This window comes from Ranitomeya variabilis, chromosome 4, assembly GCF_051348905.1.
Source record: "Ranitomeya variabilis isolate aRanVar5 chromosome 4, aRanVar5.hap1, whole genome shotgun sequence".
Classification (NCBI taxonomy): domain Eukaryota; kingdom Metazoa; phylum Chordata; class Amphibia; order Anura; family Dendrobatidae; genus Ranitomeya; species Ranitomeya variabilis.
In genome coordinates, this window is record NC_135235.1 from 269,854,084 (window position 1) to 269,961,199 (window position 107,116).

General features: G+C 45.4%; 3 protein-coding genes across 9 annotated transcripts; 1 reads left to right on the top strand and 2 right to left on the bottom strand.

Annotated features, from left to right (window-relative positions):
- Positions 1 to 1,003: 1,003 nt before the first annotated feature.
- PCSK7 (proprotein convertase subtilisin/kexin type 7) lies at positions 1,004 to 40,046 on the bottom strand. 3 transcript variants are annotated; one of them, XM_077249868.1, is made up of 16 exons: positions 39,960 to 40,046; positions 37,351 to 37,808; positions 33,625 to 33,759; positions 33,263 to 33,428; positions 30,921 to 31,011; positions 30,324 to 30,378; positions 29,487 to 29,625; positions 29,230 to 29,330; positions 27,536 to 27,703; positions 27,244 to 27,351; positions 26,533 to 26,635; positions 9,185 to 9,341; positions 9,007 to 9,101; positions 8,233 to 8,326; positions 6,352 to 6,469; positions 1,004 to 5,953 (listed from the first exon to the last, which is right to left on the bottom strand). In XM_077249868.1, the coding sequence occupies exons 2-16, from the start codon at positions 37,759 to 37,761 to the stop codon at positions 5,546 to 5,548; spliced, it is 2,349 nt and encodes a 782-aa protein (XP_077105983.1). In that variant the 5' UTR covers positions 37,762 to 37,808; positions 39,960 to 40,046; the 3' UTR covers positions 1,004 to 5,545. The 3 variants fall into 3 exon arrangements, with proteins under 3 accessions (XP_077105983.1, XP_077105985.1, XP_077105984.1); XM_077249870.1 differs by having other exon boundaries at positions 5,403 to 5,953; positions 27,596 to 27,703; XM_077249869.1 differs by lacking the exon at positions 39,960 to 40,046 and adding an exon at positions 39,548 to 39,661 and having other exon boundaries at positions 5,403 to 5,953.
- RNF214 (ring finger protein 214) lies at positions 39,896 to 69,876 on the top strand. 5 transcript variants are annotated; one of them, XM_077249872.1, is made up of 15 exons: positions 39,896 to 40,092; positions 40,910 to 41,096; positions 49,235 to 49,294; positions 49,849 to 49,989; positions 52,352 to 52,491; positions 54,591 to 54,659; positions 57,081 to 57,177; positions 57,478 to 57,566; positions 64,345 to 64,435; positions 64,624 to 64,722; positions 65,219 to 65,460; positions 67,273 to 67,414; positions 68,929 to 69,021; positions 69,108 to 69,185; positions 69,500 to 69,876. In XM_077249872.1, the coding sequence occupies exons 2-15, from the start codon at positions 40,968 to 40,970 to the stop codon at positions 69,563 to 69,565; spliced, it is 1,536 nt and encodes a 511-aa protein (XP_077105987.1). In that variant the 5' UTR covers positions 39,896 to 40,092; positions 40,910 to 40,967; the 3' UTR covers positions 69,566 to 69,876. The 5 variants fall into 5 exon arrangements, with proteins under 5 accessions (XP_077105987.1, XP_077105986.1, XP_077105990.1 ...); XM_077249871.1 differs by lacking the exon at positions 39,896 to 40,092 and adding an exon at positions 40,098 to 40,230 and having other exon boundaries at positions 40,908 to 41,096; XM_077249875.1 differs by lacking the exon at positions 39,896 to 40,092 and adding an exon at positions 40,099 to 40,239 and having other exon boundaries at positions 40,952 to 41,096.
- Positions 69,877 to 74,676: 4,800 nt separating this feature from the next.
- On the bottom strand, positions 74,677 to 105,235 carry BACE1 (beta-secretase 1). Its single transcript, XM_077249876.1, has 9 exons — positions 104,634 to 105,235; positions 92,179 to 92,267; positions 82,635 to 82,851; positions 81,651 to 81,791; positions 81,377 to 81,511; positions 80,824 to 80,925; positions 79,494 to 79,643; positions 78,272 to 78,443; positions 74,677 to 75,154 (listed from the first exon to the last, which is right to left on the bottom strand). Exons 1-9 carry the CDS (start codon positions 104,886 to 104,888, stop codon positions 74,913 to 74,915), a joined length of 1,503 nt encoding a protein of 500 aa, XP_077105991.1. The 5' UTR covers positions 104,889 to 105,235; the 3' UTR covers positions 74,677 to 74,912.
- Positions 105,236 to 107,116: the final 1,881 nt, after the last annotated feature.

The window sequence follows — 107,116 nt, forward strand, 5'->3', positions numbered from 1 at the left end:
GGTTGTATAGCGAGAAGCGTTGGTGATATAGTGGGGAGCATAGCTGCCACCCAGGTTATTCATATAGGTTCTATAGCAAGAAGCGTTGGTGATATAGTGGGGAGCATAGCCGTCATCCATATCATGCATACAGGTTGTATAGCAGGAAGCGTTGGGGATATAGTGGGGAGCATAGCTGCCACCCAGGTCATTCATATACGTTGTATAGCAGGAAGCGTTGGTGATATACTGGGGAGCATTGGTGATATAGTGGGGAGCATAGCTGTCATCCAGTTCATTCATACAGGTGATATAGCAGTGAGCGTTGATATAGAGGGGAGCATAGCTGCCATCCAGGTCATTCATAGTCTGTATAGCAGGAAGAGTTGGTGATATAGTGGGGAGCATAGCTGCCATCCAGATCATGCATACAGGTTGTATAGCAGGAAGCATTGGTGATATAGTGGGGAACATAGCTGCCACCAGGTCATTCATAGTTTGTACAGCAGGAAGCATTGGTGATATAGTGGGGAGCATAGCTGCCATCCATACAGGTGATATAGCAGTGAGCGTTGGTGATAAAGAGGGGAGAATAGCTGCCATCCAGGTCATTCATATTGGTTGTATAGCAGGAAGCATTGGTGATATAGTGGAGAGCATAGCTGCCATCCAGGTCATTTAGTTTGTATAGCAGGAAACGTTGGTGATATAGTGGGAAGCATAATCATCCAAATCATTCATATAAGTTGTATAGCAGGAAGCGTTGGTGATATAGTGGGGAGCATAGCTGCCATCCAGGTCATTCATGTAGGTCGTATAGCAAGAAGGGTTGGTGATATAGTGGGGAGCATAGCTGCCATCCAGATTATTCATACAGGTTGTATAGCAGGAAGCGTTGATGATAGTGGGGGGCATAGCCGTCATCCAAATCATTCATATAGGTTGTATAGCCGGAAGCGTTGATGATATAGTGGGTCAAGCAGTTAAAACACATGATAGCGGTGCACATGAATAAGACCACAAACCATGTAAAACCTTTTATTGCCCTTAAAATAAAATTTCCAGCAAAACGTTCACCACCATTCAATCCAAAATAATGTCTCATAAAAACAATAAATTAAATCATAAAGATAAAATTATGTTTCATATGTATAACTCTATAAAGCTCAATTTATTAATACCAATAAAATATTAACAAATCGCCAATTATTATTTTTCTTTTTTACCATTTTGTTGGTTTTAACTGCCTTAAAGTACACCAACCAACACTTTACGACGCAATATAAACAGTCTGTAAAGTTCTTAGGATTCTGTAGTGTTACAAACAACATAGAAAGGGGAAACTTCCTTATCGGCCATAATCCGTGAACACTTGTGTGACTATAATAAAATAAATGAAAAACCTCACCAGGAGGTACAAAGGTGCAATATCCTGGCCTAGCCCCATGCCATAGACAAAGCAAAGCAGCACTCTACAGCCAGAAGGAACACCCCCGATTGTCTCAATCCTCAGCTACCTAACTGGGTTCATGTACAAAGGAAAGTGACTAATAGAGATATTAGTTAATGGTCATTCTTCTGGATTGCCTGCAGTTCCTAACCTCAAAAGGAAACCAAGTACAAGGTGATTCACTCTCTACTTTACCTGGAAAAAATGGCTGTAACTTCTAAAAGACGGTCAACTGTATTGAAATTTGGACTGTACGTACTTTGGTTGATGGGACGTGAGAGTGCAATGAACCTCACCACCAGAGATGAGAAGCATCCTTGCTCCAAGTGGTCTTGCCAACTTGTCATCCCGGCGGTCGTTTCCACTACGAGATAGACTCGTTACACGCTTTCCTGCGCTTCGGTAGTTTATCTGTGCTGTTTGCATTTCACTCCTGCCAAATTCCTTCTTCATTTTTTTAACAATGTACAGATACAGTTTGGACGAATGGGTTTTCATTGTGAAAACTAATTGGCAAACTGAGTCCTAAAGAAGTGCCAAAGTCAGTTTCCAAAGGAGTTTGGAGGTCGAAACCCACAGTTCAGTGTACTGAAGCTGTCTTTGATGAGAGTAATCTCCAGGCGACTTTGGCCACCAAGATCGTCTGATTTAACACTGCCGGATTTTTTCCCTTGGTGCGATTTGTAAGGTCAGGTGTACAATAACTAACAAGCAATGAACATTACAGGCAGGCCCTCCGAGAAAACATACAGCAATAAATTCAGGCTATAACACCAGACATCCTGCCGAATACATTCAACATTATGGAACGGCGCAAGCAGGCGTACTTGGATGCAAACAGTGGACATTTTCAACATCTGGATTAAACAATCAGTTTCTCATGAACCAAGGCATGCACAGTCCAAATTTCGGTACGATAGTCTCTTAGAAGTTATAGCTACTCTTCCGGGTAAAGTAGCGAGTGAATTACCCCATACTACACAGCGACATGCCTGATGTGACATTGAGATGGTGGTGTCACATTGCAACACTGCATTCTACCGCAGGCGCTAAACCGTCGCAAATGTTTACAGAGTTTTTGGCCTCAAGTCACACGTGCTGTACTTGCCAGAGATGCAAGCTACTGAATCTTGAATAGGCCGTTGGCATTTTTTTTTCAACAGTAAAATTGCAACTCTAAAAAAGTTGTGCCGCACAAATGTTTTCTGTTGACCAACTTATCTGAGAATGGCTGTTATGTGACATACGTCGACATGTGACTTCAGCCTAATAGGGGTGAATGATGGCTATGTATAGAAGAATTGTTGACATATTTCATTGCAAATATGTGAAAAAACAGAAATGAAGGACAAGTGGATGTACTGTATATGCTACGTATAGTATTCCCTAAACTAAAAAGTCATTAACCATTAATTTCCACAAAATGTGAAAAAACGCACTTTCTGGCCATCTTCAGAACAGTGAGTCTCATATTAGATGAAGCAGGGGCATTAGCAGATAATCTGTGGTGGTAAAGAAATATGCTGGTAGACCACAATAATCCTCTTGAAGTTCAGTGGTCAACAACAAATTGAGCCTTGCGCACGTTCCAGCAGGACATTAGATATTACAAAAAACTTTGACAGTGAGGCTGATTAGTGAGTGGAACAGGCTGCTACGAGAGGTGGTGAGTTCTCCTTCAATGGAAGTCTTTAACCAGAGGCTGGACAGACATCTGTCTGGGATGGTTTAGTTTATCCTGCATTGAGCAGGGGGGGGTAGACACGATGACCCTGAAGGTCCCTTCCTACTCTTAACATTCTATGATTAAACCCAATAATAACAAATATCACAAAGGCGCTAAAATACCTAAATGTAAGCATTTACTAATCTGTTAGTGTCTAATTTAGGAAAAAATGTGCATTTGAAAAATTCTGCTCTGTGCTGATCCTTTGTTATTCCTCTTGGAAAAGTTGAATAAACTGATACCTTGACAATGTCATACCGCTTGTTAATAGAGCGTCTTCGAAATGTTCGGATGGTATTCAGTCATTGCTTAGCGTGTCGGTTTGTCGGGACTTGTCTCATTGACCTGGGAATGGCAACACGCAGTAGTCCATTCACACACATTTCTAGGAGTAACAGAGGAATGGCACAATATAAAGGTGACTGCATTATCTAGTGTCATTTTTACTACAGCAAAGCTGCAGTATTCTTGGAAATCGCATAGATTTCTGCAACAGAATCTGGAGCATTTACACTACAGGTATGTCCATTCATACCCGGCTGATCTTTTTATTTATTGAAAAATCTGCATTTTACCGTAGCAGTGACATCGATGAGATATTGGAAGGATTTTTTCAGGACTTAGCCATCATTATCAAAGTCATTATTATCCCCACTATCAGTTGTCTGCAGTAGGATCTACACAAGGTAAGACCAGTGGAGGTCTATACACACTGCAGCTTGGCTCCTATAGAAGTGAATAGCTGAGGTACAGTACCCAAAAACAGCAACAACGTGGTGTATGGAGCGGTGGTATAAACTCAGAATATTCTCATGCCACGGGATGTACAGCTAATCGGTGGAGCCAGACTCCTGCCTATCTAATTGTGATGACCAGTTATAGGGATAGGTCATCAATATCCAAATCTTGGACAACCTTTCAGAAATCTCGTGCCCATGCTGCGCAACGTGACCGACGCATTGTAGGAAATTGAACTCTATGGAATATAAATTTAACCTGCAAATGTCACTGTAGATTTCAGCCTTTGACATGCAAAGAATACAATGTGCTACAAATCCACAGCAGCAAATACGTACCATGTGCACACGTCCTAAAAGTGCTCCTGATCCATTGTGCTGCTCTAACACATAAACGAGATCAGGCCATTTTACAATCGTAAAGCAACATAAAAGCAAATGCACAAAAAAAACTTCTCAAAATCACAATCTATGCATTTCCTTTTGGCATGATGGGCAGCAGCAAGTTGTGTACAAAGGGACAGTAATGATTAGTGATGAGCGAAAGTGCTTGGATAAGGTGTTATCTGGGCATGCTCAAGAGCAAGTGTTTTCGGCGTGCTCGAACAACATGTTCAAGTTCCCACACCTTCATGTCTCACAGCTGTTCGACAGACAGAACACATGAAGGGATTACCTAACAAACAGAAAATCCCTGCATTCGTTGTGGCTGTCGAACAGCCGTGAGACATGCAGCCTCGGGGACTCGAACATATTGTTCAAGACCGGCAAAGACTCTCAGTTAGCACCAGATCACACCTTATCCAAGTACGTTCGATCATCGCTAGTAATGATCAAAATATTCATAAAATATCGCTGCCCTGTAAAGAGAGTCAACTTAACTCGCAACAGCTTTAGAGGCAACTTCGGTTAGTAATAATGTGACATTTGGAAGAAATGCTGTGTGTGAATTTGGATTGCCGATAATAAATTATGTATCTAAGTTCCCCATACAAAATTCACTTCAAATTAAAGTTAAAAAAAATTATATAAAGTGTGTTTTTTTTTTTAAACTTTGTCCTTTTAAACGGCTTGAAAAAAAAAAAAAAAAAAGGCAATCACCCGTATAAACAAAATCAAAAAATAAAAATCAAAGACGGTATGAATTGTTCCAGTGATGCAACACCTGGAGAATCCTGAATATTCCCGCCCACAGGATAAGCAATGTAAATGCCTAAATATTGCAGATCCCTCAGTGCAGATCTAGGACCCTCAGCTCAGGGGTCCCCCCGTCTTTATAAGCAGATTCACCTCTCCATTGACTTGATATAAGAAACCAGCATTAATTGATCGATGGGAGTCACCCAAAAGGTAATGGGCCCAGAGATGGGATCCGCACCCTTCAGGCATTTATGGAACATATCCTGTTTAACATGGGGTCAACTCTTAAAGACATGATAGTTGCTCAACATGTGAAGCTTCTTGCATCTGGCAGCTGTTAGTCAACACGTCATCCATCATGAGACTGAAATGTGGACAGATGGCAAAACAGTTCCATAACGTATCAGTCGTCCACACGATAGTAAAGCAATGGATAAGGCAGATACCTTTAAATTAAATACTCTGAAGTGCATCCTTGCTTGCCACACGGCGTCCTATTCACCCGGCTATGTCTTACCCATACTCATTTAGGCTTGAAGCACTGTCACAAATATCATGTCTTAATATGTCCCTGTGCACCTGAAATTCAGAGGTCACACCGTGTCGGGCATCGCTCAGGTTCACACCGGTTACTCTGATTTGTTTGGAGGAGGATTGATGCCTGTATAGTGTCATCTCCACATCGTCTGGCTCGTCCTCATATTCTACAGCAGCATCATTCACGCCGCACAGCGGTAACGATTCTGTCTCCAGGCCCCCTTCTAACTGACGGGGGTTAGGACTTCCCTGGTGTCCCCGGGATAAGATGCAAGAGGAACCTTCACAGCTTAGGTCCAGATCGCTGGAAATTCTGGAAAGGTAGAGCTCCACTGTGTAATAAAGGGACCAAAACACAGCAAAACAGCCAAGCAGCATGAGGGTCTGGTAAAAACAAAAACAAAGAGGAAATTAAATAAATACAATAAAAAATTACATACAATATCAAGAAAAACATTGACGTTTCTTCCACTGTCGTTCTCTAAATGCAAGTCTGAAGCCAGGAGGGTTAACCCTTACCTTACTGCCCAGATAACTCCATACAGTCAACAACGAAATGTAAAAGATGAGCAAATGTAGAGACATGAAAGCACAATCAGTCCATCAGGTACTAAATACCAAAAGTCCCTGCCGTAGGTACATATCTATTTGTGAAACTATTGCCTAAATTAAAGGCATCAATGATACATGAGATTTAACGGCACTGCTTGTCCGGAGGCAGAGTCTGGCGCAGCCCCTTCTACAATACCTTCACCATCGTACGTTCCCATAGAGGACCTTACCCGCAGGGTGTTATTGGTGATTGTATAGCTGTCCTGTTCAGAAATCTCCAGTCCTGGGGGACAAGGTAGTGAGAAATTCTCATTCAGAAACTGACCACCCTGTGCCAGTTCCACCAGCCTGATGAAAAAAAAAAAAGATACAAGTTGTGGCACTGCTGTGATAAATATCAATGCTTGAGCCGGCATTGGATGGATGAAGATCAATAAAATGTACAAAACTCGCACCGTGCAGAACTACGTGGGACGTATCTGCTGCGGATTTTGCAGCTTCATGGGTTGGACTGGATTGTGAATTGCGTTACATCTCGCAGGGTGAAATCCACAGAGAAGAATTTGCACATGTTGAATGCGGATGTATGGCCAGGCTCGGGAGCTGAGCTTGTTACATATGCGACAGATGCTTCCTGCGTCATACAGCCGGCATTTGCATGCAACAGCAGCAACTGGAGCATGCTCCGATCTCTGCTTTTTAATAATCGCGGACTGCAGCATTTAAATGGCGACTGCTGGTGCAGGTGTGCAATGGCTCCCATGTGACATCATGGGGTCCTTGGCAGTTGAGGAGCTACTGAAGGTCCCCGTCACTGACACGTTGGTCCTCCTATGAAGTCCAGGCTGTGGCTGAGCATCATAGGAGAAAGTCATTTTCACTATAGTGTGCAATACTGCGAGATTGCCGCATATAACACAATCGCAGATTTAAAGTACTTTGTGGAGACTAAAGAAAAAGTGAAATAAAGCAAAAATGTTTAAAAAAAAATAAAAAAAAAAAAAGTTAAAAACCCACATCAAAATTAAAATCAACCTCCCATTTCCCAGTTAAAGAAAAAAAAAAAAAAAACTTTTGGTACCTCCACAGCTGCAAAAGTCCAGTCAAAATCTAAAATTACTTGAAATAAATTTTGTATAGCGAAACAAATTAACCCCTTCCTGGGCTTGGGATTTTCCATTTTTTTGTTCCCCTTCTTCCCAGAGAGCCATAACTTTTTCTGTCAATATGGCCATGTGAGGGCTAGTTTTTTTGCAGAACAAGTTGTACTTTTGAACAACACTATTGATTTTACCATATAGTGTACTGGAAAAAGGGGGGGAATCCAAATGTGGTGAAATTTTTTTAAAAAAAGTGCAATTCCACAATTGTTTTTTTCTTTACCATGTTCACTAAATGCTAAAACTGACCTGCCATTATGATTCTCCAAATCATTACAAGTTCGTAGATACCAAACATGTATTGGTTATTTTTTTTTATTACAGAGGTGAAAACAAATGGTAAAGTTTGTAAAAAAAATAAATAAATAAAAATGGCGCCATTTTCCGAGACCTGTAGAGTCTGCAATGTTGCGGGAACCCAAAAAAAGTAATACTGGCGTTTTGATTTTTTTTCTTGTTAAGCCATTTAATGACTATTAATTTAGTTTATATTTTGGTATGTAATAAAATGTTACGGCCATAATCATACTGACCTGGAGAATCGTGCTGCCAGGTCATATTTACTGCAAACTTATCACCAAAAAATAAAATCCCCAAAAACCAATGGCAGAATTCTGTGTTTTTTTATTCTTTTCACCGCACTTGGATTTTTTGTTCTCCATCTCTTTCAGTACATTATATGGGAAAAGGACTTTTGATGTCATTTAAAAGTGAAACTCATCCCGCAAAAAACAAGCCCTCATGGGGTGATGTTGACAGAATACATTTTTATTTAGAACTCTTTACAAGGAGAAGAAGAAAAAAAAGTGCAAAAATGAAAACTGGCAGTGGCTGCTAAGGAAGGTGAAGTAGAAGGCAGTGTAACAAAGGCTTCATTGTTCAGGTAAAGACATTTTCCTTTCTATAAGGCACAATGTGAAATATGAGATTTTTTTTTTTCTAGCGTTTTACCTCCTCCTCTCGGCCACATCCTCCATTTTCCACGAGGAACCATAAAGTGTTAGCTGCCATGTTTGAAAAACACCTCTTTTATGAGGCTCTTCTTCTATTTGAGAAAAACAGGGTTATTCAGGAAAGCAATATTATACTTCCCATGATAAATGTCCTATACAAGGAATAACAGTCAAAGAGTTAAGACCCCTGGTCTAGAATAACATCTGATCAGCTGAGCCTCCAGGCTGGCTTTAATCGAGGGAAGTTGAAACTATTACCTATCGGCCAGTCCAATAAATAGCCAGCCAAAGTCTGCCTAAGACTGGGGCTACACCGCAATGTGTTGAACAACAATTATCATACAAGTTGCGTCACCAAATTCGTGTACAACTTGCTATTGCCCAACTATTTTATAGCAGTGATTTAGCTTTTTTTCCTCTTTTTTGAAATCATGGGCAAATTGACTTTTTTTAAAATCTTTGACAAGTGAGTCGCGCGCGACCAGTGACAGAAAATCCAAATATTTGCCAACCTATCCGAATGTCGCAGGACACCATAGTAAAGCATTAGATGCAATGTTACAATGTAGCACTGCAATTTCAGAGTCACGTGCATGTCATCGTGTAGCCCGAGCCTTACTGATAAAAAAATCTGCTGACCCATCGCAGAACTGACGGGAATAATTAAGTAAAAGTATTGTACGACAAGAAACAGGCAATATATCAATTTATATATTTGTAAGTCTAAAAGGGAATAACGTTGCATTCCCCTAATACTGTATAGGAAGCATACCTACGTCCGTGACCAGAAGCCTGTAGGTCCCTTCTGCACTCTCCCCCCAGCAGCGGACCGTGGAGAAGATCCAGTCGGTGAAGCCACCTGGGTCACTTAAAGCACAGAGTATTTTAGTTCCTTGAAGCATTGGCCACTCCGTCCTTATAACCCTTGTGCTTCCCATTGTTACACTCACGCGTCCATTTTCCTTGTGGCTCCAATGAGGGATGAAATTCCACTCGGACAGAACAGCTGCATCTGCAGGTTTCCCCGCCGTGGGTGCGTGACAGACACCGTCACCGCTACATGCTCCAATGTCCTCATCCCCGACAGGAGGAGATCAGCAGCGGTCACTGGGGATAGAAACAACCTAAAATGAGCCGACCCATTTCCCTGAAGCACGATTACATATTAAGGGCATCCACTGCTCACTGGCCATTCTGTCGCAATCAGTCTCCCCCTAGGTTCTATATTAAAAGGGTTGTCCACTATTTTTTCATTGATGACCTTTCCTATTTGATTGATAGGTCATCAATGAAAAAGTAGTGAATGACATCTTTATTTACATTTGGTAGTTTCCCCAAGAGACATTCCAAGATTTAGGAAAGGGAAAAACTGAAGCCGACACGATGCTGCGGGAAGTCCTTTCTCAAGATCAGAACTCCAGGGGGTCATTTGGTGTTGTCATATCCTTCACGACATGCCATCACTGTCAGAGATGTAATATTTCCTTATCTGATACACTTACATGTTCAGCATAAATCGACACACTGCAGATCTTAAAACTTTCAGCTCGTTAATAAACGCTGCAGATATTTTTTTTTCAGATTACTTTACATTTCATCCACTTTGCTTGCACTATAAAAATTGAAGTGAGGAGAGCTGTGTTGGATCTCTGTGAGAACTTTGCCCAACGGTACGGAACAGGGGTAAAAAAATGTCAAAAGTCATTTAAAAGTTTAATTATCCTTTAAATATCCTTATAAGCCCCTTCACAACATATGTGTAAGGGGTATGGGTGTGTCAGGTGCAACGTCAGTGTCAGTCTGGTGTATGCTGCTGTGCACAGCAGAGGCCTGCAGAGCGCTGGCTGTGTCTGTGAAGCAGCACAGGCCAGCAGAGCCAGCAGCTATGGCAGCTGAATGGCCTGGCACCCACAGCGCATACAGCGATGCAAGTCGTCCATGGTACTGGTCTCGGATGTGGAAAGTCCTGTGTCCAGAGGTGAACCGGAGGTGGATGTCCTGTGCCCGAAAGAGTCGGATGTGGACAGTCCTGTGCCCAAAAGAGGACTAGCATGTGTAACGATTGCAAACAGGTGGATATGGTGCCTGGCTGCTATCCGGAGGATATCCTGGGCTGTGTGAGTAAATAGTCTGATACAGCGGTGCAGGACACCCACGGGAACTAATCAGAGGAGGACTGGCATGTAGTGTCTGCAACATGTGAAGCTGGACAAGGAGAGGTCCGGGGTGTTTAGGGACTGCAATCTTAAAGCCATATGATGTGTAGTGCTATGAAACAGCACTTAGACGAGATGCAACTGTGTGTATTGAACTTTGATGATGTGTACTATAAAATGCTATGCACCTTTGTGTGTGAAGTAACACATTAAAGAGACTTTTGTGTTTGAACTTTGTGGGTCATTTCCTCTTCACTGCGAACAGTGCTACGGCAGCATCACACCATTTCAAAAAAAAAAAAAAAAAACCTGTACAATCTCACCACATTTGGAATAGGATTTCCAGTACACTATATGGTAAAATCAATGTTGTCATTCAAAAGTGCAACTCGTCCTGCAAAAAAACAAGCTCTGATACTGCCATATTATAAATAAAAACGTTACGGCTCTTGGAAGAATGGGGGGGAAAAATGAAAATGAAAAAAAAAAGAAAAATATGGGGGAGACGAGGTAAAAAAAAAAAAAAAAACCCAAAAAACAAGCCAACATGCAGCTCGGTAGTTCGTACAGGAAATCAATCCATGTGCAAATATTCATGTAACATGTGTAAAAGAAGGATGGGACAAAATGCCTCCAAAATTGCTTACTAGAAAGCCTAGATGTAAGAAACAGTGCCACATTCGCGGTTCCTCCTATACATCCTGACCAGATTACTAGCCGTACTTTTCATCCCCTCTGGTATCATCCCGTAGCTACACCACCCCTGCCTCCCACCATCGCACTTCTTGCTCCTTTCTCTGGTCGCATTCTTTGTTGGACAAGTCAGAAGCAGTAAACATTGCCTAAAAAGGACCGAGAGACAGAAAGCGAGTGCAGCTTGGCAGGTGCCCAGGAGGCGAATATGCCCGTTGCACCACATGTAAAATGAGCGGAGGGGAGCAGAAAGAGGGTGGCTATGGGGAGCCAAGGGTTAAGGTGCAGGCTTTGGCTTTTGGAAGGAGTTCTGTATGACATAAATCAGAACCGGCCCGATGACGAGAAGGAGAATGTGATGTAGAACTGCTCGGATTTATGTAACGTGTTAAATATACATTCCTCGCCCACCGTCCCAGCAGAAACATAAACTTGGCTGCGCAGTCCGCATCTTATTATGGGCTGTTATTATAACTTGGAAAGTGAAAAGGTCCACGATCCTGCCAGCCAGCGTCCGATACCTAACCTGGGTCAGACCCTGCGGAAATATTTTATCATGACCTAGAAAATACCTTTCCAGTACAAATTACGTTCCACCAGCGCAGATACCGTGTGATTGGGGCCAAGTATAACATTTCGCCGTGTAATGAATGTTATCCTCATCTGATTACCAAGGAAATGAATAAAGTCTATTGAGACACCGGCTGCAGCTTAAAGGAACACTCTTCTTACAGGAGACATTCGCTTTTCTCAATAAATATCCTTACAAACAACATTTAAGCAAACAAAAAAAAACAAAAACAGTAGCATGGTATAGTAGTGAAAAAGGGAGGGGAAAAAAAGGAAAAAAAAAAATAACTAAGATAAATCTATTTTTTGAGAGAGACACTTTTCTTAGCAAGGAAAATGATAGCCTTACGTTGGATGGACAACACACATCCATCTCTCAGAGCCTGGATGGAGTTGGTAAACTCCATTATACCTTATGAACGAACTTTATACCAGAATCGGGGCTGTTTAGGGAAATGTAATAAAATTTGGGATGTATGGAACTCGTCGTACCTCACTGTCATCATATGGGTAATGGCCTAGCTCCAATTTGATAGAGCTTAAGGTGGATTTTGCATTGGCTCGCACTACGTTCTAATACTGAATTATTAATGAGATGGAGATTATTATGGCAGTAGGATTGTTTAAGGGTTTTAAGTAACTACTTTAGACATACTGTAATATCTTGAGCTACTTTTACGGTTTTCTTCATAGATATTATGATGACTGTATATGTTCTGATCTGAATATACGCCAACCTTGTATGTCTTAATTTTGTTGTTGTTTAATAAACGTATTAAGGGGGAAAAAAAAAAAAAAAAGATAAATCTATTTTTGTTCAACCACCGGAAGGCCCTGTGTATTTGGAAAACACAACTACCGTAATTCAGGTATAAAATGCGAAAAATCAGCTCAGGTGCAAGGCAAAAAAACTCCAATAATAGCAAAAGTCCAAATGATAGCAGGCACTCACATCTTCTTAAAATAATTTCTTTATTGATCCAGTAGTATAAAAAAAAAAAAAAGGCACAAAAAATGGTTGAAGACAACAGCACAAAAATTAAAAAGGCAGAAAAGAATTACGGTATTCACTGCGCTCCAAGGCAAAATGTTTCAGAGCTGCCTGGCTAAAAACAGAAAAGCAGCAGTGGATATTAATGGCTGACTTGATTAGAACCATTAAACAAATTTGTTTAGTTGTAAATGGAGGTGGCTACTCTAAAGGTACCTTCACACTGAGCAACTTTACAACGAGAACGACAATGATCCGTGACGTTGCAGCGTCCTGGATAGCGATCTCGTTGTGTTTGACACGCAGCAGCGATCTGGATCCTGCTGTGATATCGCTGGTCGGAGCTAGAAGTCCAGACCTTTATTTGGTCGTCAGGTCGGCGTGTATCGTCATGTTTGACAGCAAAAGCAACGATGTCAGCAATGTTTTACATGGAGCTAACGACCTGTGAGAACGAGAAGTGAGTCACCGTTACGTCACAGGATCGCTCCTGCATCGTTCTGGAGCTGCTGTGTTTGACGTCTCTACAGCGACCTAAACAGCGACGCTGCAGCGATCGGCTCGTTGTCTATATTGCTGCAGCGTCGCTAAGTGTGACGGTACCTTTAGTAAGCACCTGTTCACACCTGATTTCTGTTTGGAAGGGACGGACAGTCTTTTGATACTTGATTAGAACCACATTCACTTGAATACAAAAACAGCATGAAACTAAGTAAATACTGACACTTTGGGGAAAAAAACGTGTTAACTAACTAAAACATATACATGTTGTGGCAACATCGCATTTAATCTGAATTATCCAGCCATATTATTTCAGTAGGCCCAGGGACATGAGCTAGAGGTGATGTGAGAATGACTGTTGACCCTTAGGCTACTTTCACACTTGCGTTTCTTGCAATCCGTCGTTTAGGGCAAAAAAAGGATCCTGCAAATGTGCTCACAGGATGCGTTTTTTGCCCATAAACTTGTATTAGCGACGGATTGCCACACGTCGTGTCCGTCGTGTTTTGGCGGACCGTCGGCACAAAAAAAAGTTCAATGTAACGTGTTTTTTTTGTCTGTCGCGTCCGCCATTTTCGACCGCGCATGCGTGACCGAAACTCTGCCCCCTCCTCCCCGGACTGCAAAATGGGCAGCGGATGCGTAGAAAAACTGCATCCGCTGCCCACGTTGTGCAAAAAATTCACAACGTCCGTCGGTACGTCAGCCCGACGCATTGCGACGGACCCGTACCGAGGCAAGTGTGAAAGAGGCCTTACGGTCACTGAATTATTGTTCACTGCGGCCGCATTTGTTGACTGGCTGCTGATTAGCTATTGCGTCTGTCCTAGTATTGCAGCTCTAGTATTGTTCTGATATCTTTGGGAAACAAAAGGCACAATATTTGAATGTTTGTTAAGGGGAACTTGTCACCCCCAAAATCGAAGGTGAGCTAAGCCCACCGGCTTTGTAGGAATTACACTCTTTGCCTAGGAGATAAGCCACTACTTACAAGATGCAGAGGTGGCTGGTAACCTAAGCAAGGAGCCCTGATCTAAAGAATGAAAATCCCTCCATTCTTGAGAACCAAGCCGATATTAGATAAATAAATTGCTCATCTTTACAAGCACTTTCCAATATTACCAACTTGTGATGTTCAGAAGACTCCTTAGTGCAGCAATAAGGCTATGTGCACACGTTCAGGTTTTTTCGTGTTTTTTCGCGATAAAAACGCTATAAAAACTCATTAAAAACGCATACATTATGCATCCTATCATTTAGAATGCATTCTGCATGTTTTGTGCACATGGTGCGTTTTTTCCGCGAAAAAAACGCATCGCGGTAAAAAAAGCAGCATGTACATTAATTTTGCGGATTTTCCGCTTTTTTCTATGCATTTGGAAAAAAACGCACAAAAAACGTGAAAAAAACGCATGCGATTTTCTAGCAGAAATGTCCGTTTTTTGTCAGGAAAATTTCTGCAAGAAATCCTGACGTGTGCACATACCCTAATACATTTTTAGGGCAATAACTGTAATTTTTATTTTTTTGGGGGATAAGACAGCTGTTGAGGTTTCAGGGAGGAGAATGGAACAGATTTCCACTGTTTTGGGGCTGATAGGGTTCACCGAATGTCAGGAGGGGTGCTCTGGAGTGAAGCCTGCTCCATACAAGTGGAGTGTGAGCTGTGTTACACAGCTGGCAGTTTACCGCCGCTGCCGGGATCAGAGATAACTCTAATCCCAGCAGTCTGGACCTTAGGAGTTTAACCATGTCTTCTATACAATGTTAAAATTTCTATACCTACACTGAAAATTTCTACTTTTCTTTACATTTAACGAAACAAAAAGCAATAAAAAATCTTTGTTATGGAAGGAAGTATTTTTGTAAGGGCTTTAACCCTGATCACAGTACTAAGTGGCCTTTTTCAAAGCAGAACAAAGTAGGGAACAAAGCAGTTATCCCCTATTTTACACAGGCACAGGATGGTTTAAAGGGCCACTGTCACCCGCCTCCAGCCGTTATAAACTAAAAGAGCCACCTTGTGCAGCAGTAATGCTGCATTCTAACAAAGTGGCTTTTAGTTTTAGGTTCAAGCATACCCCAAATAAAGCGTTTTTATACTTAGCCACAATTCCTGTCTCTAGCCAGGTAGGCGGGTCCTCACTCCCCAGCTTGGCCAGCTCCTCTGCCGTCACTCACATCTTCCTGCGCTTTCGCCGCCGCCCCCTCAGCGCTGTTATCGTTTCAAATCCGGCGCCTGCGCTGTGTACTGGTGTCCTGCGCAGACGCAGTAAGCTCTGGCCGTCTGATGTAATGGCTGATACCAGAGAACAAAAGACATCCACAGAACACCAGGATGGATCTGCTGCACAGCAAATAGCTGTAGGACCTGAGATGATGTCACTGCCATGTGATTAGGGCGGAGTAAGATGCTCGGACAGAGCATGAAAGAATCAAGTGATCGGTGGGTGATTGGCTGCAGCGGTTACATGGCACCAACTCTCTTTTCCCCCAGATGTTTATGCAAACATACCGGCAAGAAAAGCAAGAGAGCGGTACCAGTCAGGGAGGCAGATATAGATGGTGGCTTGTTTTTTTCTTTAAGCCACCTCATGCTCACTTGGTATAAGTTTGTAAAGTAACAAACAACCCCATAAATAAAAAAAAAAAAAAGGTGCAGCTTTCGAACGTCAGCTGCGAATAAACCCATTTAGTTACAGGTTACTTCTGCAAATCACCTTTATACCCAGTGCAGAAAATAAACAGCAGATAGAACTTTGATGCCAGGTGTGAATATGATATATACAGCCACGCATTGCTCTATATTGTCTACTACTAGAACTCTGATGCTTCCAAATCCATGAAAAAAAATCCAGGAGTCTCGCCAAATCCCACAGGATTAGACGCAAAGTCTAATAAACGCTGCTGAGGATTGTTCTGGAAAGTCTCATAAGCTCAGTACATTATACGAAAGCAACTTCTATCAACATGGTCAATTTAGGAAAAGACTGATATTTTACGAAGACAAGGAGGACAATAAATCTGAAGTCGCGCTTCATGAGCAGTAACACACTGTTATCTTCTCTTAAGCTGTGGTCACAGTATGGTGTTTGCAGAGCGCTGCATTTGCCCAATATTTTTTTTGTGTGCACAACCGTGGTATAGTTGACAATTTGTCCACGGTCTTCAAAATTACAGGATAAATATTTATTAGTTTCTACTCATACATATATTACCAATGCAGCACGACAAGGTAATAAGAGAGAGATCAAAATTAAAGTGCGTTCTCAGGATTTTAAAAACATTCCAGAGTGAAGGGAATGTTATAAAATAATGAAAATGTTACTTCCCCCTCCAAACCTTTTCTGATCCAAAGTCTCCACTATGATGATGAATGACTACCCCAGGTTTATACAGCGGAAAGTAGGAAAAACACAGTTCCTATTCTAATTAAAACTTTGCTGGAGGAGTAAAAACGCAGAGGGGACAATACTACCAATATTAATGCACTAGGGAAGAATAGGGAGATGACTGATCCATTACGGTTTCTCTGCAGCATGTGTATTGTGCACATGTACCTTTTCAGAAGTGCATAGATATTAACACAGCTGCATGCACACAGCTCAGCTACATTGCTGCACACACAAAACTGGGCTACGTCAAAGTATCACACACAAATATGCTGCACACTGTTTATACACTACTCCATTTTGAGGTTCTTTCCAGGCATGCGACTGATTGCATGATCTGAAAGGTCATTCCACTAGTCAGAACCTGCAGCTTTAGTGACATGCAGGTCCTGGTAATCTCCTGCACCGAATCACCCTGATCAGTCTCGGGCTGCAGGAAAGAGAACTTTCCTGTTGCAGTTCGGGAAAGATTGGGAAAGATGTCCAGCAGTGTTCTCCTCGATCACAGGAAGCTGACTCCAGCTTATAAGATTTTTTCCTTACTTGAAAGTGCGTCTTACAGTCCAAAAAAACAATTGTAACGATTAGTTCTATATTTTATAAGGATCCCTTCTCATTGGAAAGATTCAATCATGTCTAAGAAACCCACATGATCCAAAGGTTCACAGAGGAAAGTTTGCAGGAATTTGTCCCCTTCAGCCAATCCTGAACTACACCTTTGTCTGATACGGTTTTCGCACGGATACATTGTATGAAAAGCTGATGATATTTGTGCCCTGTATGGAAATCAGCCACTATATCTGGGGTATTATTTATGCAACATATGACTGTATTATTTCAGCATAGCAATGCTGTATTATTTCAGCAATATTTGCCTTTTTTATTAGAATTTTGACAGTATTTATATGGCTCCCATGAGACACTGTATGGAAATTATACATGATGCAGAAGCTTCATCAGGAGTTTTACTAGTTTGAAGCATTCAGCCTTAGGTCAGCAAAAATACAGTCCTGAAAGCAGACACTTGTTACAAATTCTCTAAAAAGCCAAATCTTTTACTGCCAGGAATAAGGTACATACAGAAAACTTCTGCCCACTTGGCTTGTAAAAACATTGTTTAACTGTGCGCTTTTTGGTGCATTTTTCCCTACACAAATTTTAAGTGCAGAATCCCAGCATTTCTGCACCAAAATTGCATTAAAACAAAAAAAAAACTGATCTGTTACAATAGGCCTTTAAAATCAAAGTAGTGAACGACCCCTTTAAATACGGTCTCATGCTTCGACAGGCCTGTCAACAATGATGTACTTAAAGCTTTAAAAAAAAGAAAAAAAAAAGCACATAATATTCATATTTATTTGCAATGTGACCAGCGCCCCTCTTGCCCTTGGTTTGTGTCTTATATAGCAGTTTATCAACATTCAAGTCAACTGTTTTGAGCTGCAATACCAGAGACGGCCATTAGGCAAGAGTGGAGCCATTAATATCAGACTGCTGCACCCCCGATAAGCGGTTAGCTCCGCTGTCAGTGAACTGAGCAGCTCAGCGACGCGCCACAAACCGCATAGTGGCCTCTGCCAGGAACTGCAACTTACATAGTAACATAGTTATTAAGGTTGAAGGAAGACTAAGTCCATCTAGTTCAACCCATAGCCTAACCTAACATGCCCTAACATGTTGATCCAGGGGAAGGCAAAAAAAACCCATATGGTAAGAGTAAGCTCCACCATGGGGAAAAAAAATTCCATCCCGACCCCACATACGGCAATCAGACTAGTTCCCTGGATCAACGCCCTATCAAAGAATCTAATATATATACCCTGTAACATTATACTTTTCCAGAAAGGTATCCAGCCCCCCTTAAATTTAATTAATGAATCACTCATTACAACATCATACGGCAGAGAGTTCCATAGTCTCACTGCTCTTACAGTAAAGAATCCGCGTCTGTTATTATGCTTAAACCTTCTTTCCTCCAGACGTAGAGGATGCCCCCTTGTCCCTGTCACCGGTCTATGATTAAAAAGATCATCAGAAAGGTCTTTGTACTGTCCCCTCATATATTTATACATTAAAATAAGATCACCTCTTAGTCTTCGTTTTTCCAAACTAAATAGCCCCAAGTGTAATAACCTATCTTGGTATTGCAGACCTCCCAGTCCTCTAATAACCTTGGTCGCTCTTCTCTGCACCCGCTCTAGTTCAGCTATGTCTTTCTTATACACCGGAGACCAGAACTGTGCACAGTATTCTAAGTGTGGTCGAACTAGTGACTTGTATAGAGGTAAAATTATGTTCTCCTCATGAGCATCTATGCCTCTTTTGATGCATCCCATTATTTTATTTGCCTTTGTAGCAGCTGCCTGACACTGGCCACTGAATATGAGTTTGCCATCCACCCATACACCCAGGTCTTTTTCATTGACGGTTTTGCCCAGAGTTTTAGAATTAAGCACATAGTTATACATCTTATTACTTCTACCCAAGTGCATGACCTTACATTTATCCCCATTAAAGCTCATTTGCCATTTATCAGCCCAAGCTTCTAGTTTACATAAATCATCCTGTAATATAAAATTGTCCTCCTCTGTATTGATTACCCTGCAGAGTTTAGTATCATCTGCAAATATTGAAATTCTACTCTGAATGACCCCTACAAGGTCATTAATAAATATGTTAAAAAGAAGAGGGCCCAATACTGACCCCTGTGGTACCCCACTGCTAACCGCGACCCAGTCCGAATGTGCTCCATTAATAACCACCCTTTGTTTCCTATCCCTGAGCCAGCTCTCAACCCACTTACACATATTTTCCCCTATCCCCATTATTCTCATTTTATGTATCAACCTTTTGTGTGGCACCGTATCAAAAGCTTTTGAAAAGTCCATATACACTACATCTACTGGGTTCCCTTGGTCCAGTCCGGAACTTACCTCTTCATAGAAGCTGATCAAATTAGTCTGACATGAACGGTCCCTAGTAAACCCGTGCTGATACTGGGTCATGAGGTTATTCCTCTTCAGATACTCCAGCATAGCATCCCTTAGAATGCCCTCCAGGATTTTACCCACAGTAGAGGTTAAACTTACTGGCCTATAATTTCCGAGTTCAGTTTTTGTCCCCTTTTTGAATATTGGCACCACATTTGCTATACGCCAGTCCTGTGGTACAGACCCTGTTATTATGGAGTCTTTAAAGATTAAAAATAATGGTCTATCAATGACTGTACTTAGTTCCTGCAGTACTCGGGGGTGTATCCCATCCGGGCCCGGAGATTTGTCAATTTTAGTCATTTTTAGACGCCGCCGTACTTCCTGCTGGGTTAAGCAGGTAACATTTAATTGGGAATTTTTATCACTAGTCATATTGTCTGCCATGGGATTTTCTTTTGTAAATACTGATGATAAAAAGTCATTTAGCATATTGGCTTTTTCCTCATCCTCATCCACCATTTCCCCCAGACTATTTTTAAGGGGGCCAACACTATCATTTTTTAGTTTCTTACTATTTATATAGTTAAAGAATATTTTGGGGTTATTTTTGCTCTCTCTAGCAATGAGTCTCTCGGTCTCAATCTTTGCTGCCTTGATTTGCTTTTTACAGAATTTATTTACCGTATTTTCTGGTGTATAAGACGACTGGGCGTATAAGACGACCCCCAACTTTTCCATATAAAATATGGAATTTGGGATATGCCCGCTGTATAAGACTGGGGTCATCTTATATGCCCAGTCATCTTATACAGCGTGTGGTTCCCAGGGTCTGAAGGAGAGGAGACTCTCCTTCAGGCCCTGGGATCCATATTCATGTTAAAAATAAAGAATAAAAATAAAAAATATGTATATACTCACCCTTCCGAGAAGCCTGGCTCTTACCGGTGTAAGCATCTGCCTCCGTTCCTAAGAAATGCAGCATGAAGGACCCTCGATGATGTCATGGTCAGGTGACTGGCCTGTGATTGGTCCGTGACCGCTCATGTGACCAGTCACCTGACCGTGACGTCATCGAAGGTCCTCCACGCTGCAATTCTTAGGAACGGAGGCAGACGCTTACACCGGTGAGAGCCAGGCTTCTCGGAAGGGTGAGTATGTACATATTTTTTATTTTTATTCTTTATTTTTAACATGAATATGGATCCCAGGGCCTGAAGGAGAGTCTCCTCTCCTTCAGACCCTGGGAACATCCAGGATCGCTCCCTGCACATGCCGTACCTGGCGTATAAGACGACCCCCGACTTTTGGGACAATTTTTAGGGGTTAAAAAGTCGTCTTATACGCCGGAAAATACGGTAATTTTCTGTATTTATTTAATGCCTCCTCACTACCTACTTCCTTTAATTCTCTAAATGATTTCTTTTTGTCCCTTATTGCGCCCCTTACAGCCCTATGTAGCCATATTGGTTTCCTCCTATTTTTAGTATGTTTATTACCATACAGTATATACTGTGCACAGGTCCTATCCATGATGCTAATAAACACATTCATTGACTGCAAGTCCTGAAGAAAACAAGAGCCAATGCCATAATGTTGATAACCACTACAGCGATCACAGATCATGGCATCCAGGATTACACCAATAGCAAAGGACTAATTAATAAAATGAAAACAAAAGTATTTTTGGCAATGACTAAATACAACAAAAATACAAGACATGCAAAATGATTAATAGTTCTTCAAACAGTAATTTTAAGTTCTTCCTTTGACCCATGCAGTATGAAGAAAAACAAAAATTTGATTAAATAAATCATAATTTTCTTTAAAAGTGCAAAAATAAAAACCCCACAATAACTGCAAGCTGCAAGTCAATAGCTCCCTCTAGAGTGTAAACTTGTAAGTACCGCTACGGTTATGCCACATATACACCATGATGAGTTTATTAACGATGAGAATTAACAAGTGCTGAGACTAATCGAAAGTTCTAATTAAAAATAAAAAGTGAAACAAATTAAAACGCAAAATTGGAAAATAGTTTGCCAACAGTGTAAAAAGTAAAAACAAATCTTATTATAATACTAACTAGCTATTAAACCTGTTCTACGCCCGGGTGGCAAGCATTTATATTGGTATATGGTCTCCATCCAGGTATGTGCTGCTCCCATCCTGCGACCCCTTCCTGTCATGTGCTGCTCCCATCCTGCGCCTCCTTCCTGTCATGTGCTGCTCCCATCCTGAGCCCCCTTCCTGTCATGTGCTGCTCCCATCCTGCACCCCCATCCTGTTTTGTACGCCTCCATCCTGTCATGTGCTACTCTCTTCCTGTACCCCCATCCTGTCATGTGCTGCTCCCATCCTGCGCCCCCATCCTATCATCTGCTGCCCCCATCCTGGTATGTGGTACTCCAATTCTGCCCCCCCATCCTGTCATGTGGTGCTCTCATCCTGCGCCCCCATCTTGTCATGTGCTGCTCCCATCCTGCGCCTCCATCCTGTTTTGTGCGCTTCCATCCTGTCATGTGCTACTCTCTTCCTGTGCCCTCATCCTGTCATGTGCTCCCATCCTGGCCCCCATCCTGTCATGTGCTACTCCCATCCTGAACCCCCATCCTGCGCCCCCATCCTGTCATGTGCTGCTCCCATCCTGTCATGTGCTGCTCCCATCCTGCGCCCTCATCCTGTCATGTGCTGCTCCCATCCTGAGCTCCCATCCTGTGCCCCCATTCTGTCATGTGCTGCTCCCATCCTGGCCCCCATCCTGTCATGTGCTACTCCCATCCTGAACCCCCATCCTGCGCCCCCATCCTGTCATGTGCTGCTCCCATCCTGTCATGTGCTGCTCCCATCCTGCGCCCTCATCCTGTCATGTGCTGCTCCCATCCTGAGCTCCCATCCTGTGCCCCCATTCTGTCATGTGCTGCTCCCATCCTGCGCCCCCATTCTGTCATGTGCTGCTCCCATCCTGCGCCCCCATTCTGTCATGTGCTGCTCCCATCCTGCGCCCCCATTCTGTCATGTGCTGCTCCCATCCTGCGCCCCCATCCTGTTTTGTGCACCTCCATCCTGTCATGTGCTACTCTCTTCCTGTGCTCCCATCCTGCGCCCCCATCCTATCATGTGCTACTCCCATCCTGCGCCCCCATCCTGTCATGTGCTGCTCCCATCCTGTCATGTGCTGCTCCCATCCTGCGCCCTCATCCTGTCATGTGCTGCTCCCATCCTGAGCTCCCATCCTGTGCCCCCATTCTGTCATGTGCAGCTCCCATCCTGGCCCCCATCCTGTCATGTGCTACTCCCATCCTGAACCCCCATCCTGCGCCCCCATCCTGTCATGTGCTGCTCCCATCCTGTCATGTGCTGCTCCCATCCTGCGCCCTCATCCTGTCATGTGCTGCTCCCATCCTGAGCTCCCATCCTGTGCCCCCATTCTGTCATGTGCTGCTCCCATCCTGCGCCCCCATTCTGTCATGTGCTGCTCCCATCCTGCGCCCCCATTCTGTCATGTGCTGCTCCCATCCTGCGCCCCCATTCTGTCATGTGCTGCTCCCATCCTGCGCCCCCATTCTGTCATGTGCTGCTCCCATCCTGCGCCCCCATCCTGTTTTGTGCGCCTCCATCCTGTCATGTGCTACTCTCTTCCTGTGCTCCCATCCTGCGCCCCCATCCTATCATGTGCTACTCCCATCCTGCGCCCCCATCCTATCATGTGCTGCCCCCATCCTGGTATGTGCTACTCCAATTCTGCGCACCCATCCTGTCATGTGGTGCTCTCATCCTGCGCCCCCATTCTGTCATGTGCTGCTCCCATCCTGCGCCTCCATTCTGTAATGTGCTGCTCCCATCCAGTAACTTGTTGTGCCGGAGATCGCAGTATGCGTTCAGTGCTTACGCATACCGCGATCTCCTGGGCCACAATCCTCATCCCTGGATGCGTAACTCTGTGGGGTCCAGACTACGCAGGCGCGTCGCGCAGTCTATAAAGGCTTCGGACAGAGTGACGCTCCTAGCATTATATTATAGATAACAAAATAAAATACTAATAAAACAAATATAATAATAATAATAATAGTAACAAATATAATAATAATAATAATAATAATAAAATAATATTAAAAATAAATAAAAACTAATAAAATAATAATACTAATAAAATATATTATTAATATTACTATTATTAAAAATAAATAATAATTTTCTAGGACCTGTCTCCTGTCCTGACTTTCCACATAATATTGTTACTTAATTCCATGGCACTGTAAACCAGGGTTTATGTTAGCACTAGATGGTGGCCCGATTCTAACGCATCGGGTATTCTAGAATATGTATGTAGTTTATTTATGAAGATTTTAGAATACTACATTGAATACACAGGATTCGGCTGGCCGGGCGCGACCACTCAGCGAAGTTCAAATCCTGCGCCAATTCGCGGCCGGTCTGTGTCTGTCGCTGATTGTTCGCGGCTGGCCGGGCGCGACTAATCAGTGAAGCCATGGCCAGCTCCAGGTTTTTGAGGGCCACGGGCGAAAGTCTCACAGCCCACGTAGCATATAACTCAGGCCACACAGTATATAGCACAGCTCATGTAAAATTAGCACACCCCAATGCAGTATATAACACAGCCCACGCAGTATATAGCACAGCCCACGCAGTACATAGCACAGCCCACGCAGTACATAGCACAGCCCACGCAGTCTGTAGCACAGCTCACGTAGTATACAGCACAGCCCACGCAGTATATAGCACAGCCCACGCAGTATATAGCACAGCCCACGCAGTATATAGCACAGCCCACGCAGTATATAGCACAGCCCACGCAGTATATAGCACAGCCCACGCAGTATATAGCACAGCCCACGCAGTATATAGCACAGCCCACGCAGTATATAGCACAGCCCACGCAGTATATAGCACAGCCCACGCAGTATATAGCACAGCCCACGCAGTATATAGCACAGCCCACGCAGTATATAGCACAGCCCACGCAGTATATAGCACAGCCCACGCAGTATATAGCACAGCCCACGCAGTATATAGCACAGCCCACGCAGTATATAGCACAGCCCACGCAGTATATAGCACAGCCCACGCAGTATATAGCACAGCCCACGCAGTATATAGCACAGCCCACGCAGTATATAGCACAGCCCACGCAGTATATAGCACAGCCCACGCAGTATATAGCACAGCCCACGCAGTATATAGCACAGCCCACGCAGTATATAGCACAGCCCACGCAGTATATAGCACAGCCCACGCAGTATATAGCACAGCCCACGCAGTATATAGCACAGCCCACGCAGTATATAGCACAGCCCACGCAGTATATAGCACAGCCCACGCAGTATATAGCACAGCCCACGCAGTATATAGCACAGCCCACGCAGTATATAGCACAGCCCACGCAGTATATAGCACAGCCCACGCAGTATATAGCACAGCCCACGCAGTATATAGCACAGCCCACGCAGTATATAGCACAGCCCACGCAGTATATAGCACAGCCCACGCAGTATATAGCACAGCCCACGCAGTATATAGCACAGCCCACGCAGTATATAGCACAGCCCACGCAGTATATAGCACAGCCCACGCAGTATATAGCACAGCCCACGCAGTATATAGCACAGCCCATGCAGTATATAGCACAGCTACATAGTCTATAGCACAGCCACATAGTATATAGCACAGCGACGTAGTATATAACACAGCCCACGCAGTATATAACACAGGCCACGCAGTATATAGCACAGCGACGTAGTATATAACACAGCCCACGCAGTATATAACACAGACAGCCACGTAGTATATAACACAGCCCACGCAGAATATAACACAGCCCATGTAGTATATAACACAGCCCACGCAGTATAACACAGCCCACATAGTATATAGCAATGTGGGCACCATATCCCTGTTAAAAAAAACAATTAAAATAAAAAATTGTTATATACTCACCTCCCGGCGGCACCCCCGGATCCAGCCCAGGCCTTCAGAGATGCTCCTCTCGACGCTTCGCTCCCAGTAATGCCTTGCGGCAATAACCCGTGATGATGTAGCAGTCTCGCGAGATGGCTACGTCATCTCCGGTCATTGCCGCAATGCATTCCTGGGACCGGAGCGTCGCGAGGAGTGGGAAAGGCTGCCGCGGACGCCGGAAGGTGAGAATATAATGTTTTGGTTTTTTTATTATTTTTAACATTATATATTTTTACTTTTGATGCTGCATAGGCACCATCAATAGTAAAAAGTGAAGCGGTGTTTAAATCCCGCCCCAATATCGCTGATTGGTCGCGGCCCGCCGGGCGCGACCAATCAGCGATCCGGGATTTCCGTTATGGAAGTTACAGACAAACAGATGGAAGTACCCCTTAGGCAATTTATATATATAATTCTGGAGCATCTTTTCTCTTTTAGCTCTGCATTGTGCCATTCCTCTGTTATTTCTCCTGAATTTTTATGAATAAACTGACAGCTGCTTGTTATTATTCTCCTTGTCAGAGGGGCGCACGTCCCAGCACAGACTCACTCTGGCACCCATTGCATCATGTTCAGACTGTCCAGGGGACGCACCTGCAACTGTTAAACTCCCTGTTGTCTATTTATCCATACATTTCTAGGAGGAATAACAGAGGAACGGTGCAGTGCAGAATACTACAAACTTTTGCTATAAATTGTGTTTTTATCACAAATGCAGTCATTTATTAAACAGCCAGGTCAGGACAAATGACAGTGGCAGCTCAACGTGTTCCCGAACAAATGCTTAGAGATGATACTCGAGCCAAGAACCTCACCGATTGCAAGAATGAAGCCCTGGCGAGTGCTCCTCCTTGTTTGTACACAAGTCATGCATCAGTGAAAGCTTAAAGGGTTTGTCCACACTTTGGCCATTTCCAACTTGGCCATCCATGGGCCATGCCATTTTTGTAACTCACATGCAGCGCTCTGCCCACGCCATGTAGACAGGTACTTCCATCCCGGACATAAATGGTGGAGCTGGGAATACCCCTCTAAGTGTGATTATAATATACATAAATATCCAAGTGGAGCCGATTGTAAACTCACCGTTCCAGCTTAATTCCAGCACGTTGGGAACTAAAGGAATATTTTGGTTTTCTTTTAGAGCTGGGCTGACGTAGGAAGCTAAGTACGGCACAGACTCCCACACCTACAGACAACGAGAGAAAAGAAGATTTATTCATCTGATCCTTGGTTTTAAGACACGGGAAAACTCTGAAACAGTTTTATTTTTCTAGTGTTTCCCCCCCCCCCGCTCTAAAACGATTCTATCCCTCTAACTCCTCCTGGTAACATATACATACATTAAAATCTAGGGATTCCCATTTACCCTTAACATCGGTGTATGCCATTATACAGCCTGTCAATATCAGCACTGATTAGACAAGTGTCAGATTAGGTAGACCCTCCACCTCCACTGACAAGGTGAACTACATCACCCAGCTATAGGGAGCAGTCAGACGGCCATATAAATTGGACTACAATGCTCGGACTGGCCGGCTCTCCCGACCCAAGTGTGACAGGTCCATGTATTTCTATGCAGCTGTCACGCTCAGGTAGAGCCGCCGGCCACTTTACACCTTTACTGCTTTGCAGAAATTAACATTTTCTTTGCTACTGGTGAATTATAAATCTGGTCTAGACGGCCCAAAAAATCCAAAGCCAACACAAAACGTTGGTAAAATCCCGAGACAGATCAGCAGGTGGAAGCCTAAAAGACACAGCACAGACTGTGGCCCCGTACTAAGTGAACGTCACCTTTGCAGCATTGGTAAGACGCCAGGCATTCAACAGGCCAAATCCGTGCTGATGGCTGTGACTGAACCCCGCGCCGTTGGTTTCCCAGGCAGCTTCATGGTCTTCATACTGCAGAGATCGATTAGAAGCAGAGAATCAGGAGGTGAAAACAACATGTGCAAAATTACCGCAAATTACTACAGTACAATATTAAAGGGGTTGTCCAGCTGTCACTGTCAGGTAGGATATATCTGGAGAACATCCCTTTAAGCTGTTCTTTGTGGAAGACAAAAAAAAACAAATGGCACTGTACTTTTGTAGCTGTGAAAACAATGATGTGCTGAACATCCCTCCACGTCAGACATGGCCGGACCTGCAGCATGAGAGCGATCATCCCTGCAGCTATGGGAGCGGCGGCCGACGTCCCTGTGTGGCCTTCTGTGCACCCGGTGCCCTTCTGCAGATCCCAGTCTGATGTCACCTAAGGAAAAGGGAGAAGTCAGAACTTGCACGGAAAACATTGTTGGGAGAAATAATCTGTGCCCTTTACTTCCACATTTCCTCTATTACACGCACCGTGTACGGTGCCGGCCTCCTGGCATCAACATCTGCTCGGATGGCCATAAAGGACTGACGAGCGGGGTAGGACACACGGCAGAGTGTGGAAAAGGGGGCAACAACACAAGGCAGAGCACGGAAAAGGGGGCGACAACATGAGGCAGTGCGCGGAGGGGGGGGGGGAGGAGGGGGAGAAGGGGGCAGAGTGCAGAAAAGGGTTGGACAACACGGGGCAGAGTGAGGAGAGCAGGGGCAGAGCGCGGAGGAGGTGTTGGGGCAGAGCGAGGAGGAGGAGGAGGGACACAGGGTAGAGTGCGGAAAAGAGATGGACAACAAGAGGCAGAGTGCGGCAGTAAGGCAAGGAGGGCAGAGCACAGAGGAGGAGGGGGGACATGGGGAAGAGTGTGGAAAAGCGGGTGACAACATGAGGCAGAGCGTGGAGGAGGGGACAACACATGGCAGAGCGCGGAGGGCAGGGGCAAAGTGCGGAGGAAGAGGGGGGACATGGGGTAGAGTGCGGAAAATGGGGGAAGGGACGGGGCAGGGTGCGGAAAAGGGGTTGGACAACACAGGTCAGAGTGCGGAGGACGGGGGGGGGGGGGGGAGACACTGAGAAGAGCACTGAGGAGGAGGGGGGACACGGGGCAGAGCGTGGAATACAGACGCTGGTCTAGCTTTTTTTTTTTAACCACACTGGGCCCATTAAGTTTAACTCTTAAAGTAAAGTAAATCCTTTTAAAGGATTATTCCCATTTACTTCTATGGGCGTTGCCGATACAGTGCAGGCTCAGTGCAATATTTCCATTTTAACCATGAACGGCCGAGATGGAAATAGCCCTTTAATATTTGCCTGGTCTATTTATTCTTCCACATCAGTCATCACAAAATACACTAAGTAAATGTTTTTTGCTTTGTTTTTTAACCAGGACATGGTTCCAATACCTGACTGAATGATGCAAAACATTTGCTGAAAATAAATAAAAAAGGGTAATTCTACTTTTTTTTTTTTTTTTTTTTATAGTTTACAGAAGAATAGTAAAGAAGCAAAACTTCAGCCTCTCCGACAGGAAGAGCAATCAGTGGGCTCAGTGTCTAGGAGGCAGATGGTCATGACGCTTGACTACCACTCCAACGAAGAGAGCTGAAGAAGCAGAGTTGACGTGTGCAGCAGATCGCAGTAGTAACTATTGCTTCTTAAGGGACCCAAGGGAAGTTGGTTAAAAAAAAAAAAAAAAAAAAAAAAAAAAAAAAAAAAAATCGATTTTCAGGACTTCATCGGCCATGTCAGCAACCTGTGGCCCCTAGAAGGGAGCCCCGAGAACTGCCACCTACCTGCTGGCGCCCGCAGCCCTCTTTTGATCAATTTCCTAAGCTCATCCGTAATGCGTTAACTACATGCAGAGCCCATTTATTTGCACTGCAGTTGGAAGAAGTAATCCCATGACTTACGATGCTCCTCATCTGCTTGTCTCCGCTGCTGAAGGTGACGGCCAGCATGGAAGCACATTCTTCGGCATAGAAAGGCATTTTACCAGCTTCATTAACAGCACCTTTGAAAAGAATAAATCCACAATATATCGACATCTGATCAAAGTCCCAGACTTTTACATTAGACCATAAATGTAATATTTTACATTATCGGTGGGATTTTAACCCTGAAAAAGACAATACACCCAATGAGGGCACAGGACCAAGAGTGCACTTACCTATAGTGACCGTGTAGATGGAGTTGGCATACCCGTCATAGTTACAGTTGTCGTTGTACTGCCCTCCATTACCACTGGCCACCACGAAAATACTCCCAAAACCTTTCCGACCAGCAATCACTCCATGCTGAAGAGCTGCCTAAGGGTAAGAGTAAAGTCAGTAATGGTGCTTTCACGTTGTGTTTTGGCATCCGTTTGTTGGTCCCGTCGAGGCTTATGTCCAAACCTCCGGCAAAGCGGGATTCGGAAATATTCACCAATTGGACCATAATAATGGTGCTGACAGAGAGAACACGCGCTCTGTCGTGCATGGTTTACGAGAATGTACACCTAGCACAGAAGGGCATATGTCTGAGTGTCAGCCTCCAGTAGACCTACTCGCCCGAAAATGATGCGCGACAGCACACTCTCACTATGTAGGCACCATTACAGTTTAACGGACCAGTTGGCGCATACAACAGAATCAGGTTTTGTGGAGCGTTCGGACATAAGCCCCGACAGGACCAATGAACGGGTGTCAATAAGTGTTTGTGGAATGCCACACACACACAGAACAATAAGCAACACCCTTGTTTTGGGAGCACGGAATACCTTTGTTCTCGGCAGAATACGTCCTGTATACACCGGACAATGGGCTGCCATGAATGATGATTTTAAAGCAAGTCTAAGAATCATTTCACCCGACAAATGAGCCTTATGCTTGTACGTCGGACGATCGGTGGCCAGGTTACCATACAGGATTATTGGGGTTATCCTAGGGATGAATGTTCCCAATAATCGGCCACCCTAACAAAAGGCTCTATACTCTTGGAGCGGCTACGCACAGAATAGTTGTACCTTTCCCAGTTGATGAGGTCCATCCACCGTCTTCCCGTCATCATCAGGACCCCAGCTGTGAAAGAACGACACAGTCAGCACCGCCGAGAACAAGATGCCACTTATTAACCACCCACCTGGCATCGTCATCGGGCATCCAATCCCTACAGGTAAACTTGTAGAGCCGCCGCTCTGTGCCGGCACCTATGACTGAAAGCTGGCGGCTCCCAGAGGAAATCAGTTTGTTTTCTCCCAGTAGCTGCACTTTTAGGATGATGGCCGGGAAGCAGTGTAATGCTGCAGGATAACCCTCTAGCTGCAGGTACATAGTGCCTTTAGAGGTGACTAACTCCCTTTAAAAGGGTGCATTTTTAAAACCAAGTAAATGCTTCAGAAAAAGAAAAATGTCTGCAAAAAAGGAAGTGGTTTCCGAATGTCTCATGAAACAGTCTGCACATGGAATTACTGAAGACTAGGAAGTAGCTTAATTTTGTAGTTAAACAGACAATAAGAAGAAAAAAGTACAGACTTGTATATATCAAATTGTAGAAATTGCATGATTTGCATAAACCTAAAAGTCCGAAGGACTCAGCCCGGGCGATACAAGCATCAGCATACCTGCAGCTGTAGATATCATTGATCTGATAGTGTTTATTGAACGCGACGGCCTCCATGCTGTCGGTGAGCGGCCCGTCCAGAACTCGGATCCCTGATAAAGACAAACACAAGGTTCATAGGCATAAGGAGAACATCTCCACAGAAGTCACATTAGTTAAAGGGAAGACATCCTCAAAAAAAAAAAAATCAGGTTTTTTTAATATCGTTTAGAATCAGGTTGGGTTAAAAGTATTTTTTTTTTTTGTTGCATATCACTTATCTGTATTAAAAATAAAAAGTAGAAATCTTGCAATTTTCACTTTGCCCACTAGGGCTTTTTAGACTCCTACTACCTGTTGTCATAGTAAATTCACAAGTACATTAGCAACAATGAGTGGACTCCAACCTTATTTGTATTGAAGAGTCTAATGAGCGTGTGCAAAGGTAAACGAGGAGGAGGTGAGCTGTGACATCGCCTACTATGAATGGTGGATCCTGTGTTATCTACTGTATATAGAGGTGTTATCAGTCATTGTACAGGAGGAGGTGAGCTGTGACATCACCTATTGTGAATGGTGGATCCTGTGCTATCTACTATATATAGAGGTGTTATCAGTCATTGTACAGGAGGAGGAGGTGAGCTGTGACATCACCTATTGTGAATGGTGGATCCTGTGCTATCTACTGTATATGGAGGTGTTATCAGTCATTGTACAGGAGGAGGAGGTGAGCTGTGACATCTCCTATTGTGAATGGTGGATCCTGTGTTATCTACAGTATACACAACTATACACGTCATCCCCTGGCCTTACTCCTGCTGTACTACAGAACACCACTGACTCTCTTTCCGCAGTCTCCGACATCATGTCCGCTCTCTATCTGAAACTCAACCTCTCCAAAACTGAACTTTTCAGGCTCCCACCATCTACTAAACTCCCTAAACCTGATGTTTCCCTCTCCGTGCGTGGCACCATAATAACACCCCGGCAGCAGGCGCGCAGTCTGGGTGTTATGTTTGACTCTGATCTCTCCTTCACATCCCATATACAATCTCTTGTCCGCTCGTGCCGCTTACACCTAAAGAACATCTCTAGAATCCGCCCTTTTCTCACTATGGAAACAACAAAAACCCTCACTGACACCCTGATCCACTCCCGCCTGGACTACTGCAACACTCTATTAATTGGCCTCCCCCTCACTCGACTTTCCCCTCTCCAGTCCATCCTTAATGCAGCAGCCAGGGTTGTCTATCTAGCTAATCGTTACTCAAACACGTCCGCTCTTTGTCAGTCATCACACTGGCTGCCCATTCATTACAGGATACAATTCAAAGTACTTGTTCTCACCCAAAGCGCTCTCCACAGTGCGGCACCCCCTTACATCTCCTCCCTCATTTCTGTCTATCGGCCTAACCGACCTCTGCAAATGACTTTCAACTAACCTCTGCACTAATCCGTACCTCCCACTCCCAACTCCAAGACTTCTCCCGTGCTGCGCCAATCCTCTGGAATGCTCTACCCCAAGAAATTAGGACCATCCACAATTTGCATAGTTTTAGGCGCTCGCTCAAAACACATTTGTTCAGAGCGGCCTATCAGTTATTTTGTTTGTGTGTAGCCCATTCACTACTTCCATCGATCCCCCACTCCCTGAAGATGGCCGGACCATCATTGTAAATACATCATTGTAAATACACACCTGTACTTTGTTTCTCCCCACCTCATTGTAGATTGTAAGCTCTCACGAGCAGGGTCGTCTTGTGTTACTTTAATTATTGTATTGTTAACGTTGTTACTTATGACTGTTGTGTTTGAAGCTGTTAAACTGTAAAGCGCTGTGGAATATGTTGGCGCTATATAAATAAAGATTATTATTATTATATAGAGGTCCTATCAGTCATTGTACAGGAAAAGGAGGAGGAGGTGAGCTGTGACATCTATTGTGAATGGTGGATCCTGTGCTATCTACTGTATATAGAGGTGATATCAGTCATTGTACGGGAGGAGGAGGTGAGCTGTGATATCACCTATTGTGAATGGTGGATCCTGTGTTATCTACTGTATATAGCGGTGTAATCAGTCATTGTACAGGAGGAGGAGGTGAGCTGATACATCTATTGTGAATGGTGGATCCTGTGTTATCTACTGTATATAGAGGTGTTATCAGTCATTGCACAGGAGGAGGTGAGCTATTGTGAATAGTGGATCCTGTGTTTACACGATTTTCACATGGTATCACACTTTAAGCATTGTTGTAGTGATGACATGGCCAGGCTGGTAACAGGGTGTGGTGCTGCACAGGGTAATCAGGCGAGACATGACGAGACACATCGCTGAACAGAACAGAACTGACTAAGCGTCTACCTGCGATGCGGCTTCCATAGGCTACCCCCACGGCACAGAAGCTGTTATTAGGGACCGCTGCGATCTCCCCTGCACAGCGGGTCCCATGGTGGTTGTCACTATATCCGTCAGGATGCGGCATGGGGTCTGGGTCATTGGAGTTGAGGTCGTAGCTTCCTTCTGGGCTCTGGAGAAGATAAATCTCTCTATATAAAGCTCTTCTATTCTGGGGCATATACACAATTTTCCTGCTGCTATTCGGATGTTGGTGCACGGTCTCATCATTAATCTGAATGGTTTCTTTTGTGGGATCACACCAATGATTGCCTGCGGGTGCCCAGTGAGGCTGAAAAAGCATGACACCATCTGATCTTATGGCTTACATAATTTGGTTGAATGTCCTGGACGGTGTGCTGCACGCCGTCATCCACGACCACCACGGTAACTCCCCGGCCGGTCACATTTCTTTCCCACACACCGGTAACATTAATATCCATTCCAGGGCTACGGGTATTGTGCTGAAAAGGAAACAGATCAGGTTAAAGGGGATCAACATAAACCATAAGACGGAATTACAAAGTAAGGAGCACAAGACACAAAAGATAGATGCCAGTGGAACGAGGGTCCGGCAGGCAGCTCTATCCAAACTCCTCCAAACACAGGAGCCATCAATCTGCCGAGCGTGCCGGTGTGCTCTACCAGACAGATGATGCCAGACTCCTCTGCCAGTGGCTTAACGTGTCGAAAAAAAAAAAAGAATCAGCAGTCTGAAATCATCTGTTGAGGGTTAGGAGGCTCCTATATACACTATACTATGGGCTTAGCCTGACAATATCAGCTGAGACCACCAATAAAACAAAGTAGCAGAGGTATATATATATATATATATATATATATATATACATATATATATATATATATATATATATATATATATATATATATACATATACATATATATATATATATATATACATATACATATACATATATATATATATATATATATATATATATACATATATATATATACATATACATATACATATATCAGATAACACAGGATCCACATTCACAATAGGTGATGTCACAGCTCACCTCCCCCTCCTGTACAATGACTGATAACACCTCTATATACAGTAGATAACATAGGATCCGCCATTCAAAATAAGTAATGCTGACATGATCTCAAGAAGAACTGCGTGTGCCTCCCCATAATGCCTTGCATGCATCACATCACACAGCACAACCAATTAGGAGGGACTATCACAGCCTGTATAAAAGTCGATGCAGGGAATGCAGCTGCAATTTTACAATAGTGAGAAGATGTCGGAGCTCATCAAAAAACATAGAAAGTTAAAGGCCAAAAACATTGGACAAACACTACAGACAGTAATGTGTAAAGATGACGAGTGTGTTCGTCTGGGAATAACACAGATTCAAGTGATAGGAAAGGTGGCAGCAGCAGTGGCAGACTCCTCAGTGATTAGGTGTAGCTGTCATCTATCCTGCTGTATTTCTATAACAATTACACTTTTTTTCTTCTTCATGCACTAGAAAGCAGCAGCAAACCACAAAAAAATAATTCTCAAATCAGTGTCAGTCAGAGACGGTGTACTTACTTGTCACAAGCAACACTGAGGTTTTGCATTTCTTGTGCAATTGTTTGTGAATGGGGGGAACAGTTTCTATAAACAAAAGTTCCCCAAAGTCCAGACATATAACTGTGCCTGTCTACCCCACAAACTGAGGGTGTCGCAATTTTATTTTTGCACATTTGTTTTACTGGTCACATTTTATATCAGGTACATGCCGCACCAATATAGCGCTCTGCTGCAGTTGCTGGCCTTTTGGTTGTGTATCTACTTAATATTTCTAGTTATGTCATTTTGGGGAAAGTGGTTGAATTTTGTTAAACAGAAAAAAATAACCATGTAGACATTAAAGGGACTCTGTCACCTGAATTTGGAGGGAACAATTTTCAGCCATAGAGGCGGGGTTTTCGGCTGTTTGATTCACCCTTTCCTTACCCGCTGGCTGCAATATTGGATTGAAGTTTATTCTCTGTCCTCCGTAGGACACGCCTGCGCAAGGCAAGATTGCCTTGTGCAGGCATGTACTACGGAGGACAGAGAATGAACTTCAATCCAATATTGCAGCCAGCATGCAGCCAGCGGGTAAGGAAAGGGTGAATCAAACAGCCGAAAACCCCGCCTCTATGGCTGAAAATTGTTCCCTCCAAATTCAGGTGACAGAGTCCCTTTAAGCTGTGTTTATTTTTTATACTTGTTATACTAGTCCAATTGACACACCCGTACAACATGCCACACCTATAGCGCACCCTTCTGACGCATTTTGCTTTCTGCACATGTACCTACCTGCCTAGCATTTCTCTCCTTTTTGGTACAGGTTGAAAAGATAGTCAAAAGTTAATTATACTCAAGCACAAAATGTAAGGTAAAAGAAAAAATGGCAATGGACTAATAAGTGTTAAAGAAAAAAAATTCCAAAAAAACAAAGTGACAACTGCTAGCAGCAGATGCAACACCACCACCACCACAGGTACCAGCCATCCGGACAGTATTGCTACTAAATGCAGGTCATAATTGCCTCTGGGAATCTTGTTAGTGGATGAAGATGAATGCACTATGAAAAATATTGCACATCACTTGTTTCAGCAGACTGATGTTACCTCTGACAGCGACACTGTCATTTACGTTAGTGTTCTGCACAAAACAATCTGCATGATCACAAATGACTAAGGGAGAGTTTTTGGACTATTTATTTTAATTTTAAAGGGAACCAGTCCCCCGATTTAATATGTTTTGTGCAGCAGTAGGTGCAACACAACCATCACTGGTATCAGCCATCAGCCCAGTACTGCGACCAAATGCGGGTCATAACTGGCCTCCTCTGCCTCTGGAAATCTTGTTAGTGGAGGAAGATGAATGCACTATGAAAAATATTGCACATCACTTGTTTCAGCAGACTGGTGTTACCTCTGACAGCGACACTGTCAGTTAAGTTAGTGTTCTGCATAAAACAACCTACATGATCACAAATGACTAAGCGGGATTATTTTTGGACCATTTATGTTAATTCTAAAGAGAACCAGTCCTCTAATTTCAAGCTGAACAAACCATGGGCAGAATGAATCCGAGCATGGCTGTATTGTATTGTAGCCAAGCATATTTTTTTTCCTCTATAACGTTACAGCGTTTTAAAGAAGTTATACTTCAAAGATCCTGTTGGGAATCATAGCCAGAGACTACACCAGTCGTAGGAGACGTCAGAACACTACACACTTTTTTTTTTTAGTGCAACTACGTTTTGCAGCATGTCAGTTTGCAACAAATCAAGTTTTTTTTTTTAAATAATTGAACCTGTCGAATTACAATTTTGGAAGATTGGATCATCTCCAATAAATACTATAGAAATTGCCTGTCACGCCGTTACCGGCAATAAAGGGGCAGGACGGCGTACTGGGACCCGCACCTGTCCCTGCCACTAATATGGGGCCCTGGCTTTCCCTTATCTCAGGGGTACCTATGATGGTTAGGAGGCCTGAGCCGCCAGCGTATCCCTGTCTCCTGTGCAGGCCCTATCAGTGGCCCCCTCTCCCCCCCCCCCCCCCCAAGGGAGGTGGACTGCACCAGTGTATTAGTACAACAGTTAACAGGGTATACAGAAAAGGTAAAGGAAAACCAAACTTAGCTTAATGCTGCAGGACTCAGCACAACAGGAAGAAACACCAGATTCACTGGACACAGCAGTAGAACAACAGTTCCCAGCAAGCTCCTACTCCCAGCTTGGTCGCTGAAGAATGAACTAACACCGACAGTCAGCTGATGAACCAGGTGACCTCTTAAGGGATGGAGGTTGTGGTCACCACAAACATCAGCTGACCCAGCAGCAATGCAATAACACCAGAGGGGGAAAAACTATATTAACCACAGATGACCAGAAAGGAAAAAAGGTCTTAAACTGAGGCAAACCAGATCTGCCACAAATCCAAAATTGGATCGTGACATTGCCTTATTTAGAAAAACTCCCCAAGAGGTCTAAGACTCCTCCACAAAAGGCAGGATCGCGCTTGTAGACAGTCTCACCAAGTGCCATTGCTGTGGATATTTGGGGTCATTAAAGTGCAAGCTCCTCTTGGACCTCTTCAGTAGTTTCTGTTCGGAGAACCATCGCACGCTGTCGTGTTGTGTGAAGATCTCGAGAACTTTCCTCCGAGTCGTCTCCTTGGTCTGACCATGTCCCACGTGTGCAAATAAGTAGTGATCCTTTAACTCCCCGATAACACCCCGGTTCTCCAGCCCCACGGCACGGGAAAGCTCTTCTGCTAGGGCGTCCAACTCCTCTCTCCGTCCAGAGCCTTGAGAGGGGTCCAGACGGACAGCCCAGGTCAGCTCTTCCCCCAGACTTGTGGCGTCATTGCTGGTTGTGAGCGTGGGGAGGAAGAGGGGCAACGTGAGAAGACAAAGGCACATGAGTGGGATGAAGAACCGATGCATGGCGATGGCCCATTACACAGGAAGCCACCCCGCGAGGGCATTGGGACCTGCAGAGAAGAACACGGCAAGAGTAAGCCAAGGGCACATACATATAGAAAGTACAGGAGACTTCAACCCTTCCTGATGCAAACATTTTTTTGGGCTTCTGCTTTTTCTTCCCTTTTTACCCCAAGATCTAGAACTTGTTTTTTTTATTTTTCTGCCAATGTAGCTGTATGAGGTTTTGTTTGTTTTTTTTGCGGGACGAGTTGCCGCTTTTAACGATAACATTCATTTTACCAAATAATGTACAGAAAAAAAAAAAAAAAAAAGAGGAAAAAAATGGGAATTCTGATGTTTAGATTTTATTTTTCTCTCTGGCATTTACCGTACTTTATGGATTAAACAATTTTATATCTTCATGAATCAAACTTTTACGGATGTGACAATACAGAAAAATATATTTAATTTTTAAAATGTATTTTTAGATGAGGAAACGAAAGGTAATTTTTTTTTTTTTTTAAGTCTCCTTAAAGGGGCTGTCCACTACTTGGTCAACCCCTTCTCAATCAGAAGGTTTGACCAGAGTAAGGGTATGTGCAGATGATCAGGAATTGGCAGGACATGTGCGTCCAAAGCGCTGCCGTCTATTGAGCGCAGGTGAATCCACATGTGGTCACTGAACCGTACGGATTCACCACATCCAATACATTTAATTGGTGAAACTGACATGCTGCCGTCTGGAGAGACGCGCCACATGTCGGTCTCCGCGTGTGAGCCGCGGGCATCTGTGGACACATAGTGGAACTGGGATTTCTTAAAATCCCATCCACTATGCTGTAACATCTGGCGGCTGTGGGTTGGACCCTGGGCAAGTACACAGAGTCCAACCCGCAGCGTTTACTGATCGTCTGCACATACCCTAAGACAACAACACACACTCACCTCCAGCGCCATCGGACCTCGCTCTTCCAAGGCTCACATCACTTTGTTATGTCACGTGAACGCTGCAGCCAATCAGCGCTGGCTTCATTCACCTTGCCTTTGGATGACTCAGACATCTGGAGGAACTCAGAACTGCGGCTGACCACTCACTTGCTCTTGATGTTTGCTTTGTCTGAAGGTGGGGAGAGTGAAACCAGCGCTGATTGGCTGCAGTGTTAGCGTGACATAATGAGCCACGGGACAGCGAGGTCTGACATGGCTGGAATGGCTCCAGAGGCGAGTATAAGCGTTAGTTTACTCAGGGCAAACATATGGATTCAGACGGTGTTATCCAAGTAATGGACAACCCCTTTAAGATACTTGACCCTATGATCGCCTGCTTGTTCTACATACGGCAATACTTAAAGGGGTTGTCAGAGGAAAATAAACCTTTGCCCAGGGATGAGGATATGTACAAAAAAAAGACACTCCATCACGCTAACCTAGTGCACCCACCTGTATCCAACAAGGTGATTGGCCGCAGCGGTCAGTAGGCTTTGAGCAGAACATAATCATAAAAGATCCAATGACATCCTGCTTAAGTTAACTGACCGCGGGCCACAGGAATGCTGACATCACTGGGGACAGTGTGGGTATCATTATATAAGACTGAGTTTGTTATTCTTTTTACATATCCCGTCCCCTGGGAAAAGTGTTATCTTTCCCCCAACAATCCCTTTAAGTATTGCATTGAACAAGACGGTCTCCAATGAAGGGGAGTAGGATGATTGCAGCGGCAGGGGGCTTCAGTAGACCACCCACTGCCATGGCAGCCCGTAGGTATGTGACTGATGGACGAAAGGCCCTAGGAGCAGAACCGTACCACATAAAGATTGACAGCGACCTTTACAGGCAGAGCCGCTGCGCTCAGTGACTGGCTGCAGCGGTGGTGAAAACAATCAACATGGACCCAGGAGAAGAGCTGGAGCGGGGGAGGAAAACCGGAGACAGATGCGTTATATCTAAAGGTAGAAAACCCCTTTGAGTGGCAGACCCCACTGAGTGCACAGACCACCGGGCAGCAGCGCTGAACCCACACAGGACCCCCGCACCACTGCCCAGATGTTTGTGTGACTGGGGGTCTCAGGACTCGTCCTCTCCCATCAACAGGGCGTGTGAGAGGCTTTGATATGAAAAAAAACAGCAAAAAACTATCGTTGCAGGAGCCTGTGATGGACAGCAGCCTGACTGCCTGCAGCGCGCCGACAGCCCCAGAGAAGCAGCACCGCACTCACCAGTCCGCTCCGGCCGCTGCTCCCAGCTCCACTTCCGCATTCGGCTGAGCGGTGACGTATTCATTCCTCACTTCCGGTGGGCGTGGCTAGTGCGTAAGGAAGACCGGAAGTAAACAGTTGTCAACATTCTAAGGTAACGTGAGCAGCGGCGGTTACCGGAAGGAACGGGGGAGGCTGCGAGGAGGCGATATACGGCGGGGCAGCTGTCGTTATCAGCGGCTCTTATGCGGACCACTGAGTTTATAGAGCAGAGTGGAAGTATAAAGCAAGGAGGAAAGTTGTTTTTTTTTGTTTTGTTTTTTTGCAGGCCTAACTTACCGTAAAGCGAACCTCATTACATACATCAGGAAAGTCACATTCCAGTCTCGTTTTTTCTCCTCCTCACTGTTATTTTGGTTGTGTGTGTGTGTGTGTGTGTATATATATATATATATATATATATATATATATATATATATACACACATACAGCGTGCTCGCTTGTACAAAGCCCTGCAGGTCTCTTTCCTATGAAGCCCAGACACAGGCGTCTTGTGTAATCCCACAACCACGGCATCGGCACCCGCCATTATTTTTTGGGGAACTTGGAAGTGATACATTGCTCCAATTCCATTTTTTTACATGCGGCTTCCATGATTGACTGCGGCTCCTGAGCGGCCACACTGCTGTCTGACTTGGGTGATGTCAGTTCGACGCAGCAGGTGGCGCCCGCACTGGATGGTGAGAGCACCGCTCCTGAGCCCGCACCCTACACGCAGCACTAATCACTCTGGATGGTGAGAGCGCTGCTCCTGAGCCCGCACCGTACACGCAGCACTAATCACTCTGGATGGTGAGAGCGCTGCTCCTGAGCCCGCACCGTACACGCAGCACTAATCACTCTGGATGGTGAGAGCGCTGCTCCTGAGCCCGCACCATACACGCAGCACTAATCACTCCGTCTTCTTATAGGAGGTGGTAACTATCGGGCAACGTGGATGATCTAGAAGAGAGCCGTTCTGCGGGTGACATGCCATCTGCAGACCTCACGCCTGGAGACCTGTCAGGAGGACGGATCAACGTTGCGGGAGACGACTGCACCCTGCAAAGTGGCTTATGTGACTCCGGTGGGCTCCAGACTACGTGCATCGCGGTGCAGGTGAGATCTTGTGTTATGGAGATCACCGATGAAGGAGTCCGCTTTGGATCTATCATTCTTCTTATCCATCCAGCGGTTACAGATGCATGGCTTCTTCCTAGAAGTTACCTCTTCCCCGTCTGCAGGCTGTGCACGGTATGGCAGCCTAGCACTACTGTTAACGATGGAGCCACAACCAAATAGTTTTCTGGATCTTGCTGTGGTGATACTTCAGGGCTGTGACAAAAATAAAACGACTGATTTGCATTAAAATCTGTGGACGTAAGGTCGACTGAGACTTGCAGCCTGTGACTTACGATCCACTGGATTTGTTTTTCTCCTACGCCTCATTGGGGGACACAGGACCATGGGTGTTATGGTGCTGCCACTAGGAGGACACTAAGTAATACAGAAAGAATAGCTCCTCCCCTGCAGGATACACCCTCCTGCTGGCTCTCAGTGAACCAGTTCTTGCTTAGTGTCTGTAGGAGGCATTTGGGTCTGCTTTCAGACCCCACGGTTTTTATTTTATCTTTTTACCTTTTATTCTATTTTTCCTTAACGGAGCGAATGGGGGCGACGGTTCCTTTCTAGGTTCCGATCTCCCCCGAACCATCAACAGGCAAGTACGTGGAGCGTCCCTCCCGTATCCTTTCCTGCAACGTTGGATGCCAGCCCTGAGCTCATATTACGGGCGACGGTTCCTTCGCGTTCCGATCTCCCCCCTCCATAGCAGGCGACCACATGGAGTAGCCCTCCATCTACCTCTCCTGGAGCCAGGTGCATAGCCGGACATGATATATATGGCGTCCGTGCAGCCCCCCTCTGCATCACCACTGATATAGCGGATGACGCATGGCGGCAGAAGCTCTCCACCCCCTCCCTGACTATGGCGACGGTGGATTGAGCATCGGCCCACCGCATCTACAGTGAGTACACTGCGGGGGCCGAGGCGCTGGGGGGTCCTGGTCCCTGGGGTATGGGAGGTCCGCACCTTAAGCCTGTGTCCGTGGGTGGTCCGTAGTGCGGCAACCCCACGAAGGAGTGCAGCTAATGATGGCGCTAATGGCGGTCGCGGCACTGCAGGCCGCAGAAGAAAGAAGAGAAAACATTTTTTTCCCCTCAATACAGGCCGGAGTTTTGGCCACGCCCACCAGCAGTTAGCACTTTTCCTGGCGCTTCTCGTTCCCTGTGATGAGCTCCCACTTCCTGGTCTCGGCGGCCATCTTGGGACACCCACAGACCTGATGCTGCAGCACTGCTCCAGCGTTTCCTATCACAGCCCTCAGGACTAGTGTTTTTCTCTGCCTACACTGCGGACCTGCCCTGGGGACTCAAGACACAGGACCTGGGTAAGCTCCAGACACATAGCTTAACCCTTCCCCTGCTAGTAAGCGCTTTCCTCCAGGCTTTACTATGTCTCAACCAAAGCCTCACAAAAAGTCTGGGAAAACCCACACTGTATTTTTCGCTGCATGTACCTCTTGTAAGGTATCATTACCCCAGGGTCACAATACTGTATTATGCGCAGCCTGTGAACCGGTGACGGCTCAGGAACCACCTGTTGCTGATACTGAACACAGTGAGCCTAGTTCCCCTGAGTGGGCTACCTCCCTTACCCGGTCTATGGCATCCCTGGCAAAAGCGTTAGACTCGTTCCGTGAACCTTCCTGTAACCAGGGCACTAATACGGACGACGCTTCTGATGGTCAGAACCCCTCGTACTCCAGGGGTCGTACCTTGCCAAGGAGTTCTCACTCTTCCAGGAAAAGGACTCATGCCATATCCCCAGACCATCACCGGGTTTCGGGTTCTGAGAGCTCCATTTCTCGCTCCCCTTCCATTGGGGCTAGTAGAGAACCTGTTTCAGAGGACGATTCTGATACGTCCCTAGATCAGGAATTTCATCACGATCAGGAGACTCTCGACTCTCTAATTGAGTCAGTGAATAAGGCTTTGAGACTTGAGGAGGAACCCTTATCTAAAACGGATCATGCCATGTCCTTCAAGAGGACCAAACGAGCTCACAGAGTGTTCGCCACTCATCCCGAGTTTAAGCAAATTGTTGAATCTCACAGGATCCGTCCAGATTAACGATTCACAGGGCAGAAGCCCATGGAGTCCAAATATCCCTTTGCCCAGGATCTAAGAAAAGATTGGTCACAATCTCCCCCAGTAGATCCTCTGGTATCGCGCCTGGCTACAAAATCTGTTTTATCCTCCTCGGAGGGTGCCTCTATTAAAAATCCAACCGATCGTCAGATCGACAATATGGCGCATTCAGCCTTTGAAGCCTCAGCGGCCGCACTCTTTCCATCTTTTGCCGCTACGTGGGTGGCTAAGGCTATGACCCACTGGGCTGAGGTCTTGTCTTCAGCAGTACTGGATATCAATCTTCCCCCCCCCGAGGTAGCAGACCTTGCTACTCAGCCAGAGCTGGAGATTTTGTAGTGACCGCGTCCCTGGATGCCGTTGACTGCGCTTCTCAAGCAGCAGCAAATGCCATCACCATCCGGAGGTCCTTATGGCTCAGGGACTGGCGTGCGGATTCTACTTCCAAAAAGTCATTGACTTCTCTCCCATATCAGAGCGGTCGCCTTTTTTGGCGAAAAGCTCGACCAGTTAATTTCTGACGCCACTGGAGGGAAGAGTAAATTTCTTCCACAACAGAGACCCTCTCGGCCCTTTTGGAACCTGCAACCACAGGCTCGGTGCCGATTTTTTTCGTTACAACTCAAACTGGTCCTCTACTTCCACATCTCCCGGTTCCGGCCGTGCACAACGTGGAGACAGAGGTTCACAGGCCTCTTTTAAGAGCCTTCTTCATGGAGAGGCAGGCCAAGGCAGCCGGGATCCAGAGGCTCCAGAACGGGCAGACCTTCCACACAATGACTCCCTGCGCTATCCGGGGGACACCCTCAAAGTAGGCGGCCGCCTGTTTTCCTTCAGTGTTGCGTGGCTCTCAGTCGTTCATGACGAGTGGGTCTGCGATCTAGTGTCCTCCAGATACAAGATAGATCTCTTATCTCGCCTCCAAACCGTTTTTTCCTGTCTTCTCCCAGGGCAAAGGCATCAGAGTTCTTCAAAGCTATAAGCTCTCTGAGAAAAGACGGAGCTATTATTCCGGTCCCTCAAAGCGAAAGGTTTCAAGGTTTTTATTCAAACCTCTTCATTGTTCCAAAGAAGGACGGTACAGTACGGCCCATACTGGACCTAAAACTGCGGAACAAGTTCGTCAGGGTACGACAGTTCCGGATGGAATCGCTTCTTTCTGTCATCGCCTCCATGGAAAAAGGCGAGTTCCTGGCGTCTATAGACATCCAGGACGCATACCTCCAAATTCCTATTTTACCTTCTCACCAAAGGTTTCTTCGCTTCGTAGTTCAGGAAGATCACTTCCAATTCGTTGCTCTGCCCTTCAGCCTCGCCACCGCTCCCAGGGTATTCACCAAGGTCATGGCAGCTGCCATGGCCATACTCCACACCCGAGGAGTGGTGGCGCTCCCGTATTTAGACGATATCCTCATCAAAGGCCCCTCTTTCTGCTCCTGCAAGGAAGCCGTGGCCATCACAATAGATACCCTTTCTCGCCTGGGTTGGAAGATAAACTTCAAAAAATCTTCCCCAGTGCCGGCTCAGCGAATTTCCTTTCTAGGAATGATACTCGACTCGTCCCGGGGGTTGGTTCTTCTTCCCCCGGAAAATATCTGTCTTACAGCGAGAAGCTCAGAAGCTCTCTCAGCCTCGCTCACTCTGCGCTTCAGTATGAGAGTCCTCGGCAGGATGGTAGCAGCTATGGAGGCGGTTCCATTTGCCCAACTACACCTCCGTCCTCTACAGCATGCCCTCCTGGCTGTTTTGGACAGGAACCTGTTCTCCCTAGACCGTCGGTTCCTCCTTCCCCAGCGAGTCAGACAGTCTCTCAGGTGGTGGACATTGAAATCCTCCCTGAATCAAGGGAAGTCTTTTCTTCCAGTACACTGGCTGGTTGTGGCGACAGACGCCAGTCTTCTAGGCTGGGGAGCGGTGTTCCTTCATCACACTGCTCAGGGCTGCTGGTCCCCCCAGGAATCACGCCTTCCAATCAACATTTTGGAAATCCGGGCGATCAGGCTGTCACTTCTCCAGTTCCATCCCTTCCTAGCAGGTTGCCCAATCAGGATTCAGTCCGACAACGCCACTGCAGTGGCATACATCAACCGCCAAGGGGGAACCCGCAGCAGGGTGCCATGACAGAGGTAGGCCACATCCTCCGATTGGCCGAGGAAAACCGCTCAATGATCTCTGCGGTTCACATCCCGGGAGTGGACAATTGGGAGGCAGACTTCCTCAGTCGGCAATGCCTCGACCCCGGGGAGTGGTCTCTCCATCCGGAGATCTTCCACCAGATCTGCTGTCGTTGGGGAACCCCGGACGTGGATCTGATGGCCTCACAGCTGAATTCCAAGGTTCCCGACTTCATGGCTCGGTCCCACGATCTGGCAGCCATCGGGGCAGACGCTCTTGTACTCCTGTGGCATCATTTTCGGCTTCCGTACATATTTCCCCCGCTTCCTCTCCTGCCGAGAGTCATCAAGAAAATCAGAGCGGAGAGGGTACTGGTAATCCTGATTGCGTGAGATTGGCCGCGCCGGGCGTGGTACGCGGAACTAGTTCCAACTAGTTGCCGACGTTCCCTGGCGATTACCGATTCGCGCAGATCTGCTATCTCAAGGCCCCTTTTACCACCAGAACTCAGAGGCCCTGTGTTTGATGGCATGGCCGTTGAGTCCTGGGTCCTAACCCAGGCAGGTTTCTCTCCAGAAGTCATAGCTACCATGATCAGCGCTAGAAAGCCTACGTCTATGCGTATCTATCATCGCACTTGGAAGACTTTCTTTTCATGGTGTAGCGACCGAGGACGTTCTCCTCTACATTTTTCCATCCCTTCCATTCTCGAGTTCTTACAAACGGGTTTGGACTTGGGTCTCGCCCTCAGTTCTCTCAAGGGGCAGATCTCAGCTCTGTTCTCTTCCAACGCAGGATTGCCAACAGATTACAGGTCAAGACGTTTATTCAGGGGGTCTCCCATCGGGCGCCCCCCTATAGGATGCCGTTGGAACCATGGGACCTTAACCTGGTCCTCGGAGTCTTGCAACAGGCTCCTTTCGAACCTCTACAGGAGGTTTCCCTGTCTCATCTTTCATGGAAAGTTGCGTTTCTAGTTGCGGTCATCTCTATAAGACGAGTTTCCGAGCTGGCGGCTCTGTCCTCTCAGGTTCCGTTCCTGAACTTTCATCAGGATAAAGTGGTTTTGAGGACATCCCCCTCTTTTCTACCAAAAGTTGTATCCTCTTTTCATCTCAATGAGGAGATTGTCTTACCGTCACTCTGTCCGGCACCAGTCCATCGCATCGAGGAGGCCCTTCACACACTGGATTTAGTGAGAGCTCCTAGGAGATACATCTCGCGGTCAGCGTCTTTCCGCCTGTCAGATGCCCTATTCGTGCTCCCGGAAGGACCGAGGAAAGGGTTTCTCGCTTCCAAGGCGACAATAGCCAAATGGATCCGTTCGGCTATTCAAGAGTCCTACCGAGTCAGAGGTCTTCCTGTCCCAGCAGGGATTAAGGCTCACTCCACTCAGTCAGTGGGTGCGTCTTGGGCCATCCGGCACCAAGCTTCGGCAGCACAAGTTTGTAAGGCTGCAACTTGGTCCAGCCTGCATACCTTTACAAAACATTACCACATTCACTCTCAAGCCTCGGCAGATGCGACCGTCGGCAGACGAATTCTGCAGGCGGCTGTGCCGCATCTGTAACTTGTGGGTGCAAGTAGCAATTGCAGTTAATTATTTCCCACCCAGGGACTGCTTTAGGACGTCCCATGGTCCTGTGTCCCCCAATGAGGCATTGGAGAAAAGGAGATTTTTGTGTACTCACTGTAAAATCCTTTTCTCCGAGCCAATCATTGGGGGACACAGCACCCACCCTGTTAGCCTATTGGCTTTGGTTTTTTGTTGAGTTAACTTGGTTTTTGACATAGTTCATCCTTGTTAAATATTAAGCTCCTACTGCTTTGTTACCGAACTGGTTCACTGAGAGCCAGCAGGAGGGTGTATACTGCAGGGGAGGAGCTATTCTTTCTGTGTTTACTTAGTGTCCTATTAGTGGCAGCAGCATAACACCCATGGTCCTGTGTCCCCCAATGATTGGCTCGGAGAAAAGGATTTTATGGTGAGTACACAAAAATCTCCTTTTTTTTGTGTTTTTGCAACGATTTTGATAGGTCACAACACTGATGCTAGGTGCCAAGCAACTTTTAATCTGTGGCCAAAAATTCAACAGGTTTGGACATTGGTTGTTCACAGGTTGCAATTACTATGTGTTACTTACATAGTGCCATCATATTCTGCCACGCTTTACAGCCATAGTCATCACTGTCCTCATCAGTAGGTCTTTGGAGTGTGGGAGGAAACCCACGCAAACACACAGAGAACATGCAAACAGACATACAGATGTTTTCTTGGTGGGATTTAAACCCAGGACCACAGCACTGCAAAGCAACAGTGAGCCACCGTACATAGTGCTAACCACTGTGCCACCGTGTATAGTGCTAACCACTGTGCCACCGTGTATAGTGCTAACCTCTGTGCCACCGTGTATAGTGCTAACCTCTGTGCCACCGTGTATAGTGCTAACCACTGTGCCACCGTGCATAGTGCTAACCACTGTGCATAGTGCTAACCACTGTGCCACCGTGTATAGTGCTAACCCCTGTGCCACCGTGTATAGTGCTAACCCCTGTGCCACCGTGTATAGTGCTAACCCCTGTGCCACCGTGTATAGTGCTAACCACTGTGCCACCGTGTATAGTGCTAACCACTGTGCATAGTGCTAACCACTGTGCCACCGTGTATAGTGCTAACCACTGTGCCACCGTGAATAGTGCTAACCACTGTGCCACCCTGTATAGTGCTAACCACTGTGCCACCGTGTATAGTGCTAACCACTGTGCCACCGTGTATAGTGCTAACCACTGTGCCACCGTGTATAGTGCTAACCACTGTGCCACCGTGTATAGTGCTAACCACTGTGCCACCGTGTATAGTGCTAACCACTGTGCCACCGTGTATAGTGCTAACCACTGTGCCACCGTGTATAGTGCTAACCACTGTGCCACCGTGTATAGTGCTAACCACTGTGCCACCGTGTATAGTGCTAACCACTGTGCCACCGTGTATAGTGCTAACCACTGTGCCACCGTGTATAGTGCTAACCACTGTGCCACCGTGTATAGTGCTAACCACTGTGCCACCGTGTATAGTGCTAACCACTGTGCCACCGTGTATAGTGCTAACCACTGTGCCACCGTGTATAGTGCTAACCACTGTGCCACCGTGTATAGTGCTAACCACTGTGCCACCGTGTATAGTGCTAACCACTGTGCCACCGTGCATAGTGCTAACCACTGTGCCACCGTGTATAGTGCTAACCACTGATCCACCGTGTATAGTGATAACCACTGAGCCACCGTGCTGCAATTCAACCCCTGTGTCAAACACTAAATTAAATTTTGCAGTCCTACATGAAAAAGTATTGCGATGCCCTCATCACGAAATTGCAGTGGACAGTAACGTAGGCGATGCCAGGTATGTCGGGCTCCCAAGTGATGGCTGCTCTGGTCCAGCTGCCATGGAGGGCCGAACCACTAATGAACGGGGCAGCGTAATTTTTTTTGCGGAACTCTCTATGATATCACGATTTAGAGTTCTAGTCATCAGTCCCTGCTAGTACGCGGAGAATCTATGCAGCTGTCGGTGTGGTTCCTTATTCCTGCGGTCTGACTGGGACTTGTTTCCATAGTACTGGAGCAATATGTGCACATAAGGGGATCATTTGATCCTTACCTGACACAGACATGGCAGGCTTGTTCACATAGGTTTCCAGGAATACATCTGCAGCATCACATAAGGCTTAGAATATAACGAGCCACCGTATAACCTGCTTATGTGACGTCCTCCAGCGTCAGAGCCGCTCTTTGCGTTGGCAGAGGAGGGGTAGACATGACTGCTCACAAACACTTTCATTTATTTTCCTTTGTCCTATATCCTGTACGTTTTGTCTAGATGTCCGCACTCTCTACTACTAGTATCTGAGTTTTATTCTGCTCAATCCCTGTAGACCGAAAACGAGAAGCGAGATGCAGAAACCATCACAGACACGGACACAGAGAAGCTCCTGGTGAGTGAAGATTTGTCTGTGAAGATGTGCAGTTTAGATTAAATACAGTTTAGGGGGTTTGATGACTTAAGGCCCCCATACATGTTAGACTAACATCAACCAATTTCTACAGTCTAATATGTATGGGGATCCTCAGTAGGTTATGTCAGGGGAGATAAGAATCTGGTGTGTCTGATTTCGGACTGCCCATAATTTTATTCTCCGCCGCCAGAGGAGTGTGACAGCTACGCTCTCGTAGAGAACACAGACGCTCTCGGCTAAGCGAGCGCTCCTGAGCATGGAGGAGATAGCAGCTGACAGCCATCTACTGTGTTTTAGGTCTCTTATGCCTAAAATTATTTCTTCGGTGTTGAGCTGCAGGGGTCAGACCAGCTGATTAAAGGGCTCGCTCCATAGATTGTACTATGGTTGTGATTAGTAATGCCTAAATCAAATAGGAGAGAGCCCCCCATAACATTCACAACAGATCTGGTATTGATGGCCTATACTAAAGATAAGCCTTCATTAATAATGTCCTGGAAATCCGCCATTAATGCTTCACAATATTCCTGCAGAAGCTGCTTGTAGGCCGTGGAGAACAACTGACAGAGACGTACCAGGTCGTGCTGGACAGACAGACCCAGGCCGAGAAACAGCTGCAGGTGAAGATAAAACAACAACGACAGCAAGCCGAAGAAGAGATGCAGAGATGGAAGGTATGAAGGGACCGAAATGGGATGTCCTAGACAGTGAAGGCTGGAAGCAAATCATCATAGTCTTCTAATGACGATGGTTGTGAGATTTTTCAATTGTACCCAGAAAAAAACTGCCCCCACAGTGGTAAGGAAGACCACCGCACTTCAAAAGTGTGTCTGTAAAAACAAAGGCAAACTGGAAGTCAGACCCCTGTGATCAAACACTACTGATTTATTATTAAATTATTATTTAAAGGGGTGTCCAGGTACATGATATTGATGACCTATATTTTAGGGGGGCCCGACACAAGGCATTGGTTTCTAGCAGCCCTGAGACATGCTGATAGGTGATCAGTGTGGTCCAGCACCCACATAAGGATAGGTAATCAATATCAATGCCCTGGATAACTTCTTTGATTTTTGTTTTCTTGGGGAGGGGGTGTGGGGGGTTCATGGCAATCCACAAAAAAACAAACATACAATTTAATTCCACAATCTTATTTTCTTTATCTGCTATGCCTTTAACTGCTCCACAGAAATAACATCTTCTGCATTCCCTTCAATACCCTTTTGCCATAGTAATGCTGTGATTGCGGACGAAGCTTTGCCGGCAATCAAAGCATTACTGCAGCAAAAGTTACCTTAGTTATTCCGCAGAGCTTCTCTGCCCGCATCATCACTGAGCCCTCCACATATTGCACTGAGTGAATACAGCTTCCCTTAACCATATAAAGATATAAAAGCCTGTGTGTTGCATAGTGCAGGCTTAATGGGTGAGGGGGATCTTCTAACCCAAGGTCTGGGTGGGCACATGGACGTCAGTGGTGCATGCGGTTGTGTCCTGAAAGCCGCAGGCAGACAAGTAGCGAAGGCAAACAAAAAGTCTTAATAAGGTCTAAGGGTACTGTCACACAATGCAATTTTGATCGCTACGACGGCACGATCCATGACGTCGCAGCATCGTATGATTATCGCTCCAGCGTCGTAGACTGCGGTCACACTTTGCAATCACGGCGCTGGAGCGATGCCGAAGTCCCCGGGTAACCAGGGTAAACATCGGGTTACTAAGCGCAGGGCCGCGCTTAGTAACCCGATGTTTACCCTGGCTACCAGCGTAAACGTAAAAAAAACAAACAGTACATACTCACATTCCGGTGTCTGTCCCCCGGCGTTCTGCTTCTCTCCACTGTGTAAGCACCATAGCCGGAAAGCAGAGCGGTGACGTCACCGCGTCACCGCTGTGCTCGTTTTCCGGCCGGCAGGCGCTCACAGTGCAGAGAAGCTGAGACGCCGGAGGACAGACACCGGAATGTAAGTATGTACTGTTTGGTTTTTTTACGTTTACGCTGGTAACCAGGGTAAACATCGGGTTACTAAGCGCGGCCCTGCGCTTAGTTACCCGATGTTTACCCTGGTTACAAACGAACACATCGCTGGATCGGTGTCACACACAACGATCCAGCGATGTCAGCGGGTGATCAAGCGATGAAAGAAAGTTCCAAACGATCTGCTACGACGTACGATTCTCAGCAGGGTCCCTGATCGCTGCTGCGTGTCAGACACTGCGATATCGTAACGATATCGCTAGAACGTCACGAATCGTACCGTCGTAGCGATGAAAATTGCACTGTGTGACAGTACCCTTAGAAGCCGCAAGCGGACAGTAGACTTCCTGAAACAAAGGCAGAAACTTAGCGAAGGTAAACAAAGTGTCTTAACAAAGTCCTTGAAGCTGCAAGCAGAAGGGAGACATCCTGGAAGCCACAGTTGGACATGTTGGACATGTAGCAAAGGCAAACAAAAAGTATTAATATAGTCCTAGAAGCCACAAGCAGACAGGAGAGACATCCTGGGAGCCACAGGCAGACACTTAGCGAAGGCAAACAAAAAGTCCTAATATAGTCCATGAAGACGCAAGCAGAAGGGAGATGTCCTGGAAGCAAAAGGTGGAAACATAGTGAAGGCAAACAAAGTCTTAATAAATTCCTTGAAGCCACAAGTGGACAGATGTTCTGGAATCCGTAGGCGGACATTAAGCAGGGTTACTGGAAGCCGCAGACAAACAATTAAAAACTAGGAAACCACTGACCGCTATTGTGTACAGAGAACTAAGAGTTACTAGCAAATCTTAATGCCAAGAGCCAGGTGTGTGTGTCTTGGGAGGCCTTATATAGGCCCATGGCAGCAAGCCGGACTTCTTGCAAAACCCGTGAAGCACAAGAAAGTGTAGGGAACCAGGTGAAGGAAGCAAAGCTTGGATCCGTGACAGATGCGTAACACTGTCTATATACAGAACTGCGGGAATGTGTTTGTCGGACATTTCTTTGTTGCTGATATTAGAGATTCTCTTGAAGATACTCACTAAATCTTTATTGCCTGTTAGAAATATCTAAAGCACATTGAAGATCTGGTAACTAAGAAGCAAGAGACTAGAAAGAAAATCGAGAAAGAGCGACGGGAACATGTCCAGAAGGAGCAGGATCTGGGCGCTGATCTGCTGAAACTGCAAAGGAAGAATGACAGGTATTGTCATCTCTAGGAGTTAAAGAAGTAAATAAAAGGCCTAATATCACATGTTTTCCATAACGGGTCGTCTGGACACTTCCACACAGGCCATAATCTATTGAATAAAATAAATATACAAAATTGAAAACTTTTGAGTACATTTATAGCCACCATTTTTCTCCTCTCCTTTTCTTCTAGCCTCTTTTCATTTGATGTGTGACTACTGTTCATTTCATCACCCGTTAAGTCATAGTCACGGTCGCTGCGTATGCACGCAGTTTGGTCGGACAGCAGTGGTGCGGATACTGCGGGTGCTTTCACATTGATTTCTGTGTCCCCGTCAGAAATTCCCCTCAAAATGGGGCCCGGCCGCATGCGCCAACGGGGCCATAGACTGTAATTGTGATGGCAGAGAGAATATGCTCTACGTTTGCTCTGTTGTCACCATTACAGTCTATGGCCTCATCGGTGTATGCAGCTGGACCCCATTTTGCTTGGGATTTCGGATGTATGCCCCAATGGTAACACAGGATGCAGTGTGAAAGCACCCTTACATACAGCACAGAAAAAAAGACATGAGCTCATGCTCCCGGCATAGACTTGTATCAGTAACAACTGAGTCAACTCTATAGAAGCCATGTATGTCCTGATCAGCTTCTTCTCTAGTGCACTCACCTTCAGTTCAGTCTCAGAAGTAGTGCAAATTATCTGAAGCCTTTATGCAAGCCTGTTGTTTCAGGTGACCGTTTAGTATAAGTTATCATGTGTACACTATTACTGGTGATTATGACTTGTATCCTGCATTTTTCACCAGTTCTCTCCTCTACAGGCTCTCTTTTTCTAATTTGCTGTTGTCTGTGAGCTAGTGGGTGTAGACTAGCAGCTATGACTCCCCCTATGCACATCACACACATACACAAGGGATTCCTCCTCTCCTGTCTCTACGTAACATATGTTTGGAAAAAGCAGCAACATGGAACACTTTATACAATGGTACTGAGTTGTGTAGCTGCGATTTCTGCTCTGGGGTGAAATAAACAGGTCATGAGATGTACTGTCTGTGTATATATAAGGAATAACCACATGTTCAGAAGTAACAGCAGCATGGAGGACATTGTACAGCAGGATTGAGCAGTGTAGATGGGAATCCAGCTCTAAAGTGAGATAAAACACTTAAAGCAGCAGCACAGGTCTATATGTGTGTTTTCAGAGTGGATGATGATGAGTTCATGAAGCAAGGGGAGAAGAATAATAGCCTTACAAGCGGCAAAAGAAGCACATTTCTTTATCGCTTCATTGGGGGACCCAGGACAACCATGGGTGTATGCTGCTGCTGCTAGGAGGCTGACACTATGCAAAAAAAGGAAAAGGCGTAGCTCCTCCCTCTCAGTATACACCCATGGTTGTCCTGTGTCCCCCAATGAAGGCTCCAAGAAAGAGATTTTACGGTAAGTACCAAAAATCCCTCTTTCACTGCTACGATACGTGGCACATTTTTTAAGTTGACTTGTCTTCTTATTATTTATTTATATAGCACCATTAGTTCCATGGTGCTGTACATGAGAAAAGGGGTTACATACAGAGTTATAGATATCGTTTACAGTAAACAAATTTACAGTGACAGACGGGTTCAGAGGGGGAGAGGACCCTATCCTTGCGGACTTACATTCTATGGGATAATGGGGAAGAGACAGAAGGTCGGGGTGCGGTCTTATGGATTTGTGAAAAGTTGGTGAAACGTCAGCAACCATTTTATTATTTAGTCTCATCTGCATGTTATAAAGAAGGAGAAGCTGAGTAAATGAATTTATACAGTAACTAGGCTCAGGAGTCCAGTATGCGGTCTCCCTACAGAGATGGATGTACGGCGGAATCGGACCGCCCACTGGACTCTTAAAGCGGGACTCCTGTACTGAATCTTTCCCCTGATCGCCTCCTCTTGTCTATACCTGTGCTGCTCGCAGATTATTCTACATAGTAATGTTGATGGAGGGGAGAGGGGGCGGCTCGTCAGGTCTGTTCTGTTTTGGAGACTTACCTGTCTGTGCAAAATCTGTAACTACAGCACCTAACAATGTAAAGGTGCCACGTCCTCTCACAGGTTTCATTTCTTGCAGCCTCGAGAAAGAGCACAAGGAACTTGAGAATAAAATCGCAAATTTACTTGCCGAACAAACGGCGGAGAGGTGAGCGATTGTTAGTGTACGTGATCGATGCAAAAGCGGCTGCAGTCTCACTGCATGCGTGGTATTAGTTTGCCCACATGGCCATTGCTGATTTTACTCATCAAAAGTTTGGAAACCTGTTCACTTGAAGGTATTCTTATTGGAATGTGTACATTGTCTATTTACACTGAAGGCAGCAAAACCACCGAGGAAGACATGGAAACAAGGAGTGAAGAAACGCGCGTGGGACAAACCAGAATATGTGTAACACTGTCAGGACTCTGAACATTTTTTATTACTTTTTTGTGCATTACTGCCCTTATCCAAGATGGCATCTTTGGTCTCATGTGCACTATGTCTTCCTGCTATAAAACTCCACCCCAGCCTTCAGTCTGTGCTAGAGTATTCTGCCTTGCTTCCAGCTCCTGACCTCTGGTGACTCCCTGGCTATATACCTGCTCCTGTGAACCTGTGAGGTTATCCTGCTACTCTGCTCTGAGTTCCTGCTGCATACACCAGTTCCAGTAATCCTCCTTCATCTGCTGCTCGTGTTTACTTCCATCTGCATTTGCTGGACATGTAAGCTGTTTCTGCTCTGCAAGAACCTGAGACTATTACCCAGACCTCCCTGGTTGAGCTATGATATTATTTGAACTGCCTTATAAGCATATCTATCTGTGTTTTGGACTAAGCAAGGACTTATTCTTGTCAAGTATCCTCAAGAATAATTGTGCTTCATAGACTTTCTGCGTGATTGCATTTTCCTCTGAAGTTTCCTATAGACTGCAGAGCTGCATTAGATATTGGCACCAAGTGTTGTGGACTGGAGTTTCTCTCTGCACCTGTTTGAATCACCGTGTGATAATATAGACTTTACCACTTATAAAACTGTGTCCTGTAGTTGTCTTGTTCCACGCAAAGAGTCTCCTGAGTTATCCCCTATAATTACAAACACCTTCAGCGGGTTACTCTGATGACCGCTTAACATCCCGTAGCATTCTTGCCAGCAGCTTCATCAGGTCGGCACCTGTAACGGCTTCCAGCAGTCTTGAAGGAGTTCCCAGAGATGCTGAGCTCCTCTCGGCTGCTTTGCCTTTACTCTGCATCTAGCTCATCCCAAACCATCCCAGTTGGGTTGAGGTCGGGTGATGGTGGAGGCCGTGTCATCTGACGCAGCCTCCATCTCCTTGGTCACATCACCTGAAGGTGTATTGGGTCAATGGTGATGGTTTCACCAAGTTCATTCCAGATGGGTTGGCGGTCGCTGTGGTGGCCATGCTGGTAAGTGTGCCATAAATTTGGCATAAATCGTTAAGTGTCACCAGTACAGCCCCCACATCATCACATCTCCCCTCCATGCTTTGCAGTTGGCACCACGCGTGTTGAAATGGTCCACTCAACTTTTCTTCATCTCAAAAACACATAGTGGTTGGTACTGAAAATGTCAAATTTTCATTTCTCAGACCACTACAGATTTCCACTGATTTAATGTCCAGTCCTTGTGTTGTTTTGACCAAAGAAGTCTCTCTTTCTTGTTTGCCGTCCATAGTTGTGGCTTTATTGCAGTCTTTAGATCATAAAGTCCTGTTTCTATGCCTCCTCTGGACAGTTGATTTTGGGATATGTCTGCTACTTGATATCTGTTCATTATTTGAGGGCTGTTATCTGAGATGCTGGAAACTCTGATGAACTTATCCTCTGCAGCAGAGGTAATTCTTGGTCTGTTTTTTACTTGGGTGGTCCACATGAGAGCGCCAGTTTCATCATGACAATTGATGGTTTCATGACTGCACTTAAGGATGCCTTCAAGGTTCTAGCAATTTTACAGATTGCCTGACTTCAAGATTCTAGTAATTTTCTGGATTGTCTGATTTCAAGGTTCTAGCAGTTTTCTGGATTGTCTGACATCCATGTCTTACAGTAATGATGGACTGTTGAATCTCTTATTGAGTGGTTCTTGCCATATTCTGGCGTAGAACAGCTCTGGCATGGGGCTCAGCACTGTACAGAGCTGTGTACCAAGACTGCCTTTGCAAACCACACCGTAAGGCCACAAACACTTCCTGAAGGCTGGCAATTCCACAAGTGAACTATTGCTGAGGCGACCTGTCCATTGGAAGCAATTCATGGCAACCACCTGATGAAGCTGCGGAGAGAATATCAAGGGGATGTAAAGCTGCCATCGGAGTAAAAGAGGGGTACATGACAAATTTAAGGTGAAACACACATTCTGGATTATTTTACTTGTGTTTCTTTACTTCTTATTTCCATATGTCTTCCTTTGTGGTTTTGCTGCTTTCAGTCTGAATCTACAATGTGCACATTTCACGAAGAACAATGAAAACCATTGCGTGAATGTGTGTCCAAACTTAATGCATTGTAATAGGAAAATTAGATTTCAGAAGGTGTTCATCACAATAATATTGAACTCGTGTTTCACAGGAAAGAGTGGGAAGCTGAACTGACCGACCTGAAGAAGAAGCAGAGTGAAGCGAACCAAAGCGCAACAGAGCAAATCGAGCACATGAGAAGAGCTGAGGTATGGCCAGGGGTTGGATACGGGCTTAGGTTCTTCAGCTCTATATCTTGCCACCCACTGCTTTTCATTGGACAAGTTTTCTTTTCATTAGCATTCTCCCAGTATTATAGGTGCAGGAACTTCCTTCCCCTCACTCCCTAGCATGTATTGAGCCTTACATTGACATGGAGAAAGATCAACGTCTAATTCCATGAATACTCCTTTGTAAAAACATATATATTCTAATGCCTTGGTCCACGTAAAGTCCTTGCGTTAGTATAGGGATGGGTAAAATGTCTGTTGTATTCCTCTCCGCCGTAGGTCTCGTCGCTGGAGAGTCGAAGAGACTTATTACTCATCTCATTAGAGGAGGCCGAAAAGGAGGCAGAAGTCACTCTCTCTTATCTCCGGTATGGAAGGCGAATATGTAGAATACGCGGCAAGCTTCGCCCATTGTATAAATTAGCATGAAGGTTACCAATCACGGAGATTTCCCTCAACCTCTTCCTCTTGTTGCCAATTCTACATTTTGCTGCTTTGTTTTTTTTCCACCCCTTCTTCCAAGAGAGATCACTTTCATTTTTCGTCATCATAGTTATATGAGTTCTTTGTGTTTTTTTTTTTTCTGGACAAGTTGTATTTTTTTAACCCCTTTACACTGCAGCCAATTTCTGTTTTTTTGTTATTTGTTTGTTATGATTATTTATATTTTCATATATTGTACATTTCTGAATGCAGCGATTTTTTTTTTTTTTTTTTTTTTTTTTTTTTTTTTTTTTTGATTTTTTTTTTTACTCTGTCGCCTCATTGGGGGACACAGGACCATGGGTGTTATGCTGCTGTCCACTAGGAGGCGACACTATGCATAATCTGAAAAAGATTAACTGTAGCTCCTCCTCTGCAGTATACACCCCTGGACGGCGTCAGCCTTCTCCAGTTTTTGCTTAGTGTCGCATAGGAGGCACACCTAAGATTTTTTTACTCCTTTTTTTCCGACGGATTACAGATGAAGAAAAGTGTGTCTCCTGTGAGACTCCCAGCATGGCTCCTTCCTCTGCCCCCTATTACGGGGTGCCCGGTTGAAGTAGAGATGGCTATTCCCCATGTTGCTCCTTCCCCAGTCCCTCGAGTGCTGGTTCGAAGTCGAGACTCCCCCTCCTTCCCCTATTCCTCTTGGTTTCTGGGTTGAGGTCGAGGCGAGGATAAAGGCCCCTGACGGTGTAACAACAGCACCCTCCCTAATCCCCCTCTGGGGGCATTAGGTTGAGACGCCTCAGGTAGGGCCTGTACAGGCAGCATTCTGCAGCTCCCAGCAATGGGCTAGCACACTGCGCCTGCATCCAGGGATCCCAGCCCAGCTGCGGGCTCCTGTTGGGGCCGGGGGGGGAGTGCAGGCATGCATGGCACAGACAGACACAGGGCTCCCTGCGCTCCTGTCTCTGCGGCAGCACCAGCTCTATACTGCCTCCGGAGGACCCCTCACCGGGCCCCCATTCCGCTTACAGCCCCACCGCTATCCTGCCTTTAAATCCGGGGGGGTGTCCGGTTCAGATCCGACCCCCTCCCGGACTTTCGCGCCGGCCTGGAGCCCTTTTGGGCATCAGGCATCTAATTTAGGCCCCGGCTTCAGCCTAGCTGAAGCCGCCGCCTCCTCTCCGCCCACCCCCCGGATGACAAATATGACTACAGTGTCATAGAGGGGACGGATCGAGACAGAAAGGTCGCGTTTTTACACAGCTTTGCCGCCTTTTTCTCAGCTCTCCGCCCCCTTCTCCCCCTGCCTCTTCTCCTCGGCGGCCATTTCTACTGCAGCAACGATTAACCCTGCATGTCCCGGTCAGCAGGACCAGGCCAGCCAGTCTCCGGGGGCCACAGGACTGTGGATCTTAGGCGCTGGACCTAGGGGCAAACTGGTGGGGTATGATCACAGCTGGGTTGTTTTACTCGGCTGTGAATCCTTATTCCCTATAAGGCTCCCCTATAGGATCCTCTGCATAGCTACCCCTGTAAGGTCCTCTGCATAGCAGCCCTTCTGCACTCTGTGCACTATGCCGGGCTCAAGGTCCAAGAGAACCAGGCAGGACTGCTATTATGCATTCTGCACAGCCTGCAGGACCGCTCTCCCCAGTGGCAGTATGTACCCACACTGCCAGGACTGCACTCAGACTACTGTGTCAGAGCCCCAAGAGGCCCCTGCCAATGCTTCGGTGTCTATTGCCACGCCGGAATGGGTCACTCAGATGTCGCAATCTATGACGCAGTCTATAGATAACCTTCAGGCTCTGCAGAGTCATGCCTCGGCTATGACCGTTACCCAGCAAAGGGAGAGCTTGACTCAGGGACAAGACGACCCTGGCACATCCACGTCTAAGTCGGGATGCAAGCGGACCCACAGTCCATCTACGTCATCCCATAGCACTCGGTCATCCCCTTCTAGGGAGAGACACCGTAGTTTCAGGTCATCTAGACCGTCCTCTTCCAGGGACAGACAATGCAGATCTCCGCAATCCCCAACCAGAGAAGGCCTCCTCCCCAGCTCACCCAGCACGGGACGCCTCAGTGATACACAGGATTCGGAAGGCATCTGTGACTCCGACTCAGACAAGGAAACGGAGGGGTCCCTGATCCCAATCCCCCCTAGCAATACAGCGCTAGTTGAGGACTTAATCTCTTCCATCCATCGGGTGCTGGACACTTACGATCCGCCACCAGAGACCCCAGAACACAAGATTTCCTTTGAAGGACCTCTGAAGCCGCCTAAGGTTTTCTCTAACCACCCAGAGTTTAAGGCGATCCTTAAAAAGCAGTTCTCACAGCCTGAGAAAAAATTCGCTAATCGCAAATATCTGGAGGCGAGGTACCCCTTACCGCAGAAGGATACCAAGGAGTGGACAGACCCACCCGAAGTGGACCCCCCAGTCTCTAGACTAGCAGCACAGACCCTCCTTTCACTGCCAGATAGCTCAACCCTCAGGGACGCAGCAGACCGGCAGGTAGAACACATGGCTCGTTCAATTTTCGAGGCCGCAGGGGCATCCCTGGCTCCCGTGTTCGCTTCAGTTTGGGCTGCCAAGGCCATTCTGGCCTGGGCCACGAATTTACAAGCTGGCCTCCAAGCATCCGCTCCTGAGCTGTCGGACCAAGCGGTTCAAATAGCAGTCATAGCAAATTACATGCTTCATGCAGCTCTGGATTCAGCAAGGGGATAGCATCAAACGCCATCACAATTCGGCGTATCTGGCTGCGGGAATGGAAAGCGGACGCAGCCTCAAAGAAGTCCCTCACGCACCTCCCCTATCTCAGTGGGCGACTTTTCAGGAAACAGTTGGACACGATGATATCCAACGCCACCGGGGGTAAGAGTACCTCTCTTCCCCAACTGAAACCTAAACGCACTTACAAGAAGTGTAACCAAACTCGATTCCGATCCTTTCGGAATTCTTCCAGCTGGTGGTCCGTCTCACGTCCAGCACAGAATCGTAACCATTCCCCACACAGGGACAACTCAAGATCAACGCAAAGGTCGGACAAGACCTGGCAGTCAAAAGCAGCCCAGTCTAAACCCAGAGGAGGAAAATCTCAGACTTTCTCCTCATCATGACTCACGGACCCCGGAAGACACCACACCCGTAGGCGGCCGACTTTTGCTCTTTCATCAAGTCTGGCTGCCTATTACAGAAGACAGGTGGGTCAGGGAACTAGTGTCTTCCGGATACAAGGTAGAGTTCACCTCCAACCCACCGGACCGATTCTTCCTCTCTGTCCCCCCAAAACCACCAGCCAAGGCTCGTGCCTTCCGGCAAGCGGTCTCCTCGCTTTTTCAAGCAGGAGTCATAGTACTGGTCCCCACGGCCGAGGGTTCTACTCCAATATATTCGTAGTCCCCAAGAAAGGAGGCAGCGTGCGGCCCATACTGGACTTAAAACAACTCAACAAATACGTACTGGTCCATCACTTCCGCATGGAGTCCCTTCGGTCCATCATTGCTTCCATGGAGAAGGGAGAATATCTCGCCTCCATAGACATACAAGACGCATACCTGCATATACCGATTGCACCTGCCAATCAGAGATTTGTCAGGTTCGCAATTGACCAGGACCACTACCAGTTCGTGGCTCTCCCGTTTGGACTCGCCACGGCTCCCAGAGTGTTTACCAAAGTCATGGCAGCCACCATGGACGTCCTGCACTCCAGAGGCATAGTAATCATTCCATACTTGGACAATCTACTCATCAAGGCTCCCACCTTCAAGGACTACGAGCTCAGTGTCTCAATCACAACCGACACTGAGTCGCATGAGCTGGTTAGTCAACCTACAAAAGTCCTCACCAACCCCGAGTCAGTCTCTGACCTTCCTGGGAATGCTATTCAACACCTCCAGGGGTCTAGTGCTCCTTCCCAAGGACAAGGCACTGGCTCTCCATCTAGGAGTTCGCACCCTCCTCCGCAAACCCCCTCGATCTCTCCGGTTTGCCATGAGAGTCCTCGGCAGGATGGGGGCAGCAATAGAAGCCGTCCCATTTGCCCAGTTTCGCCTTAGGCCTCTCCAACTAGCCATCCTCAAGTCCTGGGACAAGGACCCCTTCTCTCGACAGGGAGTTCCGGCTAATGTCGTCAACCAAGAGGTCTCTGCACTGGTGGCTCAAGCCAACCTCGCTAGCAAAAGGGGAAATCCTTTCTCACAAGTCATTGGAAAGTTCTGACCACCGATGCGAGCCTGACGGGTTGGGGTGCAGTGCACCTACACCATAGGGCAAGTGTTCCCCAGTGGAAGCGACCATGCCCATCAAAATCCTGGAAATTTGTGCCATCCTCCTGGCATTGAGGGCCTTTCATCACTTACTGGCAGCCTCTCACATCAGAATACAGTCGGACAATGCCACGGCTGTGGCATATGTGAATCACCAAGGGGGGACCCGCAGTACCCAGGCAATGCGAGAAGTGTCACATATCCTCCACTGGGCGGAGGACACAGGGTCGGTTCTCTCAGCGGTCCACATTCCAGGTGTGGACAACTGGGAAGCAGACTTCCTCAGCCGACAAGAAATACTCGGGAGTGGTCTCTCCATCCCGAAATTTTTCGCCAGATCTGCCATCGCTGGGGGACCCCGGATGTGGACTTAATGGCATCCCACTTCAATGCCAAGGTCTCCAACTTCATGGCCAGAACACACGATCCGCGGTCGCTCGGAGCAGACGCTCTGGTTCAGGACTGGACCCAGTTCCAGCTTCTGTACATTTTTTCACCTCTCCCCCTGATACCCAGGGTGGTGAGGAAGATCAAGCAAGAGGGAGTTCCAACCATCCTAATTGCACCGGACTGGTCCAGACATACATGGTACGCCGACATCATACAACTTACAGCAGACGCCCCCTGGCGTCTCCCCGACCACCACGATCTTCTATCAGAAGGCCCGTTCTACCACCAGAACGCAGGGGCTCTCAATTTGACGGCGTGGCCCTTGAGACCTGGGTTCTAACCCAGGCAGGGCTCTCGCCGGACGTCATTGGAACCATGATCAGGGCACGGAAGCCAGCCTCTGCCAAGATTTATTACCGTACCTGGAAAGCTTTCTTTACCTGGTGCGAATCTCGTGGCGAGACCCCACTCCCTTATTCCCTACCCAAAGTACTTGGTTTTCTCCAATCGGGTCTGGAGGCCAGGCTGTCATTGGGCTCGCTTAAGAGCCAGGTGTCAGCCCTCTCAGTGCTTTTTCAAAGGCGCAGTGCTACCAAGCCGCAAGAAAGGACTTTTCTTCAGGGGCTTTCCCGATTGGTTCCCCCCTACAGACGACCACTAGAAACGTGGGACCTCAACCTGGTCCTGACAGCATTGCAGGAACGACCCTTCGAACCCCTTAAGGAGGTCCCGCTCCGCCTTCTCTCCCAGAAGGTGGTTTTCCTGGTGGCAATCACCTTGCTACGCAGGGTGTCTGAATTGACAGCACTCTCCTGCAGACGGCCTTTCCTGGCCTTTCACCAGGACAAGGTAGTTCTTCGTACGGTCCCATCCTTCCTTCCGAAGGTTGTGTCCAACTTCCACCTCAATGAGGAAATTTCACTACCATCCCTTTGTCCGGTTCCGGTTCATAGAGTGGAGAAGGCTCCAAAGCTACCTTTGCCAGGTGGATCAAATCCACCATACAAGAGGCCTACCGCCTTAAGAATTCTCCTCTTCCAGCCGGTATTACGGCACACTCTACACGGGTGGTAGGGGCCTCCTGGGCCATTCGGCACCAGGCTTCGGCACAACAAGTGTGTAAGGCGGCCACTTGGACTAGCCTACACACGTTTACTAAACACTACAGGGTTCATACCCAGTCCTCAGGGACGCGAGCCTGGGTAGATGTGTTCTGCAGGCGGCGGTGCCCTAAGTATAGGGGCCTGTCTGCACAATATTCGTCCATTGCTTCCCACCCAGGGACTGCTTTAGGACGTCCCATGGTCCTGTGTCCCCCAATGAGGCGACAGAGTAAAGGAGATTTTTGTGTACTCACCGTAAAATCTCTTTCTCTTAGCCTCTAATTGGGGGACACAGCTCCCACCCTGTTGCCCTTTCCGGGCCGTTGTAACTGTTGAGTTCTCATATTGTTTTCTTGAGCTCGTGCATAGTTGCCTTCTTATAGGCATAATTATGTTACGTTCCTCCTACTGCTTTTGCACAAAACTGGAGAAGGCTGACGCCGTCCGGGGGTGTATACTGCAGAGGAGGAGCCACGGTTAATCTTTTTCAGATTATGCATAGTGTCGCCTCCTAGTGGACAGCAGCATAACACCCATAGTCCTATGTCCCCCAATTAGAGGCTAAGAGAAAGAGATTTTACGGTGAGTAAATAAAAATCTCCTTTTTATTGTTTTATTTTGAATGGAGCAAAAGGAGGTGATTTGAACTAGGTTTTTTTTTTCATGTTTTAAAAACATTTTTTTACTGTATCTCCCAGTCGCTTTAGGGCACTTGAAGGTGCAATCGTCTGATTGCTTGTCCTATACATAGCAGAGCATCGGATAAAATCACAATCTCCTGTGAACGCCAGCTAAATGCTAGCTTTCATAGGCGTATCATAATCACCTGCACGGGGGTCTTAAGCAGACCCTCGACTATCATGGCACCCCGCCATCACTCTGTAACTTTTCTTTGTTGGTCAGGTGGTCATATATATACAATATACACATATAATCTCTTATCAGGGTCGCGCCACCTAATTTGGAGTGGATTGCGCTGAAGCAGAGGTGGGAGGCCAGGCTCGCCGGCATCCAGCAAATGAAGGCAAATCTGCAGGTAGGCAATGACTTCTCCCAATCACTGGTGAATGCCGGGAGATGATGTTTCACAACTGGACGTAGATGTCCATCGTTTCCCACAGCGCCATCAAAAGGGGAAATGAACCATTACACGGCATCCATTCAGCCGTCTACATACTGGAAGCAACAAGATTCTTCATTATTTCTTATTTCTGTTCCTTTTAGGAGCAATTTGAAAAGCAAATTAAACAGGTGAAGAACGGCACCAGACTGAGCAGTTTGCCCTCCATATTGGCGCCAGATTTGACTCCTCCGCCATCTGATGTAAGTCTTCTCACTCCGCACCGTCCCACCTCATCTGAAGTTTATTGGGCACGTGAGCACAGAATAAATTAAGCTTATCGCCCCTGTTAAGTTCCTTTTCCCCTTAAATCAGCATTGTGGGATAACTCACTAGACTAACTGAACGTGTGTCTTTTTGCAGCCATTTTGCTATGTTAGGCTCTGTGCACTTGGATGAACGCATACAGAAGGAAAAGAGCCCGCTAACGTTGCCACAGACCCCCGTTTATAGTTTTCTTACCTCTGCCTGGCTATTATGCATCCTTATACTGTTTATTTAACTGTATAGAAAAATGCTGGGGGTTATAGTTTTACAACAGCTGAAATGCCGAACGTTGAGAACCATTTTTTAAAGGGATTCCAGCACTGGGAATGTGTTCAGAGCCTCCTTGATTTGTTACACATTTCTTGTGTACGTCCTTTTTTAGTATTGCATTGATATAAAATCCAATGACTGACTTCTCTTATTTGTCTCCAGCCCAGCCTCATGTTACACAGAATAGCTCTTGCCCCTACTAAGATGCCACCTGCAGATATGGGACCCCAAGGAAAAGCTCCCCAGCCGTTCCAGCATTCCCACCCAATGGCCTTTCCTACATTACCTTTCCCTGGTAATACGGCCCCAGCTCCCAGTGCTTCTGACAGTCCAGGTCCGGCCGGCGCTGACAAGCTGAGCAAAATCCTTGAGAAGCTGCAAGCCAGATTCCCACAACACGATAAGTAAGTGACCCCTACAGTGGGGCTCAATGCAGCCGTCCTGATGTTTGCTACTTCATTTGCTGCTATCGTCCATTATCTTCCTTTAATTATTACTGAGTTGTTATGATGTTGAATTATTATTATTATTATTAATGGCCTTCATCTCGATCTCGAGCCATGGCGACTTGACAGATGAACGCTCTGTAGGAAGATGGATTTTGTGCCGCCTAGATAGGTCCACCGAGGTCTTCTCCGCCATTATCTGTTGAAGCATTAGGGTACCGTCTCACATTGGTACTTTGATCGCTACGACGGTACGATCCGTGACGTTCCAGCGATATCCATACGATATCGCTGTGTCTGACACGCAGCGGCGATCAGGGACCTCGCTGAGAATCGTACATCGTAGCAGATCGTTTGAAACTTTATTTCGTCGCTGGATCTCCCGCTGTCATCGCTGGATCGGTGTGTGTGACACCGATCCAGCGATGCGTTCGCTTGTAATCAGGGTAAACATCCTGTTACTAAGTGCAGGGCCGCGCTTAGTAACCCGATGTTTACCCTGGTTACCATCTTAAATGTAAAAAAAACCAAACGGTACATACTTACATTCCGGTGTCCGTCAGGTCCCTGGCCGTCTGCTTCCCTGCACTGACTGTGAGCGCCGGCCGTAAAGTGAAAGCACAGCGGTGACGTCACCGCTCTGCTTTGGCCGGCGCTTACACAGGATGCAGGAGGAGTGCAGGGAAGCGGACGCCGGGCACCGGAATGTGAGTATGTAGTGTTTTTTTTATTTTACGTTTACGCTGGTAACCAGGGTAAACATCGGGTTACTAAGCGCGGCCCTGCGATTAGTAACCCGATGTTTACCCTGGTTACCCGGGGACTTCGGCATCGTTGGTCGCTGGAGAGCGGTCTGTGTGACAGCTCCCCAGCGACCACACAACGACTTACCAACGATCACGCCCAGGTCGTATCGCTGGTTGTGATCGTTGGTAAATCGTTTTGTGTAACGGTACCCTTAGGGTACCGTCACACATTGAAATTTTCATCGCTGCGACGGCACGATTCGTGACGTCGCAGCGTCATATGATCATCGCTCCAGCGTCGTAGACTGCGGTCACACGTTGCAATCACGGCGCTGGAGCGATGCCGAAGTCCCCGGGTAACCAGGGTAAACATCGGGTAACTAAGCGCAGGGCCGCGCTTAGTAACCCGATGTTTACCCTGGTTACCAGCGTAAACGTAAAAAAACAAACAGTACATACTCACCCGTCGGTGTCCTTCAGGTCCCTTGCCGTCTGCTTCCTGCTCTGAGTGCAGCCGTACAGTGAGAGCAGAGCGCAGCACCGCTGCGCTCTGCTCTCACTTTCCGGCCGGCACTCAGAGCAGGAAGCAGACGGCAAGGGACCTGAAGGACACCGACGGGTAAGTATGTACTGTTTGTTTTTTTACGTTTACGCTGGTAACCAGGGTAAACATCGGGTTACTAAGCGCGGCCCTACGCTTAGTTACCCGATGTTTACCCTGGTTACAAGCGAAGACATCGCTGGATCGCTGTCACACACAACGATCCAGCGATGTCAGCGGGTGATCAAGCGACGAAAGAAAGTTCCAAACGATCTGCTACGACGTACGATTCTCAGCAGGGTCCCTGATCGCAGTAGCGTGTCAGACACAGCGATATCGTAACGATATCGCTAGAACGTCACGAATCGTACCGTCGTAGCGATGGAAATTTCAATGTGTGACGGTACCCTTAGGTTTATCATTATCTGCGTGCATATTTGCATTTTCTTTACTTTTACTTATCTGAGATCTCTTCTTGTTTAGGGGGCACTTAACTGATATCCTTCAGCAGATTAAGCAGAAACGTGGCACCCTGTCTGGCCTCACGGTGGAGGCCTTATTCCAGCTTGTTGAAACACACACGGAAAAGCTTCAACTAAAAGAATCTGCAAACCCAGCGGTGATGGTAGGAGGGGGCATATGGCTGTCGCTGTTTGTACATGTGTCCTGTGTCAAGGACTTCTCAGGATGCAGTTCCCTTATGGGTTCCCTCCTGAAGAAGGGTCTAAGGACGCAGGTATTGGGGTCACCTCTTCACAATCCCTGGCTCCCCTCACTTGGGAGAGGAGCCAATCTAGATAGGCTCCTAGTTTAGCTTTGGTGGATGCTAGGAATACAATTTGCACTTTCCCTGAGCTTAAAAAAAAATGGGAGCCTCTAGTCCCAGTCCCCCGCTTTGGCCTTCTGGCTCGCAGGGATAGGGAATGGTTTGTTGGGGGGGGGGACCTCCTCCAGCGTGGGCTTTGATAGACCACATCTTTGTGCGCTGTTTTTTTATATGGCACCATCACATTTTTTAGAGCATTTGAGGAACGATTTTGGACTGTCATTAAAAAGAAGTAAAGGGATTCAGATTATCGGTGGCCGATTGTTACGTATTAGATTGGTGCTGTCCAGCTCTCCGCACTCCCACCTCTCGGACAAGCACTGCAGCATCTTCCTTGTTAACATCGTGCCATCTAGTTGGTAGCAGGATATTGCATTCACTTCAATGGGACAACATTGCATGGTCGCCACCAAATAGACGGTGTGTAGCTCTATGGCATGAGGAGACACATAGAGGAGGCTGCTGCCTTCTGCGGAGTTTGTATCATAGACAAACTACATCCTCATGGGATTCTACTGATCTCACATTTCACAGCTTTCTCTGCTTGTCCAGTATTTCTGGTGGTCTGCATTCTGGGAAGAGTCATCCTTGGGGTATGTTCACACAAACATAATTTCTGGCCATGCAATAGACAAATTGTAGTCTGAGCTATTCCACATGGGCCTCGGGTCTGACTGTAAAAATCTCAGCATGCCCTAGCGTGGTCCAATTTACAGACCATACCAGTGCATGTAAATAGAAAGCAGCTCCTGCACCCATCCGAGCGCACGGAGTCAGTCATGTCTGTAATTTTTTTTTGTCTCATTAAAAGTTTACAAAAAAATTCTATGTACTTGTAAAAACAAGCAAATTTGGAAGTTAGCAGTTATTAAAGGGAACCGGTCACCAGATTTTTCCCATATAACATAGGACGAGTACCTGTACGCCCTAGTATACAGCATTCTAGTATGCTGTATATATGTCCCCAATGCGCTCAGGGCGCTGTCCAGTCCAATGGGCCTCCTCTCTTCTTGTGATTGCCATTCTCCTCCTTGCGCTTCCAAGCTCCGCCGATGCTGCAGAAGTAAAGCTTCCTCTGCTAGCAGAATCGGAAAGTGGGCAGTTTTGGCCATCACCTCAACCATGCCACTGGTCCAAACTGACAATCATCAGGAGCCCACCGCTCCCGGACAAGCAGAGAGGCAGTGGAGCGGTCTGCTCTCGAAGACAGAAGCTACTTTACACAGTGTGTTAGATAAAAGCTACGCTGCAGAGGGTTTACCTGCTAATCCATTGCATTTTGCAATATTTTACCCACTGTCCTGTTTTTTCAGCCTATCAGCCATGGCAGACCGCAGTATCCAGCTGCACAAAGAACCCCTGCCTTCCTGCCCCCAGGTTTTGGAGGATATCCAGGGCGACCACAGGTATCTTAAAACATTTTTCTGTAAGTAAAGCCATTCTACTGTCTCTGGGGATGGTAAAACAATTTTCACTTAATATTTATTTTAAGGTTTGCTTCATATGCCAAAAGATTGTACAGCCACATGACCGGCAGCCTGTATCCTGCAACCATGCCATACACCGAGAGGTAAATATCGGGCAGCTCTACCTATTTCGGCGTGCTCTCAAACTATGTTCTAGTCCCCACGGCTGCATGTCTCACGGCTGTTCAACAGCCACAACACCTGCAGGGATTGTCTGTTTGTTAGACGTTCCCTGCATGTGTTGCGGCTGTCAAACAGTCGCTGGGACTCGAACATATTTTTCGAGCACGCCAAAGACACTCGGTTAGCACCCGAGCATGCTCAGATAACACCTTATCCCAGCACGTTCACTCATCACTAGTAAATGTATCATCATTTGTACACACAAATTTTATTTTGTTTTTTTTTTTTTTTGCAGTGTGCCAAACCGTGGTCATCAAGCAGCCGTGATGGTTCCTGCCCATTTTGCCCGAGCCATCGATAGCCAGATATGGATTTGGAGCCCATCGATGTATGAATGTGGTGCGCAGCTCAGTGCCTTTATCATGTCAGAAAGATCTCCATAATAAACCTTTGCGGATTAATTTAACATCTCTTAAGTTCATCCAAAAAAGTGGTTTCTTAAACCATAAATCCATGTTTACAACGCCTTCTATCCCGGTCACAGATTGTCTTCCATGCGGTTGGATGGTGCAGGATCCTCCTCCATTTCTCCTGCATTTTTAAAAAAGTTTTAGAAACCTACAAGAAAGTGACAGTATCTATAATAAAAGTTATTTTTTCTTATTGTGGAAATTGCGTATTAACCCTTATCTGACATTAGACTCTGCAGGTGTATGGAGCGTGCTCGGGAGAGGGTCCAGCTGTGTTATACAGCCAGCATCTGCCGCTCATGGGAATGCTCCAATTTCTGCTGTTTAACTCCTCAAATGCCACTATTTCGGACCGGCGGTGGGCCATTTTGGGTGCTTATCTTGGTTCCCATGGCTGCTTTCAGCCTTTTAAAGCTGCCATCTTGGTACTCCTGCGAAGACTGTCCTACGTAGAAGACCATCATTTTATCTATATACGGCAATACTATTGCACTTACCATTCAAAAACAGTACTAATAAAAAGTGCAGGTCGCCATGCAGTAAAACAAGCCCTCACACAGCTCGATCGGCAGACAGTTATGGGTACACGCTATAACCCTGCTGATGGATGCGTGTCCTGCACAATACTGGCTATGCATATAGCAGGGCTGTAGAATCTGCACTCACGGTACCAGGAGGTGCGGGCTGATTTGTTAGGATAAGTATACAGATGCTGGAGGTGACATCTGCCGCAGGATATAGCGACATGCACTCAGATGACATATGGACGCTGCAGGTCGGATCTACACTGACTATAAGCAGCTTCCGGAACACTGCTGCCATATGACTGATAGAAGTAGTGGAAGTGAACGCGGTCACTTTTTACTAATGTATTCTATGGTTCTACGTGTTTCAATCAGGCGCCATGACTACTCAGGAGGAGTGTAGCTGTTCTACGGCTGCATGAGACCTCATGCCATTTCTGAGTTATTGTGATATAGTTGTCCTGTGTTTGCTGGGACTGTCCTGACGGTTGGGATATATCCTGCCAAATTCAGGGCTGTCGCAGCCTTAAAAAAAAAAAATGCAAGCAAACCGGCCCTGGGGGCAATGCGCTTCAGGAAATAAGGAGTGTCTGACCAGCAACAGGCAGTAGGGGCGGGTCTTGTCGCTATACAGGCAGTAGGGGCGGGTCTTGTCGCTATACAGGCAGTAGGGGCGGGTCTTGTCGCTATACAGGCAGTAGGGGCGGGTCTTGTCGCTATACAGGCAGTAGGGGTGGGTCTTGTCGCTATACAGGCAGTAGGGGCGGGTCTTGTCGCTATACAGGCAGTAGGGGCGGGTCTTGTCCCTATTCAAGAAGTAGGGGCGGGTCTTGTCGCTATACAGGAAGTAGGGGTGGGTTTTGTCGCTATTCAGGAAGTAGGGGCGGGTCTTTGTCTCTACAGGCAGTAGGGGCGGGGCTTTCTCGCTATACAGGAAGTAGGGGCGGGTCTTTGTCTCTACAGGCAGTAGGGGCGGGGCTTTCTCGCTATACAGGAAGTAGGGGCGGGTCTTTGTCGCTATACAGAAAGTAGGGGTGGGTCTTTGTCGCTATGCAGGAAGTAGGGGTGGGTCTATGTCGCTATACAGGCAGTAGGGGTGGGTCTTGTCCCTATTCAAGAAGTAGGGGTGGGTCTATGTCGCTATGCAGGAAGTAGGGGTGGGTCTATGTCGCTACATGAAGTGGGTGCAGGTCCATGATTTTGTACAGGAATTGGAGGCAGGTCTATGTCTATAAGCATGGGTGGGCCTATTTCTCCGAACAGGCAGTGAGGGCAAATCTTTGTCTACAGGAAGTGGGGCGTGTTTTTCTTTCTGCAGGAAGTGGGGGGTGTATAGTTCTCTACAGGAAGTGGGGCATGTCTGTTTCTACAGGAAGTGGGGGGTGTATAGTTCTCTACAGGAAGCGGGTTGTGTCTTTCTCTTCAGGAAGTGGGGCGTGTCTTTTTCTCTACAGGAAGCGGGGCATGTCTTTCTACAGGAAGTGGGGTGGGTCTGGGTCTCTACATGAAGACAAAGCAGATCTTGGTCTCTACACACAATGGGAGCTGGAGCTTTATTTCTACAGGAAGTTGAGGGAGGTCTTTGTCTCTGCTCCTGCTCTCCTGTCTGCCAAATTGCATACAGGCAGAACGCAGAGATGAGCTTTCAGTTCAGAGCATGCAAACTATTGCACAACGGCGGAAGTGAGAGGAAAGGAAGTTCTAGCACCTATAGTGCTGGTCAAGTTCTAATTAAAAGGGAAACAACCACTCCAAAAAAGGGTAGATGACAAATTGCAGGGCATGAGGACATTTCCTGCACATATTAAACTGTTATATGCACCAAAATCGGCTTTACCTTGCTGATGAGGGCAGCACGACCACTTTTTTTTTTTCCACAGGTTTTGTGTGAAAGGATAGCCCTAAGTGTAAGACATTATTTCTACCAATACTTACAATTTTTCTTTTGTTTGGTGAAGTCTCATTTACTGTTAACACGGAATAAATGTAATAGTTACACAAAAATTATTAATTAAAAAAAAACTAACCAGTAGATGGTGGTGATTGTTATTGATTGTTTTAGTACCACAGATATAGCAATTACTGTTAATGATTGTTACTTATAGGTAGATAAGACACTTTTTTCATAGTTCCCCCTACACACCTTGTCGTCAGGATCCAGATGACCCGGTATGTTCACCTTCCTCCATAAAGAAGACCTGATAACAGGTAGGACTGCATTGTATAATGGTCCTAAAATCCTCACTTCTTTTTACTTCCTAATGTGTTTATTTTGGGCTAAAAATATTTTTCACAATTGGGTTTTATTAAAAATGTTGCACTGTTTGTCTTATACAATCTCTTTTTTTCTTTCCTACTTGCTTTGCCAAAGAATGAGCTAACTAAGAATCCATCAGTGAGCTTCTGACAAGAGTTTTTCTCGGCTGATTTTCGATCAGCTCAATTTTAATCTGTTCTGTAGTCCCAAATCGGCACATAGGAGATAATAAAGAGACAGAAAAGTCTCCCTGTCAGAATGAGCTCACTGATAGTTTCTAAGTAAATTCATTTTGCAGCCTGTAGAAGCAAAACTGCAAAATGTTTATTGAAACACAATTGCAATATTATTTTTTTTTTAGCCCAGTTAAGTTGTCTGTGAAGGTTTCCATATTCAAAAAAAGATTTATGGTGGAAGGACTGAGCATAATTTTCTGAAAAAAAAAAAAATAAATCTAAAATCATACAGGAATACAATATTCCTGACTTATATTAACCAACATCAGTTCTCTGTGAGTCCAACACCCGGCATCACAACCGATGAGTCGATCATAGGAGTGCCAGGTATCAGACCCCCACCAATGTAATGATCGTATTAAAGCTGAACATCTCAGCACAACCATGGGTCTCATCACCCAAACTAACCTAAAAACCTCAAACGGACGTACAGTGCTGTTACAACTGAAACTCCTGGCCTGACTACAAGTCTGACAACACGTAGTCAGCCTGGGATTTGCAGCTGTAACCCAGTTAGCCTGGTCTTAAAGGATATGCACCATCCTTGGGGGTATTTTTTGTTTACTAAGATGTATATTTGACTAAAAAAATAATTTTTGTAATAGAATTTCTTTCAAAATGTTGAACTTTTTTTCTGCAGCCTCTATCACAGTACATAGGGGACTGTTGAATGAGCTAGCAGTGACCAGTTTTAGTCATAATTGAGCTTAGAAGATAATTCAGGAGAAGACAGGTCATCTTGAAGCATTTTTTTATACAACCTCTATCACAGTACATAGGGACAGTAGAATGAGCTAGCAGTGACCAGATTTAGTCATAATTGAGCTTAGAAGATAATTGAGGAGAAGAGAGGTCATCTTGAAGCATTTTTTTCTACAGCCTCTAAAACCGCACAGAGCAGACTTCAGAATGAGCTAGCTGTGACCAGTTCTTCTAATCATAATTGAGCTTAGAAGGTTATTGAAGGGAAGAGAAAATTTTGAAACTGTGTTTTTTTTGTTTGTTTTTTTTTGCTTTAGCATCTATCACAGTACATAGTGGACTGTAGAATGAGCTAGCAGTGACCAGTTAGTCATAATTTAGGAGAAGAGATTATTTTAAAGCATTTTTTTTCTACATCCTCTATCACAGTACATAACGGACTATAAAATAAGCCCTTAGAAATTCCTTCAGGAGAAGAGATCATTTTGAAGCATTTTCTGTTTCTACAGCCTCTATCAGAGCACAGAGCAGACTGTAGAATCCATCAGTGACCTCATTCGGAAGGCATGGTCTGTCATCCTTATCTCTCCTCGTGAATGATCTTTTAAGCTCAATTATGAATAGAAGAATTGGTTACTGGTAGTTGATTCTGCAGTCTGCTATGTACAGCGATACACAGAGGCTGTAGAAGACAAAACGGTCCAAGTTTTTTTAATGAAACCCTATTGCAAAAATGTTTTCTAGCCAAAAATACATGCATTTAATTAGAAAAAAATGCCTCCAAACTGTCCATATCCTTTTCTCTCATTTGCCCCTTTAGGTGCTAATAGTTTACGCGTAATATACTGTACATAAAAACCATTCATTTTGGGAATATTGGGTCAGTCAGGTTTCCTGTTTAGTAAACATTTGGTCCCTAATATAAGGTAGCCCTTGTGGACTGGAGAGGGATATCTAACCTTTCGACACTCGCTCCGTTCATTAGTATGTGCCACCACCATGCCAGTAAGTGTATGGCCATACGTGATCCCTCGGTAACTATAGGGCTGGTGCAGATTTGGAGCCTTTGCACCTCCTCCATGTTTTACCATTTGCTCCTACCCCTTTTTTTCTGTGATTTCCTATTTTTTGTTGTTTTTGCAATCATTTAGGATGTCACCAGCAAACCAAGGCCCTTGTGAATTAGCAGTAAGCATGAAGAACAGGGAACGCAGTTTCGGTCAGTCATTAATATGGCTTTGTGTTAATCGTAGCGCCCCCTGTCCTAATAATCGTATTCAGCATTGTTACATAAGAAGATGCATTTTTTTTTTTTTTGCTTAATCACAAGTGAGAGGCTGTATCGTAAAGCTGCAAAATAATCCGTTATTTGGTTGCATCATGTCCGGGCTTCTCTGGTAGACATCGCCTGCGCAGGACCAATGGCTTTTTTTCACACCGAGACCCCGCTGCACAGGCCACGCTCTCCTCCTGCTCCTCGGAGGCGGCCCCCCCTATGAATGCTTAGAGATGTCATTTCTTATTTCAGCAGGGAAATGTCATCAGCAAAATCATCTTGTGATCGTCTTAGGCAGCGGAAGCAGCGCCACTGGAACAGCATCAGGCAGAGGGGGAGCATGAAGAGGGCGCAGACGCCCGCCATGACGTAGGCTGTCGTCATCAATGCAGACTCATCCAGCTGTGGGGTGTTATAGCCGCAATCTTCCAAGTCCGATGCGTAAAATGGACCGTCCACCGAAGCCTTGCGGGAATAGTCATGCACTGTAAAATAAGAATCCAGTTACAAAACCCCTTCTTTATAACCATGGTAGATAATCAACCTTAAAGTGACTAACCATCTTATTAAATTTTTCACTTAAATGCTTGTATTTTGGGCTAAATTTTGCAATGGGGTTTCATTAAAAATTCTGTACCTTTTTTTTTTTTTTTTTTATAGGGTGTTTGTTTCTCTGTACGTTCAACTTTGATGTGATCTGTGGTCATAAATCAGATGAGAAAATCTTAGAAAAAGAGGTTAACAGGGTTACAAACTCTCCTGTCAGATTGTAAGAATGAGTTCGCTGACGGATTCTCAGCTAACTCATTCTGCAGCCAGCTATGTGCAACACAGAGGCCATAGAAGGCAAACGGTGCAAAATTTTTAATAAGACCCAATTGCAAAAAATTTTTTTAGACCAAAATACATGCAACTAAGGAAAAAAAAAAAGATGACCTGAAAACACAGTCCCTTTAAGGCTGACCAACCTTAAAACTGTCTGACCTTATTACACAGATAGGACATTTAATAAGTAAGATCTAATAAGTTATTTATGAATCAACCGAGTAAAGAAAGGCTGTAATTGGATGAATAACTGGCTTTCATTAGGAGCGTATACTGCTGGACCTTTAGTGCAGGTTCCTTTGCCAGAGTCTGGGCCAGTGGCGTATCTAGGGGGGGCAGCTGGGGCATGTGCCCCGGGCGCAGCTGGCAGTCGGGCCACCTAATTCGGCGGTCTGCAGTGTCTCCCCCGGCGGCTGCATTCTGCCGCCCCTGGTCTGGGAGTCAGCTGTTCTCTGTGCCGACTGTCAAGCTGACAGCCGGCACAGAGAAGCTGCAGAGCGCCGGCTCCCAACAAGTGCGGAGATGGAGGGGGGCCCCCTGCAGGGTGGCTGCGGCAGGCAGGGAGAAAACCCTGCAGCTCCACTGCCCAGCGTTCTGTCTTCCTGCTTCCTCTCACACAGACGCGCCGCTGGATGTCATCATTCAGCGGCCGGCTGTGTCAGAGGAAGGCGATGAAATGCTGCGGCAGAGCGCAGTGAGAGGGGTGTGTGTGGGGCGCGCTGCAGGGGAATGTGCAGAGAAGTGAATTGTGTGTGGGGGGAGGAGAGGGCAATAATGGGGCTGACGGGGAGAGAGCAATGATGGGGATGGTGGAGGAGGAGAGGGCAATGATGGGGCTGACAGGGAGAGAGATGATGGGAATCGTGGGGAAGGAGAGGGCAATGATGGGGATGGTGGAGGAGAGGGCAATGATGGGGATGGTGGGGGAGGAGAGGGCAATGATGGGGCTGATGGGGAGAGAGCAATGATGGGAATGGTGGGGAAGGAGAGGGCAATGATGGGGCTGACGGGGAGAGGGCAATGAATGGGGATGGAGGAGGAGAGGGCAATGATGGGGCTGACGGGGAGAGAGCAATGATGGGGATGGTGGGGGACGAGAGGGCAATGATGGGGCTGACGGGGGCATATGTCCTTGGGGGGGGGGGGGGGGGCGCCAAAATGAATTTTTGCCTCGGGTGCCAGAAACCCTAGATACACCTCTGGTCTGGGCCCACTCTAGCCCTTTATCCATCGATTGTGAAACATGTCAGTTGTATCTCATCTGGATTCTTCAATACCCAGAAATCCTAATATGGGGCGACAACTGAAACTGTCAAAGAAAAGGTTTTTTTCTAAATTATTTATAAGTTTCTAACATGTCAGAAGTTTTGATTAGTGGTTGTCCGGGAGCTAAGAATTCCACCGATCTCTGAAACCATTGACTGTGATTGAAGGAGGTATCAGTAAACGGACTCAAAGAAGTCTACGAGTCCGTACAAAGCTAAGCCTGTTTCTGTTCATTAGTTTTAGTATACCCCAACTTGTGACATCTTAACTTTAATGGATTGGCAATTACTCTTTCACTGCTCCTACCTCCAATCTCTGGGACATCTACAACGAAATAGTAAACTGGTGACAAATGGGTTTTCAAGAGGCCCTGTCACCAGGTCAAAAGTGTCCAGTTTTTGCGTTTATTTTATTCCCAGTCCTTTCTTAAGTATTTCATATTCTCTATTTCCCAAGGGGAAGATGCTAACAGTGATTTGCAGGGCAGCTCAAAGATACACCCCTGAGGATCCCGTGAGCCATGCTCCCTTGGAAATGGAAAGACCATGAAAAATAGAACAATATAAAAAAAATGCATAATCGGGAGCAACGGGAATAAAATAAGCGCAAAAACTGTACACTTTTGACCCCGTAATGGGCCCTCTTTAAAAGATTTAAAACTGGTTTCTCTCTTTTTTTTCCCAAACAGCACCACCCCTCTTCTCCAAGGAGAAAATGGCATATTGTTTAAATCAGTGCTTTTTGTTCCAAATCAGTTTTCACACAGGTCACTTGGGCTTTATTAGACTCACTAACTTCCTTTTCTTTCAGGAAACTATACATGCACACCAGCCAAAATGATCAGATTCTGACTATCTATTGTATTGGCGTATCTAATAAGAGCGGTGCAAAGGTGATTGGGAAGGGAAGAGGAGGTGAGCTGTGATATCACCTATTGTGAATGATGGATCCTGTGTTATCTACTGTATATAGAGGTGTTATCAGTCATTGTACAGGAGGAGGAGGTGAGCTGTGACATCACCTATTGTGAATGGTTGATCCTGTATTATCTACTGTATATAGAGGGGTTATCCGTCATACAGGAGGAGGAGGTGAGCTGTGACATCATCTATTGTGAATGGTGATCCTGTGTTATCTACTGTATATAGAGGTGTTATCAGTCATTGTACAGGAGGAGGAGGTGAGCTGTGACATCACCTATTGTGAATGGTGATCCTGTGTTATCTACTGTATATAGAGGTGTTATCAGTCATTGTACAGGAGGAGGAGGTGAGCTGTGACATCACCTATTGTGAATGGTGGGTCCTGTGTTATCTACTGTATATAGAGGGGTTATCCGTCATTATACAGGAGGAGGTGGTGAGCTGTGACATCACCTATTTTGAATGGTGGATCCCATTTGTTTGTCCATTTTATGTTTCTGGAAATGCAGTAGACTTCATCCTGAGGTGAGGTAGACGTGTCGCTAAAGTGTCTGTAACTACAGTGTACTTTTGTGAATGATTTCTCACCGTGACATGTGCTGACTGCGAATCCTATGCGCTTACGTGCACGGTCAAAAACAACATAAAAGCCCTCCATGATGACGGCTCCCATCACTGTGCCAGTGGAAGACTGGGATACCGCAAACTTATAGCAGTCATCCTGAGACGTAGCGATATCCTCCACGGGGCGCAGGTATTGCTGCGGAGAGAAAAAAACTGATGTATCACATACATTTCTTAAAATCAAATGTATCCATCAAATGTCTGAAAGATGAATGCTACTGAAAAAATGGCCATATCTAGTGGGTTGATATTTTCCGCTCTTACCATCTTCCATCTATGGATAAGACTGTGCTTTAGTAATTATTTTCCCATCATTCTGTGGTGTATAAAGAGGGACTATCAACAGGTCAAAAGTTGCCAGTTTCAGCTTACATTTGATTCCCGCTGTTCCCCTAAGGATTCCAGTTTGTTTCGTTTTTTTTAGATCTACCATTCGGTTCCAGAGATATGGTATTTATTAATGCTACTTTTTATGGTCTTTACCCAAGGTACTTTGCAGCTAAAAGACGCACCCCAGAGGATCCTTTGAGCCACACCCATTTGGAATGATATAAAAAGGGCCGTATCTCTGGATCTGTGAGGCGGATTTAAAAACAAAAGCGGAATACTCGTGGGAGTAGCGGAAATAGAATAATGCAAAAACTGGACACTTTTGTCCTGGTGACAGGGTCAGTTGAAATGATACAATTTTGGCTGTAGTACAGTTTAGGAGCTTACTGCATGGTGTTTTAGCATTGAGTTTAGTGCAGAGATGTAAGCAATACCGGTAGCTGTAAGCAGACAGACTTTTGCAGACTTGGGCACTACGGTGGCTCAGTGGATAGCACAGCAGCCTTGCAGCGCTGGAGTCCTGGGTTCAAATTCAACCAAGGACAACATCTGCAAGGAGTTTGTATGTTCTCCCCGTGTTTGCGTGGGTTTCCTCCGGGTTCTCCGGTTTCCTCCCACATTCCAAAGACAATACTGATAGGGAATTTAGATTGTGAGCCCCAATGGGGACAGCGATGGTAATGTGTGCAACCTGTAAAGCGCTATATAAAAATAAAGATTATTATGTTAGCGGTTAGCGCTATATAAAAATAAAGATTATTATTATTATTTTGCGTAGCTCAGTTACATCTTACTTCGGTCCTTCAGTGACACTGCCTTGGACAGTCCATGATGGCTTCATCTATAGTATACTAACCTGCGGCAAAATGGTGATGCGAAAAGACTCGTTGGTAGCTTCGCCCATCAGATACAGGGAGATTACAGGGAAGATGTTCCATGGCGTTGTACCTTCCTGCCAGCACACCAGCTGTTCTCCCAACCAGAAGCCATCAGGGAACTTCTCCGTCTGACAGAAGACAATAAACGGGATATAGATCAATATATCGTATATAAATGCCTTTTAAAGGGATTCTCTGGAATGTTATGATTGATGACCTATCCTTGGAGAATCCATCAATATCATCGGACTTCACTCCAATCAGCTGATTGAACAGGCCGCGGTGCATCAGAAGTGGCGCAGCAACGTACATTGTTTAGAAACCCCCTCCCATTCACTTAATTGGTGGGGGTGCCAGACCCACTCTGATTTAATAAAATCCCAGATTACCCTTTAAATAATAATTGGTGTCCAGAAATGTGGTTTATTTCTCAACGTGTTGCGAAGTTCAAAACTTCATCACAATGTCATTATGGTTTATCCTGATGAAGAAATTTTGAATTGCGAAACGCGTCGACAAACCACATTTCTTAACTCCATTTTGGTTATTTTACATGCATCTCCTCTTCTGTGAAATGGAGCCTGAGCTAGTATGTATGTTTCAAGAGAAGGAGTGTGAGGAATGTCTTTGACTTAGGCTACTTTCACACTAGCGTCGGGCTCGGTCCGTCGCAGTGCGTCGGGCCGAGGTCACCGACGCTAGCGTTGTCTCCGCCGCACAATGGGGGCAGCGGATGCATTTTTCCAGCGCATCCGCTGCCCCATTGTGAGGTGCGGGGAGGTGGGCGCGGAGTTCCAGCCGCGCATTCGCGGTCGGAAAAAGCGGACCGTCGTGAGCAAAAAACGTTACATGTAACGTTTTTTGCTCCCGACGGTCCGCCACAACACGGCGCAACCGTCGCACGACGGTTGCGACGTGTGTCAATGCGTTGCTAATGTTAGTCAATGCAGAAAAAACGCATCCTGCAAGCACTTTTGCAGGATGCGTATTTTCGGCAAAACGACGCATTGCGACGTATTGCAGTTAACGCTAGTGTGAAAGTAGCCTTAGAGATAACAGAGACATGAAGAGGTACCACACCTCAACTCTTCAGCTGGGTATAGCCAGGATTTTGTGAAACATTTTGCTCAACTCTATTAAGTTGCCATACCCCATCTGGAACTCTTTTATGAGAACCAATAGTCCCCCAAGAACTGCACCAAAGACAACCCATCCGGACGTCCATCCAACGGACATGAAATACTGATGAATAACAGGTGACTTCGTTTTGCTCCTGCTCCAGTTACCACATCCATGTTTCTCACTCACCGAGGAAGCAGCTTTAATCATTTTTACAGCTTCATCAAACACCCTCTTTGGCAGGCGAAGGTTTGTGGTTCCACTGTCGACAATGCTCTTATCATAGTTGTACTGAGAATATAGAAATGTGGAATCAGATCTTTACTGGGAAAAAAAAACCATTTTTTAAAGTGCTCCTGTTACGTTGTACACGCACTCCTATCTCTTTATAGAGCAAGAGGAGCTGAGCTGATTGATGTATAACTTTCTGGTGAAAGCTTTGGTATTTTATTTGTTCAAATCTCTTTTATCTATGGTGAGAAGTCCAGTGGGAGGTCCTAATCAGTGACTGCCCACTTGACTCCTGTAGTAAAAACAGCAGGGATTTAAATGAATAAATAAGTTATATTTAATGTTTTAACCACGATACTATATAACAATCTGCTCAGCAACTCTTGCTCTATTACAGAATCAGACTGTATGTTCCCTTTAAATATGATCTTAAAGGGGTTGTCCAGTAAAAACAAGTTGAATTATTTAGCTCCACTCCCGTCATTAGTAGCATGACCACCATGACGCTCACCTCTTTACAGTCCATCATCAGATCCCGTCCATTGATTTCGATCTTCACAATGATGACCTCGTAGTACCACTCCTTCCTTATAGGTGTGTACCATATATTACCTACATGCAACGATGGGTCAATCCCTCCAATGACCTAGAAAAAGAAACAGTGTAAAAAGAAGAAAAATAAGTATATTACGTGCAACTCGCACTCCTGGAAGACGATGCCCACAACCAAAGCTTTAATGCACGTCACCGAAACCCAGTAATGGGAATATTACCACCGCACTCACCATACTTCCTCCCACCGAGGCCGATGACGTGTTCCCCTCCTTGATGGGGTATCCTGTCCCACACAACTGCAGGGAGAAGACATTGGGGACCCGTGTTTGCTTTACAAGAGAGTCAAAGAATGGTTCCAGTGAGTCGTCAGGCTGGAAGAAAACCAGGGTGTTAATTTCAGGAATACTTCATTCTGTATGTTTAAATTCAGGTGCAGTAAAACGTTTCAGATTTTGCAGCAAATCCGCGCCAAATCAACATATGCCGCATAGAGACATCGCTGTAGATTTTACTATGACCTTATTTTTTTATATTTTACCTTTAGAAATGGGTCCATGGTTGCCTTCAAAATAAAAGAAAGATACTCACCTACCGAATGTTAGCCACTTCTCCGGACTGCCGTGATGCTCAAACGGAATGTCACTGCTGCAGCCAGTGATTAGCTGCAGGGTTCATGTGACATTACCCACCAGAAGAGGAGGAGAAAAGACTGGCAAGGGATATGGGTAGCAGTGAAAAGGAACAGCAGGGTCCAGTGGGTGAATATTATTATTTTTTTTTTTTTTTTTAACACTTTGTGCCCATTTTTAAAGTAAAATAAACTTTAACCCCTCAGATATTAATAGCAAAAAATAATGGTAAATTAACATTATAATAAAATTCTCAAAGTCCATTTAGATATTTTTTCCCACTACATGTTAGAGCTCATGCAGACGACCATTTTAATCAGACAAGTGTTGGTTTTAACAGGTTGCACTTGTACCCTATGTTTTTCTATGGGGCCGTGTACATGGCCAATTTTTTTCTTGGACCACAAAAAAAACAAATCACAGCATGCACGCTTAATGCTACTGGGTTCATCACCAAACTCCATCTTCTTTACAGGAGGGAATCGTTACTATAGGGGAGCCAAGGAAAGTTAATATATGTAGAGAGTTTTTAAAACTTTTTGAAAAGTAGAGTTTGTTTTTTATATGCACTTTTGTCTATCTCACCCGGGCAATCTCGGCATATGCAAGTCCCAAAATTCCTTCCCAGTTGGAGCCATTGATGAAGAACTTATCGGAGTCAGTTATGGCTGCAATGTTTGCAGTGACGGTGACGTTGGGGCCGTGTGGGATTGTAACCAAATCTGTACCCAATTCTCCCTCCCATTTTCCCTGAGTGTATGGAACATACACTCCTCTTCGGACATCCCGGTACGTCCTAGACCTGTAAACACAAATCGAGAGAAATAATACACTCAGAAGCTTTGTACGACTCGATACAAAGATTTAATCACCAATTTTCATTAAAAAAATATTACCGTATATATATTTTTTAGTTATTAAAGGTTTATTTCCCATCTTCATCCATGGATACTGTTGGACAGAGCTCGTAAATACAAGCACTATTGCAATTTACTGCTTGTTAAAATTTCCAGCCATTCTTGAGATATTAACACTTTTGTTTACAGCTCATTGCCTTGGAGACCGACCACCACTGGTAAACAGCAGATCGTGTGGTCGGTCTCCAAGGCAACGAGCCGTAAACAAAAGAAAAGTGTTAATATCTCAGGAACGGCTGCAAATTTTAATAAGCATTAAATTGGAAAAGTTCTTATTTTTACAAGCTCTATCCATCTATGAAGATGAGGAAAACTTTTTTAAACTAGCTAGTGACATACTTTTCTGGTTTTAGTTTCTGAATTTTTTTTATTCAGTTTCCTGGAGTCAGGTATGTAGAGGTTTACATTACAAGGGCCAAAGACAGCAATAGACTGACTCTGGCTCATTGATTTCTGGAGGAAAGTTTTCTAGGCATGCTCTGTGTGATCTGTGCAGAGGTCATGGTGCAGAGAGGGGGAGGAAGTGAACTGTGACATATCAATACGAATCTAGTTAATTCTGCACCGGCTCCAACCTTCAACAGTTGTATCTAAGGCTATATCCCCAAATGAATCCAGTTTTTTAATGTAACACCTATGAATATCCTCACCATCCTCATACTGCAACGACATTATTTACATAATTGCTACATATTAATTAATTTGGTGCCACATATGATAAATGATTAGTTGTTTCCGATATCCAGCGCCGGTACGGACAGCGACAAGCACGACAGATGCTGTTTGCTATGGTTTCCATAACTACTTGGCACGCCATCTGTCTCATATCAGTACCCGGATATTTTAACTCTTTGAGTGCCTGACAATCAGAAAATACACCCAAAAAAACAACCTGCGCCCATCTAGCATGACATTAGGTGTTCTCTATATTAAATAAAAATATCGATAAAAATATATAAATACCGTAATGGTAACATATATATATAACGAGACCCACATCCACCTGGAAAGCAATGTAATAGTGTAATTTTTATGTCTATTAGATACCAGTGACAGAGCTAATGAAATTCATGTCTCCCTATGAGAGAAGCGATGAGAGAGAGGGCTCCATGTTGGAAATCAGGGGTCCATAAAAAATATTGGGATGTATAAACCAAACAACTTATCTTCTCCCTGCTGAATCCTCATCTGGGACAATATTATCAGTCTCTTAAAGCAATTCTGTCACCAAATTTCACAATATAAACTGCATACTTTATTGAATAGATCTCTTAGACCTGATGAGGCTGGCATACTTTTTTTCTGTGTGACCATATCAGAATAGCTGCATAATCCTTTCTGAAAGTTTAATCCCAGTTTTTTCCCACCTAGCCTGAATGACAGCTCGGAGCATTGTCCCTCCTCCCTGCTGTTGCTGAATCTCCTCCCACCTAGCCTGATTGACAGCTCCTCATTGTCCCTCCTCCCTGCTGTTGCTGAATCTCCTCCTACCTAGCATGAATGACAGCTCCTCATTGTCCCTCCTCCCTGCTGTTGATGAATCTCCTCCCACCTAGCCTGATTGACAGCTCCTCATTGTCCCTCCTTCCTGCTGTTGCTGAATCTCCTACCTAGCCTGAATGACAGCTCCTCATTGTCCCTCCTCCCTGCTGTTGCTGAATCTCCTCCCACCTAGCCTGAATGACAGCTCCTCATTGTCCCTCCTCTCTGCTGTTGCTGAATCTCCTCCCACCTAGCCTGAATAACAGCTCCTCATTGTCCTCCTCTGCTGTTGCTGAATCTCCTCCCACCTAGCCTGAATGAGAGCTCCTCATTGTCCCTCCTCTCTGCTGTTGCTGAATCTCATCCCACCTAGCCTGACGAAGAGCTCCTCATTGTCCCTCCTCCCTGCTGTTGCTGAATCTCCTCCCACCTAGCCTGATTGACAGCTCCTCATTGTCCCTCCTCCCTGCTGTTGCTGAATCTCCTCCCACCTAGCCTGATTGACAGCTCCTCATTGTCCCTCCTCCCTGCTGTTGCTGAATCTCCTACCTAGCCTGATTGACAGCTCCTCATTGTCCCTCCTCCCTGCTGTTGCTGTATCTCCTCCCACCTAGCCTGACTGACAGCTCCTCATTGTCCCTCCTCCCTGTTGTTGCTGAATCTCCTCCCACCTAGCCTGACTGACAGCTCCTCATTGTCCCTCCTCCCTGCTGTTGCTGAATCGCCTCTTACCTAGCCTGATTGACAGCTCCTCATTGTCCCTCCTCCCTGCTGTTGCTGAATCGCCTCTTACCTAGCCTGATTGACAGCTCCTCATTGTCCCTCCTCCCTGCTGTTGCTGAATCTCCTCCTACCTAGCATGAATGACAGCTCCTCATTGTCCCTCCTCCCTGCTGTTGATGAATCTCCTCCCACCTAGCCTGATTGACAGCTCCTCATTGTCCCTCCTTCCTGCTGTTGCTGAATCTCCTACCTAGCCTGAATGACAGCTCCTCATTGTCCCTCCTCCCTGCTGTTGCTGAATCTCCTCCCACCTAGCCTGAATGACAGCTCCTCATTGTCCCTCCTCTCTGCTGTTGCTGAATCTCCTCCCACCTAGCCTGAATAACAGCTCCTCATTGTCCTCCTCTGCTGTTGCTGAATCTCATCCCACCTAGCCTGAATGAGAGCTCCTCATTGTCCCTCCTCCCTGCTGTTGCTGAATCTCCTCCCACCTAGCCTGATTGACAGCTCCTCATTGTCCCTCCTCCCTGCTGTTGCTGAATCTCCTACCTAGCCTGATTGACAGCGCCTCATTGTCCCTCCTCCCTGCTGTTGCTGAATCTCCTCCCACCTAGCCTGATTGACAGCTCCTCATTGTCCCTCCTCCCTGCTGTTGCTGAATCTCCTACCTTGCCTGATTGACAGCTCCTCATTGTCCCTCCTCCCTGCTGTTGCTGTATCTCCTCCCACCTAGCCTGACTGACAGCTCCTCATTGTCCCTCCTCCCTGCTGTTGCTGAATCACCTCTTACCTAGCCTGTTTGACAGCTCCTCATTGTCCCTCCTCCCTGCTGTTGCTGAATCGCCTCTTACCTAGCCTGATTGACAGCTCCTCATTGTCCCTCCTCCCTGCTGTTGCTGAATCTCCTCCCACATAGCCTGATTGACAGCTCCTCATTGTCCCTCCTCCCTGCTGTTGCTGTATCTCCTCCCACCTAGCCTGAATGACACCTCCTCATTGTCCCTCCTCCCTGCTGTTGCTGAATCTCCTCCCACCTAGCCTGCTTGACAGCTCCTCATTGTCCCTCCTCCCTGCTGTTGATGAATCTCCTCCCACCTAGCCTGATTGACAGCTCCTCATTGTCCCTCCTCCCTGCTGTTGATGAATCTCCCACCTACCCTGAATGACAGCTCCTCATTGTCCCTCCTCCCTGCTGTTGCTGAATCGCCTCTTACCTAGCCTGATTGACAGCTCCTCATTGTCCTTCCTCCCTGCTGTTGCTGAATCTCCTCCCACCCAGCCTGATTGACAGCCCCTCCTTGTCCCTCCTCCCTGCTGTTGCTGAATATCCTCCTACCTAGCCTGAATTACACCTCCTCCTTGTCCCTCCTCCCTGCTGTTGCTGAATCTCCTCCCACCTAGCCTGATTGACAGCTCCTCATTGTCCCTTCTCCCTGCTGTTGATGAATCTCCTCCCACCTAGATTGATTGATAGCTCTTCATTGTCCCTCCTCCCTGCTGTTGCTGAATCTCCTCCCACGTAGCCTGATTGACAGCCCCTCCTTGGCCCTCCTCCCTGCTGTTGCTGAATATCCTCCTACCTAGCCTGAATGACACCTCCTCATTGTCCCTCCTCCCTGCTGCTGATGAATCTCCTCCCACCTAGCCTGATTGACAGCTCTCTCCTCCCTGCTGCTGAGTTTCTGTCCAATTAACATGTTAAATACTGCTATCAATCTCTGACATCGGCATTTTAACACATGCTAACAGGAAGCGCGCCACAAGACACGCCCGTCGTTGCCCCTGTCATATGATCATGGTGCACCCATGGGTTGTCATGACAGCCGGGGGTGTGCAGAAGACCTCCTGTGCCTGTCATTGTAAATCACCTATGAACGTCAGCACATGGCTGTCGTCCATAGGAGCTCGTGATTTTTGCTACACATAGCAGTGCTGGAGCCCTGCTACTATATGTATAGCACAGGCGATCAGATGATCGCAGCTTCAAGTCCCTTAAGGGGACTATTACATAGAGTAAAAAAAAAAAGTTTTAAAAAATATTAAAAAAAAACCCCACAAAAGTTCAAATCACCCCTTTTTTGCCCCATTCAAAATAAAACAACTAAAAAAAGTGAAACATACACATATTTGGTATCATCGTATTCAGAAATATCCGATCTATCAAAATATAATGTAAATTAATCTGGTTGGTATAACGGAGTAACGAGGAAAAAAAAACAGAATAATGTTTATTTTTTTGGTTGCCACAACATTACAATAAAATGCAATAATGGGTGATCACAGTATCGTATCTACCCCAAAATTGTATGAATAAAACCGTCAACCCGGTGCGCAAAAAATAAGCCCTACCCAGTCCCAGATCCTGAAAAATGGAGATGCTGTGGGTCTCAGAAAATGGCCCTTTTTTTCTCCTTACAAACTTTGTACTTCTTTTCACCCCTAAATAAAAAAGAACCTAGACATGTTTGGTGTCTGTGCACTCAAAATGACCTGGAGAATAATAATGGCAGGTCAGTTTCAGCGTGTAGTGAACATGGTAATTAAAAAACCCAAAAAACAATTGTGCAATTGCCCTTTTTTTGGGGAATTTCACCGCACTTGGATTTTTTCCCCATTTTTCAGTACACTATGTGGCAAAACCAATGGTGTCGTTCAAAAGTACAACTCGTCCCAAAAAAACCCAACCTCCTATGGCCATATTGATGGAAAAATGAAAAAGCTATGTCTCTGGGAAGCAGGGGAGAAAAAACGGAAACTCAAAATCATCGGGGAGTAAAGGGGTTCAGTCAGCGATGAGAATGATTTCCGTTATAAAGGGAAGGAGACTGTGAGCAGACAAATCTGGCCTTATAATAGCCTTTATCTGCTGTGCCAGAGAAGCTTATAGCTTAGGGCTTCACAAATCAACAGCGGAGGAGGGGGGATCTCACTGAGGTCCAGTTCAAAGATCAATTCCCTCGTGTTTATAAAGGAGCGATGACAATAATAGAGCATTGTATCAAAGGATAATTTCCATCTTCATAGATAGATAGAGCTTGTAAAAACAAGCAGTTTTGCAATTTACAGCTTATTAAAATTTGCAGCTGTTCTTGAGTTATTAACACTTTTCTTTTGTTTACAGCTCGTTTCCTAGGAGACCGACCACCGCTGCTGTCTAACTTGTAAGTACCACTCTGAAACTGGGCAGGATTAGGAGGTAACTGCACACTCCAGCGATCCAGCTTCAAAACAGCGCTTGTTGCTCAATAGAAAAAAGCTCGTAAGCTCTGCATATGTTTATGAAGATGGGAAATAACCCTTTAGATGGGTGGTCCGAAACAGAAATTAATTTGCATTTCAAATCCCTATCTATTTAATGCCATAATCTAATCTATTTATTAATATACTTTAATTTAAAATGTCCTATCATTTGCTCCTTTTTGATGACATTTTGTCTGAGTATTGGCTTCCCAAACGAAGCTTCATCAGTGGCTGCGGTCACTGACGCAGTTTCTGCCCCCTTCCTGAAACAAAGCTTCATCAGTGATGTTTGCTTCAGGGGCTGGGCTAGTCTCTGCCCTAATGAGCATGCATCCATTGTTAATTCTGATGTGGGCTCAGATCTTGTCTCTGTGCACTGTTCTTCCCAGTGCACAATGACAGCGCACTTTCTCGCCTGCTCTGATCAGAAGTGACGAGCTGGCAAGTGAGGGCACTGTCATTGCGCATTTTAAAAATAATACCTAATGTGCAGAGACCAGCAGAGCCCCTTTCAGACAAGACTCTGGTCTTTGTATGCCATATATTCTTACTACGCACACTGACAGTGCGTTCTCTTGCAGGCTCAATACTTCTGAGCAGCACAGGCAAGAGAGCGCACTGTCATTGTGCACTGAGAAGAACAGTGACCAGATCTACTGAGCATAGGAATTGAAAACCGGTGAATGCTCAGTAGAGCAGGGACTAGCCCAGTCCGTGAAATAGGGGTCAGTGATGATGATTCGTCTCTGGCAGTGACAGCAGCCTTTACCCCCTGAAGACACTTTGTTTGGGTATCCCAGGATAAACTTGGATTCTCAAATGAAGCGTCATCAAAAAGGAAGTAGTAAAAAAAAGATAAAGCAGTTAGATAGTGCAGTGAGGGAATAATGGGGACTTTTTAATTAACATGCATTAGAAAAAAATATTATTTCATTATATTGGTAGGCATTTAGGATGAATATTAATTTGTGTTTTGGACCACCCCTTTAAGGTTATGCTGTGTGTACAGCGCTCTAGTAAAAAAGTATGAGCTCCCATATGGTCTCCTTACACTTTCCACTGCAGTACATAGTATACAGTCATGGACAAAAATTTTGAGAATGAGACAAATATTAATTTTTCCAAAGTCTACTGCTTCATTTTTTCTAATGGCAATTTGCATATTCTCCTGAATGTCAGAGTGATCAGCTTAACAGCAATTACTGTACTTGCAAAGACAATATTTGCCCAGAAAATGAACTTTAACCCCCAAAACACATTTCAACATCATTGCAGTCCTGCCTTAAAAGGAGCAGCTAACATCGTTTTAGTGATTGATCCATTAACACAGGTGTGGGTGTTGATGAGGACAGGGCTGGCGATCAATCAGTCATGATTAAGTAAGAATGACATCACTGGACACTTTAAAAGGAGGCTGGTGCTTGGTATCATTGTTTCTCTTCAGTTAACCATGGTTATCTCTAAAGAAACACGTGCAGCCATCATTGCACTGCACAAAAATGGCCTAACAGGGAAGAGTATCGCAGCTACAAAGGTTGCACCTCAGTCAACCATCTATCGCATCATCAAGAACTTCAAGGAGAGAGCTTCCATTGTTGTCAAAAAGGCTCCAGGGCGCCCAAGAAAGACCAGCAAGCGCCAGGACCGTATCTTAAAACTGTTTCAGCTGCGGGATCGGACTCCCAGCAGTGCCGAGCTTGCTCAGGAATGGCAGCAGGCTGGTGTGAGTGCTTCTGCACGCACTGTGAGGCGGAGACTCTGAGCAAGGCCTGGTTTCAAGGAGGGCAGCAAAGAAGCCATTTCTCTCCAGAAAAAAACATCAGGGACCGACTGATATTTTGCAAAAGGTACAGGGAGTGGACTGCTGAGGACTGGGGCAAAGTCATTTTCTCTGATGAATCCCCTTTTCAATTGTTTGGGACATCTGGAAAACAGCTTATTCGGAGAAGAAGAGGTGAGCGCTACCACCAGTCTTGTCTCATGCCAACTGTAAAGCATCCTGAAACCATTCATGTGTGGGGTTGCTTCTCAGCCAAGGGAATCGGCTCACTCACAGTCTTGCCTAAAAACACAGCCATGAATAAAGAACGGTACCAGAATGTCCTCCAAGAGCAACTTCTCCCAACCGTCCAAGAGAAGTTTGGCGCCCAACAATGCCTTTTCCAGCATGATGGAGCACCTTGCCATAAAGCAAAGGTGATAACTAAATGGCTCATGGAACAAAACATAGAGATTTTGGGTTTATGGCCTGGAAACTCCCCAGATCTTAATCCCATTGAGAACTTGTGGTCAATCACCAAGAGACGGGTGGACAAACAAAAACCAACAAATCCTGGCAAAATGCAAGCATTGATTATGCAAGAATGGACTGCTATCAGTCAGGATTTGGTCCAGAAGTTGATTGAGAGCATGCCAGGGAGAATTGCAGAGGTCTTGAAGAAGAAGGGTCAACACTGCAAATATTGACTTGCTGCATTAACTCATTCTAACTGTCAATATAACCTATTGGTTCTCATAATATGATTGCAATTATATTTCTGTATGTGATATAAACATCAGACAAACACTAATAAAAACCAGAGGGCAGCAGATCATGTGAAAATATAATTTTGGTGTCATTCTCAAAAATTTTGGCCATGACTGTAGGATCTGTATAAGGTTTAGTATTATACTTTATTTTTTTCCTATGCGTTTTGATAATAATTATCAGACTCAAAATGACAATATCGTTACATTTTAGGCAAGACTTACAGGTAATTCAGGTCAACATGTAACGATAGCAATAATCTCCTAACCTCACTGACTTCATTACCACTAACGAGCACCACAAGGGCCTATTCCCGGAGTCCCCATAGAAACCATGTTACAGGTCACAGCGGGGGCTGGGCACCTGCTCAGTTCAGCAGACGGCGCCCATCATTTTACACCTTTATGAGCCGTTGTATAAATCATTGTAGGCAACCACAAAGAAGTGCAGATCTGCTAAAATTATACAGAAGGCAATAAAGAGCTACTTAAAAGAAAGACACTGTTACTTGCATTTTTTCCCCATTTTTTAATAGATCTATAAGGCCTCCTTTTCTAATTAGCCCTTTAAAGGGAATCTTTCATCATGTAATCTGAGAGCAGTATAATGTAGGGGGAGAGAGCCTGATTCCAGGCATGTGTCACTTACTTGGCTATGTGTTGTAGTTTCAATACAATCAGTGGTTTATCAGCAGGAGATTATCACTGCAGGACTAGGTGTCTCATGCCAGACAGTCCAGTTAATCTGTGCAATCTCGACCCCCCCACCATTGATTGGCAGCTTCTTCACAGTGTAATCAGGAAGCTGCCAATCAGTGGTGTGGGCGGAGTTATACAGATCTTAGCATTCTAAGAACTGCTACACTTACAGCAGAGAAAACAGGGATTTTATCAAAACTGTACAGCACAAGTAATAACTTTACAATCTGCGGGGGTCCGACAGCTGGGATTGCCACCGATCCTGAGAACAGGGCTCTAAAATGCTGCATCGAAATGGGGTTATGGCGGCACAAGTGCGATACGGCTCCGTTTATTCTCATGGGATTACAGGAGATTTCTGAGCGCTGTACTTTGCTGTCCCATAGAGTATGAATGTGTGCGTTTTGATGGGGCATTTCACAGCTTGGGATCATTGAGGGTCCCGGTGGTAGTACCACCCCTCCCCCATGATCAGAAAGTTATCACTTTCAACAATGGTAATTAACCCTTCAATGATTTATATGTAGTCACTTCTCACTTACCTCTGTCGGTGATAGTATCGCTTCAGGAAGGGATGGGGGGCCGCACCCACTGCAAAGTTACTGCTGCCGGTGTCAACCAGGATGTTGAGCTGGGAAGAAAAAAAAAAAAGCAACAATGAACACAGAATGACTTATATACAGGTACCGCTTTATGCACTCTGCCATACATGTACAGTACGGGCGGGGTGCGCATGTATGGAGCGGGCTCAGGAGCTGTGCCCGCTGCGTACTGATCAGATTCTGGCTGTGGTCCATAGCCCGTGGCGCTAAACGCTATCACTGCTGTTTAACTATTTAAATGCCACTGGAAATCTCTTACAGCGGCATTTAAATAGCGTAATTGCCGTTGCATGCGCTCAGGATACAGTATAAGTGACCAAGCGATTGTTAAAGTCCCCTAAGGGGACTAAAAATTAAAGAGAAAAGTTTAAAAAAAAAGTTTGAAAAAAAAAAATATATATACCGGTATACACTAAGAGGGTTTAAGTTAAGGCCCTATCTCATTCAAATACTCTATCACCCTTAGCTCCCATCTGCACCATACCATATCTTCTTGACCCCCCAAATATTTGCCCATATACACCATTTCCCAATTCTTAACTAACAAAGGCCCCATGGAAAACCATGGCCAAGAATCACCCAACTAACTTCCTGCAACAAATCCACATCATTCACATTCTTAAACAATCTACACTAAAATTAACGACCATGGGAAGCAGGTCTTAACTTGACCTACTCTCAAAAACCTCCTTTCCCTTCCCCAAGATGATCTCTATAATATATAACCACTTAGCTCCCCCACAACGTCTTATAAACTGATCTGTCTGACCTCCTGGGAAAAGGAACTAAGGATTAACTTATCCAATACTGAAGTTAAGAATATCCTTTCTAAATCACATGGCTTCTCTAGATGTACGCTCCTCCAGGAAAACTCCTACAAAATACCATTCTCCTGGTATAGGACCCTCTAATTCCTACAGCACCTAGTCTCTCTGACTCCAATTTATGTTGGAGATGTGGGTAAACTGTCGCATATATTTTGGAACTGCCCCAGTTTACAACTATTTTGGGGAGCAATTAGCCGGACTTTAAGCAATTTAGGTTTAATAGCAAGAAAAATAAAGTCCTCTGAAGTCCTGCTGTCTGCTCAAGTCCTACTGTCTGTTGAAGTCCTACTGTACGCTGAAGTCCTGCTGTCTGCTCAAGTCCTACTGTCTGTTAAAGTCCTACTGTACGTAGAAGTTCTACTGTCCACTGAAATCCTACTATCTGCTGAAATCATACTGTCTGTTGAAGTCCTGCTGTCTGCTAAAGTCCTGCTGTCTGCTGAAGTCCTGCTGTCCGCTGAAGTCCTGCTGTCTGCTGAAGTCTGCTGTCCGCTGAAGTCCTGCTGTCCGCTAAAGTCCTGCTGTCCGCTAAAGTCCTGCTGTCTGCTGAAGTCCTGCTGTCTGCTGAAGTCCTGCTGCCTGCTGAAGTCCAGCTGCCTGCTGAAGTCCTGTTCTCTGGTAAAGTCCTACTGTCCGCTGAAATCCTACCGTCTGTTGAAGTCCAATCATCTGCTGAAGTCCTACTGTCCGCTGAAGTCCTGCTGTCTGCTAAAGTCCTGCTGTCTGCTGAAGTCCTGCTCTCCGCTGAAGTCCTGCTGTCCGCTAAAGTCCTGCTGTTCGCTGAAGGCCTGCTGAAGTCCTGCTGTCTGCTGAAGTCCTGCTCTCTGGTGAAGTCCTACTGTCTGCTGAAATCCTACCGTCTGTTGAAGTCCAATCATCTGCTGAAGTCCTACTGTCCGCTGAAGTCCTGCTGTCTGCTAAAGTCCTGCTGTCTGCTGAAGTCCTGCTCTCCGCTGAAGTCCTGCTGTCCGCTAAAGTCCTGCTGTTCGCTGAAGGCCTGCTGAAGTCCTGCTGTCTGCTGAAGTCCTGCTCTCTGGTGAAGTCCTACTGTCTGCTGAAATCCTACCGTCTGTTGAAGTCCAACCATCTGCTGAAGTCCTACTGTCCTGATCTTTCAAACACTTTACAATAAACATGATCTTCTGGCTTTATTGAAAGTGGCCACAAAACATCTAATCCCAATGCATTGGAAGCAAACCACTCCCCCGGCCCATTCAAAATGGTTAGATAAAATATATATTTGACAATGGAGGAATTGTCTAGTAGGTAAACGCATATACACTCATCATGCCAAAAAACTTGGTCACTTTGGATCTTAAAATTTGGCACTGAAACTTAAGTGATATGACCTCCAACCTTACTCAGCCCTATCCCCCTTCCCTCCTTTGCCACCGTAGGTCAGTGAATCAACCCCACTCATTTACCCCTTTCTGACAGATACTTATTCAACTCAGTCTTCCCATCATTTTCCCACCTACTACTTGTTGGACTCATTTAGTTCATACTGATTTGTCATTTAATATAATTTTCTCTTTCTGAAATGGCTTTTATACCTCCCACTCTCCTCAATTTACAATTCTCCTTAGTAATCATATTTCTATACTATTTGTTGTTGTTGTTTTTACTTTATATGGCCTCTAAATAAAGAATTAGTAAAAAGAAAAAAATACGGTAGATGTATGTGTGTGTATATATATATATATATATATACAGTATAAATGTTCAAATCATCCCTTCATCAACACTCTTTTCCTGGTTTGAAAATAAAGAAAAACAAAAAGAACATTGCTGTCGCCGCCTTTAAAAATGTAAAATGACAAATCAAAACGCCAGATTTGCAGGTTTTTTTAGTTACCGCAGTTCCACTCCCACCCCCTGAAAAGCTATAAAAAGAGATCAGTATGTCATATACAGTGGCATGTAAAAGTTTGGGCACCCCTGGTCAAAATTACTGTTATTGTGAACAGTTGAGCATGTTGAAGATGAACTGATCTCTAAAAGCGCTTAAGTTAAAGATGACACATTTCCTTTGTGTTTCAGGTAAAAACAAATACTGTAAATATACAGTACAGACCACAAGTTTGGACACACCTTCTTATTTAAATATTTTTCTGTATTTTCATGACTATGAAAAATGTACATTCACACTGAAGGCATCAAAACTATGAATTAACACATGTGGAATTATATATTTAACAAAAAAGTGTGAAACAACTGAAATTATGTCTTATATTCTAGGTTCTTCAAAGTAGCCACCTTTTGCTTTGATGACTGCTTTGCACACTCTTGGCATTCTCTTGATGAGCTTCAAGAGGTAGTCACCGGAAATGGTCTTCCAATAATCTTGAAGGAGTTCCCAGAGATGCTTAGCACTTGTTGGCCCTTTTGCCTTCACTCTGCGGTCCAGCTCACCCCAAACCATCTCAATTGGGTTCAGGTCTGGTGACTGTGGAGGCCAGGTCACCTGGCGTAGCACCCCATCACTCTCCTTCTTGGTCAAATAGCCCTTACACAACCTGGAGGTGTGTTTGGGGTCATTGTCCTGTTGGAAAATAAATGATGGTCTAACTAAACGCAAACCGGATGGAATAGCATGCCGCTACAAGATGCTGTGGTAGCCATATGTCATCTTTTAGATATAATTTAATCTTCAACTTGCTTAACTGTTCACAATAAGAGTAATTTTGACCAGGGGTGCCCAAACTTTTACATGCCACTGTATACCCAATACAAATTACAGCTCAGCACTGAAATAACAAGACTTCACACAGCTACATCGACATAAAAATTAAAAAGTAATGAGTCTCAGAAGATAGCGATGCAATTCTTTTTTTTTTTTTTTACAAATTTCAGAATTTTTTTCCACTATCAAAAGATTAAAAATAATCATGTTACCAGATAATTTTTACTGTAGAATGAACTATAATGAAAAGCGTATTTTTCACAACTTCACCCCACTTGGATTTTTTTTCCCCATTTTTCAGTACACGATATGGTAAAATGAATGGAGTCATTCAAACGTACAAATTGTCCGGCACAAAAAGAAACCCTATGAGGTTGGAAAAATAAAGAAAAAGTAGTCGGAAAAAATAAAATGAAAAAGCAAAAATAGAAAAATAGCCTGGTCACAAAGGAGTTAAAGAAGTTTTCCATACCTGGTTCAAAACTGTCTAAAAAAAAAGGGATGGTTACAAAAGTAATAAAAAAATGGGATCAGAAGTGATGACATTAGTCACCTGACCCTGCAACCAATCAGCGGCACTTGCATACAGTCACATGACTGCTGAGGCCACTGATTGGTTGCAGGGTCAGGTGATTTACAGACAGGATATCGTGGCTTCTGATCCTGATGGAAACCACCGGAGCAGCTGTGTGTCGAGATGTAAGTAACACTAACATTAATTTGCAAAAATCCTTTCTCTCTGGCCACTTTATTAAAAAAAGTAAAAAATCCCTTTAAGAAAAACTATTGTACCGTTTTGTGTATACAGCTCTTATTCAAACCGACAGTATGTGTCTCAAAAATGGCCATCGGTCCTGTAAAGAGGTAATAACATAGTAATAACATAGAGAGGAGCTCTGACACTGAGAGCCGAGTTCCTCCTAAAACTTACATCCGCCCGACAGAAGGTGATCGCTGAGGATGGTACAAATAACGGACAGGAAAGAAGGGGTTAATGTAATCTAAAGGATGTAGCCTCCACTCCTGGCAGTAATGTGATCCGCCAACTGCAAGGTACCAGCGTCTCTGACCTCTCCGCTCGTCTCGATCCATACTTTCCATTAGTCTCATTTGAGACTTTCCGTCTCCCGCAGGGGGGGTGCACACAATTTTTTTATATATAAACTTCATGCTGTACAGCTGCACAAATGTACAGTACAGGGGCGGACGTATGATTGGTGAAACCACAGGGGCCCGAAAGATAAGGGGGCCACTACCCCCTCCATTAAAATGAGCTATTGGACAGGAAAGGGCCCATATACTGTTCTTGCATGGGGGCCCTCTCCTTTCTGTGTCCGCCAGTGGTGCAGTATAAGTATATACCTTCTGTATATGCCATTATATATGTGTATATAATGTATATATTAATTATTTTATATTATGTGTGCTTATATTTATGTTATATACGCTTATAAACTTTTATGAGCTCCACATGAAGAAATCCTCCTACACTTTCAACCTCGGCTGCTATCAGTGAGGATATTAATGGTTGTCTCCACGCTGAATGCACTTGGGCAAATCATCAAGATCCGCTGCTGGCAGCTTCCTTTGTAGATGTGTTCCATGGGAGACAAGTGGGCGTATCACTGGTTCCACCTTCCAATGAATGTAACGATGAGCTGTTAGTTCAACTGGAATGAAGACTAGGAGTCCGTCTGTCAACATTATGCAGCAACACGCCATAATCCAGGGACTAGGACTGAGTGACATCTCCTCATCAAGTCTTTTTCATGATGATGTCCACATGGTCTCCAGAACAATCTCTGGCTATCAGTGCATCCAAGCGGGACTCATTACTGTAGAGGACAGACCTCCATTCCAGCCTCTATGTGTAGACCACGTGGGCAACACCATGAGAGAACGTCACTCTGGTCCATCTCCCGGGATTATGGTGTGTGGTGGCATAGTGTACGGTGGCCGGACCCCTCTAGTCTTCATTCCAGCTCGTCTTTATATTGATTTGGTCTTGGGTTCAGTGGTTCAGACATTTATCCAAAGATCCCAGGAGCCGTTTTTCAACACGACACGTTACTGATACTTTGAGAAGCCTGCACGGCCCAAACGAGCTCCCATGGCTGCAGCATCTCCAGACTTGTCTCCCATCATTGGTTGGTGATTGAACAAGGAGATGCCAGCAGCAGATCTTGATGATTTGCCCAAGTGCATTCATTGTGGAGAACCTTCCTCAGACGACCATTAATAACCTCACTGATGTGCCGGGACTTCTTCACGTGGTGCTCATACTCCATCCTGAATAAATCATGATGCTTTGAACATTTTGATTCAATTTTTTCCTTATTTGCAGACCAGTAACGTCTCCATCCTGTGATTTCCATCATTCCATGACTTTTCCTTCTTGGTGTTGCAATTTCAATGTTGAGGAGTGTAAGTATGTAACAATATACAATATCATAGTACTTAACGATGTGAAATCTTCTCAGAAGTGCAGTAACAGAGCAGATGACTTTACGGGTCACTTACTAGGAGTTTCCAGCGACTAGTAATGTTGCATGGCTTTCCTTGGGATACTCCGGTTTCTTCCGTCGTTCCAAAATATTTGTTGATAGGTAACTGACTTGTGTTTGAGATGAACTAGATATTAAGGAAGGAGGATTGACGTGAAATAAGAATATAATGAAATAAATATCACTTGGAGCTGAGGCTGCACATTGATTCCCAGGGAGGATAATATGTCTCAGATCTTTTGCATTTGTCCATTATTTCCAAAGCTTGGAGACTCTTTACACAGGACTGCAACGGAAGTGGGATTGATTTCCCTGTATCTTACCATCACGAAGAATGCTGGCAAAAAAAAATCCCACTGTGCTGTGTCAGAAATCTCTAACCAGTGACAATTAGGTTCGGCCACATTACCAGACCCTAATGATACCTGTCAAAATGTAACAGAGGGGAAACAAGTCCATTGAGTCTCCTTTCTTAGAAACATTTATTATAGTGATCAAATTTTAATATCTTTACTCCATAGAATTTATACATTTGGGATTCCCTATCTAAGATATTTATCGCACATGCCTAAACGGTAAGGAGGATCCTGTCCTAATGGGAAGAAGAACGTGGTCTCCTGGACCCCCATGCGTCATCCACATAGCAGAAAAAAATCTCGCGCCTGCGCAATGACATTGCCGACTTGTGCCGGTGCACTCTGCTCTGCCCTACTGTGGGCAGACCCTAGAACCTAACTGTGGATGTGCCGGCATACATCTTTTTGACTCCTGCTTACTGGAACGTCCATATTGTTTTATTCCCGGCCACTGGAAATCGCAGAAGAGGTGTTTAATTCTAGCAACAATATGTACAAAATGGTTCCAGTAAGCAGGAGCAGAGAACAAAACAATATGGATGAAATGGTTCCAGTAAGCAGGGGCAGGGAACAAAACAATATGGACAAAAGGGTTCCAGTAAGCAGGAGCAGGGAAAAAAACAATATGGACGAAACGGTTCCGGAAAGCAGGGGCAGGGAACAAAACAATATGGACGAAATGAATCCAGTAAGCAGGAGCAGGGAACAAAACAATATGGATGAAATGGTTCCAGTAAGCAGGGGCAGGGAACAAAATAATATGGACGAAATGAATCTGGTAAGCAGGGGCAGGGAACAAAACAATATGAAATGGTTTCAGTAAGCAAGGGCAGTGAACAAAACAATATGGACGAAATTAATTTGGTAATCAAGAGCGGGGAGCAAAACAATATGGATGAAATTAATCCGTTAAGCAGAAGCAGGGAACAAAACAGTATGGATGAAATGGTTCCAGTAAGCAGGGGCAGGGAACAAAACAATATGGACAAAATGGTTCCTGTAAGCAGGAGCAGGGAATAAACAATATAGTCAAAATTGTTCCAGTAAGCAGGAGCAGGGAACAAAACAATATGGATGAAATGGTTTCAGTAAGCAGGGGCAGGGAACAAAACAATATGGATGAAACGGTTCCAGTAAGCAGGAGTCGGTAACAAAACAATATGGACAAAATGGTTCCGGTAAGCAGAAGCGGGGAACAAAACAATAAGGATTAAATAGTTCCGGTAAGCAGGAGCAGGGAACAAAACAATATGGATTAAATTATTCCGGCAAGCAGGACAAAATGGTTCTGTTAAGCTGGAGCAGGGATCAAAACTATATGGACAAAATGGTTCCAGTAAGCAGGGTCAGGGAACGAAACAATATGGATGAAATGGTTCCAGTAAGCAGGGGCAGGAAACGAAACAGTATGGACGAAATGGTTCCAGTAAGCAGGGGCAGAGAACGAAACAATATGGACGAAATGGTTCCTGTAAGCAGGGGCAGGGAACGAAACAGTATGGACGAAATGGTTCCAGTAAGCAGGAGCCAGAAAAACATGTGCTGGCACATGTAGTGTTAGGTTCTAGGCTCTGGCCAGAATAGGGTATAGCAAAGTGCGCCTACGAGAGACGGCAATGTCTCTGCACAAACGTGAGATTTTGTTTGACAGGATGCATCAACCACATGAATTACAGAGGGAGGACAGTGTTTAAAAAGGGAAAGGAGGGACAGGCGCCATTGCAATGACGTCCATCGGACCGGACCGCCTAAATTTGCATACCTTACTGGAGCACTTCAAAATTTTTTTGGGGGGGTATATAGAGGGGAGTCAGGATACACCTTTTTTGAATGCGGCACAGGTGCTGAGGAAGGTGGTGGTATTGGTTCATAGATGAAAACACTGGTGACAGGTTCCCTTTAATTTGCTATTTTGGATGACGGAAGTGAGACCGCGCTTTTCTGCAGATGTAGGTGTGCTTTAGGAAACTGCATGGAGAAAAGCGTTGCATGGAAACCTTTGCCTGAGCAAAATTCTATCTAGCAGTGACAGAAGAAGATGCAGAAGGGGCTGCAGACGTTCAGAAGCATCTTCCTCTGCTTCTGAGGAACAGATGTGAAGGCGAAACTGTAGGGGTTGGACCTAGGTCAGCATTTAATATGCTTCACTTACCAGATTGCTTGGTCCATCATACTCAGTTTTGTATTCCTCTGCCAGGAAACATACCCGAAAACTGCATGAATCCTGTGATGAAGAAGTGCAGCAAATAATGGCATCTTCAGAATAAACACTGAGGAGGTCACCGCTATCCTGCTGGTAATGTAAGAAGCAGGACGCCATCAGAGATGAGCTGGGAGCAGGTTTGGTGAATGGATGTGGAAAATAATGTATTCTTAAAAAGGCCATAAAATTGCAAAGTGCTCGTAAAAAAAACAAGAAAAAAAATTGTCTTTGTTCTTAGGAATAGATGGATTTTTTAATGTTATAATTTACTGCTCATAGCCGAGGTTACCGCCAGTCTATAAGAGGTGGCCGTTTAGCTCGGCACCAAGAAATGGGCAACGTTGAGGAACGTAGATGCAGTGGTCGGCCAAGGAAACTTAGTGCAGCAGATGAAAGTCACATCATGCTTATTGCCCTTAGGAATCGGAAGATGTCCAGCTGTGCCATCAACTCACAACTGGCAGCAAGCAGTGGGACCCAGCTACGCCCATCTACTGCTTGGAGAAGTCTGGCCAGAAGTGGCATCATGGCTAAAAACCAACATGGAAGGCCAAGTGACTCAAGTATGTACAAAAACATAGGAATTTGTGGTCAAAATAATGGTGGCCAGTGCTCTGGACTGAGGAGTTAAACTATGAAATATTTGTCTGTAACAGAAAACAGTTTGTTCACCGAAAGGTCGGAGAGCGGTACAACAATGAGGGTCTACAGGAATAGTGAAACATGGTGGAGGGTCCGGCAAGTTTTAGGCTGTATTTTAGAAAATGGAGATGGGGATTTGGTGAAGATTAACCCCATTACGACCTATGACATATAGGTATATCATAGGTCGCCTCCCTCCCTTTGAGGCAGGCTCTGGCGCTGGGCCTGATTCTTTTCCAGGACATGACAGCTGATTTGATTGGCTGTCATGTGACCCTAAAAGCCGCAGGTGGAATCTCGATCCACCCGCAGCTATTACCATGTTAAAGGCTGCTGTCAATCTCTTACTGTGTAATTTAACATGCTCGCGCCTGAAGCGCGTTACTAATCCAGCCCATCTGCGCCCGTGTCACATGATTGCAGGGTGCAGATGGGTTGGCATGCAACTGGGGGTCTACAGGAGACCCCTGTGGTTGTCATTGCCGCTCTGCTATGAGCGCCGCCCTTCAGTGGCCGTCGTTCATAGCAGATGAGCATTTCTGCTACACGTAGCAGCTACAAATCTCCTGTGGAGACAATTGAAGCAAGTGAAAAGTAAAAGAAAAAAATGTTTAAAAAAAAAATAAATTAAAAGTTCAAATCACCCCCCTTTTTCCTAATTCAAAATAAAACACTAAAAAATACACATATCTGGTATCGCATCGCCGAGTTCAGAATCGCCCAATCTATCAAGATATAACAATTATTAATCAGATTGGTAAACAGAGTAGTGAGAAAAAAAAACAAAACGCCAGAATTACGTTTTTTTTGGGTCGTCACCACATTACAATAAAATGCAATAACGGGCGATCAAAAGATCGTATCTACATCAAAATGGTATCAATAAAAACGTCAGCTTGGCGCACAAAAAAAAAGACCTCACCCAGCTCCAGATCATGAAAAATCGAGATGCTACAAGTCTCGGAAAATTGATGATCTGTCCCCACAGATCACTGATCGGCGATCGCACATCATCCGGTCTGTCTGGGATCACATGAAGGCTCTGCACAAGCCTCATACACAGATCTGGGGTCAGGTCTCCAAGATGTTTGGGACATAGTCCTTTCTAAACTTCTCCAAAAACTTTGTGCAAAACCTAGAAAATCTGATTCTAGGTTTTCCTCCTCTTCTTCCCAGAGCCATAACTCTTTTATTTTTCTGTCCACATAGACATACGAGGGCTTGTTTTTTTGCGGGACAAGTTGTACATTTGAATGACACCATTCATTTTACCATATAGTGTATTGGGAAATGGGAAAAATAAATCCAAGTGCGGTGAAATTGTGAAAATAAAATGCAATTGATATTTTTTGGGGGGAATTGTTTTTACTATGTATATGACCTGATAATATGATTGTGCTCATTAACACGATTACGGCAATACCAAACACGTCCAGTTTGTTTTAATGATTTTAGTGATGAAAAAAATAGAAGTTTACTTACATTTTTTTGGGGGGTTGTGTCACCATTGCCTGAGACCTGTAACATTTTTGGAGCTGTGTGATGGATTATTTTTTTTCAGGCCGAGATGATGTTTTTATTAGCATGATTTTGGGATAGCTTTTGAACTCTTGTTACAGCCTTTTTTTATGAAATTGTGGTGACCCCAAAAAAAGTGATTTCAGCTTTCTTGAACTTTTTTCGCATGCGGTGTTTACCTAGATCGGTTAATTGTTTTTATATTTTGACATATCGAACTTTTCTGAACTCTGCGATACCAAATATGTGCATTTTTTAATATCTTTATTTTCAATGGAGAAGAGAGGGTGATTTGAACTTTTAGGTTTCTTTTTTTATATTTTTGAAAACATTTTTTTCACTGTTCTTGTTAGTCCCCTTAGGGGACTTGAAGATGTGATTGTCTGATCGCTTCTGCTATACAGCAATATCACAGCAGAAATCATGGTCTTCTTTGATTATTGGCCACAGGCAGGGTTTGTAGGGAGCTCCGTAATGACAGGAATGGGGGGGTCATCCACCGACCCCCGGCTGTCATACAACCCATCGATGACCCGCGATCACGTCACGGGCACACCGATGGGTGCAGATAATGACGCGCACACCATGCCGGCAGGTTCTATCTCTAATACACAGCCATCACCTGCGGGGTATGGGGCAGGATAGTTTGCATCACTTTCCATTAAATTAAGGCTTATTCTCAAACTATAATGTTATCTGCGGTAATAGGATAAGGGAAACGTGCCGATCGCCAGGGGGACTCACTGCTGGGACACTCCAGCAATACTGAGAACAGGACTCTGGAACCTGAGCCGAGCCCATCTTGTGTGGAGTGGAGGTGGCCATGCTCGATCGCCGCTCCATTCATTGTCTATTGGACTGTTGGGAAAGTCAAGTTAATCTCTATTCAAGATAGATCTTTGCAGATCCCAGTTCTTAGGCTCCAAAGCCAAGTTCTTGGGGTCGCAGTGGTCAGACCCCTGGCGATCCATAAATTATCCCCTTTCGAATGGATAGGGTATAACAACATATTTTGGGAATAACTTCTTAAAGGGATTGTCCAGGTCGTTAGCATTGATGTCCTATTATTAGGATAGGTCATCAATCTCTTATCGGTGGGGCGGGGGTGCGACACCCGGCATCTCCGCCAATCAGCTGTTCCCGACGTCTGCCCGGCACAGCTCCATCAACAGGATAGTGGCTGCGACCAGGTACTGCACATCCGAGGCCTATTCAGATCAATAATGGGGAGGATACGCTGTACCCGGCGGTGGCCATTATTTCGTCGGTGGAGATGTGCTGTGCAGCTCCATTACTAAGCACTTCCAGCTGCCACCGACACCAGAAACAGATGATCGGCGGAGGTGGTGGGTGTTGCACCCCCACTGATAGGCCATCAATGTTAAACAACCCCTTTAACTTACGGTGCGGGGACTGACTCGTAGACTTGTTGATACATTATGATACACTGGAAACAAATATGGCTCACTGTATGATACAATGTAACATGACTACAGCAGATATTGATGCATTAATGGAGGTTCTACCCGCCGGGAACCAGACTTACAAATTTACGCTGCCAATTCTTTTGTCCAAAATCCCAAACGTTGCTTTTGCCCATTTCATATCCATCGTCTTATAGTACACACACTGAAGCCCTGGCATAAGGCCACCATCACATACCGTCTGGGGAGGAGTGCCCACCCTCATCTCCACGTAATAGCCTTGTCCAGACTTCCCTCTCAGGTTGTCTTTCATGTCCATGAAGTTGGTCTCGTCTTCCGCTGACCTCTTGACTCTGTTGGCCTGGAGCGCACCAAGCCCTGGATAATTCTTCAGGGGCACTTTAATGGCCAATTGCCCGGTGGTCACTGGCAGGCACCAGGGCAGTAGTATCAGCAAGAGGCTGCTCGTACTTGCAAAAGCCAAGATCTCCATGTTTCTAACCTGCAGTCGTTCCTCCCTCTGTGCTAAGAAAACCCCAAGCAGGTTGCCTTCTTCCTCAAAGCCTCCAGCGCTCCATGTCAGCTAAGGGTGTCTTCATCATACAGGTCCTGAATCACTCTCTCCTCTCTCCTCCCTCCTCCTGAGGATGAAGGATGCTCTGCTCTAGAGGTCTGCAGGGAGGAGGACCAGGCTAAGCACATTCATGCACCAGGCCCTGGAGTTGCCTTGTGCCCCCTCCCTCACCATGGCTGGGGATTTACTACATTCCACGGTCTCCCCCTCCTGCTGGTGCCAGGCTGGATTGTCAGGGCCCCCTCCTCGTCTGCACTGGGCGCTGTGGAGGAGGATAGACCCAATGATGCAGGAGGAGGAGGAGAAGAGAAGGAAGAGGGACGGAGGGGGCTTCCTGGGGATCCATGGGAAATGTAGTTCCTGATGAGGAAGGATTGAAACATTGTTCTGATGAGACCTAGAACTTCTCACACTGTAACGTGGGACACAGATACAATGTCACAATTGTCATCCATGGAATGTCATCACGATGAACATTGCGTCCACAAAGAAATCTACAGCTAAAACGTCAATATTATTATTATTCATTTATTTATCAATATAGAAACATTGTATCCCAGGGCTCAGTATACAGATCACACCCACAACACTCAGCAGGTATATATTATATATATACGGTATATAGATATAAGACAGAGATAAAAAAGGGGAATGGAAGTAGCATCGTGCTACAGAGAGGGTGCTAATCCCAGGAAACAAAATAAGACTGCTCCCAAATAACAGTAACACTTGGCACCGCAACATGGGGAATTGTATTCACCCATGACAGACATGTTTTCACTTCCACATAGAGCCTTTAGAAAGATAGATAGATAGATAATAGATGATAGATAATAGATACATAATAAATAGATGATAAATAATAGATAAATAGATAGATGATAGATAGATAGATAGATAGATAGATAGATAGATAGATAGATAGATAGAAGGAAGATAATAGACAGAAGATGGATAATAGATACATAATAAATAGATGATAAGTAATAGATAATTAGATAGATAATAGATGATAGATAATAGATAGATAGAAGATAGAAAGAAGATAGATGATAGATAATAAATATATAATAGATAGATAATTGATAGAAGATAGATAATAGATAGATAGAAGATAGATAATAGATAGATAGATAATAGTTAAAAGATAATAGATAGATATGAGGATAAATAATACATAATAAATAGATAATAGATAGATACAGTAGATAGATAATAGATAGATAGATAGATAGATATGAGGATAAATAATACATGATAGATAGATGGGAGCAGGGGTGGACACACCATTGGTGAAGACTATGCAGTCGCACAGGGGCCCAGGAGGCCGACGCAGGTGTAATTGTGCATTATCATGAGCGATTGGACTGTAGACGGCCCATATTCTGCTCTTGCACCGGGGCGTCTTCTCTCCCTGTCCACCTGTGGATAGTTAAATATCCAATAAAGAACAGGCACCATGGTACACCGCTAATTCTGGAGTCTTGCCTGTTCATTACTGGGTATTATAGAGGGGCGCGGAGTCGGGACCCTGAGGTCGCTCCTACATTTTCTACTGAGCTGCTCTTTTCTACTATTGGATACTGTAGATCTAGCCATAGATATTATGGATATAGTAGATTCCTAGATATGAGATATAGTTACTAATTGTTATATATTCACAGGGGGTTCAGTGTGCATAACTATTCACGGGGGGTTCCGTGTGCATAACTATTCTCCAGCACAGGCGTACTTTATCTGTCCTGTTGAGGGCAGAGCAAAGTACTGCAGTGCGCAGGTGCTGGGCCTCTCTGACCTTTCCCGGCGCCTGCACACTACAGTACTTTGCTCTGCCCGCAACAGGACAAAGTACGCCTGCTCCGGAGCCGCAGCATAAAGCCAAGAAGAGGACGTCATCGTAAGAAGATAGGAGGCCCCGAACCAGACCACGATGCCCCTCAGACCGTACCGCCCCTGGGTGAGTATAATATAACCTGTTTTTCTCATCTTTCAGGTTACATCGGGGGCTTATCTACAGCATTACAGAGTGCATTACAGAATACTATAGATAAGCCCCTGAGGCCGGTGGGCTTAGCTCAGCTTCCATTTTGGGGGTGACAGGTTCCCTTTAAAGGGAACCTATCACCCCGTTTTTTAAAGATTAGATA

Coding starts and splice junctions, on each gene's coding strand:
- PCSK7 (XM_077249868.1), bottom strand. CDS start 37,761: ATGCATCGGTTCTTCATCCCACTCATGTGCCTTTGTCTTCTCACGTTG. Junction 33,760..37,350: donor ATCCACAGCAATGGCACTTG/GTGAGACTGTCT, acceptor TTTCCTTTTCAG/CACAATACCCGTAGCCCTGG. Junction 27,704..29,229: donor ACAAGCAGATGAGGAGCATC/GTAAGTCATGGG, acceptor CCTTTTCCTTAG/GTGACATCAGACTGGGATCT.
- RNF214 (XM_077249875.1), top strand. CDS start 40,184: ATGCGGACCACTGAGTTTATAGAGCAGAGTGGAAGTATAAAGCAAGGA. Junction 49,295..49,848: donor CGGACACAGAGAAGCTCCTG/GTGAGTGAAGAT, acceptor ATATTCCTGCAG/AAGCTGCTTGTAGGCCGTGG. Junction 57,567..64,344: donor GTCACTCTCTCTTATCTCCG/GTATGGAAGGCG, acceptor ATCTCTTATCAG/GGTCGCGCCACCTAATTTGG.
- BACE1 (XM_077249876.1), bottom strand. CDS start 104,888: ATGGAGATCTTGGCTTTTGCAAGTACGAGCAGCCTCTTGCTGATACTA. Junction 82,852..92,178: donor CGATACTATCACCGACAGAG/GTAAGTGAGAAG, acceptor TTGTGTTTACAG/GTCTAGGACGTACCGGGATG. Junction 79,644..80,823: donor TGATTAAAGCTGCTTCCTCG/GTGAGTGAGAAA, acceptor GTCTTCTGTCAG/ACGGAGAAGTTCCCTGATGG.